Source organism: Myotis daubentonii, chromosome X, assembly GCF_963259705.1.
Source record: "Myotis daubentonii chromosome X, mMyoDau2.1, whole genome shotgun sequence".
In the NCBI taxonomy this organism is placed as follows: Eukaryota; Metazoa; Chordata; class Mammalia; order Chiroptera; family Vespertilionidae; genus Myotis; species Myotis daubentonii.
This window is the reverse complement of record NC_081861.1, coordinates 52,699,400-52,843,578: the sequence shown is the minus strand read 5'-3', so window position 1 is coordinate 52,843,578 and position 144,179 is coordinate 52,699,400. Positions and strand designations below refer to the sequence as shown.

Below are 144,179 nucleotides of genomic sequence, written 5' to 3'. Positions count from 1 at the left end.
TGTGGCCTGATTTGGGAATCTGCCACCATCGAGGTCCTTTGGGAGTAATAGTTGAAAAAGTGCAACAGGAAAGCCCTGAGATTTCTGGTGACAACAGCAAGTTGGGCAAGGCAAAGGGGTGGTGTGGGGCAAGGCAGCTGCAGTCCTGGGGTGCTGCAGTCCTGTGATGTGGGGGTATGTACAGGGGGGTGCAGGGTGGTATGTGTGGAGGAGAGGCATTGGTCCAGCACAGACTCCACTGCAGTAGTCTGCACTTCAGCCCTTGGAGGAAGCATGGGTGGATGTAGGACAATAGAAGCACTCTGTACCCACCCACCCCCCATTCTGCAGAAATAATTGGACTCTGTGGGCCAGCACTAGAAAAGGTACCCTAAGGGGCAGCACTAAGGCAATAGAAGAAGGATCTGAAGCTATAAAACACACACACACACACACAAATTGCACACACCCATATACAAATTACACACAGTACCTAAACACACACACACACACTTAGAGCAAATTGTGGGAAGTAAGGCTTATGAAAACAAGCTTGACTTCTGGAGCTCATGCCTTCACAGAGGCCCTAGCAAACACTTCTAGGGCTGGGAAGGTCCCCATCTGTTCTAGGTAAAAACCCTTAGCTGGGACAGGTCTCTGGAAGAAAAGCACATTTCAGTTAGCTTCAGCTGTGGGCCAACCTTAAAGCTATTAGCATTTGAAACAGAAAACTGTTCTGGATCTTCTCTCAAGGACTTGTTTTCCTTCTTAGCATATATTCAGAAAGAAAAAAAAAATTATTTTGCAGTATCAGCAGCCAAAACGAAGGATTCACAAAATGGTCTGGACCTTGCAGCTCTGCTGAGAAATGAGACCTAGGGGCTAGGGGGAGGGGAGGGAAGCACACCATCTTCCCTCTTTTTCAGTCCCCACTCAGCTGAGCTGGTAAGGAGAGGGCAGGGATCTTGCAGTTCTGTATGATTTCTCACCCACACAGGCAGCATCCCCTTTTCTGAAGGCACCATCCTTCAATGGAATGTGAACAGCCCTGTGGCACACTAGTGCCTACTCCCCTGGGCAGTCAGAAAATGAGCTGGGAAATCACTGTAATCAGTGTGTGTGTGTGTGTGTGTGTGTGTGTGTGTGTGTGTGTGTGTGTGTGTGTCTGCGCGCCTGCGTGTGACTGGGGGCAGGGGGAGGAGAGAAAGAGAGGGAGGGAGGGAGGCAGGAAGAGAAGGAGGGAGCTAGAGAAGAGATCCTGTTACATGTAGAACCAGTGTGCCTGTTTGTGTTGATAAACATGCAATGAGCAGACTTCTCTATATGCATGCCATAACTAGCGAGTGATCTTTTCAGAGCCTCAATTTCACTTTGGCATTACCCACTATGCTAGCCATCCCTAGCTTATTGAAGAACTCTACCTGATTGCACTATTTGGGTCCCTTTACATCCCAGTGACACCCTCCTTTTTTCTCTGTTTTGCTCGTTCTACCTCCTACCCCTCAAATCCCAGTGTTCACTGGTTCCTCTTGCTTTTCACTTCCTCTGTTGGCAAGGACATGAAGCCCTGTCATGGCTAGCCCCTCTTACTCCTCTACTGGCCATTCCCACTTCTCTAGCCCAAATTTAATCTTTCTCCTATATTTCAGTCTTATTTTCAGTTACTTGCTGAACATTTTCCCTTGGATAGTCTGCCATCATCATGTCAGGCTCAGCATTCAAAATTCATCTCATTATCTCTCAAAGATGGCTTGCTCTTCTGACCTCTCTGTTACATAATACTTCTAGTCTTCCAGACTAGAAACCTCAAAACCATCTTTGACTCTCTCCTGGTCCGCCCATCCCCTGCTACTACCTCATATCTATACTGTACTAATCTCCTTCCTTTCCAGGCCACAATACACACAGTTGCCAGATTAATAGCATTAAATATATTTTATTCATGACACTAATGATCATATTTGAGGGGTGATATCTGATTACATGTGGGATAAATTTCAGCCTCCTTAGCCTGAGCATTCAAGGCTCTCCTTGAGTGGGCCTAACACTATGTATTCTTCCAACTTCACTTCGTACTCTTTGTTCACATCATGGATTCTCAAATTTTAATGTGTCTCAAAATCACTTGGGAGAACTTGTTAAAATACAGATTCATGGTTCCCACCACCCGGGCTTCTGCTTCAGTAGGTCTGGGAACTATAATCAAGGAGCACACATTTTATCAAGCTCCTTGATGTACTAAGTATACTTGAAAAACAGCCCTACATGAACCCTCTACACCAGCCAAATTTCTTTCCTCAGGGTCTCCTAAACTTGTCTTTTGTATATTTTTGCATCTGTTCATGCCATTCTGCTCACCAGGAATGCTATCTCATCTCTAAGCTCCTCTCCTATCCAATAACACTATATCTATTCTTCAACTCTGTATTCAAATTCACCTCTTATGTCAAGCCTTCTCTGATCATTCTAGACTGAAATGATCTCTCTCCCTCCTCTGAATTCTTTCTGCATTTATTTTCTCAAAAATACATTTGGCAAGTACATTGCTGATTCACCCTATTATTATTGCTTGAATCATTAATTCTTCATATACAAATACAGCTTCTCATATATGTATGCCTTATCTACATTATAAGTTCAATGAGGGAAAGAGCCTGGTGTTTTTCATTTCCTTTTTATCCCCACAGCACACAATGGCTTATACATAGTAGGTGTTCAATAGCATTTGTTGGATTGGATTGAATACTTGTTGGTGCATGTTAGAGAGGGATTCTATCACATATCCTTGTGCATATCAGTTCCATAAACATTTATTGCACCTGTTATGTGCAATATGCTGGGATAGTTGCTGGGGAGAGTAGAAACATGAAGGAAGCACCTTGTCTCATCTCAGTCATTTTTGTATTTACAGTGCCTAATGCACATTAGAGATCCTTAATAGATAGTTGTTGAGTAAACGAATTAATGAGTAACTGAAGGGATGAAGTTCAGACAGAAATCCCTTGAGCAAGGACATATGGCAGCTGTGTCATAGAAAAATCAGATAGGAATGGAAGATAAAGCAGGAAGGTAGACTGAGGTATAGTGAATGACTTTTTATTTTGTTCTTATCAGTAATTATAAATATCTCTAAAAAAAACACAGAGAAAATGGTATAGTAATGCCATATGGTAACCCATAATCCACATTAAGTAATTATCAGGACTTTGCCATATTTGCTTTATTTATCCTTTTTTTCTTTGATGAAGTATTTTAAAATAAATTTTAAACATCAATCATGTCATTTAACCCTGATACTTCTCTATGCATCTTTTAAAAAATGGACATTTTCTCATACAACCACAGTGCCATTAATAAATCTAACAAAAGTAACTAATGCTTTTGTATTTTTCATCACCCAGCCCATAATCAAATGTCCTAAATTGTCTTAAAATATGTTTTATAGTTAGCTTATTTGAATCAAGATCCAAAATAGCTCCATACATTACATTTGGTCATTATGTCTTTTAAGGCCCTTTCAACAGTACCCTCTCTGACTTGTTAGACATATCAGGTTACTTGTGCTGTGCACTGTCCCACATTCCAATTTATCTGCTTCCTCTTGTCATTTAGCTTGTTCCACTATCCCTTGTATCTCTTGTGAATGGAAGTTAGCTTTAGTCTTGATTAGATTCAGGTGTGTTTTTTTTCTTTCCCCCCACCTTTAGCAAATTGGTTAAAAGGGGGGCATCCTGGAGGTATGAAGACCAGCTACGAAGCTGGATGGAAATAGAAAGAAGGAGATAGCTGGATGGATGAATTTTGGAGATAGAAGAAACCAAATTTATCTATCAATTGGATGAATGGGCTGAGGAAGGAAGAAGAGTCAAAGATGGGATTCTGAGGCTTTTAGCCTGCATGATAGGGAGAAGATTAATGCCATCATCTGTGAAGGATGAATTTTTAATGAAAGTAGCAGGAATCATGGTTAGATTAACAGAGGAACTTTCTTATAGTAATAAGCCATCTACTTTGGTTTTCTGGGTAACACTATCTTTCTCAGAAAGATTGTGATTAGTGGTATAGAAATTTGGGCCCTCCAGAAAATTTTCAGAAAAGAAATCCTTACTTTTAAATAACTGCCAAGTAATTAAATATCCTGCCCCAGGGCCTTGGGAGGAGGGATAGTATGTACACCAATGGATGGAGAGAAGGTAATGCTGATATCACCCTTGCAGATGAGCTAAATATCCCATTTAATCATGGGTATCAGAGTCATCAGTCTTGGATAGAGGACTGAAGGATACCAGAGCTTGGGATCTCTGTAGACCCAGTCAATGAGCGTAGCTCAAACCCAAGTCCTTCCTTTGGGGCCCCTGAAGTCTCCATCTCACACCCACTTCTCCATCCAATATGGAGCCTGCAGCTTCTTAGGTCAAAGATTGTCCAGCACCCTCTGTATATTAACTGGACTCTGAGAAATCCCCAAGATTATTTAGCTGCCTCAGTAAGAACTTGCTTTAGCTGTTCAATCAGATCAGGTGAGAACTACTCTCAGCTCCATCCTGTGTATCCTCATTCATAAAATCTTCTCTTCGTCTACCTTCCCCCAGCTCATCTTTCTTCCTGATTTCTCTTCTGCTCCTCCCTCCCTGCTCTGTCTCTTCCAGAACACATTTATTCTCTGAGTTAATCAAACACTGGCCCCTGCAGCCCATTGTATCTCAGATTGATCACTTAAGCAGCATTATTGATCGCTGGGAAAGCCTTAGGAGGTGGGGGTGTATTGTAAACTAGAGATCCAATAGCCCATTGGCTGGCTAGGTCTCTCTGGGCAGCCTCAGATGCTCAACCACCTGGAACATCTTTTGAGAAAGAGGAGGGAACAGACAAAAGATCCTCAGAGGGCCTCCATTCATCTCACTCTTCCTTGGAGTTAAGGCAAAGAAACAGGAGTCTATTGAGCACTCCTGGATCTAGCCCAATACCAATATTATGTTGAGAAGGGGTGAGCAAAGAGTCTGCTCTTTAGAAATTCATAATTTAGCAGAAAAATAATACTTATTCATATGAAACAACTAAGAATAATGCAAGTTGAAAAACAATTGTATACGACATTATCTATCCTAAACAATAAGTACTGTGGGAATTCAGGGCACAGAGAGAGCCAGCAGCATGGGCTGGAATGGAGGAAGAAGACTTTAAAGAAGAGGTTGAACTTGAGTTAGATTTTGAATAATGGGTGATATTGAGATTGTTGACTAGAAAAGAAGCAGGCTTCCAAGGGGGTGGCATAGTTAGGGAAGTGGCCAGAAGTGGAGATGGTCATGGAATGATCAAACAAGAGTGAGAAGGAGGTCTGATTAGAGGAGAAGGGGGTGTGGAGGCGCAGCAGGGGGTGGGGGGAGGTGAATTGCTGGGTAAGGAGTACCTTGATTTGAAGGGCCTTTGATGTTAGCATGAAGGGTTTAGACTTGATGACACCCTGAAGGGCTGCAGGACAATTAATGTGAAGTGCTTCAAGATGGTTAACCATTCGATAGGAAACAGACTTGATTGGAATAAGGAGGGATTGAGACCAGTTTGTAAAAATACTACAGCAATCCAAGTGAAAGATAATTAGGGTGGTGGCAGTGGGCATAGAGAGGATAGTCATATCTAAAAGGCACTTAATGCATTGGCCTAGCTGATAAACCCCCAAGTAGACACTCTTTTTTTCTTTTTGCTCTTCACTTTCTCTTACATCAGTGATTTTTCTTTTCTTCTTTTAAAAAAATCTTTATTGTTTAAAGGATTACATATAGTATTACATATATCTCCTTTTTCCCCCATTGACATCTCCCCGGCCACCCCCACTCCCCAACATATGCCCTCACCCCTCAAGTGTCTGTGTCCATTGGTTATGTTTATATGCATGCAAACAAGTTCTTTGGTTGATCTCTTACCCCCTCTCCCACTCTTCCGTGCCTTCCCTCTGAAGTTTGACGGTCTGTTTTATGCTTCTCTGTCACTCACAAATGAATGAGATCATGTGATATTTATCTTTCTCCAACTGTCTTATTTTGCTTAGCATAATGCTCTTCAGGTCCATCCATGCTGTTGCAAATGGTAAGACTTCCTTCTTTTTTACAGCAGCATAGTATTCCATTGTGTAGATGTACCACAGTCTTTTAATTCACTCATCTGCTGATGGGAACTTAGGCTGTTTCTAAATCTTAGCTACTGTAAATTGTGCTTCTATGAACATAGGGGTGCATATATCCTTTCTGATTGGTGTTTCTGATTTCTAGGGATATATTCCTAGAAGTGGAATTACTGGGTCAAATGGGAGTTCCATTTTTAATTTTTTGAGGAAACTCCATACTGTTTTCCACAGTGGCTGCAACCAAGAAGATACTCTTGAATTGTTTGTGTCTCACCTTCTAAGCCTCAATACTTATACATTCTTTGCCCCTTGCCCTCAGGGCCTTCATGCAATCAAATTTCACTGGCAGTAAAGTACAATAGGTTAATACCAAGTAAAGTAGATTTGCGCTGGGACCTTCAATGCCAGGACCTGAAGGAGTGAAAGATGGGGAATCTGGCTGCCTTATCCAGTTGAGATGACAGCTGAGCTGCCATTCTGAGTACTATACCCCCAACAGGGAGGCTTAGGCAGGGGCTGTCTGTTTCAAGCTCCCAAGGCCTATGAGACCTGCTGAGAGCAAGGAGACACCTTTCAACTTCTCTGATAGAATGTTTAAAGCCCCGGCCGGTTGCTCAGTGGTTAGAGCATCAGCTTCCGCACTGAAAGGTCCCAAGTTTGATTTCTGGTCAAGGGTACCTAGGTTGCAGGTTTGATACTTAGCCCCGGTGGGGGAAGGGCATGTGGGAAGCAATCAATCAATGTGTCTCACATGGATGTTTCTCTCTCTCCCTCTTTTTCTCTCTTTTCCACTCCCACCCCATCCCTCTCTCCCTTCCACTCTCTCTAAAATTCAATGGAAAATAATAGCCTTGGGTGGGGCTTAACACACACACACACACACAGACACACACACACAAGAATCAGTTTAAAAACTCCTCTCAGCACTTGGGACCATCCCAGTGGAGGTCACACCTGTACCATGGCATGACAAGAGCTACCACAGCACTTCAATGCCAGTTGGAGCCCAGTTGTTACAGCTGGTAAGAGTCCACAGGTGGGTGGGAGGGTGATAGAAGATGCCTCTGCCTGCTCATTTTCTTTCCCCACCAGCTCTCCCTCCCTGCCCAGCCTACTTATTTCACCCTGGGAAGGTATCTGGGCCTATTGCCTCATACCTGCGTTGAAAGGGAACGGAAAACTACACATAAAGGGATATTTGTGAGATTTTTAGCCCTTCTTCTTACTGGTTCTTCTTGTGGGAGGGAATGATACCTTCTAAAGATGAATGAGTGGAGAATAAATATTCCTAGGCTGTGGGCTCCTAACCACCAAGGGAGCTCAGCTCTGGGGGTAGGACCACCCAAACAGGCCTCTCTTTCCTTGTGATCCAAACCTACTGGGAAAACATGAACAGATGGCTAGACTGCTGGATGAATACGCAAACTCACACATACACACACATACTGTATAATCGTCTGTCGACCAGTTATCTCCAGCATTTCCTTGCTGAAGATTTCTGTTCTGGTTTCCACTTCAGATTGCTGGTTTGAGGTAGAGGTGATGGCTATAAGAAGGGTGGCTGAGAAGTGGGCAGGTGTCCCAAGTGGAAGATGCCTGTGGAAGTAGGGGATTGGAAAGAGGAATTGCAAGTGGCTGACTAGGGCAGTTGTCCTATTTAGGACCCTTCACATGGAAAAGCCCATTGAAAGCAGAAAGAAGAGGGCAAGGTGGCAACAACTGGCTTAAGAGTCAACCAGGTAAGAGTTAAGACTCTCAGTTTGGAAACCCTGCTGCAATCTACACTCACTGTTTCTCTTCCAAGTTTTGCCTTTCATCTGTACATTTACCCCTTCAGTAATTGTTCTCTTTATCTTCTCATTTCTAACCCAGATCAAAACAAGTCAGTTATATATGCTTTTCCAGTTGACCCAGGTGTAAACTGAGGTACACAGATTAATTTTTTATGAGATTTGCCTTAGATCCTATATCAGTGATGGCGAACCTATGACACGTGTGTCAGAGGTGACACGCAGACTCATTTTTTTGGTTGATTTTTCTTTGTTAAATGGCATTTAAATATATAAAATAAATATCAAAAATATAAGTCTCTGTTTTACTATGGTTACAAATATCAAAAAATTTCTATATGTGAGACGGCACCAGAGTTAAGTTAGGGTTTTTCAAAATGCTGACACGCCGAGCTCAAAAGGTTCGCCATCACTGTCCTATATCAAGATGAACAGAAGTCTGGATCTTGCAGGATTCACTCACAGGGCTGCTGAGACTGCTGTGTGTCACATTGCTTCTGTTGCCACCATCAGTGAAATCACAGAGAATGTAGATACGATTAACAAAGTGAGAGTTCTTCCATATTCATCTTGTCACCTACAGTCAAGCTGTAATCTTTCTAATATGTATGGAAATCACTCACTGATAGAGAAAAAGGAGGGGGGATTTTAAACAGATCCACTAGCCTGCTGTTCCCACACTGTTTAGAGTCTGTTACCTGCAAAGTCCAAATCAGAATTGGCTGTTAGGTCTGTTTTTGTTGTTGTTGTTCTTTTTCTTCTTCTCTCTAGAGGTTTTCACACTCACTCTAAATACAGCTTGTCTTCCTTTGGAATTCTGGGTGATTGCTAGAAATGATAACACCTGGCCTTTTACCTGAACTCTAGTTCCATTTCATTATTACCTTTAAGAATATTTTCTAAAAAAAAAAAAAAAAAAGAAGAATATTTTCTCTTTGAAGTTTACTATTGCTGGGGTCCAACCCCAGCAGGTCCAGGGGTTCCCAAAGGTGTAGACGGAGTCGACGAAGAAGGAATGACACGGAGACAGCGTTCAGTTGATCAGCAGCCTAGCCAGGATCTCCAGCCAAGTTCTGGTCAGGATCTCCAGCGAAGTTCTGTTCAGGATCTCCAGCGAAGTTCTGGTTAGGATCTCCAGCCAGGTTCTGTGTCCATGTTCTCTTGCTAGGTTCTCCAGCCAGGTTCTCCAGGTTCTCCAGCCAGGTTCAGTCACCAGGTTCTAGTCAGGTTCTCTTGCCATGTTCCATCACCTTTGGGGACCCCTGGACCTGCTGGGGTTGGACCCCGGCACAGGTTCTGTAGCCAGGTTCTGTCTCTAGGTTCTTCAGCCAGGTTCTCTCGCTAGGTTCTGTCTCTAAGTTGTGTGGCCAGTTTCTGTCCAGGATCTTTTGCCATGTTCTCTCCAGCGAAGTTCTTCTGTCTCTAGGTTCTGTGTAGGTTCTGTGTCTAGGTTCTGTGTCTAGGTTCTGTGTCCTGTTGTCTTGTTACATCTGTATTTATACCAGTTGGTTCCAATCCTATCAATCTCTATTCCAAAGGTTAGGGCATTTCTTACCTCCATTCCAGGGAGTAAAGATTATCTAGCTTAAGAATGATTGTTTGTAGTTAAAGTGATTAATTACCCGCCTGGCACTTAGTTAAGGGGTTTTATTCCCTCCCTAACTTCAGGGAAAAATCCCTACCTGGGGAAACAACCTTTCTCAGAGAGGTGACCTTGGTTAAAACACATAGTGCCAAGAAGGTGAGCAAACATATTAAGAACAGTATGCCATATATACCAGTTCCCTTGAAACAGCAAGGATGGACCGGCTCCCGGCATACTATCACTTTAAATTCCATACAACTGAAACCAAACTCAGGATCTCCTCTCCAACTGATCTGTAGCCCTGAGCCCTTCCTTGAATCTCTGTCTCTATTAGTGACACCATGACTCTTTCAATAGCCCAGGGACTGAGCCTTGGAATCAGTCAACCACTCCCCATCAGTCAACATCATGTCTTGACAGTTCATCTGTCACAAGTGCCTCATGAGTCCATGCCTTCTTGACCATTCCTTCTGCTGCCATCATAACCCACACTCACCACTCACGTTACTCATACCAAGATTACTGCAGCAGCCTTCTGGCTGGTCTCTCTGCATGCTGCCTCCTTCTCCCCACCAAGTGATCCTTCAACGCTGTTGCCAAAGGAATCTCCTTCAAACATCTTTCATCATGTCACTTCCCTGCTCAAGAGCTTATAATAGCTCCCTTTTGCTTAGGATATCAAGTAGAAATTCCTCTCCCCAGTACACAAGGCCTGCCTGCCACAACAGCTGAGCCTCTCTGACCCATTTCTTCCTGACCCCCAAGATCCACTAGTTGCCTTATTCTCCCTGCCCTGCTGTACCCCACTCAAAGCTTGTTCCTCTCTCTGTGTACTCATCTTCCTGCTATTCCTCCAACCTGCAATGGCCACCTTTTCTCCACCTCTGCAAATCCTTCCATGGCATCCTCTAACAAGCTCAAGTCCAGCCTCTGCGGTGAAGCTTTTCCTGGTAATTCTAGTCCTCATTGGCGGCCCTCCTTTTTTCAAATTATAATTTCTTCCCATAATATGAAAGTAATACTTATACATAGTGAAAAACTTTGAGAATACATAAAAAAATAGAGAAAAAGAAGTCACCCACAATCCTCCCTCTTCCAATTTGTAATTCAGACCATTTCCCCAATATTTTAGCATTTGGGATTACACCATCTCACATTTCCTTGTCTTCTTCTGTATTCACCTTCCTCCTCAGTGAGGGAGTGAGTTCTTGAGGGACCTCTTTGATCCATGTGTCATGCAGAGCAGTGCTGGATACACAGACAGATTGTAGAGGCTCAACAAACCCTTGTTAGTGGATGGAGAGGAGATGAGTTGTACATCATCCAGTCTGTACTGCCCCTACTATTGCTATTGCTGAGGGAGAGAGGTGCATGCCTGGGTAGCTGCCTACAGCTCTGCTACTTCCTCTTCCAGATGAGGGATGCTCCCAGCAAGAGGGGGCTGCACATCAAGAGCTGAGTTCAGGCTTCATAAGGCCCTTGAACTCTGCTGCCTCTGATGACACAATTCCTTTGTACAGTGCTGGTCTTTCCCCACTAACAAAGCCTCTGGCTTTGAGCTGAGAGATTTAATTCATTCTGGTTGCCAGAATGAGCTTTTCCTAATATGTTGGCATGTACTTGCAAGAATCACTAAGTGCCCCCTTTTGCCCATGATGTCAAATTGAAATCTCTGGCCTTTGAAAACCATCTGCCAGTTCACTTTCCTTCCCTTTCCCATCCCACTAAGGTATCTCTCATGGTTTTCCTAATTGAACCTTTTACTTGAGCAAAGCCAGCCAGTGTGCTATACCCTCAAAAACTAACTTCCCTATTGTAAGGGTGGAGGTGGAAGATTATTTTGCTACCTACCATCCTCCCATCTCAGCTCCAGGCCCTATACAGCCTAGACCTTCTATCTTGAATTCTGTCCTCGTCTCTTTCCACCACTGAGGTTCATGACCCCCTCAACATGTACTGCCATTGACCTCAGAATCAGTGTGCAACTTTCTCAGTCCTTGTATAATCATTTTGTATTAAAATATCAATATGAGCTTGCAATTATATTGTTATATGAAAGTGTTTCCCAGCTAGTTCGCATCTGGGTTCTTTGAACAATATTAAGCAGAGTGTGTATTCTGGAGTCGCCTTTACCATTTAATGTATTTCATGATTTCAAAAACATAATTTTAACATTTCTAAAACTAAAATGATTCTTACTATTCATGGTGCATTGTAGTTTAGTTGTTGGCATTTTTTCTCTCAGAGAAACCTAAGAAAATGTTACCTCTCATATCTAGAGTCAGTGAAATATGGTACTAAGTTACTTAACCTCTCTGAGGCCCATCCCTTTTATCTGCAAAATACTTACATCAGAGGGGTATTGTGAAGCTTCAAAGATAATATTTATGTAGCACTTAGCATTGGGCTCAGTACTTTGGTGGAAGTTCAATAAATGTCAGCCATTGTAATTCTCCAACTTTATAAACTATAAACCCCTCAAGGGCAGGTTCATGTATTTTTCTCTTCTAGCAGATGGCATGATGTGAAGGGTGGAAAAAGGTTCTCTTTCCAAAAATATCTCCTTTAATAGACTGCCAAACAGCTGAAATTTCAACATTAATCACTCCTTTGAGTTAAGGCATTATCTCCTGAAGACCTCTGTTAAAATGCAAATATGTCACTTGGGAAGGTAACACATTAATTCATTAGCATTCATGATCCCATTAGTGCAGATTAGTTTATCATATTAACTAGCTGGTGCCAAGAAAACAGAGAGCCCTAGTAAGGGGGCTAGTAAGATACATGACTTAAGGTGGGAGTGGAGGAGTGAGGGGGTCAGGTAGCCTGGAGCTTGAGGCCAACTCCTATCTTCTCTTGCATTTGGGAGTTTGTCAACAAGATTGTGACTCTGGTCTGTGATAAACAAGGAAGGATCTCAGTGACAGAAACAAACACATGGGTGGAAATGTGAGGTTGGAAGGAAGGTTGGTCCTTAAAGATCATCTAGTTCAGTCTCCCCCTCAAGTTTTTAACTTTCATCAGCAGGGCATTCGCTGCCTCCTGAAGAGGTTATTCCATTGTTGAACAAGTCTAATTAGAACTTTTTTTGATATTTAGCTGAAAGCAGTCTTTCAGTAACTTCTTTCCTTTTTCTTCCTCTTAGCAGCCCCTTTAAAATACAGTCATGTGCCACTTAATGATGGGGATACAATCTGAGAAATGTGCCATTAGGCAATTTTGTTATTGTGTGAACACTGTACACTGTACTTACACAAACCTAGGTGTTATAGCCTACTACATACCTTGGTTACATGGCATAGCCTATTGCTCCTAGGCTACAAGCCTGTACAGCATGTTAGTGTACAAAACAACATGAAATTAAATCAAGCACAAGAGAAAATGATGCAATCAAGAGATGGGGTAAACACAAGATATATGAGGCTGCTGCCAGTGTCACGTGGCATACTGTTTTACAGCAAACATTTTTTATAAGTAAGAAGCATACACTCTAAAATAATAATAAAAAGTATAGTATAGTAAATATATAAACCAATAATGTAGTCGTTTATTATTATCAAGTATTATGAACTGTATATAATTGTATGTGCTATACTATTATATGACTGGCAGGGCAGTAGGTTTGTGTTTACACCAGCATCAACACAAACACATGAGTAACATGTGCTATAATGTTATGATGGTTACAACATCACTAGGCAATAGGAATTTTTCAGCTCCATTAAAATCTTATGGGACCACTGTCATATATAGTCCATCGTTGACCAAAACATTGTTATGAGGCACATAACTGTATCTGAGTATAACTATCACATTTGTTTCTTCAAGTCTGTCTTTTGACTTCTATTTTATTTTATTTATTTTTTGCTAAATCTACCCAATTTGTTCAGTCATTACTTTTGTGGCATTATTCCACAGCTGAACTTCTTAAATTGCATGTCCATAAGCCTCCTGGAATTGTATGTAAAATGTTGACTAAGTGTGCCTACGTGTCTTACTCCGGGGTTCATAGCTTTCAACAGTGGTCAGGACCTAGAAGAGGCCTTAGCCTATTGACCTTATAGCATCTTAGTCCCTTTCCTCTGGTAATACTCCAATTTGTAAAGGTGACTCTTAAGGTTCTTGGTCAGAACTGAACACAGTCTTCCTGGGTGCTCTAACCAGCACATAGTACAGTGGACACAATGCTCTTATGAACAGCTTGGTATTGCACAGTTCTTTTTTTAAAAAATTAAATTCATTGGGGTGACATTGGTCGACATGATCATATAGGCTTCAGGTGTGGGTTTCTATGTTATACAGTTTAATGGATGGATGGAAACATTTTTTGTTGTTGTTAATCCTCACCAGAGGATATTTTTTCATTGAATTTTATAGAGAGTGGAAGGGAGGAGGAGAGACAGAGAGAGAAACATCAATGTGAAAGAGACACATCGATGGGTTGCCTCCTGCATGAGCCCTGGCTGGGGATCTAGCCTGCAAGTGAGGTACATGTCCTTGACTGGAATTAAACCTGGGGCCCTTCAGTTCAAGGGCCACAGCTCAGTCCACTGAGCCAAACGAGCTAGGGCTGGGTGGAAACATCTTGTTCTCAGATAACCAACCCTCACCAGGACTAAATCACCTTTTTCAAAAGAGCAGCTTGCTGCCTACCCCTCATCTCACCACAATGAAGAGTATCAATGGGAGCTAGTGGAAGCCACTTGTGGGGCCTGTCTGGTCAGGCCACTTAGAAGGCTAGTAGAACAGCAATGTGACTGGGCAGAGCCCTCGAGTTCTCTCCAGTGCCCTCATTTTCCAAATTCCGTGCACTATAAAGAAATGCTTGGTTCACACACATATAGGAGAAAACCCAGACAGGGCTGGGACTCACAGCTAGCTCTTCTTGACACAGCAGACCCAATAGCCTTTAGATACAGAGTTTGGGGAACTGGTAGTATCAGTAGAGAACAAGGTCACAAATGTCAAATGCTTCAGGAAGGACCAGCTCTTAAACATGCATGAGTATGCCAACATAATAGACACATCTTGGGGAGATGTGCTCTCCTCACCTAGACACGGCACAAAAAGCTAAATATTAAAGGTACTTGGGACTGTGTGGTACAGGAGCAGGGAGACTGGTAAGTAATAATCACCTATAATGTGTGACATGAGACAGCTATGCCTCCAGGGTCCTGTGGTAAAAAGTATATTCCTTATAAACTGGTGGGTAATCCAGTCTAACCATTACTGCCTCCACTGTAAGCCTGCTTACCTTCACACTATCAAAGTCTCTCACTTAGGTGTAGATATTAAAGACTGTCATGAAAGTGCAACTATGTTATATGAGAAGGAAAATACTTTGAATAAAACATTAGTCCTGGCCCTGGCCAGGTAGCTCAATTGGTTAGAGTGTTGTCCCAATATACCGAGGTTGTGGGTTTGATCCTCAGTCAGGGCATATACAAGAATCAAGCAATGAATGCATAAATAAGTGGAACAACAAATTGATGTTTCTCTTTCTTCCTCTCTCTAAAATCAATAATAAAAAAGTTAAAAAAAAAAACAAAAAACTACTAGTCCTGTAAGCTATTTTACAAAAAGAAAAAAAAAATCTGTGGCCAAATAAGTTTGAGAAATGCTACATTCCCCTCTTAGATCTTCACAATGCACATTAGCGTATTAAAGGCTCTGAGAAGTCCTGCAGTAGAGAAACCTGCTAACATTGTTTAAGGTTGCCAGTATGTATTTGATCACACCTCACCATTCTCTTTTCCTCCTCAAATACAGTCATATTAACATCCACACAACAGCTTTGGAGAACTCATCTGTCAACCATAACCCACCATTTCAAACCTGAGTGCACAAATGACTTTATGTACCCAAGGTTCTGCAGAAATGAGATAAGGAAGGGTAAATTTTGTGGGAAGGCTGTACAAGACCCTTGGATCAGGGAGAAAGCACTGGGAGTCTTGAGAGGGGGCCTCAAAATGGGGCTGAAAACAAGACAGGGTATGGTGGAGACCAGCTTCCCCCACCTCACAGTTTTTCCACTGGCCAGCTCTGAGCCAACAGTGAGCAAAGTAGAGCAGTGGTCCAAGACCCAGCAGGTGTGGTCATTGGCTTCTCAGCTGGGGCCTTTCATTCCCTGCCTGCTGCTCTCCATTCCTTCCATGTGCCTCTATGCAGTTTCAATTTTTTCTCAGTCTACTAGTTGATCCATTTCATATGGTCTTCTTTCCTCTTTTCATCAGTGGAACTGAGGAGGCTTTTGGGTTTTCTGCTGCCAAAGGGAGGAATAAGAGGATGGGGTGGGGGGAAAGGGAAAAAAAAGAACACGGCCTCTTCTGCTGCACCCTTAGAGCAGAAATGAGCACTTACATTGCCATCATTGGGCCTTGGGAAGATGGCAAAGAGACCTGTGGAGGCAGAGAAAACTCCTACCTTTTGTCAACAGAAACTATGAGGCGTTGAGGGTCAGAAAGGCAGGGTGCCCTGTGGGAATCAGAGCAACATAAGAGTGAAAGAGTCCAGATGGTATCCCATGAAAGTGACTGAAGTTGGATAGGGGAAGGGAGTGACGGAGGGAGGGAAGGGGGGGGGAGAGAGAGAGAGAGAGAGAGAGAGAGAGAGAGAGAGAGAGAGAATGTGTGTGTAGAGAAAGTATGAAGACTACATGTGTATATAAACAGTAGTCTCTTATCCATGATTTTGCTTTCCATAGTTTCAGTTACCCGTGATCATAACTTTTAAGTTGCATGCTATTTTGGGTAGCATGAAAAAAATCTCACACCATCCTGCTCTGTCCCACCCAGGTCATGAATCATCCCAGTACAGTAAGATATTTTGAGAGAAAAAGACCACATTCAAATAACTTTTATTACAGTGTATTGTTATAATTGTTCTATTTTATTATTAGTTATTGTTGTTAATCTCTTACTGTGCCTAATTGATAAATTAAACTTTATCATAAATATGTACATATAGAAAAAGACATAAGGTTTGGTATATCCATGGTTTGAGGAATCCACTGGGGGAGGGGTGTCATAGAACATATCTCCTGTAGATAAGGGGATTACTGTATGTATATTCCTGTGTGTGTGTGTAGGTAAATCTTCAAGGTGTTGACTCTTTCCTGACCCAGGAGATCTAGGGGACACCTGGACTTTTGCAGGTGCGAATCAGGATTATAGAAGTGACTTGTCAGTAGGGAGAAGGGATAAAATCCCTGTAGTGTCATAGCCCTTTCATCATTAGTGAACCAGAACAGATAGAGCAGGATCATTACCTACATTAATAGTGCAAGGTTGTAAGTATGTATGTGTTAGTGCACACACATATGGTCACCTCTGAGAACTGATTCTGCAAAAGGCTTTTAAGTAGATCCATTTAAACCCCTACTTCCTCCCCTACTGTCTGCTACCCTGAAGGGTTTCCTGGTACTGACAACCTCCCTAAGAGCTGATCTCGCATAGTTTGAATGCTTCTAATGCTAGTGACTCAACCTCCTCTTGCTAGCTAGGCAGTTTATTCTGCTGCCTAACTTCATTAAGGTTAGGAAATGGACTTTTTTCCACTCACTAAATTCTTTCTATTTTTAGATATGAAGACCTCAGGCTTGCACTCACTACTATGTGCTTGAGTGCTCTCTCTCTCTCTCTCTCTCTCTCTCTCTCTCTCTCTCTCTCCCCTTCTCTTCCTCCCTCTCCCTCCCTCTTCTCCCATTTTCTCCCTCCCCCTCCCCCTTCTTCTCCTCCCTCCTTCTTCTTCTCCCATTTTCTCCCTCTCCCTCTCCCATTTTCCCCCTCTTCTCCCTCTCCCTCCCCCTCTCCCTCTCCCTGTCCCTCTCCTTGTTCCTCTCCCTGTCCCTCTCCCTCTCCCCCACACCAGGTCATGGGGACCTACAGTAAAAATACATTTTTCTACTCACACGGAGATTGCCAGAATTTGCTTTGAAGCCTCAAATGTTTGGATATTGAATACCCCCTCTTGCTCCAGGACCAAGATTTCCTTTTCTGTCATATATGTGGGCTTCAGCTTTTGCCTGTCAAGATAGCCCCTTCCATCTTTCCTTTTGGCATCACTATACCTCCTCCCCCGCAAAGACTCTCTCCACTACACAGAAACTGCAGAGCCCTCCAACACCACAGTCCCCACACCCCCCTCCCCCAGATCACCCCTTTGGAAAGTTCAAGACTAGAACGTCATGCAATAAAAAAGCACATGCCCACCCCACATCTCCCCATCCTTGGCAGTCCAGTAAGGCAGAATAGTGTGGTTAAATGGATGAGAAAAACGAGGCATGGACAAATGTCTTAACAATTTTAATATACAAGTATGATCTCAGGATTTACTTGCATCCAGTGCTAAGCTAGACGCCATGAAAAATGAAGATTGTGACATAGGCCTTGCCCTTAGGAAACTTGTTCTCTAGCTAGGGAAAAACACACAAAGGAACTTCCAGGTGAAACTTCTTTTACATTCAACCAACAAATGTTCAATGAACACTTCTTATGTGCCTAGCCCTGTTATAGGCACTGAGGACACAATGGTGAACAAGACAGACAAAATCTCTGCTCTTGTGGAATATCCATTTTAATGTGAACATTTGTTTAAAAAGCAAACAAGTAAATCATCACTACTTCTACTGAGAAATGCCAGGAAGGAAATAAATGAGGGGCTAGGATGGCAAGTAGCAAAGAGCTACTTCAGCTAGGGCAGTAATGAATGGCTTTTCTGCAGAGGTGACATTTGAGCTGAGTATTGAATGGCCTGAGGACAGCCCATATTTCTGCATCTGACAGAGAAATCATGCAGGCAGAAGAAACTAAGAAGGCTTTCAGGAGGAGGTGGGGTTTGTCCGAGTAAAGTGCATGGAATAGAGCTTTGATCACTACCTTTGTGGCATTGGTCCCATTCTGGCAAAACTGAGAGATGCACTTCCACTTGAATAGAGGAGTCATAATCTTCTCCTTGGAATCTGAGATGACTGCTGTAAAAGGAAGGGTCTTCAGGATTTGTTCAGATGACCTGACTATAAAACTCTTTATATGTCATATCTAGTAGTTTCCAATTAGAAACACTGAGGCTTTCCAGGTAAGACAAAGTCAGGAAGATAGCTATGGGTGAAGGAAATCAGGAGATTATTGTAGCTAGAAGTAGAAGGTACATGGTGGAGAATAGAGATACGTAGGTGGGAGCCAAATTATGGTTAGGATCATGAAGAGTGCTTTGGACTTGATCTAGCAGGAAATGGGAAGTTGCTGTCAATTTTTGAGCAAGGAAATGAAGACAGAAGGAAACAAAGAAAAGGGCCTGACAACTTTTGGTACCCAGAATTCCTCCTTCTGCTTAGTACATGTGGGATCCCTTAGGGAAATGGTTATGGACTCAAACGGACCATGGACTCAAATCACACTCACTGATTGTGAACTTGGACAAGTTACTTGATTCCTCTGTGTCTCAGTTTCATCCAATGTAGAATGGGGATATTAAATGAGTTAATCATTGCAAAGTGCTTAGAACAGTGTCTGATATTTAGTTAGTACTCAATAACCTGAGTTACCATTATCCAAGGAGGAAACTGATATGAGGGGGTACAGTCTGGATACTGCTATGAACCTTGAATTATTCTAGTCACAATTTGATCAGCTGTGAACATTGTCAGGGCTCAGGACCCATGTATGCAAAATAAGTACAGGCACACTTCCCTAATAATTTTCTATTAGCCTTCTACCGAAAGCTAAAATCCCCATTGTTCTTTAGTGGCAATCAGAGACTCAAGCATTTTTAACTGAATTAAGGTATCTTCTTATCTGGCTTAAAAATCTTTTTGAACATTAGGTCATTGGCCATTGTCACTTGATATAAAGCAGAGCTTTGAGGGAATGGAACACACAGGATGGTATATTAGTTTTCTATTGCTGTGTAATAGAATATCCCAAAAGTTAGCCATTTAAAACAACAAACATTTCTCATCTTACAGTTTCTGTAGATAAGGAGTCAGGGTGCATCTTAGCTGGGTAGTTCTGGCTCAAGGCAGCTCATGAAGTTGTGGTCAAGCTCTGTGTCAGGGCTGTAGTATCTGAAGATTTAACTGTGGCTGAAGGATCTGCCACCAACTCAGTCATGTGGTTGTTAGCAGGCTTCAAGAGTTTCAGTTTCTTTCCATGCCATGTGGTCCTCTCTATTAGGCTGCTCACAACATGACAGCTTGCTTACTCCGGTATGATTGATGAGAGAGTAAGAGAGAGTGCATGCCCATGTAACCAAAGACAGGTCAGCCCAAGGCAGAAGCCATGGTCATTTTATAACATAACCTTGAAAGTTATATTCCATTACTCCTGCCATATTCTATTCATTAGAAATGAGCCACTAGGTCCAGTCAAGCTCAGGGGTAGGGGAGACACAAATGTGTGACTATCAGGAGGTGGAGATTATTGGGGCCATTTTATTTATTTACTTTTTTAAAATATATTTTTATTGATTTCAGAGAGGAAGGGAGAAGGAGATAGAAAAATCAATGAAGAGAGAGAATCATTGTCACCTGCACGCCCCCTTCTGGGGATCGAGCCCACAACCTGGGCATGTGCCCTTGACTGGAATCAAACCCGGGGCCCTTCAGTCCCCAGGCCAATGCTCTATCCACTGAGCCAAACAGGCTAGGGCTATTTGGGCCATTTTACAGGCTGTTTACCACAAATGGATAAGGATTTATGATAGGTGGTAAAAAGACCCTAGTAAAGAAGAAACTTGAAATACCCTGGATAATCGGGATTAGCATAGTTACTGGATTCAGAGGTAGCCAAAGATATTGGGTACCAAAATAGCAAAGAGAGGAACCAAAAGTATGGTGGATGGTAGCCTGGAGGTATTTGACCCACATCTGGAGTTGCTGAATGTCCTGGGACCTTCCTCTGATCCGGGCCCAAATTTGTGCAGTGGTAGTCTTCCCTGCCTTTCCCCACAAAGCCCAGCCCTGTGGGTGGGGTCAGGGAGAGGGGAGGGAACTGAGATGAAGCTCTTGAAGTCCAGTGGCAGCAGAGGCAAGAGAGGGGAATGCCGTTTCAGCAACTGCCTTTGTTTGTAGTTGGGAAAGTTGTTAATTATAGCTTCACACAAAGGGCTAAAACAGGAGGGTTTGTCATTTCTGCTGACCTAGCCCTTGGCTGCCTCCCACAGGCCACTGCTGCCTTGTCAGCTCCAAGCCACTGTTTGCAGTGTGGTGAGTTTGGCTAACAGTATAGAAAGCTGTGGGTTCTGTTGGACCCGATGGGTCTGAGGCCTTGGGTAGCGGGCCCAGCAAGTTCTGGGCAAAACAGTGCTGTGGGCTAGCCACTGCCTGCTGGCACCTCTTCCTCCCACTTTTGTGTTCTCATCCTGACTGTACCACTTGATGATTTTGTGACCTAGGGCAAGTAGCTTTATTTCTCAGTGCTTCTATTTCCTCCTTTGCAAAATGGAGATAAATAGTCCCTAGCTTACAGAGTTGTTGTGAGGAATTATAAGCTCATGTAGGTAAAGCACCAATAAACAGTAGCTTTGCACATGGTTATTACTTATATACCCAGCTCTGACTCGAGGCACCCAGTCCAAATGAGGCAGGTCTCTCTCAGCACAGAACTTGGCTATCTTCTTTTGCTGAGGGCTTTCCGTGGATTTACATGGGTTGAGCACTTTAATGATCTCCACTTTACATAAGAAGAAACATGAGTGTCAGAGAGGTGAAGTAATTTTCCCAGGGGCCACAGCATTAATAAGTGGAAGTGTTGGGACCATAACCCAGATCTGTCATAGTTCCAAATCTGCCATTTTGCTATCTTACCCATAGTTCGTTGGCCCAGAGCATAATTTCGGGATGTGATTGGGGTAGACAGTGGGGCCAGAGGTTGGCTACAAATGTAGAAGGCTTTGGGTCCAGATAATATACAACTTCTTGGGCCCCACAAACTTGATTTTGCAGTATAGGCAGTACAGTTTCTACTGCATCTCCATGTAGCTGAGCCAGGATTAGCAGGAGTAGACATTCTAATTTGTGTAATAACATTCTCCTATCCTCACCCCAACACACACACACACACACACACACACACACACACACACACACATTTTCTACCAAATGGCTACTTTCCTTTTGAACACATTTCTGAGATCAAGAAACAGGGAAGCAGATGTGAGTATTGGAGAACCTATTCAAAATGCTAAGCTGTGAGAGTACAGTCATCCTCCCAAATGCAGATACCCTCTCCTCATTACCAAGGGAAACTTCTGTCCAGTCTCTGTGGTGGGAGGTGGGGATCTGGGCTTGCCACAGCTTTCCCTGGCTTTGCAGCTTAGGGTAAGCTCACCCTTTCCTTTATCTACAATAGCTGAAGAGAGGGAAAAGCTTGAAACCCTTGGGGTAAGAGATGAGGAATTAGGAATTGAGAAGATTCCAGAATTGAGGTTTGGTCTGGAGAGAGGGAGGCAGGGTGAAGAATATATAGATTTGAGAGGTTAAAAGAGGATAAAGAAGGAGGGTTGAGAGGAAGAGTAAAGGAAAGGGAAAAGGAAATCAAGGAAGAGAGGAATTTGAGAGACATGAAGGAATGGAGGAAATATAAAGAGGGCAAACTCAGAATGCAAAATGCAAACAGATACTGAAAGAGTGGCCTCCAGAATTGTCATGCAGTTACAACACAGGGGCAACAATTTCTCTGATTGAGGGTTTGGGGAGATTTGTCTCGAAGCTGCCTTTGCACGTGGTTTGTACTTAGGCTGTATATTCTTGGGAGTAGCTTGCAGGGTGGAGCAGATGCTTGTTAGAGATTAATGGGGAATACTGGTTTCTCCCCAGCCACCCTTTGGCACTGCTGCCACTAATGAGCAACATTTATAAAGTGCCTACTGTGTGCCAGAGGAGATGAGACTGCAGAAAATCAAATAGCAAGAAGTAAAGAAAATGAAAAAAAGCAAAAGGGTTGATGAAGGCTACAACAGGTTCAATTGCCCTTAATGGGGTAGGAGAGCAGGGGTGCCAATGAAGGCTTTCTGCTCAGCAGCCTCTGGAGGGCAAGTTGACTAAATAAGGCCTGGTATGGGAGTCTCCCAAAAGAGAATGGGTATATGTTCCAGAATCTTATTTTAGAGAACTAGCAGGCCCAACTCTACCAACAGCAGGACTAGTTCTGAATTTAGAGTAATGATACCAAATGTGTCTGAATATATATTTATATGCATATGTGCTCCCAGAGAGGAACATTTTCTTTCCTGGTACACAGATGCATTGCACACCCATGGATAACACACGCAGTGTGTATGAGAGGGATGATGCTCTTTGTCTGCTGTCTGCATGGCAGTGGGTCTTCCCTTGACCTGTGAAGGCTATTTAATCCCAGCTCTTTTTCTCCCTGAGTTCCTTTTAAATGCATGTTCTGCTCTGTAGAAGGGGGATGGTGGTTGGCAATGTTGTTTCCCCCGCCCCCCTGCGGTTTCTTTTTCTTCTTCCCCAACCTTAGCCTGAGCTGCAATTTCATCAACAACATCCAAAGGGGGCAGCGATCATTGGTTGGAAAAGAATCTCTCAGCCAATGACACACATCAGCTCAGCCATTGTTTCCAAATGCCTAAAAGAGAATGGTTCATAGATGAAGTGAAACCTCTATTGACCAGAATATTGGGGAATGGGCAGGTAATAACAGTTTTCTGGCTCCTCTTTTCATTTTGATTCATTGCTGAAATTTTCTCTAAAATCGGAGGCCTCTTTCTTGCTTTAGAATGTAAGGCCCTATGAAATAGATTCTGTGTTGATGACAAAAGCCTTCACTTTCTAAATATCAGCCCCAATGTTTAGGATCACAGGAGGATGGCAGGCTGCAGTCAGAACGCTGAATTCTACAAATCAGAGGATGTGGGTTCCACTTCCAGTGCAGCCACATACAAGCAGTGTGACTTTGGTCAGTGGCTCAGCATTTTTGAGCTTTGATTTCCTCATCTGTAAAATGGAGTGGTGTTATTTTTATAAGATGGAGAAAGTATAGGTGAAAATGTGTATAGAACCCAGACTATCTCCTGAAAAATAATTGCTAGAATTATTCCCTCATGAAGGCTTACTTAACTATGCTTTGCCTCTTTCTCCAAACAGCTGAGTGAAGAAGAAATGTATCTGATCAATTGATGGATCAGAAGATTGGATTTTTTTTTTAGAAGATTGGATTTTTATTGTCTGAAATTTCATCATTTTTTCACCAGAATGTTAACATCTGAGGACACACTGTGTCTGCTTAAAACCATTCAAGCACCTTAGCTCCCAGTTTTGTTATAAGCACATCATCAATGCTTAGTCATGTTTGATACCTTCCTGGTTCAACCACAGGGCCACTTTGAGGCCTCTGAATGAGCACAGGTGTTGGCAGTCAGTGAGTGCTTTCTGCCTGATGGCTGCTGGTCCTGGTATCATTTTTCTTTGGAGGCTACTTAGTCACTGGGGAGGACAGTAGGAATGGACATGGGGTTTCCAATGGCATTGTGACTGCTGGACTTGTATGCATATTCATGGTAAGGGGAATTTTGGAGCTGGAAGAGACTTGACAAATTAGGAAACGAAGGTCAGAGGCTCCTAAATTAGGCAATATGCCAGAAGTGATTCTAAGCATTCTCTCTTTGGGAGCAGATGGGAGAAAGCGGGGCAGAGAGGCAAAAGCTGAAGAAGGTTGTTGTCTGGGCTCAATTCCCTGTACCAACCCTTTCCCATTTGCCAGTTAGCTGGGATTACTTCACATGCTGACTGAGGGTTTGGGATAGAGTAGGAGTTAGGAGTCCAGGCCTAGCTGACTTGGGGGCATTTGTGCCCTCAAGAAAGAAGAGAAGGAATGGGTGGGACATCCATGCTAGAAGGACAGCCAGAGGGCATCTAGCCAGGGACTGGGGCAGGGGGTGGTAGTGATGGCATGTATATCACTCTTTAAAGACACCCAGCCTGCTCCCCAATAATGCCTGAGGATACCGGAGGTATAGGGTGCTGGCCGTGCCCCAGGGTTGTTGGCATCCTAATTTGGTGATTCTGCAGACAGAGCTGGGCTGTGGTGGTTATAGGAGCAGCATCTACTGCAGAGAGAACTGTGGAGAAAGAGGCTAGGCCACCCGCTCACCCAGGATACGACTGTCATATACTAATATTCCCATCTGGATAGTTCTAGAGAAGCCAGTCTGGATAATGATAAACTATGAATTTTATGCATGAGCTGAACATTGAAAAACTTCATCCCCAAGCTCCCAGCTAGCATCTGAGCCAAATCCCACTCGCACAGCATTTAATCAGCTTCCTGACAGATCCTAGTAAAAGGGAGATGAATTTATGAGATTGATTAGCTAATACCCAAGTGTTATGCTTACTCTGTGATCCAAGAGCACCAGGCTGGGGCCTCTAGACTTTCTGCTGCTCAGATTCTGCAGCTGCTGCTATGGCAGGTGGGCCTGGGAGCTGCTTCCTAGGGAGGGGACTGAGCTGAGCTACTCCATCCCTCAGGCTTCCTCCCTAGCCTGGAATGCATCTGGGCCAAGAGAGAATTGTTCTTCTCTTTGCCCTCCACCTCCTATCAGCTAGTTTATTGCCCATCTTCATCTCATTCCAAGATGCCCTCTTCTTGTCTCTACTAATCCATAGCATGCCAGACCTTCAAGACCTGCTTGGAGTCTCACCTCCTCCAGGAAGCCTTCCCTAAATATCAGAGCCCTTGTTGTTTTTTCTTTTCTCTCAATTCCAAAGGCTCAGTATTGGCTGAGTTACAGATAATCTCAGACCATGGTTAGAGCTAAACCAGAATTTAGCTAGTTCCTTCCGTCCCCACTTGTAAATGTTAGATTTTTTTTAACCACAAAAGTAATACATGTTCATTATCACAAAGTCAAAAATACAGAAGCTTAAAGAAAAAAATTATCTCCCTCTCAAGCCCTTCTGATCCCATCCCATCCCATCAGAAAACCAATATTACCAGTACCAGTCTCTCTGCTCTGTCTCTGTGCTCAGACAAACATATGCATGGCCCCTTTGTTTTTCCTGTAAGGAAACTGAGGCCCAGAGAGGTGAGTTGACTTTTCTAAGATCACATAGCTGACCAGTGGCTGAGCTGGGAGTAAGAAGTCAGGTATCTAGGCTCCTGGTTCCCAGGCCCATGCTTTTGTGGTTTAGTTGCCTCCTAAGAGAGTCTTGTCTCCCCAAGTGAATTGTAAACTCAACTGAGGGTAAAAAAACACACACAAAACAAAACATGTGTTCTCTCTTGCATTTTCCACAACACCTAGCACAGATTTGAGCATCTGGTCCAGGGTGTTTACTAAATGTTTGCCTCCTCGTTTTAAATCCTTTCTGAAACAAGACATGGTATAAATAAAGAAAAAGAAAATGTTTGACTCAGTGTCTGTTTGTGTTAGATTGTAAAGCCAAGCCATGCAATTGTACAAAAATCGATTGTTAAGATGGCTGGGGAAAACGCAGTCGAAAATTCAAGTGATTGGTGACCGTGTGCCAATATCTGGAGGCAGAGACAAATCCAGAGATTTAGGAGTTCAAATGTTTGAGCCAACAGAGCTGAGAACCTAGTTTGGGGATGGGTGGGGACAGTGCTAGAAGTGGGGAGGGAGGCCACTCTGCACCCCACTTTTTTTGGCACATGTGGCTCACCACACCAATGGGCACATTGGCTGCTTCTGTCCTCTACATGTTAATAAAGGCCCCCTTGGCTGTGGCCAGGTACTTAAAGCTTCTTTCATGTATTGGATCTCCAGAACTGACTTTATCTCCTTTTACTCCTTTGTGATGCTTGTTATGAGATTTTCATGGATATTTTTGATATATTTGTTTATTGCTGATCAGATGTGAGGTTAGAAAAGTCTGGGCTGGAATTAAGGCTCCCACCCAGAGAAGTGTGTCTCTGCCTTAGGGAGCTGGAGAGGGGTTGAGAGCAGCCTCTGGCACATCAACTGATCTGGAGGTGAAACCCTTTGGAAAATCATAATCACTAATTGAACTTTAGAGCTGAAGCAAAATTTCAGGATCATCTAATAAGATCATTAATGCCTCAATTTATATAGCACTTCATAGTTGAAATGATTAAACATGACTCATTCTTATTTTATGTGTAGAAACCTTTGTTTATTTAAGAAGATCCTGACAACTGTATGGTAGATTGTTGTTAATTGTCTTCAATGTGAGAATGGCATTGTGGTTTTATGGGAACGTTTTAATTTTTTAGGAGATGACGTATTTAGGGGTGAACTGTCATGATGTTTGAAATTTTAAAATGATACATCACTTAAAGGACATAAATAAGGGTTGTGGAGGATAAGGAGTTGTTTAATGAGTACAGAGCTTCTGCTTGGGATGATAAAAAGTTATAAAGATGGATTGTGTTGATGGTTACACAACAATGTGAATGTATGTAATGCCATTGGACTATACACTTAAAATGGTTAGAATGGTAATGTTCATGTTGTGATATTTTACCACAGTAACAAATGTATAAAAATATACACACAGAAATAGATAAAGAAAAAATGGCAAAACATCAATAAATGTTAATTCTAGGTGATGGAAATAAAAATGATTATTATTGTTTTTAATGCTACTTTAACAGCTCTGTATATATGAAAAAATATTCACAAAAGAACATAGGGGATAAAAGAACCTCTTAATGTGAGCAGGCTTATGGAGAAATGGACATATGGCTTTCTGTATCAGCCAAAGTTTGTTCCAAAGGTGAGTTACAGAACCTAAGGGCATGTGGAAGATTCATGATGGAGAGGAGGCAACAGATAGGTTGCTGTGTGGGTTGGGCATTATTGTTCTGTTGACAGGTAAGATGGCAGAGCTGAGCAGTTGCTCACTCAGAATATTACCTGGGGTGGTTGATAGGAAAGTTGTTACATAGAGGGCCCTTAGTTTTTAACATAACACAGTTCACAGTTAGGGGTATATGAAGAGCTTTGAGTTACTCAGAAGCTCCAGGGCCATGGTGATGCTTGTGAGTTCTCCATGACTGAATGAAGCAGAGAAATAGAAGTTGCTGAAACTGCCATCAGTTCATTTGGGTTGGCTTTGTGCTATCCAGATCTACTCTCAAAATCTCATCAAACTGCACATCTGCTTGGGGGTCAGAAGAGCTCTCTGAAAAGTGACTCATAATGGCTTGGTGGTCCAAGGTTTGGTGAAAGAAGTCAAAACAAAGGACCTGTGATTCAGTTACCCAGCCCTATCTACTTGTGTTCTGTTGGCCATTTGAGCCTTTGTTGATGAGAAGGAAGGGTAGGCTCTGGTCCTGTGCTGGAGCCCTCCAGATGTTCTTGCCTAGAGTATGAAAGTACCATCTATCTCACTGCTGGCAGGGCCTGAGGGTTAGTTTAGAACTCAACAAACAGCCATTAGGGTGTGGTCCAGCCACCTCCACCCAAACCATGTGACAAGTTGTAATTTGTAGGGATCATTTTGTCTCTGCTATTGCTTTGCTAGACCTGTCCAGCTTGAACCCTACCAAGGCCTCATCCCTCCTCAACAGACAGAAGGGCTATTGACTAACCCTCCTAGTACACAAGGGAAAGGGACAGAGACTTAGTTTGCATTTTCCTTTGGCCAGCATGCCTGGTGTCTACACTAATCACAGTAAAGGATAAATTCTTCCAAGAGAATAGAGCAAGCTAGTGAGAGGGAGGAGGAGAAAAAGAGTGGGGAAGAGAGAGAGAGAGAGAGAGAGAGAGAGAGAGAGAGAGAGACACCAAGAAAGGCAGAGAGAACAAGAGAGATAGAAACAGACAGAGTATGCCTGAGGAAGCACTGGAGCCTAATGGGAGGGGAACTAGTTAGAAAAGAACTGGCCAAAATGAATCCTTGGTGAGCTCTCAGTTCATCTCCTGGGTCTCTTGGACTTCAGCCACTTGAAAATTTGATTTCCTTCAAAGTCATGTTTGATGGCTATGTTCCAAAATAATGTAGTCTGGGGCTAAAAAAAAAAAATCAGGGTGTGGCCCGGGCTGTGTGGCTCAGTTAGTTGGAGCATTGTCCTGTACATCAAAAAGGTTGTGGGTTCAATTCCCAGTCAGGGCACATACCTATGTTGCGAGCTCGATCCATAGTTGGGGCGCGTACAGGAAGCAGCCAATCAATGTTTCTCTCTCTCATAGATGTTCCTTTCTCTCTCTCTCTCTCTCTCTCTCTCTCTCTCTCTCTCTCTTTCTCAAAATCAATTAAAAAAAACATATCCTTGGTGAGGATTAAAAAAATAGAAAAGAAATCAGGCTGTGAACAAGGCCTGATGCATATAGCATAACAAATGAATGTAGCTGAGAAATTAGACAGACAAGAATAGGATAGATTAGAGATTATTTACTAGTTCAAGTTCCTTCCTATTTTTTTCTTAAGTTCCTTCCTAATTTTACACATAAGGAAACCAAGACTCTTCAAGGAGAAGAGACTTACCCAAGACCACCCAACTAATTAGTCCAGATGGAGCCCCTGAATCCTAAATCCAGTCCTTTTAAATAAATCATAACGCACATTGTTCTGGCAAGCAAAAACCCGTGAGCTGAGAGTTCTTTTTCTCTCAAACATCTTTGCAGGTGGCACTGACAGAAACTCAGTCTTAGAAAAGGCTTGTTCCTCTTCCCTCCTGTTTTACCCAGCAAGGTGGCCTATACTCTGGAGTCAGGCCAAGCTTCAGTAGGTCCTGGAGCTGTCTCCAGCCTGCTCCCCCTCCCTCTCCTTTGTCAGCAGAGACTTCCTGGAAAGGCCACTCTGAAATGAAGATAATGTCAGTGAAGTGCTTGTTAGTAGGTAGCCGCTGGGTGACTACAGGCTTGGCCATCTCCCTGTTCTGCAACTTTTGATCGGTGCTGCACCTGATCCAACTCCTCCTACATTCAACACTGAGTCACTATATTCTGCTCTGGGGCCCATGTTTTTACTTATCTGAGCTTCCAGGGCCACATAATACCTTGTTAGGTTGCTGGAGAGGTGGAGCCAGGGAGCAAACCTTAGGGCAGGAGTAGTAAAGGATTTTCAGAATCACAGAACCTCAGAACAGGAAGGAACCTGGTCTCCCCCCAAAGTATAGGTAGGGAAACTGAGGATTATAGTCACGATAATGCAGCCTAGTTTCCACTTTAGAGCAAAGCATGAGGGAACAGGATCCTTAAAGAGTTTGCTTGCATAGCAGTACCAATACAATTGGGCAAGGTAGGTTAAGTGGATGGTTAAGTGAGGGGCTCTTGAGGAGGGGAGTCCACGGCAGAGGTTGGAGGATGCAAAAGACACGAGCATTACTTTTACAACAAAATGAAACATAGTAAAATCCAAAAGTTGTAAAGTTCTTGATGGGCAGAAGGACCTGGAAAATAACTTCTTCACAAAGGAAGGGGCATCTTCATCTCGACCTTATAATGTAGCTTCCTGCTAGTCTGGTGCCCCAAGCTGGGTCGCTGTTGTCTCTGTCCCCTCTCCTTGCTTCTAAACCAATGAGGATGGGATGCAGGCAAAACTTTTAGCAGCTCAGTCTCCCTGAAACTCAATATGGAGGAGGATCGGAGTTATTTGCTGCACTCAGGGCTGCCATGTACAGTTGTGCAGTTTGTGAATTGCATAAAGGTGCTTGGCCAAGGAGGTAAGTAGGGGCAGAAATATGGCCCATGTTCTCCTCCTCAAACCAGGTATCCTGCTGCAGGATGAAAGGATACATTTTTCGTCTGACAAAACCATATTGTTCATGGGGCTGTGTTCATCCAGAGAAAGTAGCTCCTGGTTCATAGGTTGACACTCAACCACTGAGTCACCGGCTAGGCCCAGGTTTGTTATTCTTGCCAGTCAACTTCTGAACACAAGGGCAAAAAATTCAGTGAGGAGGGTCTCTTGGAACCTGGAGTCCACCTCATGAAGACTCCCCAATTTCTGTGTTCTCTCAGACCTGCATTTTCAGCCCCTGTGCTCTGCCCACCTGTTCGGCTCAGCTATCACATCTTGGATGCCCGTTCCCTTCCTGGTAGTTTGATGCCAATTATTTATCTGAATCGTGACTCTGACTGCTGTGTCCCAGTTTTCTGTGCCCTGCCATCTCAGCTGCCCCTCTGTAGTCAGATGTTGTAGTCAGAACATATCTCCTGTGCCTATGGGACTCGTACAGAGTTTACTAGTTCACTCTCCCTCCCTGCCTGCCCATTTGGATGGAGGCCTCCGGCAGATACTTTTCACTGTTAAAGAACATATATGTGGGGTGGGCATGGAGGACAACAGTAGCCAGGGTCTCTCTGCTGGAGTGCTTTATCATATCCACATCCTGTTGTGTCCAGACCCCCACCAGTAACCCACCCTGTCCTTTTGGGCTGTAGAAGAAGGGGCTGTGGCAAGGCCAGGAACAGGTAGGAACCTATGTGGTTGGGGGCGGGGGAGAGGGACAAGTTGGTCCTTGGGATCAAGTAGCTCCTTCTGGCTGTTCTTAAGTGTCCCTTCCCCCACTGCCTGAGGGCATAGGCCCAAGGCTTTCAAATGAGCTCACTGGGCCCTCCCAGATGCCAGCAGATTATGGTGCCAGATGGGTTTGAAGCAAACTGCCCAAGAGAGTTCTGCTTGAGAAGAAAGGAGCTTCAGGTCAAGATCAGCACTGAGCTGGTCAGGAAGGAGGCCACAAGGAGGTGTCCAGGTTCTGAATACCTCTCCACTCTAACAGGGAGGCCAGCATCTTCTCAGCTGAGCCCCTTCAGTTGAGGACTAGCAAAAACCCTTGAAACAAGAATGTGAATGGAACAGCTAAGCATTTTCCCTTTCTGCTTCCTCCCTCCTTTCCAAACCCCAGAGCTGGAAGGAACCAGACAGTAGAAGAAGGGGAGGGGAAAGAAAGCAGAGGGCCTGCCATCAATCTCCTGCCCTGAGTGCGGAGAGCTGCGTCATCCCTGGCTCCTGCTGGCTCCCCTGGGGTAATGGGGGTGGAGAGCTTGGTGTGGGTCCTGGCCAGGAGGAACAAGGAGGAAACACACACACACACACACACACACACACACACACACACACACACGGCAGTCCCACTACTGGGTCTTAGAGCCAGAACCAGGGCCAGGTCAGAAGACTGAGGTGTCCATCAATTATATAATGAAGCCCGGCAAATCAGGGTCCTTTAGGGAGTGTAAAGACCAGGGCAAGTCCAACTCCAAATAGATACAGGACAGGGAGCCAAGCTTTGTAGAGTGCAACAATGGTCTTTCTGCTGCCTCTCAGAGAATAGATGATGCTGGTTTCCCCAGTACTTGCTTCACCACCACCTATCACCTCTCAGCTCAGTCCACTCCCCAGAGGTGGGTGCAAATCCCAAAGGATAAAGTTATCTAATTGAGAAGATCTGTTCATGCGAAGATGTGAAGGTAATAAAGAAGAAGGAACCCAGGTCAGTTTGCTGTCAGAAATGTCTGCTTCTTGGCTCTTTGAATACTGTTGGAAAGAACCACACACCTTGGAAGAATCCTCCAATTTAGTCATGCCAGTGGGCTGTGCCAGTCAAGTAACTTGGTGAGGTGGGAGGAAAGGGGAAAGTGCCCTGGAATGGAAGAACTTCTCCTGCAATGGAGCTTGGGTTCCTCTGTTGGTAAGGCAGTTCTTCCAGAATCTGCTTTAGGACTGTGGTGGGTCTTTGCAGGAACTTGTCAGTTGGGATTTTCTCAGGGGGGAAGGGAGCAGGGGAAAAGGTTAAAGCAGAGGAGAGAGTTCCCAAACAAGCATCTCCCAGCCTCTTAACAGGATCTTGAACCAAATTAAATGTTTAGTCATGTTCTGCTGTAGTGGCTTAAAATATAGTTTAAATTTTGGTCAATAATGTTAGAAAATATGCACATTCCTTACTGGGTTTAATTGGTTTACTAGATTTTTAAAAGCACCTTAGTTCTGTGTTCAATAAGAAAGGAATCTGAGTTCTGTGAAGAAATTATTCAGCAAATTAACAGATTTCATTCTGATTGAGAGATTGCAGTCTACTTAATTCAAGTTCCTGCCCCTGAGTAAGTTATCCTGGGAAATGGGAGCTGTGACCACATCCCATTAGTAGCCTCTGGGGCCTCAGGATCTTTGAAGCCTCACCTTATCTCAGGCGATTGCCCCAGTATGGAGGGCAAGAACCCAGAGAGGGAGGGTTACAGGGGAAATAGAACTATTCCTCCTTGGTTCTGTCCTGCTTAATGGTTATCCTACTCATTTATCACATTTAGCTTTAGGAGGAGTGACAGGATGATCCATCCCTCAGGCCTGGGCCTATAAAAACCAGGGAATTGGCACCTGCAGTCTGCCATTCTCTGCCTTTGCCTTCTCTGGCTGCGGCTACACTGCCATTAAAATGCTGACTCCTGCCTGTTCGTGATGGAGTGAGCTTTTAACAGAGTAGCTTGTCCTGTGAAGCTTATTTTATTCAGAGCTGCATAAAATGCTGGAGGGGTAAAGAGTTTGAAGGGCTGTAGAGGAGTGGAAACCAAGACACTGGAGGCTGGGTGTGAGAAGAGCCCCGTGAGGCTGGGGTGTGCCTTGATCTTTCCTGGGCACCATCTCCAGTTACCCTGAAGAATGGGCCAAACTGTCTCAGATATTTCTCAGATGTGGAGCTCCAGTAACCAGCTTCAAGGGTAGCCATCTACCCACATGGTATGTTTTGAGAACCTTTACAGGTCCCTTCCACCACCAAACATGTTCTCTGTGCTTTGTCATAATCGCTGTGGGTCAAGGCCTTGTCCTCTGAACACCCTTATTAAAATGTACATTTTCATTTTGTCTGAGAAAAGTTTTCATATATCAGATTTCATTGGCTTTTACCTGTCAAAAACAGATTCACAAAGAAATGGGTTCCAGGGCAAATAATGATTGATGGGAAGGGGAGAGAGGATATATTTGCTACAGGGTGAAACATAATAGGTTAGATAAATTGGGAGGCATAACTGCTCAAGCAAGAAGGAAGAACTAGACAGCCGAGGGGGGAATCAGACAACTGGCATCAGTTAGATCCCTATAATCCAGGTGTCCACATGGTCTCCCTTGCCCTGCAGATCAACATAAGATTCCTCCCAAATCCGTGTCCTTCCAGATCTCTGCATTCCCAGAGAAGGCCTCTCTTCTGTCCCCCACCGCTGGCTGCAAGCACTTCCTTCTGAGAGTGTTCCATCTAGATCAGTGGTTCTAAACCTTAGCTGCTCCTTGAGAATCACTTGGGGAGCTTTTAGAAGGATTGATGCCAGGCCCCACCCCAGAATAATTACATTATCTGAGGGGAGGCCCCAAGGGCATCTTGGGTTTTTAAAAGCTCCCTTAGGTGATTCTAATAGGCACAAACAATATAACATGTAAAGTTATGAGTCCTGGACTTAAGGAGCCCTTGGTCATTTCCCCAGTTCCCCTCTGTCTCTTCCATCTACTCCTCTCCCCTTAGCTCCCCCACAGCCCAAAAGTTCTGTTCATTTTCAACACCCAGTGTTAAGCTCTTGTTGTCTTGGTCCTGCCTACCCATGCTGTCAAGGCAAGCATCTTATCAAATTCTTTTCCTAAAGGCAGTCCCAGTTCTCTCCTTAAGAGGGATTCTGGTGCCAGCTGGTGAGATGATTGAAATTTCACCCCAGATCCACATAGTTTTGACAAGGACCCTGGATAGCCTTATCGTTATATCTCCACTGGCTCTGAGAACCATCACAGACGCACACTCTTCTATTTCTATCCAAAGACGCAGGGCCCACATCTTGCAGGGGAGGCCCAAAGTTGGCAAAGCATTTGGAGAATGACTGTCTGTGTATCCACTTGAGAAGTCTTTGTGTACTTGTGGGTGTCTAGCCCTTATGGCTGATATTCAAATTTGGCCCATTTGCAGACTGATAGGACTTTCCTAAATGCAGAGAAAAGCGTCTTTGATTCATGACCTAAAATATATATATAGATACTGCTGCTACCAAACTACTTTGAGTTGATAATGTAATGTTTTATTCAGTGACTATTTATTGGGCACCATCATATGCCAACTACTGGGTGAGGTACTTTGGAGTTGATAATGACCCAAACTTGTATGCCTCATACTTATGCAGTGGTCGGCAAACTGCGGCTCGGCAAACCCGGCTCGCGAGCCACATGCGGCTCTTTGGCCCCTTGAGTGTGGCTCTTCCACAAAATACCGGCTCTTCCACAAAATACCGACTTCTGCGCATGGGCTACGAAGTTTCAATCACACTGTACATGTGCGCCCGCACGTGGTATTTTGTGGAAGAGCCACACTCAAGGGGCCAAAGAGCCGCATGTGGCTGGCGAGCGGCAGTTTGCCGACCACGGGTCTAGTGGACTTTAGTAATATCTCTTTTTGAACTCCTCTTCTTGAACTAAAAGACACTAATTAAAAAAAACACTTTAAGCTCTAAGTCAGAAAATTCTGTGCACTGGAAATTCTCCACAAACAGGTGGGTTTCTGTATATGGTCCTGAACACTTTACTTCCCTTTTGTGTGTATGAAATAGTAATGTGTGAAAAGACACATGGTATGTGTGCAAGCCTTTTATGGACTGGTTTTCAGAAAGGACTCTGGGGGCACCTTGACTCCTGAAACTTTGCTTCCCAGAGCTCTGTCAAGTTCTCAAACTGTGGATCACTAGCTAATTGGCTAACAGCTATCAGTGCTTACAATGCGCCAGGCACTAGGCTTCCTTCTTCACATGCATCATCTCATTCCATCCTCACAACGGTGAGAGAAGTAGAATTATTGTCTACATTTTACAACTAGGAAAACTGCTTACCAATTATTTGGTAGCAGTGTCAGGATTCAAACCCAGGACTATCTGACCCCAGAGCCTTTCCAAGCTCACCACCCTCTGATGCCAACTGCCAAGGCATAGCCTAGAGAAAGCATGCTCCATCATCAATAACAATATCATCACTATTGTCATAGTTATTGTCATGGTCATTGTCATCCTGTCACACCAGTGATCATTTGTCAGGCACTTTTTTTTGTGCCAAGCAACTGCACTAAAATGTTTATAATAATTATATAAAAGACTACAGAAATATCTCCTCATCCACAGTTTCATTTTCCATGGTTTCAGTTACCTGCGGTCAACCGAAGTTTGAAAATATTAAATGGAAAATTCCAGATATAAATAATTCATAAGTTTTAAATTGTGTGCTGTTCTGAGTAGCATGATAAAATCTTGTGCCATCCTGATCCGTCCCACTTGAGATATGAATCATCTCTTTGTCCAGTATATGCTACCTGCCCATTAGTCACTTAGTAGCCATCTCGGTTATCAGATCACTTGTCCTGGTATCACAGTATTTATGTTCAAATAACCCTTATTTTGCTTAATAACCACCCAAAAAGCAGGAGTAGTGATGCTGGCAACTCAGATATGCCATAGTCACAAAAGTGCTTCCTTTAAATGAAAAGATATGCAGGAAAGACATTGTATATATAGAGTTCAGTACTATCTGCAAGTTCAGGAATCCACTAGAGGTTTTGGAATATATTCCCCTCAGATAAGGGAGGATGACTGTAATACTAATACAGTTAATAGTTATTGAAATCCTATTATGTTTTAGGCACTATCCTAACCACCTTACCAAGATCTCCCTAATCATTCTTCACCATGTGCTATAAAATAGATCCTATTCTTAACCCTATTTTAGAGAGGGGAAAACAGGTTTATACAGGCTAATATACCCCATGACCTCACAGCTAGTGAGTAGCAGTGCTGGGGTGTAGCCTCTGTCTGACTCCAGAACCTGAACACCTGTGCTGCACTGCCTCCCACATCAGAGGTTCCCATCTCTCACTTTTTTTCAGTTTAGGGGGCACTGCCTGTTACTGGCTTCTGATAATTGGAGAGCTCTCCTGGACCCATCTGCTCACTGGGATAAGGGCTGGAGTGACAGGCCACCATAGGTGTGAGCAGATGCCCTCCTACAGTAACTGACAACCCAGACCCTTTCCATTTGGCAGCCAATGCCATGAGAATGAGAAATCTGCTCAGAGAGGGCCTCCCAGCCAAACAACTTGTACAGCAAAAGTTTGGGAAAATAGATAGCTGAGACCTATACAGACAGAGTCCAAATAAACAAGATGAATATTTTCTTTGTGTTTTCTTCCTGCTCATTCTTTGAGATCAGATTTTATAGAGTATTTTTCTCTCTTCATTGCACTTCCATGCCCATTACCATCTCTTACTGATGCCTCCTTTCTCCTTTCCCCAAGTAACCTGAGTCCTTTACCTCCTGTCTACTTTCAGTGTCATTAGCTCATCATCTCATTTCACTCCTCTTTCAAAAATGCCTGCTCCTCTCTGCTCCAGACCTCTTCATTTTTCCCTGCTTTCATTTTAGCTCAAGTCACATTAAGGTTGTACAGCACTTTGGAAAGTGGTGAGTAAGTCAGGTTGGTAAATAGAGTTTTATGTTATTTTGCTGTTATTGAGCTTGGAGTCTTTGAAAACCAATGGCAGGTCACAGCCCTGGCATACCTTTGTCTCTACAGAGCTATTAACTAGCCCTAGATGAGGTCTGTGGCCATGACCCAACATGTGTACTTCTCAGATGATGCAGAGTTACCCAGGTAGGGTAGTATCAGCTTGAGCATCACTTCCCAAATTGGTTTCCACAGTACCCTGAATGTGAGAGTTTAATAGGTACCATAAGGGAGAAAATGGTTTCTGGGTACAATTGAATTTGACAAATGCTGAGTTAGATAAGCTAAACTTTACTAGAGGGTTTCATAGAGCCCTTACCATACTAATGAGAATCATGAATCTTCAAGAGCACATTTAGACATGAACATAGATGCCAAAATCCTCAACAAAATCTTAGCAAATCGGATCCAGCAGTACATCAGAAAGATCATACACCATGACCAAGTAGGATTTATCCCAGGGATGCAAGGATGGTACAATATCCGCAAATCAATAAACGTGATACATCACATAAACAAATTGAAAGAAAAAAACCACATGATCATATCAATTGATGCAGAAAAAGCATTTGACAAAATTCAACACCCATTTTTGATAAAAACTCTCAGCAAGGTGGGAGTAGAAGGATCATACCTCAACATAATAAAAGCCATATATGACAGGCCCACAGCCAACATCATACTCAATGGACAAAAACTAACACCATTTCCCCTAAGAACAGGAACAAGACAGGGATGCCCCCTCTCACCACTCCTGTTCAACATAGTACTGGAAGTGTTAGCCATTGCAATTCGGCAAGAAGAAGAAATAAAAGGCATCCAAATTGGAAAAGAGGAAGTAAAACTGTCCTTATTTGCAGACGACATGATATTATACATACAAAACCCTAGAGATTCCATCAAAAAGCTACTAGACTTAATACATGAATTTGGCAATGTAGCAGGATACAAAATTAACCCCAAGAAATCTGAGGCATTTCTATATACCAATAGTGAACTTTCAGAAAGAGAGATTATAAAAACAATCCCGTTTACCATTGCACCAAAAAAATTAAGCTACCTAGGAATAAACTTAACTAAAGAGGTAAAAGACCTCTACTCAGAAAACTACAGGACGTTGAAAAAAGACATAGAGGAAGACATAAACAGATGGAAGAACATACCGTGTTCATGGATTGGTAGAATCAACATCATTAAAATGTCCATACTACCCAAAGCAATCTATAAATTCAACGCACTTCCCATTAAAATACCAACAGCATACTTCAGAGATCTAGAACGAACTTTCCAAAAATTCATCTGGAATAAAAGAAGACCCCGAATAGCTGCAGCAATCCTGAAAAAGAACAAAGTAGGTGGGATCTCAATACCAGATATCAAGTTGTATTACAAAGCCACTGTTCTCAAAACTGCCTGGTACTGGCACAAGAATAGGCATATAGATCAATGGAATAGAATAGAGAGCCCAGAAATCGGCCCGAACCAATATGCTCAATTAATATTTGACAAAGGAGGCAAGAACATACAATGGAGCCAAGATAGTCTCTTCAATAAATGGTGTTGGGAAAATTGGACAGATATATGCAAGAAAATGAAACTAGACCACCAACTTACACCATATACAAAAATAAACTCAAAATGGATAAAGGACTTAAATGTACGACAGGATACCATAAAAATTCTAGAAGAATCCAAAGGCAAGAAAATTTCAGACATATGCCGAAGCAATTTCTTCACTGATACAGCTCCTAGGGCACTTGAAACTAAAGAAAAAATGAACAAATGGGACTACATCAAAATAAAAAGCTTCTGCACAGCAAAAGAAACCATCAACAAAACAACGAGAAAACCCACTGTGTGGGAAAACATATTTGCCAATGACATATCTGATAAGGGCCTAATCTCCAAAATTTATAGGGAACTCATACAACTTAACAAAAGGAAGATAAACAATCCAATCAAAAAATGGGCAAAGGACCTAAATAGACACCTTTCAAAAGAGGACATTCAGAAAGCCAAGAGACATATGAAAACATGCTCAAAGTCACTAATCATCCGAGAGATGCAAATCAAAACAGCAATGAGGTACCATCTCACACCTGTCAGACTGGCTATCATCAACAAATCAACAAACGACAAGTGCTGGAGAGGTTGTGGAGAAAAAGGAACACTTGTGCACTGCTGGTGGGAATGCAGACTGGTGCAGCCACTATGGAAGACAGTATGGAGTTTCCTTAAAAAACTGAAAATGGAACTCCCATTTGACCCTGTGATCCCACTTCTAGGAATATATCCCAAGAAACCAGAAACACCAATCAGAAAGGATATATGCACCCCTATGTTCATAGCAGCACAATTCACCATAGCTAAGATCTGGAAACAGCCTAAGTGCCCATCAGTAGATGAATGGATTAGAAAACTGTGGTACATCTACATGATGGAATACTATGCTGCTGTAAAAAGGAAGGAACTCTTACCATTTGCAACGTCATGGATGGAACTGGAGAGCATTATGCTAAGTGAAATAAGCCAGTCAATAAAGGAAAAATACCACATGATCTCACTCATTCATGGACAATAGAGACCATTATAAACTTTTGAACAATAATAGATACAGAGGCAGAGCTGCCTCAAACAGATTGTCAAACTGCAGCGGGAAGGCCGGGGAGGGTTGGGGGGCAGGAGGTAGTGGGGTAAGAGATCAACTAAAGGACTTGTATGCATGCATATAAGCATAACCAATGGACATAAGACACTGGGTGATAGGGGAGGCTAGGGGACTGTCTAGGGCGGGGGGATAAAATGGATACATATGTAATACCCTTTGTAATACTTTAAGCAATAAAAATAAATAAATAAATAAATAAAAAAAAAAGAGCACATTTAGAGCCTTGCCACCCAAAGTGTGGTCTGAGGATTGGCAGCCTAGGCCTAGGCATCACCTGAGAGCTTGCTGGAAATGCAAAATCTCAAGCCTCCACTCCAGACTTTCTGAGTCAGAATTGGCATTTGTAACAACTTCCTCAGTTAATTTGTATTCACATTAAATTTTGAGAAGCACTGATTTAGAGTACTTGGCATTTCTAAAACTTTTTTGTCCATGGAACCCCTCTATGGAGCCTTTTCTAGGATTAGTGTTCCCTGCAACATACTTTGAGGAAATACAGTCAACCCTCCAAATCTGTGGGTTTTGCACCTGTGGATTCAACCAACTGTGGATTGAAAATATTTTTAAAATCCCCAAAAGGTTCAAAAAGCCAAGCTTGAATTTGCTATGTGCCAAGCACTATGCTGAATCTATGTGAATGAAGTGATGTGTAGGCCCAACTGCTGAAGCCTATTTGTGATTACTACACAATTTTTTAGTATTTGCATATAGGCTACAGACTTGAACATCTTCTGATTTTGGTATCTGCAAGAGGTCCTAGACCCAGTCTCCCAGGAGCTACTGAGGGATGACTATACTAAGACTGTAAAGCCCTTCATAAGAATTTCTCATTGTCCAGAAACTCCATAGAAAAGCATTAGTCAAAGCAACATTTAGAAACTTGGGGCTGATGCATTATATGTTACCCAAAGCCTCACTATTCAGAAGTTTCAAGTCTTACCTGAATGTCTTCCCATCCCCCCATCCCCAATTAACTTATTTCCTGGGGCATTTTTAAGCTGTGCTTCTTCATCTGTTCTCTGGCTCAGATCAACCTGTTTGTTTCTTAAATCCAGAAGCTTCTCCAGAGGATTAGAGCTCAGGATTCGAGCCTATAAAGAATGTTGCATGACCTCCTGCTGTAGAACATTAGAAAGGCAATTTTATAGAAGCTTGGGAACTTTTCAGTCCAGTGTGTTCTGTTCTGTTAAGGAGTTCTTTTTCTTTTAGGCCTTTAAGCTATTGTGCCAAACATCAAAATAACACTAGCTATTTTGTATTCAGATCTTGAGGCTCATTTGGGGGCATTGTTAATATTTTATAAGAAAATTCTCATTTTTTTCATTCATATTTGTGATTTTCAAGTGCATTACTGCATTGCATTCATAAACATGATTTTTATTACATCTCAGGGCCCCATTTTTTCTCCTCAGAGAAACATATCTCCAGTTTTATGTTAAAAGTTAAATGGAAAATAGGCTTTGATATGTGAAAATTTGATTTTCAAGAAACTTGTCAGGGATGCAACTATTTCTGTATGGTAAGGTGCTGACATGCCCAAGCTCTGGTTAGTACATGGCTGAAGCTCTCAGCAAGGTTTCTTGGAGGTTGTCAACAAACACCTTCTCAGTGGCCACTTTCAAAGGCTGGCCAAGATTGTCTGCTCAGAGTGCAGAAAGAGAGGGTGACATGAGCAGCAGGGTGATAATTAGAGCTGTGTGAAAGTGAAAAAGATATATGCCATTAGGCCCCTCAACCTAGAAGTTGCCCTCTCTGGGTTTGGAAAGGTGATTTTGACTTCTCCAACATTCCCATGGGAGCAGAGTAAAGAGAGAAGGAGACCATGAAAACACCTCCTCATACTGGATCAGAAGATCCAAGGCTTCAGTTAAATTTCCCACCCACTTAATGAAGCTGGCAATGTTACTGTTCAGAGCCCATCACTTTATAGCTAATGCAAACACACCTGGAAGAGGTACCCATTTTCTATCTACTGACAACCCACAATTGATATATTCAAGAACTTTCCTTGCAAGAAATCTTTGCCTTTCAGGGGACCCTAGGCACACTGATTGTTCTCTATAGTTTACAATGGGTATGAATGAATGATATCAGCTACCATTTCTTGAGTGTTTTTACTATATTTACATGCATTATCTCATTTAATTGCCCCAATACCTGATTACCTCCATTTTAAAATTAAGGAAATTGCCGAAACCGGTTTGGCTCAGTGGATAGAGCGTTGGCCTGCGGACTGAAAGGTCCCAGGTTCGATTCCAGTCAAGGGCATGTACCTGGGTTGCGGGCACATCCCCAGTAGGAGATGTGCAGGAGGTGGCTGATCGATGTTTCTCTCCCATCGATGTTTCTAACTATCTCTCTCCCTTCCTCTGTAAAAAATCAATAAAATATATTAAAAATAAATAAAATAAAATTAAGGAAATTGAGGCTTAAAGACGTAGGTGACTTACCCAAAGAAAGGCAGAACCAGGAGGCAAGCCCAGATGCGTGGGATTCCCAAATTGTGCTCTTTATTCTTTAGGCTGAGGAATTGGCTATGCTGGCAGAGAGCACTGGAGAAACCCTAAATTAGGGAATGAGGCAAATGGGTTCCTAAGGAGGCAAAAGGAAGGATGAGGGGGTTGAAAAGTGGCAGACATATATGTTTGCCTTACAATTTTGCCTAGAATTAGTCCTGCAAACCAGCGAGGTTAAGGTGGCCCTCATAGGCCAGTTGGAGATCTAATGACAGAGCCCATTCCTGAATCCACCTCTATACATACAACTATTCATAAACATTCTCAAACTGTTCCAACACTGACCTCCCTGGGCCTTCGCACATGCTATTCCTTGTGCCTGAGAGGCTCTTCCCAGATAGCTATGAGGCTCAGTCTCTCCCTTCCTTCAGGTCTTTGCTCAGTGACACCTTTTCACAGATGCCTTCCCTGACCACCCTATTTAAAATTGCAACCATCATCCCCAATTCCTTGATTCATTTTTCTCTAAAGCACTTACCATTCTCTAAAATAGCATATAATTTTACCAGTTTATTTGTTTATCACTAGAATGCAAACTCCCTCCGGACAGAAAATTTTATCTCTTTTGTTCACTGCAGTATCCCCAGTGTGGTAGCTCAACAAATATTTGTTTAAGGAATGATTGAATATGCAAATAGCTTTATAGATGGTCCCCTACCCCAGTCCTATCTAAAGAGACATACAGGTCTTCTGAGCTAAAACAGAAGATGAGGAGATAAGAGAATGAGTGACTTCATTAGTGAGAGGACGTGAAGGGGGAGTACTCTATGCCCAGAGTTTCCAATCTGGATAAAGCCAAGGACCCATATTCTGGACACCTGTTGACAACAATTTTACTCTTAGTAACTGTTGCTTGAGAAACACATGATGACCACAAACTATTGTGAATGTATGATATTTTACACATGAATTTTGTTAATAGTTATGGCATCTGCCTAACATTTGGTAAATAATGGTACATACATAGATGTTTTAGAATAGTGCTTACATGCCTACTCTCTGGCATCTGTCAGGGTTTGATTTCTGACATTGACACATATTACCTATGTGATCTTGAGGAAGTTGCTAAGCCTCTGCCTCAGTGTCTTAGTCTGCAAAATGTGGCTATTAATAGTACCAAGCTCACAGGGATGTTACAGTCAATGAGATATTGAATGTCAAGCTCATGTAAGCTGCCCTGTATGTAGTAAATGCACCTCACAGAGAAGCTGTTCTACTCCTCCTCTTCCTCCTCCTTATCATTCTCATTATCATCTTGCATTATTGATCATGATGGTGATGATATGGTGTGGATAACCCACAATAACCCATTATTGTGTATTATCCACAGGCAATGCTTCAAAATGTATGCATGTGCATCCCTCTTGCAATAATGCTGCAGTCTCTAGGGTTCTGGGCCCACAGTTGTGGGGACCAGTATGGTGGACACTAAATGTTGTTGGCAATCAAAGAAGAGGAGTTGGCAGCTAGGTGAGTAGGGTAATTGGTGCGGTGAGAAGGGGAAGGTAGACAAGAGAGAGAGTGACCACAGGCACCATCTTGGAATGGCTCAATTCACGCATTCAGAGAGAAAGCCAGCAGCTGCACAGGAGGCCTTCCAATGCTTCTCAAATCCCGACTTAGATAAAGGTTGCTCAGGAAGACAAAGACAGTTATTACCAAATGGCCCTCGTATAAGTTTCAAGTTTTTATCGCTTCCAAGTGTTAGCTCTTCAAGAGGTAAGTCTGCTTCTATCAACACCCTGTCTGGCCTTGCATTCTGGAGAATTCTGAGTTCCTGATGGTAGCCCATTAATAGTAGGTTGGGTCTGCAATACCAAGAGCAACCAGCTGAGGCATTAGGGAGAGCCAAGCTGGGAGCAACAGTGGGTGGGGCCAGTGGGCAATGATACTCTCCTCCCTGGCACTTCATTATTGTCCCCTGCAAAGCAGGAAGCACAAGGCAGATTAACCAGGGGATTCAGTGAGCCCTGGCAGTTCAAGAGATCAAACAATAAGGAGGTCAACGATGGAGCTCCAAGTAGGGGTGAGGTGGAGAGGAGTGGCCACCCCCAAGGATAAACATTATTGCCCAGAAACCTGTCCACCCATGGAAAAAGCACACAAGCTGTGCCCATAGGCCGATTGATTTGATGAGGGAATTGAGTACATTCTGTGATTTTTGTTGTTGTTGTTGCAAATTGGAAATAGAGCCAATTAAACTTCACCCACCCAGGGAAGAAACAGGGAACCCCAGCTCTCGATTTTATTTTAGGAAGCTGATCTTTCTGGAAAGACAAAAACTCTAGTGGTACTTGGCAACATGCTACAAGGAGGCTTCTTCCTGACCTTCAGGTGGAAAGCTCAAACTCTTGTGCAAGTCAGGAATTTTTGTCCTGAATCCAAGGCTCTTAAAAAGATAGCTTTGTCAGTCCTGGGCAAATTGGTTGGGGCCCTCTCCCCATTTGTCTTGGAAGCTTTGACTCCATTCTGGTCAACATGTAAGTGGACAATTTGTAACTGTCAAGTCCCTTTCTGGATCTGATGGGGAGTTCTGCTCTGGGGCCTCATTTGCATAGACAAATGCAGACTGGCATCTGTCAGCTTAGCATCTCAAGCCAAGGAGCTGGAGCAGTGGTGGGCAACCTTCTGGGCAAATACCCTGGATATTGGATTCAGAAATGACAGTGTCATACTGGGGCTTATTTGCATTGGCTTATCAGGTTAATTACTACGATGTCTCCAGGAACTTGAAAATCCTTGAATTCTTATGCAACCAGAATGCTCAAAGTCTGTTGCTATGAAACTTGGAGTGTAAATTACCATGAATACCATTAATCTGTTCACTAGGAGGTTAATTTGCAATTTGTTGGCAAATCACATGTGGGTCTTATAGAAAGAGTGTGGGTGGTGTTTTTGTGCCAACATGTGGCCCCGCCTGTGTTTCTGGATCTGTGTGTGTGTGTGTGCGTGCGCATGCACGCACACACACACGCACACCCATATGGCATTGGGATTGGCACTCTATGGGAGTTCACATCCTGGGTATTCTTACTGCTCCTTAGATCTCACCTGGCTCTTCTGGCACATCCTGGGTCCCAGGGCATGTGTTCTCAGTGTTGGAGGGCTGCTGTGCCTAGCAGTCCTTGGTCCAGTGCCAGCTTATGAGACTAGCTCCTCCTGAGGTAAGATCGTAAAAGGCTCCGTTAATGCTTTAGAATCATGTGGATTTTCTGAAAGATGCTCTTTCCCAAGAATGGCTCTCAAGTTGTTTTTGCATTCAGGCAGGTTGCTCCTGGCAAAATAACTCAGGTTGTCTACAGCAAGTTTGTCGCAAGTTTGACATACTTGGGAAACAGGACAGGGAAGTTGCATTAGGGTAAGAGATGGTGACATGGACCACACTGGTGGGAGTAGGACGAAGAATACTGCTGAGCAGGGCTGGGGGACTTCCATAGTTACCTTGCATTATTGTTAATGGAGGGTGGCAATTATATAAATTTCACCCTAGCTGAGTTAGCCTACTCTCTCATAAAAGACAAGTCTTATAACACAGTGAGAAAAATCCCCTCCTGAATTAGGGAACAAGCTATGGGGTGTGACTGAAGGGGCACTGGAACCCCACTCACACAGAAATAGCTCCACAGCTAGCCTCCCAGTGCTGGAAATACACTTTGGATGGAGGCATAGGAGATTCAAGTATATTGCCTGGGAAGAAAGACCTAGTGAGAAAGCAGGGCCTAAAGGAAATGGGGACACAAAACATCTCAGTTTTGATGCTCAGTAGGGATCCCTCAGGGAATGGTCAATGCTTTGGGGGGTCCCCAGAACAGCCTGAGGGATGGAAGTTCATGGATACATCACAGTGAAGGGTTGTTCAAAGGCACAAGGGCATACTGAAAGGCTCCAAAGATAGTCACACCCAGCTATGTTACAGGTGAGCCTTATAATAAGCCTAGGAGAGGAAGAGATAATTTGTGATGTTAGTTTAAAGAACTTGGGGGCCACACAGAAGTAGACTTGGGAGGTCTGCTGGTAGCCAGGAGCCCCAGAAAATGTAGCTATTAGAATGTACTCTTGAACCTTTCTCTTCCCCACAACCCCTTCTCCCAGTTCATTCAACCATCATTGACAGAGTACCTATTCTTGTCTCAGACACTGGGGATACAGTGTCTTGGACTTTTGCCTTGCCCTACATGAAATCACATTCAGGGTTGCCAGCTAGGATTTTTTAAGAGAAGCCAGAAATCCTGATTCTCACATGAAATCAAAGGATTTTTAAATGTTAGCAATGAATTTTTTAAATTGAAAACACTCTGCAAGCCAAATAAGATACATTGACTTGCTAGCTCAGAGACCTTTGCATAAATAACTTCATCTCTTGAGCCTCAGTTTCCTAATACTGTATATAAAATGGGGATACTATTAATACCTACTTCAGAGGGTATGAGGATTAATGAGGTCACAGAAGTGAAATGCCTGTCACACAGTAAGTGATTAACACATGATAGCTATTAAGATGATCATTATGTTCCAGTCTCTTACCCGAGGAGCATCTCTTTCTAGATGACTGGCATGAAAGTCTCTATCCTTCACCTCCAGAGAGACCCCATGCCTTATTTCATGCCTTATTCGGGGAAATTTAGCTCCACCTTTGCCAGCAGATGATACTGAAAACAGCACAAAGCAATTGGCCAGCATGTATATATGGGGAGTGCAGTTCCTTCCTTCCTTCCTTTCTTCCCTCTCTCCCTCCCTCCCTTCCTATATATTTTAATTGATTTCAGAGAGAAAGGGAGAGGAAGAGAGAGAGATAGAAACATCAATGATGAGAGAGAATCATTGATTGGTTGCCTCCTGCACGCCCCCTACTGGGGATCCAGCCTGCAACCCCGGGCATGTGCTCTTGATCTCAATCGAACTGGGGACCCTTCAGTCCACAATCTGACGCTCTGTACACTGAGCCAAACCAGCTAGGGCCCTTTCTTTCTTTATACTCCCTTCACACAGCAAACCCAGTGCTGACTGATTTACAAAGACAGTCTGGGGCTGGGGTGGGCTGAGGAGGTCTTCAGAATGATTTCCTTCAGGCAAAAAGGAGGAAACTGAGGCAGAGTTCACATCCTACTCTACCTTCAATTCCTATGGGAGACGCCCAAGACTTTTAAGAAAGTTCTCAGCTGCTAAAGCTTTTATGCTTTCATCTATTATTTTTACCTCTTCCCTTCAAGCAGTGGTTCTCACTCCTGGCTGCACATTAGAATCACCTGAGCAACTTTTAAAAAATACCAGTGCAGGGACTTGACCCTCAGAGTTATAAACAAAATTGCATATGGGTATGTGTGCATTCATGCATTTTTCTCAGGACTTGACTGGGGCCTTAAAGGGTGGTGCCAAAGAGGAATGTCATGAGCATGTGGGTACTATGGGAAAGACCTGTCATTCTAGGCCTGCTCAGCCATCACACAGTATCTATCCACACAAATGGACCTTTTCACTTCCCTGAGCCCTGGTTTTCTCACCCATCCCACAGCAGTCAGTAATCACACCTGCCTTTTTTAATGGCAGCTGTGAGGATGTACTGAACTACTAAAGCCTGTAGGAGAAAGGGCTTTGAAAAAGCCCAACCCCCTCTCCACAGGGGAGGGCCCGTTATTACAAGGTTAAGGAGGGTGTGGGTGGGGAGGTAACAGAGGCAGCAGGGAGCACTACACATCAAGAAAAGGCCATGCATGTTAACAAAGCAGCTCACAAATGAGAGCAAATTAATACAGGGCCCAGCGAGAACAGAACATTCACACCGCAGGGGCAAAGCACCCATTGGAGCAGTTAGGCCTTGGCAGGAAAAAGGAAGTAGAATAGCAGAGAGGAAAACAGGGACCAAGTGAGGGGGGTTTTCAATGCTAGGGAGGATTGCTTTGGCTAAGAGAAGATGGGAAGGGGTCCGCCATGAAGGAGAGAAAGAAAATGGTGGTAAGTATCCTCCATGATCCTGGGGAGCCGGACTAAGCACCTGACAGCCCTTGGTAGAGAAAACCAGTGGGGGGTACAGAATTAGTGCCCTGGCCAGATAAGAGTGGTGCCATCCTCTGTCAACTGGATCTGTACTGCAGGGCAAAGGGTCACAGGGAAGCTGCTGCTAACTACAGAGCCAGTCCCCATCCCCTGCTGCTTTCTTTTCCTTCCATGTATGAAATAATCAGGGCCCACCTGGCTCCGAGGCAGAGCGTGGGGCATAGATCAATTCAGAAAGTCCTAGTCAAATCTTCAGGGAGAAATGGCCTGGGAAGAAATGGCCTTAGAACTAGAGCAGTGTCCTGGAAGGCCCCTGCAGGGCCAGGCATTAACCCTTTGGTTGCTGGATTGGAAGGCACTGGGGACAGTTGGAGGGCACTCCGGGGGTCTTGGATTGGCAGCTGTTTACTGATAACCAAGTCAGGAATGTCAGATCTGAATAAGTGTGATGGTGGCACAGGTGTTCACTGGTGGAATGTCAGGCCTGATCCTGGGACAGATGGAATCAGTCCTGGAGGGGACAGGGAATTTGCAAGTAGAGCGTTAACCGCTGGGGACCTGAGGAGTCCTGCCTGCAAGATGGGATGAAGGACAATGACCAAGTCTCCCAGTTGTTCTCTAGCAAAGGTGGGTCAGGCACTGACTACAATTGTTGAATAGCAGCACCAGGCTCATGCCCATAGTGCCAACCTTTCATACCCTTCTAACTCCCGTGCTTACATAGTGCCATGCCCAGTGTCCTGGAATGAAGGTCCATTCTGGAGGAAACATCAACCTATTTCAGTGTCTTATAGAATATGAGCCTATTAGAACAGGAAAGGACCCTGGAAATCAGCTAATCCAGTGTTCTCTATTGACATATGGGTAACCAAGGCCTAGAAAGGGAAAGTATAGGCCTTACATATAATTAGTGCCAGAACTGGGAAAAGCAGGAAAGTGACATAAAGAAGCCCAGCTGTAGGCCTGGGCACCTTCAGCCACCAGGTCCCTACTCCCAGCCTGATGTATTGTCGATTACTTTCTTTGCTATTATTCCAAGTCTTCATTATAGCCAAGGGAAAATGCCAGAATATCCCCAGGGCCAGCCTTACACATAGGTAAACATGATATGATCAAATATGTTTCCTCAATTGCCTGTCATTGTGCCTGAAATTTCACCGTCAGTGATTCATTCCTTTGGAGCTTGAAGCTATCTGGTCTTTCAAGGGGATAGAGATGGGGAATTTATTGACAATCACTGAGAGAAAAGCTTTGCAAATTGGACTCGAGTTATATAGTGAGGGACACCAGCAGCAGCTGGCCCAGGGAAGAACATGCAGGATAAGGTGGGCATTGGAATTCAGGGTGAGACTCTGAATCCAGGGCCCTGATGGGACAAGGAAGGGGTATTTAATACACCCACACCCAATGCTTTCATTATGCCATGGCTGGAGCGTGCATAGGAAGCATTTCCCCAGGAGACTGTACTATAACCTGCGAGGCCTCAATCACTGCTGTGTGGCCCACACTGGGAAGAAAGGGCAGGAGAGTGAAGGATAACATCAGGCTGTCTGGAGTGGCCACAGGGGCACTTTATTAAAAGAAGCAGTCTGCGCGAGATGGATGCAACAAGGGAATCTATGAAGACATCGAGAGGAGCCTCAGCTGCAAGATGAATGGTCTCTGACATTGCCAAGGGAGGCTGGGTGTGGAGTCTGTCTGTTCTGCACTTCCCCCAGGGACCTGCTGGCTGAAGGTGCCCTGGCCCACAGCTGGACTTCTTTCTGTCGCTGCCTCTGACTACCATTTTAGTACAACTCCAGAGCTGTGTAGTGCAGCTTTGGACTTGGCTGGCCATGGTGCCCAGTCTCCTGAGCCCTCCCTGTTTTGCATGAACTCTAGCATTTTTTATATCAAAGGGACTTCAGGGTTATGATCTGATGGGGAGGGGAAAAGAAAGGAAGGAGGCTAGTGGGTAGGAAAGGGTAGGGAAGAGTTCTGGTAATTTGGGGATTTGTCTTGAAGCTGCATTTGCATAGCAAGAAAGATACTGTAATTTAAGGTTATAGATCAGTTTTGGGTGGCTTGCAGAAAGGATCAGAGCAAGCTAGAGACCTTTCCAGAGGCTCCACTAGTTTTGTTGTAGATCTCAGCTAGCTGGGCCCAACCCAGAACCCCTAGCTTCCAAAAAAATAGAGCATCCACCTTCAAGGCCACCTTCTACTACCTGACATGATGAGTCTTGTGCTTCCTGAAGGGGTATCTCTGGGAGCCTCAGGTGGTTTCTACCCAGACACATGCAGTCATGGACTTAGGTGGGCTCAGGTGGGAGGATAATGCTGGTGTTCCCAGGAATTAGAGACCCAGAGCCAAGACTGCCCCACTGGTTCCACTCAAGTCCCCCAAACAATCTCCCTGGCTTAAGGCCAGGCCGTCCTAACCAAGGTGTCATGGGCACTGTTGAGAGAGGACAATATTTCATAGAGCAGAGACTCTTGCCCAGGTGCAGGATCAGTGATTCGAGGAAGATGGAATTCAGTGCAATGAATTTAGGAGAGTACAGGATTTCTTTTAAGCTTTACTTCCCAGTAGCCCCTTCCCACCTTGGAAACAGATTAATCCCTGCCATTTGTCTAGTGGCTTTATACTTTTCAAAGCGCCTCCTCATCCATTATTTCCATTGAGCCTCAAAAACACCCCCATGAAGTAGGACAGGAAGGTGTTATTAGCCCTGTTTGACCTACAAGAAAACTGAGGTCCCAAAAGGAGACATGACTCATCCAGGATCACTTAGCTATTTAGTCAAAGAATTAGAACTTAATGTGTTTCCTAATTTCCAGCCCTGTGTGCTTTCCACCTCACATGTAGACTCCCACACAGAACCACGGTGGTGCCCAGCACCTAGCACTATGCCTAGCATTAGTAGATGTTAATAAATATTTACTAAATGAATAAATAAATGGATAAGCGGGGGCAAGGCAGGAAGAATACAAGTCCTAAAACTGCTCTTTTATTTTATGACCAGAAGAAAAAGGCAGGAATATTCCATTATTTCATCATTTTGACCAGAAAAGAAGAAAAGATCTTACCCATTTCACAGATATCATTGTCAAGGCAGGGAGGTTGAGATAGCTCCCACAGAGAAGCCACAGGACTTAATTTCCCAACAAAGCTGCCTTCCACTCATCCTTTAAAGAGGGTGATGAGGGCCCTCACTCAAGTACCTGGAAGGAACCTCTGCACCCCACCTTTGACCCTTCTACCATAACCCAGATCTCACAGGCTCATTGCCTGTCTTCTGGATGGCACCTGGACCCAGACTACCTCCTATTACACTTTGTGTCTCCTGAAAGGCTTGGCACATGCATCCCACGGACCCACCTCCACCTCCACCCTACAGATCTCAGCCTCACTGACAAGGGGTTGCCACTTGTGTCTGGTCCTGCCAGAAAAATGGGAAAACAGGAGGTGGAGACACGGGTATTCCAATGTATTTTTGCGGTAGCACAAAAGTGACAGGCAGCGGCCAATTTGAGATCCCTCTGGTTTCAAATCTTGGCTCTATCTCTTATTACTGGCTCGTGTATCTGGGGCTCTTTGCTTTGCTCCCCTGAGCCTTGGTTTTGTTTTCTGTACAATGGGGAGGATGCTGGGATGAGAAAATGGATGTAAAGCACAATGCCCAGTAGCTGGATTATCCGCCAGTCTGTGTCCTTGGAGCCCTCCCTCCTCCGCTGCGGGATCCTCCGCAGGGGGCCGTCCAGTGTAGGGAGGAGGGGGAAGCTCCTCCGCGGTGGATTGCGGGCCTGCAGAGGCAGCAGACGCCCTGTTTACCAGCTGCCTCTCTAGTTCGCCACCTCCTTCGAGGCACTGGGCTGAGCCAGTTGCCTCCTTCCTTAAGATTCTGGTCACAGCAGGGGCTAAGTTTCTAAGGCAGGCGTGATCTTTCTCTTCCTACAGGCTCCGCTGCCGCTGCTGCCGTCGGCGCTGGGCACAGCCAGGGGCAGCGCAAGGGGAACGCGGCCTGGAGAGGCCCCGACAGTAAGTACCAGAGTCGGGTTTGGGCTCACCTGGGAAAGGGCCAGAAAGCGGGGCTAGTGGCTAAGTGAGGCTGGCATCTGTGGGGTAGGAGGTCAGCAACCAAGTGTCGAGGTCCTTGCCGGCCTCTTAAAGTGACTCAGGGCAGCGCTGGCACAGGCCTCTGGTCCTGGTGCGCGCCTGCTTGGCGCCTGCTGTGGATGGACTGAGCTGACGACTCTGGAACCGGGGAGACAATGTCGTCCTACCCCCCCCCCCGCATCCCCCAAGGACCCTTCTGGCCGTCCCTACGTGGTGCTTCTGGAGAGGAAACTGGAAGGCAAGATGAGCAGGGCTGAGGTTTTGTATGCCCATAGGAAAGTGGCGGGGTGAGCGGGCAGCGAGGAGAGCTGGAAGCCTGGAGGGCAGTACAGGTGACAGCCAGCTTGTCTAGGCTCGCCAGCCCTAGCAGGCCCTGCTGCCCCCGCACGCCTCCCCACCCCCCACCTCATCCCCAGCAGGGAAGCCGGTGTTGAAAGGGGGAGGGGGCCTTCTAGGTACCTTCTCCCAGTGCCTTAGCCTCTCTAGGTCCGTGGCACCCTGGCTGGCCTGCCTTCCCATGCATGCGTCAGCGTTCCCTGGGCTGAGAAACAAGCCCACCCTATTTAAAAAGAAAAGAAAAAGAAAAATGAAAACCTTGGCAAGTGGGAATATGCAGGTGCATAGCTGTCACTTTCTTTCTTATGCTGTGTAAAATTCAAGTGATGGGGGCATCTGAGATCACAAAGGTGAGTTTACTAGTATAATAAGAATTTTTATACAGTAAGAACAGTATCTGGCATACACTCGGTGCTTTCTGTATGCCAGGCATAGTTTTACCTCCTTTACATACATTATTATCATATTTAATATTCACAACAACCCTGTGAGGTAGATCCTGGTATTACCCTCATTTTATAGATGAGGAAATTGACGTAAAAATTGAGAGGTGAACAAATGCAAGGTCTCACAGCTACTGAGAAGCAGGGCTGGGATTTCTACCCAGTCTTACTTCAGCATCCCCGCTGTTAACCACTAGAAATAGGATAAGAAGTTGCCTTTAATGAAGTAGACAAATAGAGTTTGCTTTCCCCACAGCAAAACTTATTTTATTTTGTAAGTCTAAAGTCTTGGCCCAAGATCCAAAGAAATTTGAACCAATTTTCAAATCATCCCCATTACATGTTGTGGAGAAAGGCAAACCCTGTGGGCTAGATTAAGACAGCAGGTCCTATTATTAGTAGGTGTCTAAACAGAACAATGATAATAATAATTGCTAACAGTCATTATTGATTGAGCACTTAACATTGCATATTTAATCTCTATGTGCTTTGAAGTAGGTGACATAGAGTCCCATTTTATAGATGAGGGAACTGAGGCCCAAAAGGTTAAATAACTTACCAGAATTGGGATTGTAGCCCAGATCTAGTAAAGCCCAGGTCGGAACTAACCTTGGCAGATTGGCTCAAGAGGCAGAGATTGAGCTATCGCCTTCCCCAGTTGGGCTCCAGGAGCCTGGAGCTCTGCAATGTTTTCTCCTTTCCTTGGCATCCATTTGCATTAAAGAAGGGATTGTGCAGATTGTAAGAGAAAGGGCTTCCTAGAGAACATGAAGTATTCTGCATGGATTTGGGTTTTGTTGTTGTACTAAATGCCCTGCCTGTAACATCAGTAAGTTGTTCTGCTTTATGAGTTTTATTAATTAGACAAGTGTCTGGTCTGCTGGCGTTTAGTTGTTAACCTGTCATTATGGTTCTATGTGAGTATCCCTGTTAGGAATTACTTTCTAAAAAGTTTGTAGAGCCTTGCAATGCTGAGCAAAGCCATCTTTCCACCTCCTTGGGAGGAGGAGGGGGCTTGTTTCTTGGCCAGGACTTCAGGAGCAGGAACTGCAGCTGATACATTAGTAGTATTGTTGTGCCTATTGATTTTCACCCCTTCTTTCTTCAGGCTGGCCCCTGTGAATGTGGCTATGTCCCCAGGGGATCTTCCTGCTCACATTTGATACTGCAGTAGGGTTGTTTGTAACTTCCCACTGTTTGCCCTAGCGCTGTCATGGAGCTGGCTTCCGTGGATTCTCTTCAATGTGGGCATAACCCGCGGCATGTGAGCTTCTTGGTTTGGTCTTCATTGCCATGGCTGGATCTCAGTGCATCTGCTGGTCATCTACCCTTCCTGCCTCTTTCTGTGATGTGAGAGGGGGCCTTCCATGTGTAACTTTTGAGTGGTGCATAGGATGTGTGACTGGTAAGCCCAGTGCTGAGCTGTGTCCCTGGTTATCTCTGTAGCCTCTTCTGAGTTCACCAAGTGCATTGCATTATCTCACACGGCCACACAAAGGGGCCAGTGGCTAACTCATTACTCTGTCCTCACTCCTGCAACCAGAAATGAAAGTTTTCCTTAAATGATCCCTGAATGTGTTCTATGATTTCTTCTTTTAATTTCAGTGGATTAATACCTAGAGGTTTCCCTCTTTACGGAATCTTCTTTATTTTTGCTGTCATATTTGACATTCCTTTACTGGAATGTCCTTCTCTGCCTTCTAGCTGCTGGACTTCTGTTCCCTTCAACACTGCTTCTGGGAGTCATAGGGGGCAGGAGACAGGCCCTCCCCCTGTGCTCCCATAGCATCCTCTGCTGCCTCTTTTGGTGCCAATTGACACATGGTTTTATATTTGTCTATTTACATACTTGCCCCTACCTCAGACTGCACCTCTCTGAAGGGAGAGACTGGGCCTATTTACCTTCATATCTTGAGTATCCAGCACTGTGTCTGGTACATAGTAGATGCGTAGTTAAATTTTGTTGCATATATGAATGAATGCAATCTAAAAGCTGCTGGAATGAGGCTGACTCACAACAAGGTACTATCCTGTTTGTTCCCCTTACAAGAAGGAAGATGGGAACAGAGCTTGCATTATTCTGGAAGAGTCCCAGCTCTGTGGGTTTTAATCACTGAAAAAAATATAATTACTGTAATGCAAAAACCTGAATGTTTGGGGAAGGGCTTTTCTGGTTAATAGAATGTTCTGGGAAACTAAGGATTGGGGGGAGGGGGATCATTTTTTCTTACCCTTTTTGGTTCTTTCTAAAAGCCCTGGATCTGCTTTTCTTACCTTAGTGAGTTAAGTCTGGGGTTAATTTTTGAATCTGTGTTGCTGACTAGGGAGTCTGTAGGTTGTCAAGATCCCTTTAAATCCTGTCTCTCCCCAGCCTAGTTGCAGAGTAGGATTCAGTCTTCTTACCACCCTCACCCCCATCCTTATCTAAGCACAAGGCCACAGGCCCTTTGAAGTTGACAATTTTAATGCTATTCACTTTCAGGAAACAGACAGGTGGTCCTGACTAGCACCATGAGTGTTTGGGTACTAACTCATGCCCTCTGAGATAGTAACTCAGCACCTGCTCTTGCCCTTGGCTTTTATTCCTAGGGGGAGGGTTCATCAACCTTGCTCCCCCTTTCCTGATCCCATAGGATCTTATCTTTTCTTTAGAAAACACCTTATAATTCCTTCCTCATTCTCAGCAGGAAGATGCAATTGGGCAGAATAGGTGTCTCTTTGTCCTCAGGGTGTAGTTGGCATCTCTGAATACCTCTAGATGGGGTGACATGAGTTTACCAGGCCTCTGCTCACATGACCTCTTTTGTTGAGTTGCTTCTTAGCCTGATTTCTGCCCTGCCCCAACTCTTGGATGGACAGCTTGGAGATGGTGCACAGGGCAGAAGCTGAGGGTTGCTCCTGTTTGCACCCTCACAGGAGGTCAGCATGGTGCCTAGGCTTCAGATAATACTTGCATGATCTCAGGCAAGGAGGGGGAAATGGGCATCTAGGCAAAACAGCGGGATAGATGTTTCTGTCTCTGTCCAGCTATGACTAGACTGGCCTGCCTTTCTCCTCACAAGCTCACCAAGGGGGTACTGGGAAGAGGACCTTATGCCCTAGCAGAGCCAGACATGAGAAGAGGAAGCTGAGAAAAGGTTCACTCACTGTCTCCCTGGGCTGGCTCCAGCTTCTTGTTTCCCAGCTAACCTCTCTTCAGCAGCCCCTCCCCCACACCCCCAACTCAGGCTGTTGTTTTCATGCCTCCTGCCACATCCCTTCTGCTCCCTTTCTGTCTCTGGGCCTGTTCTCAGTGCTCTCCCTCTCTACTTGCCCAAATCTGGCCCCTTCTGTAGTACCCAGCTGCAGTCCTCCTCTAGAAAGCCTTCCCCTGCTACTTCTGGATGTCAATAGAGGGTGGACAACAGTGAAGTAAATAACGCTCAAGATCCCTGCCAACTCTGAGATTCTCCAGCTGTTTGACCAAAGTCAGGAGTTGGGGGCATCCCAGGCTTGTAGTCCAGGCCATCCATGCCTGATAGCCTCACAGAGAAGAGGGAAATGGCACAGTCAGCCAGCCAAGTAAGCACTCGTTTGGCTTCAGGAGGCTCTGCCCAGAGTCCTGTGCAGTCACTGCCTGCCAAACATCCCCCCAGAGTGCCGCTGTTTGAGCCCTGGGTCTTTGGCTGCTGGAAGTAGCTACTTGTTGGGATAGTCTCAACAGCTCCTGCCCGCACCTGCTCTCCCTATCCAGCCTCCAAGCCTTGTTTACAGTTCAGCCCTTGGCAGACTAGTGGCTAGGATTCAAGAGAAGAGAGAGAGCTGGGTGGCCAGGGACTCTCTCCTGGCTTAGCATTCTGTGCCTGAGCTCTGCAGCCCAGCTTGGCCTCAGAGAGATGTGTTCACCAAGGGGAGAAATTCAGGCCTGCAGCTCCCTTCCCTGCCAACTCCACTTTTCCCATCATGACCATTCCCTCCTGCCATCTGGAATGCTCTCATCTTCTTGTTTTCTCCTCTAGATCTCATTCTCTTTCACAAGAAAAATATAGCCTCTGGTGGCTGGGCAATGGGCCTAAGTCAGGACAGTGGCCTGGGTCTCTTTTTCAGGCTGCTTCAGTTGCCCCTTTCTCGTCACATCCCCAACTGTGAAATGGGGAGGGTGCCATCATGCTGTTGGTATGGCATAATTGCAGTATTCCTCCCCAAAGAGCTTGATACCAGAAGGCTCTCGTTACCATGTGGCCCTTTCCCAGTAGCAGGAACCTGAGGAGAGAGGGCAGCTCAAGGACATTTAGAGAACAGTAGAATCACTGGAGTGGGTCTTCTAAAAGCTAGAGTTGGTGGGCACAAGTTCTCTGTCAGGCTTGCCTTCTTCAAGCCCATCCTTTCTTTTTCACTGTCTCAAAGGCCCTCCTCTTGTCTCATTTCTCTACTTCTGTCTGGTTTTCTCTGCCTGGCCTTTCCTCTTCCCTCCCTCTTGGCTCTCTCTGGCCCCTTTCCTCCATTTCTCATCTCTTCTGCTCTAACTCAATCTCTGTCTCTGCCTCCCTCAGAAATATTTGGTGTGGTATGTGGAGGGTGGGAGCTGGGGTGCCCAGGGCTATTTGGAGTGACATGACAACTCCTTCAAGCTCTTGTGAATATTTCATTGCTACAGTTCCCCCTCACTGCCTCTTCCAGTGACAGGTGAATTGGGGCTAAAATGCAAGGATCTCCCCACTAATTCTGCCACAGCTCAGTGACAGCAGCTTCAGACCTTATGAACTACAGTGCCATATGGCATCAGCTTCACATCTGGCACAGACCTCACATCTGTCACCAGGCTTGCAACCCTAGCAGGGAGGGTTTAGGAGTGTGACTGGGCCTGTTGGACAATGGGACTGAGTCTGTTGGCTATGTAGCCCTTGAGGGGAGAAGTTGGGAGGAGAGGGAACAACTGCCAAGCAGGTCCTCTGCAGTGTCCTCTCAGAAGCATCATGGAGATTGGACTTTTGTGAGGTGACCCCAAACTCCCAAGTATTTGTGGAAGGACAAATGGCTTTGGTCTCTCTACCTGTTTATGACTTGCTAGAACAGGAAACAGGTGTCTCTATCAAGGCCACTGGGTAAAAGCATCTGTTTGGACAACCAGAAAATGAATCAGATGCCAGCAGGTTTTCCAGAAGATGCCTCTCCAAGTTCAGCTGAGGAGGAAGTTGCAGGACCATGAAGACCTGGAGGGAAAGAAGAAGGTAACTCTAGGGAAAGCACCTGTGTCTACCCAGAGACGTTCAAGACTACTAGTAGGAAGGACTATGAAGTTATCCTGACCCTCACCCCACCCCCTGCCTCTGGTCATTCTGAAAGAAAAGTAGCTTGCCCTTTAAAGAAACATATTTTCCCTGATAGGAAATATCTGTTAGATTTCCCACCCTGGTATCCGTAAAAGGACAGGAGCCATTCTAGCTCCCATTTCTTCTTAGATTGTATCCCTCCTTGGACTCTTCTTTTTGCTCCATTTTCTCCCAACGTTTATCTTTGGCCAGAGATGTTGAGGGGTTTTCTCTCCCCAACCAGACTCCCCAGTCAGAAACCCGTCTTTCACAGACTGAGATAGAACCCAGTAGACATTTGATAATGACTTGTATGGAATAGCCTGAGGATTCTAATTTGTATGTCTCAAAATTACTCCTATCCGTGCAACCACTGAGCCATTTAGAAAATATTTATTAATATTGCACATATAACCCTGCTTCCACATCTATTACTCTACAGAGTCAATCCTGTTAAGGTAACCAATGATCTTAAGGTCATCTCTCAGTCCTCATCATATTCAACTTCTCACCACTGGCTTTAGACAAAGTTGACCACTCCCTCCTTCTTGGAATGCTCACCTACGTTGGCTTCTGTAACTATCTCCTGACTCTCCAATTACATTTCTGCTCAGTTTTTCTTACACTCCTTTGTGGCTTCTCCTCCTCTACTTAATCATTAGATACTTCAGTTCTTCCCAACTCAGTCCCAGGCCTTCTCTTCTTTCTCTACTCTCTTACTTGTGCCAGGTACTAGTAGCATACTAGGTGGTGGAGATATACTATTGAACAAGAGAGACATAATCAATACTCTAGTGGGGTTTACAGCCAAATAATCACATAAATGAATATATCATTACAGATCATGATGAGTCTCATGAAAGAAATGAATAGGTTACAGGAATAAGGAAAACCACAGCAGAGTTCTCAGGGAAGACCTCTGTGAGGAGGTGATATTTAAGTGGATCCCCAAAGGATGAAAGATCAGCCACATGAAGAATGGGGAAAGAGGTTTCCAGGAAAAAAGCAATACCAAGTGAGAAAGCCCTGAGGTGGCAAAAAACTTGATGTGTTCAGAAACTGAAAGGAGGCAAGTGGGGTCAGATTGTTCTAGACAAGTGAAAGAGCAGCATAAGAGGGGTGTGGCAGAGAGAGGCCATGGAAAAAAGAGTTTGGATGTTATTCACTTGGGAAATGTCTATAGGGTTTGAAGTAGGAGTGTTAGATCTGATTTCTACTTTTGCAGTATCTAAAGAGACCAGAATTAGAAGTGGGCAGCAGTGGCTACAGAGAGACCAGAAAGGAGGCTGGTACAGCAATGAAGGGGAGAGATAATGGTGGCTTGAACTGGGTTATAAGCCATGTAGATGCAGAGTGTTGATCAAATTCTGAAGGAACAGCTGTGAAGACTTACAGGAGCGTCAAATGTGGTAGGTGAGGGAAAAGGAGAAACAGGACTCAAGAAAAACTCTGGTTTTCTAGCTTGAGTCATTGAAGAAATGATAGTGCTATGTACTGAGATGAGGGAGCCTGAGGGAGGCCTAGGCTTGAAGGGGAAAAACAAAAAACAAAAAAAACAAGAGTTCAGTTTGGGACATGTTAAGTTTGAGATTCCTGTGATACATAAAAGTGGAGATATGAGAATAGGTAGCTGGAATATAGGCGTTTGGAAACGCATAGAAGAGGTGTGGGTAGAATGCAAATTTGGGAGTTTTCTGCATGTAGATTACATTTAAAGCCAAGAAAGTGATGAGTTCACCTGGGTAAAAGAGTAGAGAAAGAAGACAAGGCCTGGGACTGAGTTGGGAAGAACTGCAGTATCTAATGATTAAGTAGAGGAGGAGAAGCCACAAAGCAGGGTAAGAAAAACTGAGCAGAAATGTAATTGGAGAGTCAGGAGATAGTTACAGAAGCCAACGTAGGTGAGCATTCCAAGAAGGAGGGAGTGGTCAACTTTGTCTAAAGCCAGTGGTGAGAAGTTGAATATGATGAGGACTGAGAGATGACCTTAAGATCATTGGTTACCTTAACAGGATTGACTCTGTAGAGTAATAGATGTGGAAACTGGATTATAGTGGTTTGAAGAGAAAGTAGGAATGAAGTGGAAATAATGTGTGGAATCCTCTTGAGCAATTTTGCTATGAAGGGGAGGACAATGGAGCAGTTTAAGGGTAGTGTGGAGTGGAGGAAAGTGGTTTCTGTTTGTTTTCTTAAGGATAAATGATTTCCATCAGCACGCTGACATGATTCTTCAGAGGTAAAGAGATTGATGATTTAGGGAAGAGGGTGAATGCCCAAGTGAGCAAAATCCTTGAGAAGATACGACGGGATGGTACCAGAGCATAAATGAATAGATCTGCCATTGATCGAAGAAAAGAAAGATCCTCCATTTTAATAGGAGGGAAAAAGGAATCATGGGTACAGATACAGACAGGGTAGAGTGTAGATTTGGTGATGGTCAAATGAGGGAGTTCTCATTTGATGGCTTTGATCTCTCACTAACATATGGGAAAAGGTCATTAGCTGAGGCTTATTGAGACAAATGGGAAGGTGAGAAAGGTCACGGTGAGAAGAGGATCTATGAAACAGTCATTTCAGAGAGTGAGAAAGTGGTAGCCAGACAGCATTGAGAGCCCTTACCAGATGTGAGACCATGAATATACAGTGAAAGCCATCTATCCAGTTATGAGATTTTTCTTCAGCTACTCAGATGCAGGCATGGAACATGCATATGGTTGAGTCCATCAAGGAGTGAGGTTTTGCAAGGTGAGTATAACAGAGGAAGAGGAAGCAAGGCAGTTGGAGGTGTTTGCAGAGAATGATAATAATGATAGATCAGGAGCTCTAATCTGGATATGAAGCAAAGTGAAGATAAGGAACTTGAAGGAGAATAAGAAAGTGAATAATTAGGGGCAAGTGCTTAGGGAAGACATCTCTGGGGAGGTAACATTTAAGCTGAGACCTGAAGGTTGAAGATTCAGCTCTAAAAAGAATGGAGGAAGAGATTTCCAGGAAAAAAGAAATACCAAGTGGGAAGTGAATATGTGATCATAATGTGTTTTGACTATTCCTACAGTAGGAGTCCTTGTGAAGGTAAACTGGTAGGGCAGATGAGGAAGTAAAGTGGGAAGTTGTTGAGGGAGATTGGGAGGCAGTACACTATCTGATCATAGCCCAAAATCTAGGTGTGGCAATGGAATGACTGAGCAAAGGGGAGGAAGCAGTTGTTGGGGACCTCTTTATCACCCTGTGAATGTTGAATTCCAATGATATCAAAAGTTGGAGAAGGGCATACCCATTTGAATGGCTGCTACAAAGAAAGAAAATAGGAAAAAATAGAAAACAATAACAAGTGTTGGCAAGAATGTAGAGAAATCTGAACACTCGTGTATGTGATTAAGAATATAAAACGGTACAGCTACTGTAAAAAATGGTATAGTGATTCCTCAAAAAAAAATACTGGTATAGAAATACCATATGATCCAGCAATTCCACTTCTGAGTATATATCCAAAAGAAGTGAAGGTAGGGTCTCAAACAGATATTTGTACACCCATGTTCACAGCAGCATTATTCACAAGAGTCAAAAGGTGGAAACAACCCAAGCATCCATTGACAGATGAATAAAATGTGATACATATATACAATGGAATATTATTCAAGTTTAAAAGGAATTCTGACACATGCTACAACATAGATGAACCTTGATAACATTATGCTAAGTAAAATAAGCCAATCAGAAAAGGACAAATATTATCTGGTTTACTTATACAAGGTTCTTAGAATAGTCAAATTTATAGTGACAAAGAGTATAATGGTGGTTGCTAGGGACTGGGTGGAGAGGTGGGTGGGGAGTTTCAGTTGGGGATGATAAAAAAGTTCTGGTGGTTGCACAACAATAAATATACAGGCCTACATTGGGAAGGAAGGTGAAGAGCACTTTCAGAGAATAAATTAAGGATATAGGGGAGTTTGCTGTTGACTGAGAGTTCCACAGGGTGCAGTGGAAGGGTTTGAAGGGAAGAGAAGGGTGGCATTAGGGTATGAACACACTACTGTGGAGATGAGAGTCTGGGCTCTGAGGGATGACCAGCAGTGAGTAGGCTTCTTTGTGATGGTAACTGAAGTTAACAGGCATTCCAGACCTTTTGGGATGAGTCTCCCATATGGAGAGTCGACTTAGAGGCATGTAGGAAGTCTGTTCTGGGACTAGGGTCTCCGATATGTACCCTCTGGGGTGGGGACTCAAAGGAGGCTGCTCTGACAGACAGCACTGGGATAGCCCTCAGTTCACTTGCTGAATCATCCCACTGAGACTACTCATCCCCTGCTGGGTAACTGCTCAGTCCACAGGTGCTTAGCAAAAATTGTGTAGGAAAATTAGTTCTGGAGTTGTTCAGACCCAGGTTAACATGATGGTTCCACCACAGTGTATATAGATGTGTATCCTGGAGCAAGTTGCTTAGTACTCTCCCAAAATCTGTTTTCTTATCTATAACATTACAGTAATACCATCTACTCATGGGTTGTTGTGAGGCTGGAGTTAGGCAACATGTGGACAGTATCTAGTGCACAGTGAGTCTTCAAGAAATGGCAGCTATTGTTTTCTGCACTGTCCTTCCTCTCTTTTAGCATCTTCCTTGTCTTACTCCCAGATGTTATGAGTCCTCAGGCTGCTCTTCTGCTGACCAAACTTTTCAGTAGGGCTAAATAGTGCCATCATCCAGACATTTCTATTCTTTCCCCTAATACAACCTTACCTGTCTTATTTCATATCCATTTAGGGCCTTCTGTATTCTCTTCTGGGGTAAATCTGATTCAGCCAGTGAGTCCTCTGCATGAATTTATGTGTCCTTTCTCCAAGATAGCATTTGTGGTTTTGTTTGTTTGTTTGCTTGCTTTTACTCTCACCCGAGAATATACTTTAATTGATTTGAGAGAGGAAGAGAGAGAGAGAGAGAGAGAGAGAGAGAGAGAGAGAGAGAGCTCTCCAACCAACTGAGCTACCTGGCCAGGGCTAGCATTTGTGTTTAATGAGGCCTGCAATGCCAAAACCCAACCTTAATAAAAGCACCTCAGTTCTGCCACCTGATCATGGCTCTCTCATTATCCGAGAATAACATTCTTTTAGATCCTTGCTTCTCAAAGTGTGGTCTATGGGCTAACAGAATGGGCAACACCCTGGAATTTGTTAAAAACTCAAACCTTATTCCAGACCTACTGCATCAGAATCATTCTAGCAATACCCACAGGTGATTCATATGCACAATCAAGTTAGAGCAGCACTGCTGCAGTAAGGAGCAGCTATCTAGCCAAAGTGAGGGCTGTTTTACAGAAAAAAAGAGTTTGTGTTTAAGCTCCTTACAAGAGGGCTCCCAGATCAACTACTTCAGAGTCTGGGAGATGGGGCTCCCATCCCTGCCACCAGGAGGAAATGGCATCTCCTGGGGTTCCAGCTGCCATGCTGGATCCCTGGAGCTTCTGGGAGAGTCAGGCTCCTGTGATTGGAATCAGAGGGCTAATTGGTCCCACGTGGCTCCAAATCTTGCCAGTTGTGAGGGGAGTGACAAGACTCCCCAAGGAGCCAACCAAATGTAAAGAAAAAGGAGCCAAAGACTGATTCTGATGCCTGGGAGTCTAAGCTGCTACTTTTCTATTTTTCTGCCCAAAAGTGCAAGCAAGGGAGAAAGAAAGCATCAGCTCAGAACCAATCCATCTTCTTCTCAGTTCACTTGTCCTTTAGCCAAATTCTGCCTAGCAACAGTCATCACTGTGAGCTCCAGCAACCAGTCCCTCTTTGGACAGTTTAGAGAAGGGATCAGTTTAGCCCACAGAGGAACTGGAGGCAGGGCATCCACAGGGAGCCAGGCTGGGTCAGCGAAAGAGCTGCTTAGAAAGCAAGGGGACAGTATTGTGGAGCTGTCTCTTAGAGGCAGAGTTGATGGAGGAAGGGCCTAGGTCAGCCGTGGGCAAACTACGGCCCGCGGGCCGGATCTGGCTCGTTTGAAATGAATAAAACTAAAAAAAAAAAAGACCGTACCCTTTTATGTAATGATGTTTACTTTGAATTTATATTAGTTCACACAAACACTCCATCCATGCTTTTGTTCCGGCCCTCCGGTCCAGTTTAAGAACCCATTGTGGCCCTCGAGTCAAAAAGTTTGCCCACCCCTGGCCTAGGTCGTATGAAGTGGGTGAAGTTTATCTTGAGCTCTTTTTCTCTGCTCCTCTGGCCACCCTGAATAATGCTAACAGTAATATCACCATGTCTGCATCTGTATGATATGTTTAACCTTCCAAAGTTCTGTAGCCATGATCTCATTTTATTCCCCCAACAATTCTGAGTGAACGGTATCAGAGACAGATTCATTAGGGTGTGGGCTGGCCATCCAGACCTGGCCAGGATTCAGAGTGCTACTGGCCACAGGGTGGGCCAGCCCTGTAATGGAGACTCAGTAGACAGAGATTCCATGCTCCTGACTTGGATGTAACTGGGAGTGCTGAGATTGTGGGCCTTATCTGAGAGATTTGGCTCCAGCTGAGCTGCTAATGTGCTTCACCTCCATGGGTCACTTCTTCCTCACCTACCTTGGGGGCTGAGATGGAGGAGAAGCAGTCATGTAGCCTATTTGGTAGGACAGAGATTGTGAGGAGATAATGGATGTGAAAGCACCTTTTCCCAGATGAGGTAATAGGTGTAAAAATGAAAACAACCACATGGCTATAAAGAGTTATCATTAGGCAAAAGAAAAATGCTAGGCCTTTACCAGGGTCACTGACTAGAGAGGGTAAGCCTAGCACAGGGTGAGAGGATACTTTGGGGGATCTTGGGTAGTAAGGGGACAGAATGAAGGCATTGTCTGCTGTAAGACAAACAGCAGAAGAAACTAGCAGGTCCTAGAAACAATGCTGAGTGGGGTGGGGGGACCGTAAGTTTTGACTGCTTCATAATTTTGTTCAGAGTTGCCCTATTTGAAGGGACCAAGCCAAACATCTTTCAAATTCACATTGCCTATTTCCCCCAAGAGGTAAGCCATGTGACCTGTAGACAGCTGAGCTCCTGTCATCCATCATTGCTTGCCTTCAGTGTCACTCCCAAGTCTCTAGGCTCTTAGCAAATTTCAGAGGGACTGAGCTGCAGACAGAAAAATGCAAACCCCAGGAGGGAAGGGACAATTCCCATTTGCATTGTAAAATGGCCTTCTGGTCTGTCAATGGGGCGGTTTCTTTGCCTAAGTTGTCTTGGAAGGCCCAGGCTATGTGAGGAGAAGGCTGCTTGCAGAATTTGGGGAGGATCTAGTTAGGGACAGTTTGTCCAACCCAGGGACAAATGTGCTCCAGTCACATCTGGAAACATGTCTGTTGTGGCTGCGGGAAAAATAGCTGGGTCCACTGTGGGAATATAGGGGCTGCCCATGCACAGAGCTTGGCTTCCTATTTCTCTTTCCACCACTTCCCTTTCCTGTCTTAGCACAGTATCTGTCTGTTCCATGGAGCCCTCTCTAATTACTCCACCCCCTTCTCTGAATATACAACTTGGATCTCAATGCTGGACTTCATATACTATTCTCAGTAACCACTCTAATTCTCTTATTCAGTGTACACCTGTCCCCCCCCCCAACCCCCACTACACTAGAAGTCTTTGATGGCTGAGTTCTGTAACTTCTCTTGTGTCCCCTGGAGCTCTGACTATCTGAGTAGGCATTCAATAAATACTTGTTGATGCATTAACATGAGTCAAAACAGTAAAGCAGAACACTTGTGTCACAAAAGGCTCTTAGCTGGTTCCTCAGGCTCCAGGAGCATCTATTTTCATCAATATTAGTGGTACCTAAAAGCCCAATGAAGACTGGAGTGCCCCCAGTTTCAGAAAAAGAAAAAGACAAACTGAGTCTGCAGTGGCCAGGGCTCTGAGCTCAGAGCAGCATTGAGCACTCCCACGTGTGCCTGGATCCTCCTTGCTGGTGTCCCTGCTCCCCATGCCACAGGCTGCACAGCCTGGGAGGCTCGCATCCTCCAGCCTGCCCTGGCTGGTGCCTGTGTCAGAAATGAGCTGGTGTCATCCCAAGAAGAGGCCCTTTTTATGCCAATAAGGTCAGATGACAGGAGGCAAAGGGCTCATTTCAGAAGCAGCCCCGGGGGTGAGGCAAAACGGCAGCTGCAGGAAGATGTTCTCTGGCTCCTTTCAAGGCCAAGCTCCTGCCTGCCACCAGGAGCAGAAATGATAGAGACACCACCTTGAAGCCACCTTATCTGAACCCCTCTCCTGGGAAGGTGCCTATCCAGGACACCAGCCAGCCATGTTCTAGCTTCTGAGTGACTTTACCTTAAAAAGTGACGATTTATCTTACCAGTGTGGGAGGAAAGGAGCCAGTTTCTGAATTTACCTTCAGGAGGCTTGACCTCATCCCAGCAGCCCCTCTGGCTCCTTAAGGAGTGACAGATAGATCCCAAGCCAACTTGTGTTCAGATAAAGTTAATGTGGCTGGATTCAAATCAGCCATGGCCTGACTTCATTCCTGAGTTATTTTATGAGAGCAACAAGCCCAGGACTATGAATTTCACTTTTATACAATTACTTTTAATCCCCCACCCATAAATAGTCCTAAAGTTTCTCTCTAATTATCAAATTTATGTCCTGATAAATGACCTAATTGCTTGAAACCATTTGCTATTGAGGAATTTGGTATTCTTAGCTAGTCAACACTCTCATAGTATCTGAACCTCCCACTTCTTTTACAAACCGTACACTAGTTTGATTAATTAGCTCCTGGCCTTCTGTATCTTGTTCAGAAGGGCTCTGCCTGGAATCTTAATTTTCAAGAATACACACCCTGAGGCTATGGAACTCAACCCATTTGTTAGGCCAAAATGATGGAGGGTAGAGTGGTGCCAACTCAGGGAGCTCAGGCTCTGGGTCTCTTGGCTCTTCCACTTCCACCTGCCCTGCCCTGCCTGTTGGCCATTCGTTCTCCTCTTTACCTCTTTCCCTGCCACTGTCACCCAGTGCCCTCACCCCTCAGGGATCTTCATTTGAACACTTCACTCAGATCTATCCTTGCCTGCAGTATGCCTCACCCTGGCCCTTGCTGTGGAACTTTTATAATGTTCTTGTACAATTCTGAAGCTTTAGTAACTTAAGTTGTGGGTATCAAAGAGCCATCTGTAACCCCTCCCAGGTGCTGAGACAGCAATATTTCTTCTCCCAACCCATCTGAGGTTCAGGTCTGCTGGCAGCCACAGGGCACATCTCCCCTTCTTGCCCACAGGAGCCATTTTCCAGTTGTTTCATTAACTGAAATTAGTTGGTATTATGTACAATTGCATAAGGCAGTAGTCCTGAACGTTAGCCCATTTCTTTATATAAGCCATCTAAATAGTTTATTGTTATATATGACCTAAGGGATATTAAAGTTAAAATCACTCAAGGACTTCATGCAGGTACTCCACATTCTGAAATGACTTCACTGTCCTTTCCTACTTGCCTGTTTTGTAGTCCCTTTTCTCAAAGTTTCAGTTTCTCTTAGAGAGCTAACAGCCAATTCAATGAGTGGTACCAATTAACCTTCAGAATACAGTGCGGCCTTGACTTACGAGTGTCCTGACTAACCAGTTTTTTGAGATACCAGCTGTCTCTCGGCTGATTTTTTGCATTGAGTTGATAGAGTAATTTGAGTTAACGAGCTCCTTAACGAGCTCGGTCTCAGAACAAATTAAACTCGTAAGTCAAGGCCCCACTGAAACACCCTTCCATTTAGGCTCCTTCTAGAGTCCCAATATCTTGAGGAAGGGACTGACCCTAATGTCAGGCTCTGTGGCACCAGTGTCCTCTGTTGGCTCTGACCCTGTATGTAGACAAATGGCTTCTCCTTTCTAGAGTCCTCTTTTTCCAGTCTGAAATAGGAGGCATTCATTGCCTCTGCTGGTTCCAGAGGATGCAGGAAGCTAAGTGTGTGAACTCCCAGGTGCCATAGCCAGCACCCTAATCAGTGACCTTCCCAGCTGCTTCTGAGCTTTAGTTGCCTTTGCGTCTTGTTTTGCTCCCATGTTCCCCTTCCCTTAGTCATGTGATGCAGGAAGAGAGCGCAAATGATATGGAATGTGAGCAGCTGCCAGCAGAGACACTGCGACAAGTGACCATTCACCGAGACCCTATATATGGCTTTGGCTTCGTGGCCGGCAGTGAGAGGCCTGTGGTGGTGCGATCTGTGAGGCCAGGTAGGTGTCCCTCAGGGTGCTCCCCTGGCCTGGGCTCCTATCCCCCAGCACCCATATATCTTCCCAAAGAGCAGAGCTCCTGAGTACAATGTGTTGCCAATGAATTAATGAAGAGTGGGTGAAGACTTGCCAGCTAATCACTGTGTAAGGGAGCTGGTCTTTTAAGACTGATTGGCACAACCCTTTCAGCCTGCTTGGGGCCCTAGGAAGAGGCTGCAGTTGATGGTTGAGTAAGGTCTGGGTCTTAATAAAGCTTTTTATTTGTATAGAACCTTCACAGAAGAGCCATGCTTTGGATGAAAATTTTAATTTCAATTCAACAAGTATTTATAGATTGCCTACTCTAAGTCCAGCAAGGTTATAGGGAAGTACATGACATATTTTCCATCCCCAAGAATCTAACCATCTGGCTGTGGAGACTGGTACACATTCATGAACTAGGTCAGTCATTGAAGACTGAAATCAGAATACAGATCATAGGTGGGAGAGGAGAGGGGAGGGGAGGAGAGGGGAGGGGAGGGGAGGGGCGGGGAATGAAATCTCTGGGTGCCATAGTAACAATAACAACAGCTACCATTGATTAAGCACCTACTGTGTGTTTTACATAATCTCGTTTAATCCTCACAACCAAGCCTGCAAGGTAAGTAATAACATTCTCATTTTGTACATGAGGAAACTGAGGCAGAAAGGAAGAGAAATGACTTGTCCAGGGTCACTTGTCTAAAAAAACAGCAGAGGCAGGATTTGCACCTGAGCCTATCTGATACCACTCAGGGGAAGCAGGGCTTGAATGAGGCCATGTGGGATGAAACAAGGGAAAGCTCCACCTGAAGTGTGAAACACCATCATGAATGAAATGGGAAAAGGCCTAAGCACTGTTTTGTTCCAAACCTGCTAGGCATTGACAGAAAAGACAGACAGAAAGTAGCTTTGTTCCTGATTTGCTGGGCCTGAGGCTTTAGATGTTTACAACAGTTTCTCGCTCAGTCAAGAGGAGCAGCCAGAGTACAAACTGGTCTAGCAGAAATTTGATGAATTTTTCAATCCTCAAAGGAAAACAAAAAAAGATTTTTGTAAGCTCTCTCTTCAACTAGAGGGCATAGAGAAAAAGCAATTCAGTACAGGAGTTGGTGGCTGACCTCAGGCTCCTGAGTCAGTCATAGAGTTTGACAAGAGGTTTATGAATTTCTGATCAGAAATCAAATTTGTCCTGGGTAAGAGGAACCACATAAGACTTAGTAACAGACCATCAGGAGCCCAAGCCCCTTCTTTCTCTTCAAATGAGACAGAATTCACAGGGCTGAAGGAAGCCCCCACTTCAAGTGGTATAACAAAGAGGAAGGGTTAGAGGAGTGGAAAGAGGAAAACCACAGGCAAGAGCCACAGGAAGCCATGGGTCTGACAGGCCCAGCCCAATGAAGACTTGGGCTGATCCACAGAGCTGTTTCTGGACTAGGTGGTTCCCAAATGCAGATGACTTATTTGGTATTTAGAAAAAGACAAGAAGCATCCTACAGAGAAATGATTATGGCTGAGCATACCAACAAACCATTCTGTGAAAGCAGTAGAAGATTGATACTATCTACCACTGCTATCAGAGAGTTGAGTTTCATAAGAACCATTTCCACTAAAAGGAAGAAAGGGAGAAAGGAAGTGAGAGAGTAGATAGAGTGGCCTCCACCTAAAAGATTGGCATTTGTGGTAGAGATAGATAAAAGGAATAAAATGAGTTGCAGAAACTGTCCCTGGGAGGATATAATAATGGACATTTATCAAATTCTTACCAACATCAATCAACTGTTTTAAGTATTATATATTCATCTCATTTATCCTCCCAACACTCTTATAATGTATTATAGGTCCAGGTATTTTCCCATTTTACAGATGAGGAAAGAGATTTGGAGAGAGATTAAATGTCTAGTCCAAGGTCACACAACCAGTGAATGGCAATTGGGATTAGAGTCCAGGTCTGACTGGCCGAAAAGTCTGCTTCTCTGCTCCTGAAGTCTTTGAGTACCATTGTAGTTGGAGTCGTGAAACCTGCTGGCTGAGCCTGCATAGCCACCCTCAGAACACAAGCTCCATGCTATAGAGCCATTGGACTCTGTGCTCAAGTGATAATAGTTGCTTGTTTTTTTGTTCACGTTTTTGGAATTTGCATAGCACACTATTTTGTAGAGAGAGGGAGCAGTTGGTATCTAGTCCTTTTAGTGGACACAAACAAGAGTCCAGGCTGTTTTGATATTGGGATATGTCATTAAACATTTATTTTAGGTTTGAGTGAGCCTGTGTCTGACTTCTCATTCTCCTTTAATCTCTGAAAAGCTTTTCTTCAAAAAGATTTTTGCTAAACAACAGCCTGTATCCCTCTACCCCCACCCTTTACCTCAACCTAGAAAGCACATCCCTCAAACAGATCGGCTTTCTTAACCTCAACAATAGAAATGGGAATGAGAAAAAACAATTTCCAACTGCCCGTGATGTAAGGTCTGTGCCTCTCCCCCCTCATATATTGGAGAGGAGCTTCCCTCAGAGTTGAAAGAAAATAAACCCTTTGGGTTTTTTAGTGGATCCCCTTGTCTCCAGGAAAGTGAATGCCTAAATCATTACAGAGCAGTGAATATGAATATATTCAAGTAAGGAGATTCCTCCTGTCACGTGTACCACCTCCAGTAGTCTGGAAGTCATTCCGTGTGCCTGAGCAGAAGCCTCCTGGTGAAGTGAAAGCTTGTGTTACTCTTTAGAACCAAGCCAGGAGAGCAGTCATTAACCTAGTCTCAGGCCTTTGCTATCATACCACTCCCAACCAAAGGAGGTCCATTTCATTCTTTTTCTTCAGTCCATTGCCCTCCATCTGCCACAGGCAGCAGTGGCACAGAGCTCAAAGAGCATTCCCACCACCGGCACCATTCCGTCTACGCTGTCTCCTATAGACCTCAGCACCCACTTCAACTTCCTCAGACGCTGGTGACTCTCTTAGACCTGTGCTTTCCCAACAGTGGCCCCAAGCCCTCATGCCTCTCTCCTCTCCTCTGCAGGAGGCCCCTCTGAGGACAAGCTCCTGGCTGGTGACCAGATTGTGGCTATTAATGAGGAGGACGTGAGTGAAGCCCCAAGGGAGAGGTTCATAGAACTCATCAGGTAACAGAGGCCTTCTGGGCCTTGGCAGGAGCTGAGCACTATTCCTTCCCATTCCCCACCAGTGGCATAGGGCTACCATGGTCCTCCCTGGCACTGAGAAATGACCCCTTCCAAGAACAGTGGCCCTAGCCAGGGCTTCTAGCTACCCAGGACTTCAGGATCCAGCCCTTCTGGAACCCCAGGGGTCATCATCACACACTCTGGCTTAGCCTTCTGCATTGATGTGAGCAGACACAAAGAAGAGCCTCCTGCCAGAGCTCACCTCTCACCTTCCTCATCACTACTTATCTCACTGAAACCCCTTGATTTTTTATTTACTGTGCAGTGGTACAGACCAAGTGACCAATGAGAACCAAACATGTCATTAAAAGAATGCTCTGAGATAAGCACAGTGTGAGCAAGACATTGTTTTTCACCTCTCTACCCTGTCTAAAATAAAAAGCCAAGGAGAAAATCCAAATTCCTGGCCAGTGGGTTGAGGAAGGGAACCTATCATTATGGATTTTACTCATGGTGTGTGTGACCCCTTCATGCCCTCTATAGATGGGGGCAGGTGAGAGAGAGAAAGGAGTATCAGGGGGCCACCATCATCTGTACATGGGGGTAATCATATTGGCTTTTCCTTTTCCTTACACCATACACACCACATACCACACACATCATGCTACCACAGCTCACACACACCATACCCCCACCATGCCACCACATACCACATATACACCACATGCACATACCATTCACTCCACATACCACACACACACATCTCACATACCATGCCATCACGTAGCACTCACACACCACATACCACATATACACCCCATGCATAGCACATATATAGTCACACACACAACATGCAGACTACATACCCCCATACCATTCCACACAAACAACACACATTGAACATGCCACCAGCTAATACACACATAACACACACCATGCAAACCATGTAGCACACACACAAACACACCATGTCCTCACATAGTGCACACACACCACAGAATCACACTATGCCACCACAAACTATACACACACCATGCACAATACACACCATGCACACATATAACATGCCACCACATTACCATACAAATAATACATTACACACATACCCATATCTACCTGTGTCACATCCTTACATGCATACATATATATACCATACACACTCCCCTACCTCAAACTCCCATGACATGCACACATACATACCAACCACATACCTCCTTGCATAGATTTGTTGATAAGAAATGAGTGTACAGAGGTGAAGAATTTAAATTCTATGGGCTAACCTCTGTTTAGGGCAGTGATGGCGAACCTTTTGAGCTCGGCATGTCAGCATTTTGAAAAACCCTAACTTAACTCTGGTGCCATATCACATAAAGAAATTTTTTTATATTTGCAACCATAGTAAAACAAAGATTTATATTTTTGATATTTATTTTATATATTTAAATGCCATTTAACAAAGAAAAATCAACCAAAAAAATGAGTTTGCGTGTCACCTCTGACACGCGTCTCATAGGTTCGCCATCACTGGTTTAGGGTATCTTGGCTTATCTCCCCAAATGGAACCATGTGCTGGCTCTCTCACTCTCTTTCTCTGCCTTATGTAATCTGTTCCATATCTGCCTCCATCTCCTTCAACCCCTCTTGGTTCAGAGTGTTTTTATCCCACTCATCTTTCTTGTTCTCCCAAAGCCCACCTGTCTCCAAGCCCCTGCCTCCCATTCAAAGGCAGACTTAGTGCCCTGTGTATTGAACAACACCCTCTTACTAGCTCTGGAGGGGTTTGGAATGCTGCCTCTTTTTTAAAAATGTATTTTATTTATTTTCTATGTTAATCCTCACCTGAGGATATTCTTCCATTGAATTTTAGAGAGTAGAAAGGAGAGAGAGAGAAATATCGATGTGAGAGAGACATATCAATTGGTTGCCTCCCACAAGGGCCCTGACCAGGGCTGGGGATCCGTCCTGCAACCAAGGTACATGCCCTTGACCAGAACTGAACCCAGGACCCTTGAGTCTGTGGGCCAATGCTCTATCCACTGAGCCAAACCGGCTAGGACTGGAATGCTTCCTGTTGAAGTCTAGAGCAGGCCCTCCTTGACATGCTCCCCGTCCAGCTCAATGTCTTGAAATGTGTCTGGTTCCTAAAGGAGCTTTAGTTTGTCTCTTCTATAAGTTCAGTTTTCCATTGTATTCCCCACCCTCCACCCTTCTCCCTCTATTACCACACCAGTATGAGGTGAGTTCTTTCAACCCCATCAGGACACATTGGGGTTCTTCCAGCCCAAGCCCTCAGAAGCCTTTGCTTTGCTTCCAGTGGATATCTTTGCACCCTAGAATGAGTTAGCCCAATTTTGTGAAGGAGTTTAGAGCTCCTTCAGGTCAAAATGGAGCTTTCTCATTTGATAACCTCAGCGGCTAGTGGATCATTCATTCATTCAATAAATATTTATTATTGAGTGTCTACTGTGCACCAGATACTGTTCTACGGCACTGAACATACAACAGCGAATAAGACAGACAAAATCTATGCACATTAGAGTTTACATTCTGGTGGAATGAAATACACTATAAACAATAAACATGATAAGTAATTGTACAATATACTAGAAGTTGATGAATGTTATTGAAGACTAGAAAGTGGATCAGGATAAAGAGGATCAGTAGTGCTTGGCCCAGAAGAAGTACAGGATGCAACTTTAAATAGCATAGCCGGTGTCTACCTCATGGAGAAGTGACATTTGAAGGAAGACTTGAAAGAGGTGAGGTTGCTGGAAAAAGAGAAGAGCCAGGGCAGAGGCCCTAAGATAGGAGTGTGTCTGGCATGTTTGTGGAACAGAAGAGAAGCCAGTGTGTGTAGTGGGATAAGCAAGGGGGAGAATTGTAGCCACTATAAGGACTTGTGCTTTGTTCCACATGAAATGGGAAGACGTGGTAGGGGCTGGAGCAGACAAGTCACATAATATGACTTACACTATGTCCCTGCCCTCTTCAAGAGAGATTTTTTTCATTGTGTTTTCCTTGGAACACAACTTCTTCCTTCTCCTGGGAGCTTCCCAGACTCTGGCACTGATTCATCCCGGAACTTTACCTCACTGAATATGGGTAATGTTCCAAGTCCTTAAGCAGGGGGCCTTGGCCTTTCTTGAATACCAGAACCAAGAGCATTTTGACTCTGCTTCTTGAATACCTTTGTTTCCAGAAACATTTTAAAAAGGCCAGCAAGAAGAGGGGAAGGGACGCTCCTTCAAGGCAAATTCTTTCCAGTACTTTTAGTTCTTTTAAAGGATTATATATCCCTGGGAGAAGATGTTCATACCTCACAGCCTGTTTGATCATTGGCATAATTCTTGTTGGAAGAGTTTCAAATTCTTCATCTTTTTGAATATTTGCTATCTGGAGAGTCTTGGCTTCCATCTGTGGCTCCCTGGCTCTCGTTTTTTGGTCATTCAATTAAAACAAATCTGCTGAGTATGAGTCATGATGACCAAATGACCTCCTTTGGGTTCTTCCTTTGAATTTCCCCTCTTGCTTAAATACCAAATTGCCACTAATCATAGTACATGGCTCCTGAGACTGATTGTGTGCCCTTTGAGTTCCATAATTCAGACCTTTAGTTTTCCTTGAGAATTTTCTAGTCTACAGATAAATTTCCTCCTAAAGTTTGGGGATTTCTACAGAGAGAATGTAAGAAGGACTATAAAAAAGAAGACCTGAAAAAATGACAAATTCAGTGATAACAGTAATACCATTTAAAATGCCTGTGTGAACCTATGTGGATGATTTATGTCAGCTGCCACAAATGACGGGAGGCGGAGGCAGCCCCCTGTCCTAATCCATATACCTGAATGCAGCCCAGGGGGAAATTCTGGTGTTGCTTCTTGTGCTAGATGAATACCTAGTGCATGATACACTACTCTCCTATTCCCTCTTCTCTCTGTAGGAGCGCTAAGGAATTCATCGTTCTTACAGTTCTGCACACTCATCAGGTGAGTGAGCCTCTTTGCCATCCACCCTTCCTCCTGAGATGTGAGGACTCCATATTGGAAAGTGATAGTGATGGGAGACAGTATGGAAGAAGAAACTAGGACCAACATTTTGTGAGCCAAGGATTTAGGAGTGAACTTAAAACATATCTTCTGAACATCTTGTCTGCTCTCACATCCAAGGCTTGAGGATTTTGAAGGGCTATACTCTACTATGTTCTGCCCTGTGCCCTCTGCTTTACCCCACTAAAGCTGTCCATTGCCACAGTTCCAGACATATTTTATACCTCTTTTTTGCTGTGCCCCATGAAAATTTACCTGTCCAGTGTTTAACTCCCATAAAGTCTTTGTAGACAGTGAGTGCTAATATTATTCATTAATTCATACAGATATTTACTAAATGGCCTACAATGTATGAGACCCAAAACTGTGGCGGGGGGATTTAGGGCTCCCAGACTGCAGGAGGGCACAGGCCGGGCTGAGGGACCTCCCCCCCCCACCCCACCCCCACCCCCCCGTGCACTGGGCCTCTAGTTTAACATACTAGTAAAGTTGCTGAGGAGGGACAGTTTGACAAACAGGTTGAGCTGTGTCCTAGTTCAGTCACTAATTGGCTGTGACCAGTTAAAAGGTCAGTTCCCTTTTCTGAACCTCTTTCCTCATCCATACATTGAGGGTTTAGACTAGAGCAATGTTTCCCAAACTTGCCTGATTATATAGTCAGCAGGACTGCTTATTAAAAATGAAAACCCCTAGGCTCCTCTCCTTAAGAATTGGACTCAGAAGACTTAGTGTCCATTACGAGGTTGCATCCTTATAGTAATTTTAACCCAAATGCACAAATCCAGGTGTAAAACTTTTGTGTGCAAAACTCAGAGCCCTTCTTACACCTCCAGTCTGGTTGTCCCTTCCAAGTGTCCTCAACACTCCCCTATACACGAGCACTGAGGTCCCACACCCATGCCGTAGCCATCAGAGAGGTCACATCTCTTGGGGGTGGGGAGCATGAAATCAGGAGGTTCACAAAGTAGGATTCACCTGAGCTAGATCTTGAAGGACAGCAGGATTTCCTAGCCAAAGCTGGAAGAAAGATTGTCCAGAGAGATGACATTTCTGTGCAAAGCCAGAACAGTGCACAGGTGCTAGTCAGGGGGATAGGGTTCAACTCAAACTCTGGCACTAACCACCTCTCCCCTTGACCCCCAGTGCTCTTCTGTGTCAGTGTGAACCTCACACAATACATTCATGCACACATATTCTCTCCCTCCTTCCTTCTCTCTCCTTCCCCCGCTGACATGCTTGCTCCCTAACAGCTAGGCCTTTGTCAATCACAATTCTCCTCTGTCTCTAAGCAGGGAAGCCTTGCCCTCCCTTGGAAAATGTTACCATAGGCCTCTCCCTCCCCACCTTACTGTGAATGTGTAGTTGCCTATTGGGCAGTGGACAGTCAGTCCCCACTCCCCAATCTTCTGTCATGAAAATAGCTACTAGTTCTCTCCTAAGCACATGCTTGTTGTGTCATTAGAAGTACTGATCTGATCAGAGATTCACTGTGAGTTATTTTGTTAGGTCTCTTCAAATGTCACCAGCTTATAGAAGCCTTCCTCAACTTCCCTAGCATCTACCTGTCACTATCTCCTGATACTGCTTAATTTTTTCATCAGAACTGAAATCTTTGTTTTTAAATTTTTCTATTTTGAAATAATTGTGGAGAAGGTATAAGGGGGATAAATAGTGATAGAAGGAGACTTGATTTGGGTGGTGAACACACAATAATATATGCAAGTGTATTATAGAATTGTACACCTGAAACCTATATAATTTTATTAACCAATATCACCCCAATAAATTCCGTAAAAATAAATAATTGTAAATTTACAGGAATTTGAAAGTCTAATAGAGACATCCCTGTGTACCCTTATGCCTGTTTCTCCCAATGTCTACATCTTTCATATCTACAGTACTATATCAATGCCAAGTCAAAGTCAGGACATCAATACAATGTGTGTATATGGTTCAGTGTCAGTCTATCACATGTGTGGTTTATGTATACACCAAAACAGTCAAGATACTGGTCAGTTCTGTCACTAAAAGGATCCATCATGTTGCCCTTTTATATCTATAGCTACCTCCTCCTCATGCCTCAGTCCTTGTCAACTACTAATCTGTTCTATAGTTTCTGTAACTGCATCATTTCAAGAATATTATATAAATGGAATAATATAGTATGTAACCTTTTGGGATTTTTTTTTATTCAGCATTATGCCCTTGTGATTCATCCAAGTTGTTGCATATATCAATAGTCTTTCTCCTTTTGCTGCTGAGTAGTATTCCATGGTGTGGATATACCACAGTTTGTTTAGTAATCCACCTATTGAAGGACATCTGGGTTATTTCCAGGTTTGGGCTAGTGTGAATAGAGCTGCTTAAACATTCATGTACAGGTTTTTTGTGAACGTAAGTTTTCATTTCTCTGGGGAAAATGCTCCAAAGTGCTATTGCTCGGTCATATATTAAATGTATGTTTAGTTTATTAAAGAAACTAACAGACCATTTTCCAGAGTAACATTTTACATTCCTGTGAAATATTATATTTATATGTATTTGTTGTCTATATCCCTCATTTGAATGTCAGCTCCACAAGGGTAGGGACTGTATTTTGTTCACTGCTTGTATTCCCCAGTGCCTGGAATAGCACCTCACATAGAGTAGGCACTTGATAAACATTCGTTGAAGGAATGAAGGAAACCCAAGTTTCAGCCATCGCAGCAACCTGAACTAAGTTAGTGTTCAAACTTTGCTTCAGAATGAAAAGCCAAACACTTCCCTGCATCTGTGTCCCAACTGTATCATCCCAGTGACCCAGTTCTAATGCCCCCACTGTCCCATTCCATGGCCTCTTTGCTATGGTCAGGCTGCTTTCCTTCTCCTCCTTGTGCATTTCTTATGTCTTACTGCCCTGCGCCTTCTGTCCTTGTATTACTCCACATCTCTTCTAATAGATGGGTGTTTCCTTTAAGATTTGGCATGAGACTCATGTCTTCCAAACACCTGTTCCTTATTAACCTCAGTGAGCGTTTCTACTTCATTCTTTTATTCATCAAACATTTACTGAATGCCTACTATTCTAGGTGCTCTTCCAGACTGGAAATATAGCAGTGCACAGGACAAACAAAGTTCCTACTCTCCGAGAGCTTAAATGCTAGTACTTGGCTTTGTGCTCTCTAAACCCTTTGAGAATAAATGTGGGGGAACACGTCTACACAGAGGTGATAGTCAAAACAATTAGCAGCCTGTACAAAGGGGACATCTAATCAGAATGCAAGCCATCCACAAGAGCAGAGTATTGGAGGTCTTCTAACTCTGCTGGGTGTTAATCCTTTGGTTGATCATTTGTAAAGAGGTCCCAAGAGAGAGATCAGGTGGCACCCAGGAGGCTTAAAGCAATAGGTGTGGCCAGACCAGTCCATCCTGACTGAATGTCAATCTTGAATTTATGTACAGTTAATCTTTGTTATTAACAGAGTGTGTTTGCAAATTTGCCTATTCCTTAAAATGTATTTCTAACCACAAAATTAACACTCACAGTACTTTTCTAGTCATTTGCAGACATGCACAGAGCATGAAAAATTTGAGTCTCCCAATTTACACATTACCAGCTGAGGTCAAACAAGTCAATACTCTGTCTTCTTGTTTCAGCTATCATACAGAGGTATCCCAGAGGATGAAGATGGTAGGGGGCAGTGCACTGTAGTGCAAAAAGCTCGGGCTCTGGGGACAGTTGCATAGGGTTTGAATCCCAACTCTCACCCCTGTTAGTGGGGTGGCTTTAGGCAAGTCACTTAACACTTTAGAACCTCATTTTCTCCTGGTAAAATAAAGAAAATAGAAACTACAGGATGAGTTGCTTTTAGAATTTAAGATTATAATATAACTGAGACATACACACACTTTTCCCCTAGGAGCAACTGTTCAGTATTCATTAGTTTAGTTTTTGAGGTGACTTTATAGACCATAATTACTGTGAAGAAGACAAGTTAACTGAAAGAATTTTCTCTCTAAAGCTATAGTGAAAGCTTCTTCCCCAGCATATCTTCAGTGTTATAGCCCCTACATTACAGAACATAGTACTGTGTCCACAGCAGTCGCTTGGCATCTCATGGGTGCATGGATGGTACGGCTTCTTACCAAACCCTCATCATGTTCAAACTTGATTACTACTTCTTCTGGAAGACAGTGTCCCAATAGATCCAGAATGTGGTCCAGTGATCTATGTTTAATAAGAGCCATAAGTAAATTTAGTGCTCAATAGAATTTGGGAAACATTGGACCAGACAATCTCTATGGCTCCTGCCAGCTCCCACATTCCATGGCTGATAATGGTCTAATATAGTGGTTCTCACCCCTGGATATGCAATGGAGTCACCTGAGAAGCTCTTACAAATATTAATATTTGAGCTCTAGCCCTGACCGAGCCCTGGGGATGGAGCTTAGGTATTGGCCTTTTGAAAGACTCCCAGATTAATCTGATATATAGCCAAGATACATATTATGAACTGTTGGTCTAATATGTAGTCTCTTTCAGATGATATTTTCTTTTTAAAGGAGTTTACTCATACCATGGCAGACCATTTGGAAATTTATTGGGCAGTCACAGAGGTGACCAGGGCCCCTCAAACTATTCTGCATAGTTAGGCACTTATTAAGCCTATATGTATTTAAGGTTGTTCTTAATCTTTGAGCAATTATTCCCCACAATTGACTGAATATGTATTAATTTTGGTACCATTAGACCTTGGCACATAGCATGTCCTCAGTAAATATTTTAAAATAAAGTACTGGGTTGTGACCTAGAATGGCCCTGGTAAAGCAAGCAGACAGTCCTTCAAATGAAACCCTAATTTTCTGGTTCTGAAAACTTAGCCTATATCCAAAGAGCCACCCTCTGCTTAGAGCCACCTGGCCAGACAAAAAAGCCAAAATAATTGGAACCACTGCAGAAGAATTGCTTTTTCACAGAGCCTCTTAAAGTATAGTGCTTGGCCAATATTAGATACTCAAATAATATTTGCTGAATTAATTCATTATTAACCTTAGCTATCAGCTATCTTTTTTTCTGTGCTACTCTGTGCTTGGTGCTAGGGGAAGACATCCTATATAATAAAAGAGAAACATGTAAATTGACCACTCCTCCACTATGCTCACCAGCCATTCAGGAGTGAGTATGCAAATTAACCTGACAAAGATGGGGGGTTGATTTGCATATGCAGGTGTCAAGCGCCCCTGGAGGTGAGGCCAGCCATGCCTAGCCACGCCCACGGGCTCCCAGGACGTTCACCGGCGGAGAGCAGAAGGGAGAGCGGGTGGAGAGTGGAAGGTTTGGAGGACTTGGCAGAGCAGGAAGCCGCTGGACATAGAGCAGAGCAAGAGAGAGGGAGGCTTGGAGGGCATTGCTTCCTCTGTCACCCCAGCTTCCTCATCACAGCTGTGAAAACTGACAGCAGGGAGGAGGAAGTCCCACCCCCACAGAATCAGCCAGAATCAGCCATTGGTCAGACAGCTCTCAGCGGCCTGACAGCCAGGACTCTCATTCACCTGCATCTCAGACCGTGTTGTTGATACAACGTAGCTCTGCAGCCAAAAGATGCTGGCGTTATTGACAGAAAATGTTTGAAGAGCAACATGCATCTGATCTTGCCATACTGTTTTAGAATACATGGACAAGTTTATCACCGTACTGGAACTTTACATCCTTCGGATGGGGTTTCTCGGAAGTTTGCTCAACTTTATATTTTGGATACAGCCAAAGCTACAAGTAAAAGATTATCAATGCCAGAAAACCAGGGCTGCTCAGAAAGACTCATGATCAACATCAACAACCTCATGCATGAAATAGATGAATTAACAAAATCGTACAAGATGCTACATGAGGTAGAAAAGGAAGCCCAATCTGAAGCAGCAGCAAAAGGTATTGCTCCCACAGAAGTAACAATGGCAATTAAATACTATCTTAATAGTGACCCAGGTTGATATAATTCTCCCCATGTAACCAAGGTTGCTGTCATATTCAGAAACGAAGATGGAGAACCTCCTTTTGAAAGGGACTTGCTCATTCATTGTAAACCATCCCAATAATCCAAATGCCACTAAAATGAAACAAATCAGTATCCTGTTTCCTACATTAGATGCAATGACATATCCTATTCTTTTTCCACATGGTGAAAAAGGCTGGGGAACAGATATTGCATTAAGACTCAGAGACAACAGTGTAATCAACAATAATACTAGACAAAATGTAAGGACACGAGTCACACAAATGCAGTATTATGGATTTCATCTCTCTGTGCGGGACATGTTCAATCCTATTTTAAATGCAGGAAAATTAACAGTTTGTCGTGGATTCATATTAAAAAATGGAGGCTAATAGGATAAATTTCATCAAAGCAAATCAATCTAAGTTGAGAGTTGAAAAATATAGTGGTTTGATGGATTATCTCAAATCTAGATCTGAAAATGACAATGTGCCAATTGGTAAAATGATAATACTTCCTTCATTTTTTGAGGGTAGTCCCAGAAATATGCAGCAGTGATATCAGGATGCTATGGCAGTTGTAAAGAAGTATAGCAAGCCTGATTTATTCATAACCATGACATGTAACCCCAAATGGGCAGATATTGCAAACAATTTACAACGCTGGCAAAAAGTTGCAAACAGGCCTGACTTGGTTGGTAGCCAGAGTTTTTAATATTAAGCTGAATGCTCTTTTAAATGATATCTGTAAATTCTATTTATTTGGCAAAGTAATAGCTAAAATTCATGTCATTGAATTTCAGAAACACGGACTGCCTCATGCTCACATATTATTGATATTAGATAGTGAGTCCAAATTACGTTCCTCTAATTAATTCCCTTTCAATGTGCACAAATTTCATGCACCAGGCCTCTAGTAGCAATATAATAAGTCATTTCTTTTATAACCCATCTCTTTTATAACCTGTTGGAGACATGAGCGATTGTCATGTGGATTAACAAGGAGTACTATTGGACATCCAGGGAGGAGAATGGAGGAGTTGGGGAAAGATTCAGGACCAAAGTAGAATTTGAGCTGGGCTTTAGGGATGTCTTTTAGCTGAGCAAAAGGGAAACCAGAGGTAAAGAGACACAGAGGAGCCAAGTGTGTCCAGGGAGCTATAGGCAGAACCACCTGACTAGGCAATAGATGGGGAGTGAGGGTCATGTGTGGCTTGTGGGAGGCCTTGGAAGCTGGGGAGATGACATGTTCACCTCTAGACAATCCCAAGTGAGGGAAGGCCGCCTGTGTCCCTTATTAGTGGGCCCATGAAATCAGGATGGCTCTTTATTGTCTTAAGCTCCCACAGTGCTTGCTATGGGAATTGCTTATAAGTAGGTTCAGTTGTGAAAGACAGTGAGCCAGCAGAAAGGAGAATCCAGAGGCTGTCAAAGCTTCAGGAACCTGAGCTTCATCCTCTGAAAATTCTTTCATATTTGTCAAAGTGGGCTCTATTATGCACTAAAATGTTTGGCCATACACCCAACTTTGGCCAAGATATGAGAGAACACAACTCAAAAATCTGTGCTAATAGAACCACCAAAGAATGGCCAAAGAATCACCAGCTGCTGAATTCAGTTCTGAGGGAGAGGCAGGCTCTCTTCTCTATTGCTCATTCCACCGAGCTGCTGGCTTAAATTTGCTTCAAGGGGTTTGCAGTGACCCCGGAGGTACTTAGCAATTCTAATCCCATGTTTCAAGCCAAAATTCATTTTATCCAGAAAGGGTGCCTATTTCAAAATGATACTCCTCGCTGCTTGAAGGAAAAATGGGTCAGTGAAGAGCTCAGATGTCTCAGCTTTAAGGTACTCAATTAATATATGCTTAATGGGTTAGGACAGTGGTCAGCAAACTGCGGCTCGTGAGCCACATGCAGCTCTTTGGCCCCTTGAGTGTGGCTCTTCCACAAAATACCACGTGCAGGGGGCGCGATCGTACAGTGCGATTGAAACTTTGTGGCCCATTCGCAGAAGTCGGTTTTCGGCCTAGGTGAGTCTATTTTGAAGAAGTGGTGTTAGAAGAAGTGGGGGGTGGACATATAGAGAGGATGAACAAAAGGAAATAGACGAAACAAGTGTACAAGACGAGTGTGGATGGGAGAGTTGGAAGGGGTCAACCTCAGCGAATGTACCTCAATCAGATTGAGGACGTTTTTAGCAAAGGCCAGCTTAGGAGTACCCTAATTAAGTTAATAACAATGTACCTACCTATATAGTTATAGTTTAAGTTTAAAAAAATTGGCTCTCAAAAGAAATTTCAATCGTTGTTCTGCTGATATTTGGCTCTGTTGACTAATGAGTTTGCCGACCGCTGGGTTAGGACATTTTCAACAACGTAAATTCCTGGGCCTTACCCCCTCAGAGATTTTGACTTTTTTTAAAAAAAATATATTTTGTTGAGTTTTTACAGAGAGGAAGGGAAAGGGATAGAGAGTTAGAAACATCAATGAGAGAGAAACATCGATCAGCTGCCTCCTGCACACCTCCCACTGGGGATGTGCTGGCAACCAAGGTACATGCCCTTGACCGGAATCGAACCTGGGACCTTTCTGCAGGCCAACGCTCTATCCACTGAGCCAAACCGGTTAGGGCAGATTTTGACTTTTTAAGTCTGGTTGTAGGCTTAGGGATCTGTATTTTAACAAGGATTCCCCAGTGATTCTTGTCATCAGGAATGCTTTAGAAACAGTGGGTGACTCTATCCTAATGAGTTAGTGACAAGGTTGGCAAACATTTTCTGTAAAGGGCCATATTATTTTAAGCTTTGTAAGCCATACATGATAGTACAGAGCCGCCATCGGCAATATATAAACGAAGAGCATGGCTGTGTTCCAATAAAGTTTTATTTATAAAAGCAGGTGGTGTGCTATGCTAGACAGTGTGGCTCAGTTGTTTGGAGCAGTGTCCCATGCACCAAAAGGTCTCAGGTTCGAATCCAGGTCAGACACATAGGGAGGCAACTGTTTGATGTCTCTCTCTCTCTCTCTCTCTCTCTCTCTCTCTCTCTCTCTCATCTCTCTCTCTATCAGATCAATAAACATATCCTCGAGTGTGGATTTAAAAAATCACATGGTATGCAGGACTTGGCCCATGCATGCCATAGTCTGCTGGCCCCTGAATTGTGTTCAATACTCCTCCCTCATATCACATTCACAGTTTGACCAGGGCCTTCCCAATTCTCAATATCTTAATTCAAATGAGTGACTTCAGTATTTAGAACTTCAGGTCACATAGCTAAGCTTTAAATATGCTTTGGGACAGGGTAACCTTTGAGAGTCCCTGGTATCCACACAGCAAGGCAGGTATCACTGTGTCGAAGCACAAAGCTAAATATGACTCTGTGACATGTAGCAAAGAACACTGAGTGAGTCACCATCAGCAATCGAGGCTAAAGACTGAGAATAGGATGGAGTCTTAGAGACCAACAGGGCAAGGGCCAATGATGAATGGGGCACAAACAAGCTGAAAATAGCTCTAAAACAGACACCTAAAATGATTATAATCCCTGAAAATAATGGCAATTCCACTTACTCCTTCATGGTTTTGCTCCTATATATCTGAATATTTTGTTTGTAGTGGTATCTCTAGGACAGGATCTAATTTAGGACTTTTGATAGGGATAGCAAGGAGGCTGTCCCCTCCCTATAGGTGAATACATAAAAGAATACTAGTTTGGATTCTTCATATGTTTGAATATATTCAATAGGTCTAAGGTAGAACTAGAACCAGTGGATGAAAGATCAGGAATGGACTTTCCACTTTAGCCTGCTGTGAGGAACAATCACTAATTCAAGACTCAGAAAATCTGGTTCCTAGTTTTGGTTCCACTACCAAATTATTTTGATAACTTAATAAATCATATCCTCTGTTTCATGTGTGAAAATGAAGAGCAGACAGCATGGCCCATTCAGTTGTCTAGAGATGCCTTGTTCCACACTGTGCAGGAGGGCATCCCATAACAGATAATCACAAAAAAAGGAGAAAGTGTCTGTCAGGTAGAATGATTTCACCTCCTCATGTCTGTAGCATCTCAAGTGGAAATTTGGACTACTGATGTAGTCAAGGAGAACTGCCTAAACATAACTATAGATCTTTCTCTCTTGCCCCTTTCTTATGCTCCTGCTGCAGCCTACAGCTCCCCACCCAGGATTTGAGCACCAAGCTGTGCAACACACAAAGGCATGTCTCAAATCCTATGAACAATCAATATTGTAATCACTCTGGAACGATATCCAGCCCTCGATTTCATTGTGCTATATTGTCTTCAGCCAACAAATTATCCTTGTGGCTCAGGATGAGATGTCCGAGGTTCCTTTAGCTCAGTGTTCCCAAACATAGCTGCATTTTGAAATCATCAGATGCTTTAAAAAATACAAATACCTGGGCTCCATCCCCAGGGATTCGGTGTAATTGGTTTGGGGTGGGGCTTTGGCATAGAGTTTTAAAAGCTCCTTCAGCGTTTCTGCCATGCAGCCTGGACTGACACCGACTGAGGTTCCTGCTGGACTCAGGTTGAACAGGTGGCTTTCTACAATCTGCCCTATGTGGGTAATGAGATTACTGGCTATGGAAGAGAACACAGCTTGGACCAGGGCCCTAGGTCTGATGGGGACATTTGTTTCTGGTGTACCTTTATCTTAGGGCCCTGCTCTCCTGTGGCTGATGTGGCAAATAAATCTCAACCACAGCATTAATGGCAGAAAATAACTTTATGTATGGCCTTCCTAGATGCCAGAGACTTTCATGGCCTTAACATAAAGAAATTCTGGAGGTTGGGGGCTGGGTAGAGGTGGGCAAAGGGGGTATGGAGACATCTGTAATAGTGTCAACAATTTTAAAAAAGTAAAAAAAAAAATTCTGGATTATAGGATTCAAAGACTCCATGACAAGGCTGGTAGGGGAGGTGGTTTGAAGGAGCCCCAATCTGATTTCTCCCAGTCTCCCTCATCTCAGAAAATGACAACCCTATTCTTCCCATTGAGTCCTCTCTTTTTTTACTCCTATATCCAGTTTGTCAACATAATGTCTTGGTTCTATCTTCAGAATATATCCAGAATTCACTCACTTTCTATCATCTCTATTATTCCTACCCTAGCCTAAGCTGCCATCATATTTTAACTTATTATTGCAGTAGACTCCTAATTGGTCTCCCTACTTTGGCATCACACTTTTACACTATTTTCCACATAGCAGCCAGAGGAGTTCTTTTAAAATGCAAGTCAGACCCTGTCTGCTCAAAACCATCCAGTGGAGTAAAATCCAAAATTCTTCCCATGGTTTACAAAGCCCTACATGACCCTGCCCCTCACTGCCTCTGCAAGCATGACTCCTTTGACTCCCCCTCAATCATTCTGCTGTGGCCCAACTAGGCCCCCTTGCTGTTCCTCATGTACCCTACTTCTACTCCGACCTCAGAACCTTTATTGTTCTTTCTGCCTAGAAGGCTCTTTCTCCAGATAGTCTCATGGCTTCTCTCCCTCACTTCCTTCAGGTTTCTGCTTAAATATTACCTCTTCCCTGACCATCCTGTCTAAACTAACACTTCCATCATTTCTATCATCACTTGATCATTCTTTTGTGGCATCCCTTACTCTGCTCAGTTTGTCCTTATAGTCCTTATTTGCTATCTAAAAGCTATTTGATTATTGTAAGTCTGTTCCTGCTAGAATGGATGTTCCTTGAGGTCAGGGAGTTTTGTCTGTCTTGTTTACTGCAATGCCCTCATCACCTAGAACAGTGCCTGGCACATAAAAGGTTCTCCCTAAATTTGTCACATGAATGAATAAATGCCTCTGAATACATGACTCCTGCATTTCATCCAATCCAAGGAGCACTCAGAAAAGATTTAGTTTCAGTGTTTGATAACCGTTTGTTTGATAACCATGTGTCCTGCTGAATTTGTGGGAAATTTTTTAAAAAATATATTTTTATTGATTTCAGAGAGGAGGGGAGAGGGAGAGAGAGAGAGAAATATCCATGACAAGAAAATCATTGATCGGCTGCCTCCTGCATGCCCCACACTGGAGATTGTGCCTGCAACCCAGGCATATGCTCTGACTGGGAATCGAACTGTGACCTACTGGTTCATAGGTCGACGGTTCAATCACTGAGCCACGCCAGCCGGGTGATATACTGCGGGACAATTTTGAAGAACTAGAGAGGCTGATTTTTGGGGCATTTCATGTAGAATTGAAGAAACAAGGTGTAGAGAGCCCAGAACTAGAAAGCCAGGACACCTGGGTAAATTGTCGATGTCTCTGTTTCCAAATAGTGTAGAAATTATGGATAAATCATTTTGGAGTGCTAGGAATCCTTTCTCCCACATCTAAAATAATATTTTTATGAGCTGCCTTCCTAGGAGCAGGGCATAGCTGTGAGATGAATAAAATAATTCCTGTAAATCCTTTCAGATGCTTGTATTGAGATATAATAAAAACCACCATTTAGGTATATCTCACATTAAGAAAACCAAATATATAAAAATTCACTGTGTTATTATTAAAGAATTTTTGCAAACTCCCTTAGGCCTAGAGCATTAATAATGGGTTTCAATTCACCCAAATTTGATTCATGCCCAGCTTTTTCAAAGCACACCAATCTCAGGGTGGAGCAAAAGTAGGGTTATATTTGTTTGTATGGAAAATAATGAAATAATTAATAATATAATAAAAATCATGTGTTTCACATAGTCACAACTGTAAACCTAGATTTTCCCCACTCTATATAAGAAAGCACTTAGCACATTGCAATGCACCTAATGGGGGATCAATACTTATTTATTGACTTATTGATCAGTAAGGGAAAGTATACCCATCCTGAGACATCTTAACTCTGGTGTGGCAAAGGTCAGGTTTTTCTCAGGGACGGAGAACTCACCAGCCCTTTGTTCTTTTTCCAGTCCCCCAAATCTGCCTTCATCAGTGCTGCAAAGAAGGCCAAGCTGAAATCCAATCCTGTGAAGGTTCGATTTTCCGAGCAGGTGGCAGTTGGAGAAACAGATGCAGTAAGTGCGGTTGCATTTCCTCTCCTCGGCCCTTGGCCAGAATTAGCCCAGCCATCGAGGTCTTGCTCTGATGCAGTTGCTCTTCTGCTGCTCCTCACAGTGGACAGCATAACCAAGAGCTTGGAGGGGGATACCTTGGGGCTCTGGGTGGATAGCAAATGAGGGGTATATGTCATCCAAAGAGGCCCTGGGCATTGTGAAATAATATGTTATCAATCCACTCAAGATCCTCATGGTGCTTAGAGAAATTTCATCTCTAGCACAGCAGCATGCACTGAGAACAAATGGCTCATAAACATCTTTTGGCTACTTGATAGAAGCAGAACTAAGTAGTGGTTTTCCAAAGATCTAGAGAGACAGCAGCTGGTGAAATTGAGCTCTCTTCGCATTGAAGTGGTCCTGCAGCTCCACATCTTGACTGAAGAAGACTGTGCAGTGAAGGGTGATACTCTCATTAAGTCACAAAGCTTTTATTAGGCACCTGCTGTGTTCCCAGCACCACAAAGGATGAGAAATAAATACCTGTTCCCTGCCATGGGATACATCTCGGTGATGGTTGGGTGTTCAGATTAAGACAGTATAGGATACCCCCACTGAGTGGTTTCTAGGAGCAAGTGACAGTTGGCAGCCCATGCCATGTACTGACCAATTTGGGAGGTCATGGTGCACCCTCAATCTTTCTCACTTCTTTGTGGGGTTTACATGAGCTGAGCTGTCTGCTCCAGATAAGCAAATGAGAAGAGATGGATTTAAAGCAGAAAGATGTGTGGTAAGCAATCATGGATTATTTCCAGAGTCCCTCAGAAATCTGCAGATGATGGTGATATCTGGTGAGGGTGGGGTGTGGAGTGCAGGTGGGGTGGGGGTTGGGGATGGGGGGAAGGGATAGCCAGAGCTGCCAGCCTTCTGTGTGCTTTTGCTGGCTGTCATGGGATAGGGTCTCAGAAGACCCATGACATTTATGTACTGAGGCACAGCTGCAGTTTAGAGAAGCTAGTAGGCCCAGACTGAATGGGGAAATCAATAGGATGCCAGGCACTTCTATAGTTCTTTGACACAGCCACTCAGAAGAAGGGATTGAGGACACAGATGTCTTTCATCTCCATTTTCCTGATTCTCATTCCCAAACTCATCCCAGTTCTTCCTCCATTCCTGTTGGAGGAAGGCTGCAAAGCCTAAGGAACTAAGTACAGTGCCCCATTGGTAAGCTGTCTTAATAATTAATGATTGGCCTCAAAAAAACTAAAAATGGAACTCCCATTTGACCCAGTGATCCCATTTCTAGGAATATATCCCAAGAAACTAGAAACACTAATTAGAAAGGATATATGCACCCCTATGTTCATAGCAGCACAATTCACCATAGCTAAGATTTGGAAACAGCCTAAGTGCCCATCAGTAGATGAGTGGATTAAAAAACTGTGGTACATCTACACAATGGAATACTACGCTGTGGTAAAAAAGAAGGAGTTCTTACCATTTGCAACAGCATGGATGGAACTGGAGAGCATTATGCTAAGTGAAATAAGCCAGTCAGAGAAAGATAAATACCACATGATCTCACTCATTTGTGGAATATAATGAACAACATAAACTGATGAACAAAAACAGATCCAGACACAGAGAAGCATCAATCAGACTCTCAAACCTCAGAGGGAAGGTAGGGGAGGGTGAAGGTAAGGGGGAGAGAGCAACCAAAGGACTTATATGCAAGCATATAGGCCTAATCAATGGGACACAGACAACAGGGGGGTGAGGGCATGAGTGGGGGGATAGGAGGTAACGGGATAAGGACACATTTGTAATAACTTAATCAATAAAAAAATTAAAAAACAAATAATTAATGGTTGGGCTTTACATCAGTCCTAGCAGAAATTGAAGAGAAGCAGGGGTTGGTGAAGAGAGAGGAAAGGGAACACTATGGAGTCCCTGTGGATCAGGATGAAACAGACCCTGGGATCCAAGTTACTAAGAGGATGTTTATGTCATGAGCCCTTGAAAATCCAGAGGAAATGTGACTTGATTTTGGAAAGTACAGATAGGAGCTACCTAGCACATCTCAGCATTACATAGTAATGAACCAAGGCCAGGCCACTCAGTGAAGAATTCCCTGCCTTCCTCTCCCTTACCTCCTTCCCCTCCTTTATTCTCCCTTCTTTTCTTCTCCCTTCCACTCTTCCTTTCCCATAATCCTCTTTCTCGACCATGACTTCCCTCTCCATATGTCTCAGCTAGCTACAGGCAGAATCAAGCCCCTACTCCAGACCAGTCTGAATGGGAATGTCCTAGAGCAGTGGTTCTCAACCTTCCTAATGCCGCGATCCTTTAATACAGTTCCTCATGTTGTGGTGACCCCCAACCATAAAATTATTTTCGTTGCTACTTCATAACTGTAATTTTGCTACTGTTATGAATCATAATGTAAATATCTGATATGCTATGTGTTTTCCAATGGTCGCGACCCACAGGTTGAGAACCGCTGCCCTAGAGTATTCGGGACCCACCCAGATTATTTCTGCTGCTTCAGGATAGGCCATTAGGTGTGGTACAACGATAGGCCACTAGGTGTGGTACAAGGATAAGCCACTAGGTGTGGTACAAGGCTCTTGTCTGCAAGAGAGACAGACAAATTTTTTCACTGTAGTTGTGCTTAGGAAATTGCAACAGTATTCCACCACCACCACTAGTGTCGACCATAGCAGCTTCGCCATTGGTTGGGATCTGGGGAAGTCCATGCCCCGGTGATACCGGGCTGTCCTATCATCCCTTTCCCTTCATATTCCAGGGCTTTATTAAGCAGCTGGAGCAAAAATAAACCCTGTGGGTGTTCCTTGCCAACTCTATTTTTAAACAAAATCAATTAAGTAATTATCTGAGTCCAACCCAGTGTGCTAAATAAAACCTGCCACTATTGAGTGTCATCAGCCTGGGGAACCAGGGCTCTGGGCTTGGCAGGAGCAAACTATCTCAGGATTAGGGAGAGGACCAGTGAGTCACACTTCTCCAGCTCTATAACCCATCACTTCCCACTATGGTTTGATTCCTGGCTCTCCACCACTGCCAACCAAACCCTGATCCAGGAAGACTTACTTGTTCATGTTTTCATACTTTGTTCATGGCAGTTCCTAGATTCGGACTGTTCTCTTATGGCCTCTCCAATAGTCCACACCCATCATCTCCTTCAAAATAAAAATCTAATTTACCTCAACTGGGAAAACTTAACACCTCTTGGTTTGTTTTGGATTTATAATTGTTATCTAATGGATGTGCGCATATGCCAAGTCACTACAACAAGAGTATAAGACTAAACCCGGGTCTTCTGTTTTTGCCATAACCCCCATGGGGCTTAGCACAGTGCAGGTAATATAGTACAAGCCCAATGAAAACCCACCGAATTAAGGAATCTGTCCATCAGTTCCTAAAATGTAATGATGTTGGCCCTGGGAAATGGTTGGGTTCTCTTGATGAATCATTCAAGTAAGCACATAAAAGCACCTACTGCTCATATATTCAGCAGCAATTTATTGAGCACTAACTGTGTGCCAGGGACTCTTCTCAATGTAACCACAAAGATTGAATAGGGCATGGTTATTGTGCTCTGAGCTCAGTGTTTGATTGTGAAGGACAAACATTTTTTTTTTTTTTAATATGAGAAGAGCGCAGAGACAGGTGTGTATATGTTGCTTTTGGTACTCATGTGAACACCAGGTTCAAGGTCTGGGAAATACTGGACAAGGCTATCCAGAATTTGTCTTTAAGCTGAATTTTAAAGGATGAGTAGAGCCCTGGTGAGTGTGTCTCAATTGGTTGGGCATCGTCCCATGCACCAAAAAGTCGCTGGTTCTATTCCCAGTCAAGGCACATGTCTGAGTTGTAGGTTCAATCCCCCACAGGAGGCAACCAATCGATGGATGTTCTTCTCTTCTTCCCTCTTCCCTCCTCTTTAAAATCAATAAAAATATATTTATAAAAAATAAATTTTAAAAAAGGGTGAGTAGGAGTTTGCTGAGGAAGGTAGAGGGAACAGTCTTTATTTTACAAATATTTATTGAGAATTTAAACATGCACCACTCTATAAATAAATAAATGCATAGGCCGGGACAATTTTTGCTAAGGAATAATCAGGTGTTCAAAAATGGGCCTTGTCAGTGTTTCTCAATCACGGTCAGTAATGTCCACTTTCAGAGAAATTTTGGAAATGTTTGAGGGTTTTTTTCTGTTATCCCCATGGTTTAGCATGTTATTGTCACTAAGTTTCTCAGGTCAGAGATGCTAAGTGTCCAGTAGGGAGTAAGACAGTCTCTGAGTGATGACTTGTCAGAGGTATGGAGACATGAAAGAGCAGCGTGGGTATGACAAAACATGAGTTTGGGAAGTAGGCAAGTGCCAGTTCAGGAAGGACTTAGGATGTTACAAGGGAAGGGGAATGGTGGAGCAAACGCATGGATGTGAAAGTGAACTCGATATTTGAAGGGCCTGGTGGAAAGGGAGGTGTCAGGAGATAGGAGCTGATGAGTGATATGGGCTTCTAAAGAGGCCTCCCATCAACCCTTCAGTGTGTGGTGATCTCTGAAGCTGTAGAGCTTTGAGCCATAGTAGAATGTGTGTTGTGACAGCAAATGGCGAACTTTTGATATGGCCCAGCGTTTTAGATAATTTGGTTTTGGTGTCCTTGTAACATTATTATTGATCTGCTCTTCCCTCTGTCTCTTTGTCCTTTCATACTTTTGGCTCCCTGTCTCCTTCACTCACTCCTTTCTCTTCCTTTCTCCACTCTTCTGGTTTGTTTCCTCCTAAATGAGACCCTCTTGTTGTCCTTTCCTTGCCTATTCACAGAAAATGATGAAGAAAGAAGCTCTTCTCCTCATCCCCAATGTCCTGAAGGTCTTCTTAGAAAATGGACAAATCAAGTCTTTCACATTTGATGGCCGGACCACTGTTAAGGTACATACAGTGTCTCCTCCCTTAGGTCAGCTTTGTCCTCTCTAGAGCACACACAGCTGCTGGTCCTTGGGTTCCACTGATTCTGCCCAGAGCTGCTTGCTGCCAAAGCAAGGTGGCCTTTGAGCTCCTGCTGCTGTGAGCCCACCAGGATGCAAAAACACACAGTTCTCAGATGAAAGTGAGGTAGGATTTGTATGCCCAGTTCTGTGCTAATCATTGTCAATGTGTGTGTATGCCACACATGTGTATGTGCTTGCATAAATGCATGCATGTGTGTGCACACATGTCTACACACATCTACTGGTGAACTGATTCGTGTCAGTGTTGTGCTGGGCCTTTCAAGACTCTTAGGAGCTAAGGAGTGTGAAGATCATTAAACCACTTATAAAGCAAAACGTGATTTATATTTATACAATAACACCTACTCAAGTTTACACACAGAAATCAACAAACACAATCTCTCAGGAGATTAGCTTAGACATGCTTTGCTTTTTAAATAGCAAGCAGATCTTAAGCACTGAACCAAGATTTGAAAAGTCCAGCAACAGTCTCTTTGACTATTCTTTTGACAGGAAGAACAATTACTGAGCTGTGAGTCTTAATGGCTCAGCCAGCTGTCTAAAAGTTGTAGCAATTCCCTTAGTCCTGAAGAAGAGAGGTGATGATACAATGAACCCCGGGTTCAACTCTTTACTGGGACAAAAATATCTGTTCCTGCTTCTTCTGGACTCTATCCTGAAAGAGAACACCGTTTTCAGAATGAATATTTCCACGTAAACAATGCTGCCCAGACTAATAGGCGGCTTCAGTGCCTGCCCAGAAAACCCACCTTGGCTCAAAGATATTCTTAAGTACCCATACAGAGGTTAAGACAAACCTATAAATGAGGAAACCCCATGGGCTAGGAAACTTTCTCTAAGAGCAGTTATCAGGTGGGCATGGTTAATACTTGGATAGGAGATCACCTGGGAATACTGGGTGCTGTAGGCTCTTTTTTACTGTCAACTATAAAAAATATACTTTAAAAATAAAAAGTAATTATCAGGTGTTCAGAACTGGCATTGCCAGTGGTTCACAGCCAGGGTTGGCACTGCCCCCTCCCAAACAGCTTTTGGGAATGTCTGAAGCAGTTGGGGATTATCCCCATGAATGCTACTGGTATTTAGTCTCTCAAAGTCAGAGGTGCTAAGTGTCCTGTAGGGAGTGGAACAGTCCCTGAATTATACAGGATTGTCCTGCCCAAAGTGCCAGTAGCACCTGCGTTGCAAAAACACTGAGCCTACCTACTCCATGTTGATTAACCAAGAGTTTCTTCTGAAGGCTCAGGCCTAGGTGGATCCCCCATGGGTCTTAGGACAGAATCATACTCCTTAGGGTGCCCTGAGATGATCTCTTGACTATTGAATGTCTTAGTCTGTGGGAGGGGCATTGAACCAGAACTAGATCACCAGGAGTATCCAAATGCCCCACCTCCAGATGTGGATATCTCTGTGTCAGAATCCTCCTTGGTGTTGTTTCATGGGTTGGAATGTCCATTTTAGATTTTTCCTTACACTAGAGCCTTTATTCCTCTATTTCCCCTTGGAGCCTTCTCCAAGTGCACTCCCACCTTACATCACCATTCTGGCTTTCAGGTAGCCCCAGCCTTCTAGGACAACAGTGCCCCCTGGCTTGTGCTCTCATCCTAACTTTAGGGAGGGTGTACTGGCTATTCACTTGTTTCAGAGAGGTACCTGAGTGTGTTGACAGCCTGGCATGGGGGCTGTTACACTTGTAACACCAGTTGGCAATCATCAAGACTTGGCTGTCCACAATCCCAAAGCAGCCGAACTGCAAAGAAAACCTCATTTGTTCCTGCCAGAGTGCCACAAACACTGGTGCATCTGTGACTACTTGGATAATACAAAAGGGTACTCTCAACTACACACCCATTTCCAGCTGAACATTTGAATGGATCAATGTCTTTTTCATGTTCACTGAGGGGTTTTTTGGAAGCCCTGGCTGTAAGGGAGCTTCCCATTCCCAAGCCTGCTTCTTTCTGGCCTTTGGGGGCTGAGTGATGCTGACTCCACGAACACACACATTGGAGCCCAGTGTAGGCAAATAGATGGCAGAAGTCTCAAACTGACATTTGGCCAGCCCCCACAGATATGTTTCCAGACACCCTAATAATAAAAGTAGGACAGCAGAGCAGATGGAGCCCAGAAGTAGTCAGATTTATGACTGTACACAAGACATGTGACGTAGTTCCTCTGCATGAACACATTTTTCAAGTTGCTAAGTTGATTGTCTCTAAAATCCAGCTATTATAAAAAATGAATATTTTGCCAGTAACTCAAGTCATTCAATTTAGATTTTAAATCCAGAAAGTTGACTTTTTAATCATAAAATTATAGGTTTTGCTTTTTTAAATTCCTAAATAAAGAGTTGAGGGACAAGCCAGAGTGAACATTCTTACATGAGAAGGTGAGGGAAGTCCTGGCTTGTGTTGCTCAGTGATTATAATGTCAGCCCATGCACTGAAGGGTTGTGGATTCAATTCCAGTCAAGAGCACGTACCTAGGTTGCAGGTTCGGTCCCCTGCCCTGTCGGGGTGCATGCAGGAGATAACCAATCAATGTCTCTCTCTCACAGCAATGTTTCTTTCTCTCCCCCCGCCTTCCACTCTCTCTAAAAATCAAAATCGATGGAAAAAATATACTCAGGTGAGGATTAACAAAAAAATAAAATAAAATAACGAAGATGAGGGAAGAACTACCAGAGTGTCTGGCACTTAGTAAGCACTCAGGAAATAATTTGTTGAAAAGAAGAAGAGAGGAAAGAAAGTATGGCCAGCCATGACCTTCTTTTGCTATATGCCTGGCCAGGCCAAATTCAGAAATACTTCTCTCCACCCCCTGCACCATTGCTGTTTCCCGGGGGCTCAAGCCTCTAAATAGCACTCATGCATCACTCTCCTCATCTGAAGCACATTGCCTTCCAGTGGTCGGCAAACTGTGGCTCACGAGCCACATGCGGCTCTTCAGCTCCTTGAGTGTGGCTCTTCCACAAAATACTACATGTGGGCGCGCACGTACAGTGCGATTGAAACTTCGTGGCCCATGCGCAGAAGTCGGTATTTTGTGGAAGAGCCACACTCAAGGGGCCAAAGAGCCACATGTGGCTCACGAGCCGCAGTTTGCCGACCACTGGCCTAGACCACTGTAAAGGCTGGTGTCTCTGTCTGGACCACTTTCCCAGCCTCAGCCTTCCCCCCCAGGACCTACTTTCTTAGTATTCAGTCCCCCTCACACATGTTTGGTGCTTTGAGTAGATTAAAGTCGGAAAGGATCTCCTTCTTAAGGCTCTTTTCTTTTCCACAGGATGTGATGGTGACATTACAGGACCGTCTTTCCCTCAGGTACATTGAGCACTTTGCTCTTGTCCTTGAGTATGCTGGGCCAGAACAGAACCACAAGTTCCTGCTTCTCCAGGACAAGCAGCCCCTGGCTTATGTAAGTAACTCTTTTATCCTAGCTTGATAACTTTGCATGTGGCCTCTACTAGAGAAGAGGACCCCAGGTGCTCTTATTCTGGAAAATTTATAATGATATGTTCAGCTATTTCCCAGAAGTCACAGTTCTCAGTCAAATTCTATATTACCTACCTCCAGAAGGATTTTGTCAAAGTCCCTTATAACCTATAAAGGGCATGAAGATTGTTAGTCTTGGTCTCTGTAGAAAAAGTGTGGGGCGGTAATTCGTTGCATGGCTCCTGGAATGCTGCGTTAAAGAATATTGTCAACTGTCCTGTCCCCTGGAAGCAGTGCCTGCTAGACTTTTCTGCCTCCTAGAGGAAACTTGGCCTTCACACGAAGACTGTAATGAAGGGATCAGCCAATGGAGTCTAGTGAGGCCAGTGAGGCCAGGACAAGTGTGGGATGGGAATGGGCTGAATGGGGCCAAGAATGGGCAGTATGTCACCCATGTCAACTTCCAAAGCAGAGTAGGAGAAAGCGTCTTATCATCTTAGCCTTTGCCATATGAAAAAGGTTGGGGAAATCCAGGATGGTTGCATAGTATTTCACCAACAGTAAAGCACCAGGAAGAGCCAAAGAGGCAACCAGGGCCAATCAATATTCACAGAGAGGGAGGGAAGGAGTTGGAGAGGAACGATTGGGAAGAAATGGAAATGAAATAAAAGCCAAAATTAGACACAAAAAATGGAAAGATTTTGGAAAGGAAAATTCTTCAAGTTTAGTTCTCAGTCAAATGCAATCCAGGGATTCACAGGTTCCCACCTATGAAGGGAAGGTTGTGAGTGTTCTGTTTGGAGATAGGCCTAAACGCCTCCCCACCCCTCCAGAGGTCTTTTGAATCCAATTTGTCTCTTGTTCCAAATGGGATTTTTAACTTTTTTTTATTGAAAAAACAACAACAACAAAAAACACCTCTCAAATATACAAGAATAAAGGGGATTGTAGAGGGACCCCTTCATTACCCAATGCCAGTTCCAGCAATTACTGATATATATTTCCCACTTGTTTCATCTATACCTCCAAATGGGATTTTAAATCTTTGATTTAGCTTCTAATCAGCAACTTACTCTGTTTGAGGCCAGGCCCTTCTGCATTAGCCCCACAGCAAGAAAAGAGAGAAATTCCCAGGAGCCCTCTCTTCCTACCCAGTATCTGGGGCCCTAGACCCAATTGTTGATAAAAGTCACGTTCTGGCTAAGTGATTCAAAAATTCTAGTCACTTGGGTCAGAAGGGCAGAAAAGACCTGGCTCCTCATCACTTTTCTCTTAGGGTAATTGGAATTGGTCAGCTGGGAGGCAGCACGCTTGCTCTGCCCCAAGCCCCCACCTTGAGGAGCCACCAAGCTGGCTCCTAGCAGCATAGCTATTGATTCCCAGATCTCTTTGCCTCCCACTTCTTATCCCTTGGATGCAGGTGGTACAGCGGACACACTATCATGGAATGAAATGCCTCTTCCGAATAAGCTTCTTTCCCAAAGACCCTGTGGAGCTGCTGCATCGGGATCCTGCTGCTTTTGAGTACCTGTACATTCAGGTAGAGTCTGATTGGGGAATACACAGACAGACAGAACAATGGACAAAAAAGCAGGCAGGATATTCTGCCATCACAATGAAGTCGCTATGTAAGTTTTTCCAACCTCCAGGTAGCTCTGAAGGCCCTTTCCTTTTCTGCTACCATCATAGGCCATGGCCAAGTTGATTAGCCTGGTAACCTCAGCTGTCTGTAGTTCAAAGTCCTGTCTGTTTAGACAGGTCTCATCAATTTTCAGGAGCAAGCAATACCAATAACTCTGGCACCATAAAAGAATCCCAAGATTTAACCAGCCCATTTGGGTAACAGGAGTTCCCAACCTGTAGTACCTAGCTCCAGTAAGGAGATAATTCCCAATCCAGTTCATCCAGAGACATTTGCTAAGCACTGGGCCAGGCCCTGTGCTCAATGTTGCTAATCCAGGTGAACAAAGAAATGTCTGACTCTCTAGACCTCATAGATACGTGCACAAATAAATATAAGACAGTGCATTGTCAGTAGCGACATCCGGGAAGCAATTTGCCAACTCTCCATGGGAAGGGGATAGTGAAGGCTTCACAGAGGAAGTGATGCATGCATGCTCTTAGCCTTGAAGGATTAATGGATGTTTGCTGTGTGCAGAGATTGAGTGGAGGGGGCACATTCTATGCAAAGGGACTTGCATCTGCCAAGGCTTGGTGGCATGAAACAACACAGCATGATGTGAAAGCTGAGAGTAATTTATTATGGCTGGAGTACAGAATGTGAGGTAAGGAGTGATAAGAAATGAAATGGGAGAGACGGGAAGCAGATGGTGAAGGGCTTGATAGGTTATGGCAAGCACAGGCTTTAAAATTATTTAGGGCAATGGTTCTCAAAGTGTGGTCCCTGGACCAGCAACAGCAGCATTAACCAGGAACTTGTTAGAAATGCAAATTCTTGAGCCCTACCCTATTCCTAATGAATCAGAAAATCTGGTGTTTGAGCCCAGCAACCTGTGTTGTTGTTGTTTTTTAAAATATATTTTTACTAGAGGCCCAGTGCACAGATTCATGCACTGGTAGGGTCCCTCGGCCATGCCACCCCCACTCATCCCATCCCCACTGCATCTGCCACTGCCATGGTCCCAGTCCGGATGGGGGAAGGGTGTGCAGAAGGAGTGTCTGCAGGAGAGGCTCACTCCGCCGCAGTGGCACTCGCCAGCCATGAGCCAGGCATCTGGAACCCATTGGTCAGCTGAGCAGCACTCCTGCTATGGGAGCACACTGACCACTAGGGGGCAGCTCCTGTGTTGAGTGTCTGCCCCCTGGTGGTCAGTGCATGTCATAGCTACTGGTCAAGAGGTCAAGTGGTCGACCAGTTGACCAGTCGCTTAGGCTTTTATATATATAGATTGATTCAGAGAGGATATGGACTTTGTGATGGTATGGACTTTGTGATGATAGGGACTTCAGCTATATTCTTCCTTTTAAAAAATCTTAAGATTATTTTAAAATTTTATTTTTTAGTTGTAGTTGACATCCGATATTATATTAGTTTCAGGTGTACAACATACACCTGAATAGACCTTTCGAAGTGATCACCCTGATAAGTCTAGTACTCACCTGGCACCATACATAGTTATTACAATAGTATTATTGACTATATTAATTATTTTTATACTAGAGGTCTAGTGCACAAAATTCGTGCACTCAGGGTGGGGGGGTCCTTCAGCCCGGCCTGTGCCCTCTCACAGTCCGGGAGCCCTTGGGGAATGTCTGACTGATGGGGGAAGCGGGCCTAAGCCATCAGTCAGACATCCTTAGCACTGCCACAGAGGTGGGAGAGGCTCCTGCTACCGCCGCTGCACTTGCCAGCCATGAGCCCAGCTTCTGGCTGAGCACCGATCCCCCTGTGGGAGTGCACTGACCACCAGGGGGCAGCTCCTACATTGAGCGTCTGCCCCCTGGTGGTCAGTGTGCATCATAGTGACCGGTTGTTCTGCCGTTCGGTCAATTTGCATATTTGCCTCTTATTATATAGGACTAGAGGCCTGGTGCATGAAAATCCATGCACTCAGGGGGTCCCTCAGCCCAGTCTGTGCCCTCTAGCAGTCCAGGACCCCTCAGGGGTTGTCCACCTGCCAGCTTAGGCCCTCTCCCCAGGGGATTGGGCCTAAGCTGACAGTCAGACATCCCTCTGGCAGCCCAAGAGCCCTCAGGGAATGTCGGACTGCAGCCTAAGCTGCAGTTGGACATCCTTAGTGCTGCCAAGGAGGCAGGAAAGGCTCCTGCCACCCGCTGCTGCACTCACAGCCCTCAGTCCGGCTTGTGGAAGCACACTGACCACCAGGGGTCAGCTCCTGCGTTGAGCATCTGCCCCCTGGTGGTTAGTGCATGTCATAGCGACCAGTCGTTCCTCCATTAGGGTCAATTTGCATATTACCCTTTTATTATATAGGATATGAAACAGTTTTATTGAGGTCTAATTGACACATAAAAAACTGCACATATTTAAAATGTACAATTTGATAAGTTTTGACATATTTTTATACTCATGAAACCATCACCATAGTCAAGACACTGAACACATCCATCATCCCCAAATTTTTCCTCAGGCTTCTTTGTAATTCATACCCCCCCCCTTTTCTAGGCAATAGCTGAACTGCTTTCTGTCAATATAGATTAGTTTGCATTTTCTAGAGTTTTATATAAATGAAATTGTACAGTATGTACACTTATTTTGGTTTGGCTTCTTTTACTCAGCATAGTGATTTTGAGATCCACCCATGTCATTATGTGTATAAGTACTTCATTCCTTTTTATTGTTGAGTAGAGTAGTATTCCACAGTATGGATGTACCAAAATTTGAAATTGTTTTTATTTATTGATTTTTTTTTAGAGAGTGAGTAAAGGAGAAAAGTATCAACTTGTTTCACTTATTTATGCATTCATTGGTTGATTATTTTTTAAAAAATATTTTTATTTCAGAGAGGAAGGGAGAGGGAGAGAAAGATAGAAACATCAATGATGAGAGAATCATTGATTGGCTGCCTCGTGCATGCCCCACACTGGGGATCGAGCCTGCAACCTGGGCATATGCCCTGACCAGGAATCGAACCATGACCTCCTGGTTCATAGGTCAATGCTGAACCACTGAGCCATGCCGGCTGTGCCCATTGGTTGATTCTTGTATGTGCCCTGACCAGGGATTGAACCTGCAACCTTGGTGTATGGGGATGATGCTCTAACCAACTGAGCTACCTGGCCAGAGCTAGATGTACCAGAATTTGTTTATCAGTTTACCTGCTGATGGATATTTGGGTTATTTTAAGATTTTGGCTATGACTGAAAAAAAGATTCTATGTATATTCATGTACAAGTCATTATATGACATAAACTTTCTTTTCCTTTGGGATGGAATGATTTGATCATATGGTAGATCTACCTTTCTTTAACTTCTCTAAAAAATTCCAATACTGTTTTCCAAAGTACCATTTCAGATACCCATCAGCCGTGTATGAGACTCCCAGTTTCTCCACATCCTCATCAGCACTTGATCTTGTCAGTATTTTTATTTTATTTTAGTCATTCTAATAGCATGCAGTGGTATTTCATTGTGGTTTTCATTTGCATTTTTATAATGACTAATGATTTTAAACATATTTTCATGTGACTGTTTGCCATCCTGCATCTTTTAGTGAAGTATCTGTTCAAATCTTTTTCCTACTTTTTTATTGGGATTGTTTGTTTTCTTGTTATCAAATTTTGAGAGTTATTTATGTATTCTGAATACAAGTCCTTTGTTGGATATGTTATTTGCAGTTATTTTCTCCCAGTCTATGACTTGTCTTTTCAGTCTCTAAACAATGTCTTTCACAAAGCAAAAGTTTGAATTTTGATTAAGTCCAATTTATCAGTTTATTCTTTTATGAATTGTGCTTGTGGTGTCCTATGTAAAAAATCTTTGCCTAACCCAAGGTCACAAAGATTTTCTCCTGTTTCTTTCTAGATGTTTTATCATTTTAGATTTTTACATTTAGGTCTGTGATTCATTTTGAGTTAACTTTTGTATGTGGTACAAGGTACTAATCAAAGTTAGGGTTTTTTGCATATGGATATTTAGTTGTTTCATCTCTATTTGTTGAAAAGACTATCCTTTCTCCACTGAATTGCCTTTGCACTTTTGTCAAAAATCAGTTGTCTTTATGTGTGTGGGTCTATTTCTGAGTGAGAATTGGAGTTCCTTCAATTCTGTTTCATTGATCTGTTTATCTTTATGCCAATATCACACTCTTTTGGTTACTGTAGCTTTATAATAAATTTTAAAATCAGGTAGTGTTTGTCCTCCAACTTTCTTCTTTTTCAAAGTTATTTTGACCATTCTAGGCCCTTCACATTTCCATGTGAATTTTACAATTTGCTTGTCAATTTCTACCAAAAACATGCCATGATTTTGATTGTGTTGAATCTATATATAGATTTAGGGGAGAATTTACATCTTAATAATATTGAGTCTTCAAACGCATGAATACAGAATGTTTTTACATTTATTTATATCTTCTTTAATTCTTAGCAATGTTTTCTAGTTTTCAATGTACAGGGTTTTTTTCCCACATATTTTGACAGATATATCCCTAGTTTTTTCATATTTTTGATGCTTTGATAAATGGTTTTGAATTTTAATTTGAATTCTGATTGTCACAAGCATGTAGAAATGTAATTCATTTTTGTATATTAATATTATATCCTGCAACCCTGCTAATTTATTAGTTCTAGTAGTTGTTTTTTTTTTTAGATTCCATTGGATTTTCTACATAGATGATCATTGATGAAGCATTCCTTTTCCACTTTCTCCTATGCTGTACCATGGCTCCCTAGTCCCTTAGCTCATCCTGGTTCCACCTCAACACAATGGGCAACTGGTCTAACCAAGGCTGAATCATTGATAGCTGGGACTCTGACCCTCAGGGTTTGGGAACTGTCATACCTTTGGCCAGTAGCTCTAGGGTAACCCTTTTAGGATAGCATAAGGAAGGTTGACTCATCAGTGCTTTTGACCTTCAGACCCCACAGAACAGAATATCTGCCCCAACTCTGCAATCCATCTCTCACCCTGGGCTTCTGGGCCAGAGCCCTGTAGAGAGCCTATCCTAATATCTCTCTTCCTTTGTTTCCACCTGAGCTGGGGGGTGAGTATAGGCCCCTGAGAAAAGGCAGGGAAGATTTTATAACAGGAGGAAAGAAAGGGAGTCTCACTTTTGCAGCAACCTAGATGTTCTGCTCATTTATACCAGTGTGTGCATGCATCACTGAAAATAAAATTGTTCAATATCTGCTGAATGAAGTGAATAGTGTCTATGAGAGCCAAGCTTCCTCTGTTACCGCTTCCCCAAAGGCAGAATTTTCCTCTTCTCCTTGATCTAGGAAGTCTTCCTAACACTAGGATATTTTTCTGGGATAGAAGGGTATAGATGGGTGGGTAGGGAGGAAACATCTCCTTCAACTAATAGGTTTGAATTGCCCTCTCTCGTAGAGTCGGAACGATGTTATCCGAGAACGCTTTGGAATGGACCCCAAGCCAGAGATGCTTTTGGGCCTTGCTGCCCTCCACATCTATATCACTGTCTCAGCCACTCGACCTAGTCAGAAGATTTCTCTCAAGAATGTGGAGTGAGTTGTGCTGGGGCCCTTTGGGATGGGGTCCTTCTAAAGCTACGTAGGGAAAAGGTGCAAAGTTTGAGCTGTGCTTTGATTTTCAGGAATGGAAGTCTGCGGTATGAGTGAGAATTGGAGTTCCTCACACCTAGATCATGATGTCCTTGAGCTACAGCTTCTACTAGAGAACTATGGCCAATGTTTTTCTCCTGCCCTCATCATCTTTCTCTTTTTCCCAGGCTTCATTCCTTCATCTCTGCCTCTCAGATTCAGTTTGTCTTACCTGCTTCCTTTCTCTGTCTCACTTTGTCTCTTTCATTAATTTCTTTTTAAAGAATAGTTTATTGATTTTTAGAAAGAGAGGAAGGGAGAGGGAGAGAGACATTAATGTCAGAGGGCAACATAAATTGGCTGCCTCCTGCATGCCCCCTACGGAGGAATCGAACTAGCAACCCCCTGGTGCATGTGACAATGCCCAACCAACTGAGCCACACTGGCCAGGACTCTCTCATTAATTTCTTACTTTTCTTTTGCTTTTAGGAAGGAGTGGGGCCTGGAACCCTTTCTCCCCCCCTCCCTCCTGCAGGGCATCAAAGAGAAGAACTTCCGGAAATCCCTTTCTCAGCAACTGAAGGCTCACCAAACACATCCTTCCAGTGGCACCAAGGTACCCAGAGTAGGCCATTGGGCACCCTGCTCAGGCATTAGTGGCCATGTGGGCTCCTGTGTGCTTTCCCAGCAGATCTGGTCTTCTGGGGATCCTCTCCACTGTTTTCAACTTGGGTACTATACTGTTTAGCTGGATATGGAGAACAATTGCAGAGGCGGGTTTTCCCCAAGCCTGAGCTTCCCCTAGGGACAGCTCAGTGGTCAGTCACTGAGAAAGCCCAGTGTCCTCAGAGCAAAGGGACCAAGTTGCAGGAGGAGAAAATTCTCATGTCATTTCACCCATTTAGTCAGTGTTGGTTGAGCATCTGCCATGTGGACAGCACTGGACCCTGAGTAGCACATGTTTTCCATGAAAGTAACTGCTCTTTCCCTTATTCAATTTCTAACTCATCGGTCCTGGGACAGGGAATTTTAAGAGATAAAAGCCTAGCCTGATGAGATAAGGCATAACCTGGAGAATAGGTCACTGTGCAGCATGTTGAGGGCTCAGGTCACTGATCAGCATTCCTGAACTTTCTTGTATGCCCTCTGAGGAACTCCTACTGCCTGCTCCTTCAGCCTTGTGAGCCCTTATCTTTTTCTTCTTCTGTAGGCCCTTCGCAAGCTTCTGAAGCTCAGTCTGCTTGTGCCTAGGAGGCAGGAGTTGTGAGAGGCACAGAAATGCAGATGTAGACACAGGACATAATCACTCCCATAGATTCCATCCATTCCAGATTCCTTGCATTACCAACTAGCTTCTCTTTTAAGATGCAAATTTCCCCAGAGAGTTAAGCCATCCCTACCTTGCTGTGCATATTTAATCAGACTGTTTTCTTCCCAGTGGAAAACATCAGTGCTCTCAGCTATCTCCTCAGCAAACATTTTTGAGGCTCACCAGTGCTTGGGCTGGAGATACAAAGTTGAAAAGGGCCTGGCTTCCACCCTCAAGTCAGGCACAGGCTAGTGAAGAAACACCACAGTCAGTCACAGCAAAGTGCAACAAGCGTGGGTACTCTGGGAATATGCAGAAGAAACACCCAGCCCAACCTGAGGAAGGTAGAAAAGGCCAGGAATTTGGTGCATTTGATGCGAGAGCTGGGTCTTGATGGATAGATAACAGTTTGTCTAAATGAGCTGGGGGGGGGCGGGGGGTGCCGAAACCGGTTTGGCTCGGTGGATGGAGCGTCGGCCTGCGGACTGAAAGGTCCCAGGTTTGATTCCGGTCGAGGGCATGTGCCTGGGTTGCGGGCGCATCCCCGGTGGGGGATGTGCAGGAGGCGGCTGATCGATGTTTCTCTCTCATCGATGTTTCTGACTCTCTGTCTCTCTCCCTTCCTCTCTGTAAAAAATCAATAAAATATATATTAAATGAGCTGGGGGAGAAAGATTTTCCAAGGCAGGGAGATCTGTCTACACAAAGCCCTTGGAACATGAGAGAGTGGTACATGGAAAGAAATGCAAATGATTCAGCATAAGCCAGGACAGAATTAAGGAACATGCCTGGGGGGTGGGGAGGAAATGGGGGCAAGAGAGGAGTATAGAGAGATTGGCAGGAGCCAATTCATGGAGGGTCTTGCGTGCTGTGGAAAGGGGTTATACTTTACCCTGTAGGCAGTAGAGAGCCATTGAAAGCTTTAAGCAGGCAACTGATGTGATTAATCTTATGTTTTAGGATGATCCCTATAAGCAGTGTGGAGGGGTTGAGGGAATGGAGTGTCAATACTGAAGGTAACCTGGCTGCCACCCTGACACAGGTCAGGGACATCAAGGCAATGACCATGGGGCTACAGAAGAGGGGTGGTTAGACAGGAGGTAGAATGAAGATAATTTCGTGACTGGTGGTAAGAGGATGAGGGAGGAGTCCAGTGTGACTCCCAGGGGATGCTGCCATCACTATTAGAGACTTTTATATGAGGAAATGCCAGAAAAAGAGCAGGCTTGTGACTTAGGTATACTCAGGATCAAAGGTCTTAGGGGGACCCCCAGTTGGGGATGGCCAGTATCTAGTGGTTATAGGAGATCTCATGAGAGAGGTATAGATGAGGTGGGGTCTCACAGTTGGGGAAAGATATTGGAATTAACCCAAGAGCAAAATGAGTAAGCTGGATTCTTAAGGAATGAGGACCAGGAGGAAAAAGAGTGTTTAGGAAGGGAGAGGGGATGCTAGAGGTAAGACCCCATATGATTGGGAACCTTTCTGCAGTTTCTCTGGGGATCTCCTCACACTACCGTAGGGTATCTTGCTGACGTTCCTGTCGTAAGATATTGACATTCTTTCCTGAGAATACAGGTTTGCTTTTGTGTGTCTCAAGTTCCTCATGTTTCTGGATGTTTTGTTTCTACAGGGCTCCACAATTCAGGCAAAGCTCCAGTATCTTCGAATTCTGAATGAACTTCCAACCTTCACTGGTGTTTTGTTCAACACTGTGGGCCTGGTCAGTGAGGGTAGCGAGACTGGGTGGGAGGGAGCCCTCTGTGGGCACTGTCCTTGGGTGGAGGGCAGTAGAACATTAAAGCTTTAGAATGTCATTATGTCTCAGCAAATATTTCTAAATATCTTCCCTCCTCTCCCTCCTCCCTCTCCTCTTCCATGGTGCTCTGGTTCCTCCTCTGGTAAAATGGTAAAGTAAGAGGTGATTTTCATTTTCAGCATCCCTCATTGACCCTTTTGTGTCCCCTTTCCTCAATTTCAGAAGGTGGCAAACTATTTCCATAGTAAATATTTCAGGCTTTGCAGTCAGGCTATGCACATGTCACAGATACTCAGCTCTGCCATTGTAGCATGAAAGCAACCATAGGCAATGCATAAGCAAATGAGCAAAGCTGTGTTCTAGTATATTTATTTATGGACACTGAAATTTGAATTTTATGTAATTTTCACATGTCACAAAATGTGGCTCTTTTGAATTTTTTCCAACCATTTAAAAATGTAAAAACCATTCTAAAAACTGGTGGTGGGCCAGATTTGCCCTGTGAGCCAGAGTTTGCTGACCCACGCTCTGTTTCATTACTCTTCCTTATATACCTGAAGCCCCCCACTCAAGGCTTCCTGAATCAGTATGCTTTCCCCTGCATACCCAAGGCCTTCACTGCAGCAACGCCTGTCTCTGGAGGGGGAGGGACTGCTGGTCACCCAAGAATGTGCCCCAGGCTAGTTTACCTAGTGAGCTACAGAAAGGAAATTCAAATCATCTTGCTGTCTCCAGGTGCTTGTCCTGCTCTGGGGAACACATTGTCTTGCTCATGGGGCACACCAGTGGAAAGCCGCTTATCATCAAAGTATCTACAGCAGATGGAAGAGGTTCATCGGGGTGATGCTAATACCAGGGAATGGACCCGCAAAGGGCTCAGGCTTGATGGTGCCAAGGAGCCTGTCAGGAACACTTATGTGAATTCAGCCCATCAGTCACAGAAGTAACCATTTACATACTGGGATTTGAGGATCACTGAAAGCCCACTGCCCCTTCCCTCCACCTTAACCCCCACACCCCTGCCACTGCTAAAATTCTTATAGGCCATCCCTTTGGGTTAAGACTGCTGTAGTGCCTATTAAAGGGCAAATATCTTCTTAGGGAGAGAGATCCCACCCCCACCCCAATCAACCCTTAACACCTTAGACCAGAGTTATTTCTTTGTCTTTTTAGGTTTTGGCAACTAATGAGAAGTGAGAGTTTGAGTTGCCCTTGGTTGGAGTTGTGGGGTGCGAGTGGGGTAGGGGAGGTTAAAGACCAAACAGGATGCTCTCTGTTCAGGCAGAGTGCCAGATGGATGCCTTGAGTGGCCTGCAGCGACAAATGGAAAGTCTGTGGGGCTTGATAGGAAGAGGGTGCTATGAAGGCACCAGAAAAAAAACTTCACCTACTTCATGATTTTGCTAGAGCCACCCTGCTGCTGCCCAACCTATTGCTGAACCTAAGGTGCCCATTTGGACCAATGATCTAGGCCCTGCCCTGAAAACAGGAGCATCCCAGACCACTTTCCCCTCAAGATTGTCCTCCCACCCTGGCACTGAGCCCCAAATGCTTCCAGACTTCCCATCAGAACCGGCCCAATGCTTGTTTTCTATTTCCTCCTCCTGTCTCCTCTCCCCACCACCTCTTCCTTTCTTTCTGTGAATGCTGCCCACGACATTTGGGCACCAGGATGAAAAGCAATCAGCCACCACTCTCCTGGTGGGACCCCGGCACGGTATCAGCCATGTTATTGACCTCAAAACCAACCTTACCACTGTGCTGTCCGAGTTCAGCAAGATCAGCAAGATCCAGCTGTTCCGGGAGAACCAAGGTGTGGCCCGAGTGGAGACCAGCATCCTGGATGCCAAGGTAAGTCTGGCTTTGGGGGCGACTTCTCCCCAGGAACAGGCCTTGGGAACACAGGAAGAAGTAACCTTGAGAAAGAGAATTTAAGCCTGTCAGGTGAAGTTCAGGTATTCAGAAGTGGCTCAGAACCTGAGTCCATTTGGGCTATCTTCTTTGCCCTTCTCAACCCTGTGGGACATACTATTTTTTCTTATAAGAGGAAGTTTATTTAGAAAGTAAAAAAAAAGTCACAGAGGTAGAAGAAGTGAGCTGTAGAAGAAATGGGCTCAGGAAACAAGTTATAGAGGCAAAAAAAAGGGCCCTTAGAGCTTAGGAGAAAGATAGAGACAAGGACAATGTGCCTGGGGGAAGTGGGTGGGGGGGAAAGGCGCCAGTGCATTCCATAGAGAGAGCCACTGGGACATGCTATTGTGACCACATACTGTATTAAGGTTAGCCAGTGCTAGAGAAAGCTAGGGAGTGTCCAATCAACCCATAAGAGGTCTTTTGCAGAGGGAAGGGGAACTGGAGAATTTGGAGCTACCTCCAGGCCATCACTTCCCAATCTTGTGTCATAGCACCCATAGGAAACTACATTCATTTGGAATATTAGAGTAAATGGAGCCCAGAGACTCTAGCCACCCTAGGCTCTGTCTGGCTGTCCCAAAGGCTGAAAGGATATGTGTAACCCAGTTGGGAAGCCCTGCCATAGGCACACACACACTTGGAATCATGGAGGAGGGGATGTCTGAGTATGTAGACAGAACTAAGGGGCCCTGGGGAGACAGCAGGTAGAGCCTGGTCCCCATTTCACCTCCCTGAGTCCACCTCTTCCAGAACCTTAGAACTTTTCCCATAGATGAGCTCATTCAGACTACCAAGCAGCTGTTGCCTGTGCAAAGGCAGGCAGCCTTTGTCAGCCACATCTTCCATGGCGCTCCTTGCCTGCCAGCTGGTGAAAGCTATTAAGGAAGGGGCAACTTTTCTTTCTTTAAGGATTTCCCAGGAGATGCTGTTAGCAGATTAAGAGGTGGAATGTTTGCTGTTTCAAAACAGCAAATTATTTTTTTGTCTTTGTGAAACCCAGAAAGCTTTAATATGTTAATTTTTTCACCTGTGATTCACAGGAACACCATTGAGTTAGGAATCTGCCTGGAGCTAATATTTAATTGGCTTGTGGCCACTTCCTCAAGCAATGATTGCTGTTCCCCTCAGATGATGTTAAGTAAAAAAGCCAAATGAGCAGGTAGGGAAGGGGAAGGAGAGACTAGACATGCAGGGGAGATGTGACTTCCTGAGAAATAAAAATGGTTTAAAACAGAGAAACAGCTTTCCAGCAGAATCTTCTTTGCTTTACAAGTGATTCTCAATATTGGCTGCACAATGTAATTTTCTTGAGAGCTTTAAAAAATACTGATGCCTGGGTCCTACTACCAGAGATTGTGGTTTAATTGATTGGAGTGCAGCCTGGGCATCAGGATTTATTTATTTTTCAGTTCTCTGGGTGATTCTGTAGTATAGCCAGGTTTGAGAAACACTCACCTCTGGGTCCAGAGCTCTGGAGGAACCAGGCCAAGCAGGGTCGGTGGGGTATTGCCTGGGTGTAAAGCACTAGTCTCATTTATAGGAGCGATCTAGCCACAGTTGTGTGCATGAAGGCTGCCTTGGAGGGGCTACACTTTTTATAGGGGAGGCCTAAACCCACAAAGACACATACCCTACTTTAATAAGGCAACAACAGAGCTTCCATAGAGCTTTGGAATCATACAGACCAGGTTCAGATCCCAGGTGCACCACTTCCTAGCCGTGTAGGTTTGAAAAAGTATCTTGACCTCTCTGAGCACTGATTTCCTCAACTGCAAAATGGAGTGCCTAACTCAAAAGGTTGTATTCAGGATTAAATGAGAAAATGTGTGTAAAATGTCTTAGAACACTGCCTGACACATTATAAGTCCTCAACAAGTGAGACCTAGTATTTTTTTTAAAAGCAAAACATCACTAAATAAAAGTTAAAATCAAGCAATTTTGTAGACAAGAATAGCGTGGAACAAAAGAACAGGAAGTGGTTAACAGAACTGGCTTTTCACAAGAGAGTGTTTTAAGCTGAATCTTGAAGTGACAGGCATGGATTAGCAGAGAGAAGTGGGATGTATTCACAGGCAGAGAGCAAGCACGGAAATAAGTAAGACATATGTGCAGGTCGATAAGCATAGTTACTTGGCGGGAGAGGAGACTAAAGAGAAAAGAGATTGAAGAGATTGGGGATGGGCAGAATGAGCCGGTTATAAGCTTTGAAGGCCAGTCTGAGAAATTTAGATTCAATGTGATAGAATAATGGGAATCCACTGTAGGACCTGGAGCAGAGGAGTGATAGAATGAAAACTGATTTGGACTAGTTTGCCTAATGGATGGAAGCAAGGCTAATGTGAAACCAGGGAGGCAAGAAGGGGATTATGATGCTAGTGCAGGATTGAAGTGATAAAGGCAGGGCCTGAGCTGGAGGGACAGCAGTGGTAATGAAAAAGAAAGAGTGAGTGGGAAATGTGTAGAATCGTTAAGAGTGTGCATGCATGTCCCCACACACATTCCTGTCTTGCACACACAAAGCACACATTTTATTATACCTAACAGTTATCACCTACTTCATGTAGCCCAATTGCACTGAAGAATGGTGCTATGCATGCACACAGAGTGTCCACATCATGGTGGGTAAAGAGGTGAAGGACTACATTAGGAGATAAATGGAAGGTCTTCTTGGTGAATTGAAGGGGCTAGGTTGCACTTTGCTGGAAACAATGAATGGTTAGGTAGATGATGAGACCATCAGGTGGCAGATAGTTCAGGTATGTCCTACTTTAAGCAACAGATCAAATGTATATGAAAAACCAGAGGAGGATTATCCACTTTACATTAAAATGTTTCTACTTTGTAAAAAGATTCATCATGTGCAGTAGGCAGAATAATGGCCATCCAAAGATGCCCATGCCCTAATCCCCAGAACCTTTGAATATGTTATGTTATATGGCAGGGAGTAATTAATATTGCTGATGGAAGTAAGATTGCTAATCAGCTGTCCTTAAAAGAGGGATATTAGCTTGAATTACCCAGATGGGCCCAGTGTAATCACAAGAGTCCTTGTAAGTGAAAGAGGGAGGCAGAATAGAAGTCAGTGATGTGATGTGAGAAGGACTCAGTCCAATCGTGCTGGCCTTGAAGATGGAGGAAGGGGCCATGAGCCAAGGAGTGGGGTGGCCTCTAGAATCTAGAAAAAGAAAGAAAACCCATTCTCCCCTAGAGCCTCCAGAAGGCAGAAGTGATGCGGCCCTGCCTACCCTTTATTTTAGCCCCGTAAGACTCGATCTCCAGAACTGTATGAAAATAAATGTGTAGCCTTTAAGGCACTAAATTTGTGCTTAAAGGCTACACAGAGGCAACAGGAAATTAATATATTGTGAGATTCCTTCAAGGAAGAAGCTGTCATACACTGCACTAAAGATATGATTTGAGGCTTTGGCTGAGTAGCTCAGTTAGAGTGTCATCCTGATGAGCCAAGGTTGGGGTTCCATCCCCTGTCAGGGCACATACAAGAATCAACCAATGAATGCATAAGCAAGTGGAACAACAAATCAATGCTTCTCTCTAAAAAAAAGATATAATTTGATTGATAAATGTTACGTTCACACCCAATTTTTGTTACATAAAACCAGATGCATGTAATCAGAGATGTCTGCTGTGTGCATCACTATTTTACAAGTCAGTGCCCTATGAAATAGACAGGATGGTATTTATACCTTTCACAGATAAATTGGCAGAGGTAAGATCCATGATATAGTGGAGAAAGGAAAAAGGGAAGATTGAGGGAGAGAAAAAGATTCAGATTTCCATTTGATAGTCATTTAATATGAACTTTCATCACCATTTATTTATCCCTCTTTATCCTCTTCTACCTCCCCAAGGGAATATAGATTTTTAAAACTTCCCAGGTAATTCTGATATGCATCTGGCCTAAGAACCACTGCCTTAAAGTGATATTCTTACTTGTCCCCAAATTGACTGGCTATGCCCAATTCACATTTCCCAGTGTTGTGGAGGCAAGAACCCAAATATACTGGTCCCCTGGGACTCAAGGACCATCATCTTGTACCCTTGCCCCTCAAGGCCCCTGAATTCCCACCCTTTTCCTGTTTTTCAGGATGCTAGGGTGTTCTGAGGCTACCCCAGGACCAGTCCCCTCCCTAGTTGCCAATCCAAAATGCTGGGAAAGAGATGAGGTTGGAGCATGTAAAACTAATCCCCATTGTACCTTCTCTTGTTTGCCCGTGCCTCCAACTCCATTCTCCCTTTCTCCTTCTCCATATGAAGATGGCCTGGGCATATTTTTAGTTACCGTTTCACTCAGCTTACTTGCTCTTAGTGAAGTATATTTGAGGTAGTCTGCAAATGTCTTTCTCCAAGAGACAGCAGTCTAGAATTGAGATAGCACTGGGGCATTCCCATGCCCCATTACACAGAAACACACAAAGGGGGAAAAGAATCCATTAAAGGAATGTCCCAAGGGATCTCTTGTGACCCAATGTGTCTCCTATTCTCGTGTTGGAGCTTTATTGCTCTAGTGCTTTCTATAGGGACAAGCATTTTTAAACATCATGATCATTCAAATCCTATGTTTAAAAAAAAACACACTTGTTTTTCAAGGTTTCTAAGAAAACCTATCCAACCTGTTTGTTTGCCTTTGATTTGATTTTTACCTCTGCTGGCATCTGTGTTCCTTTTACAAGCTGCATTTGGCTCATGCTGGGGTCCAGTTGCCTGTGCAAGGATGCAGAGGAGGGGTTCCTGATGTGCTGTGCTGTGCTGAGCCAGCTGGGGGTGTGCTTGATTCTGTGCACAGGATTTTGCTTGTGTGCTGCTTTATTACGGACATTGGGCTACATTTGGGTCAAGAAATAAGAGGGGGAACTGAAGTCAGACCGTTAAGTCAGTCAGACAGTTAGTCACTTAGCCTCCCATCTGTCCATTAGCTAGCTGACCAGCCACCCGGCAGTTTAACTAGCCAGGATGTCAGGATATTAGGGTTTTAGGCATTCTTCCTGTCATGCAGCCACGCTTGTCAGCCAGGGCATTAGGAGGCCAAACTGCCCTGAAGCCAGCTAGTCCATCAGTTTTTCTATCAGTCAGCCAGCCAGTCAGCCTGTACTTTGGTCAAATGGTCCCTTATTCTATTTTTCAGCCAATGCCATTTCCTCAGAGAAACTCTCTCCAGCTTCTGCCACCAAATTAGTCACATGTGTGCACATTTGTACCCACACATTGATCCAGGACATTCTACATTCTGATGGCTCTCTGTACTTTCCCTTTATAGTGCTTATCATACCTTGCAATTATATTCATTTCTGTGATTATTTCGTTTATGTCTTATTTTCTGCTAGATTATAAGTGCCATGAGGTCAGGAACTGTGTTGGCACTGTTCTGGGATGAGCGGCTGCATCTTGCAGTGGGGCCTGCTGTCTATGAGCCATTTAACCAGTGTGTAGCAGCTTGCTGTGTGGACAGAGTAGGGTACAGGAGCATCTCAGCCAGAGAGGCCAGCATAGGTTAAGTTATGAAGGGCTGCAAAAACGTGGCAACTCTGGCAAATTGTAAATGATGTGTCATTGCTGGAGCATAAGACAAGGGGCTGTAATGGGAGGAGGGCACAGGCAGAGTTAGTGGGAGATACGCTTGAAGCTACAGGTTGGGTCTAGGATCCTGAAGGGCTTCATGTGACGATGGAAGGCAATGGGTTTTAGGTGATGAGCTATTTAAGATTTTAAGTGACAAGGAGAGTCATATTTTAGAACATGACTTAGGTAGCAATATGGAGGTGAAGACTGAAGGCAGGGAATTCAATCAGAAGACTATTGGAGAACCTGAGGTGTGTCCCTACCTTTTCCATATCACAAAAAGTCACTATTTGTATGGCACACTGGGATAAACAGATGAGGCAGCTTGTTGCCAGAGGCAGCAAGACCCAGAGGCTGAGGGGCTCAGGATCTCAGTACACTTGTCACCCATTCACACATATCTCCAGAAGTTTTGGTCATAGAGGAAGATGATGAAGGCCTGAATAAAGCAGTAGCAGAAGGGATGGCCATGATGTCTGTGATAGCTCCTGAGGCAAACCTAGTGAATCTTGGGCCCTCATAGTAATGGTGGTAGCAGCTATTCATACCCAAACCTCTGTGTATCCTTCTGCCATTGGTGACAAGGAGTGAGACACAAAGCGATATCTCACTCCCCTCTCTGTTCTATTCCTCTTCTGTCTCTACTTTGTTATACACAAAGTTAACCATTCTGTTGTGACTGTGAAACAGCCATTAACTGGAGGTACAAACATCCCCTCTGCCCCTTCCTACTAATGACCCAAAGGAACCATTGTTCCTTGGGGACAGGCCATTCCTTTTCTTGCTGATGGTATTGCATAGGAGCATCACCAGCTCATTGCCTAAGGGGCACAATCCAAATGCCTTATTGTGGTTTGCATTGTAATTGCATGGATTGCGTGTGGAGGTTGTGCAAGAAGAGCTGGCCAAAGAGGGAAATGGACATGTCAGAGATTACTGAACCAGAACACAATATCACCTCATGGAAACAGAAGCCAGGAGGAGAATTTCCAAAGGAGAAGGCGATTACTGTTGGCAAATGAAACAAGTAGAAAAAGATGTCAAAATGAGTATAAACAATTGTATTTAGCTGAAAAGAAGCTTCACCCATAGATCAGATGGCAAACTAAGGCCCATGACCCAAACCTGACCCACTGCCTAGATCTGTAAATAAAGTTTTCTTAGAACACCATCACAGCCATTTGTATTGCTTATAGTTAACTATGGCCATTCTCACACTGCAATGGCAGGGTTGTTGCAATAGAGCTTGTATGGCTAACAAGGCTTAAAATATTTACTATCTAGCCCTTATAGTAAAGGGTTGTCAAACCCTAGTCTATATGAACTACAAAATATTCAACTCAAGCTATGTGTTGGGATTCTGGGAGATAGAAAAGAAAGCTGGTGCAACTTTAACTTAAAAGCTGAGCTGGTCATATGTAAAACTTTAGACAATATTAGAAAAAAATAAAACATATTAGAAAAGTTGGAATACTGAAGTCCCACTCTTGAAGTTGGTACTGCACATTAATATATTAAAGGATCTGATAATTTCCATAAGTACAATTATCTATATAGTGTTATTTAACCCAGGGTTTCACTCATGTATGTGCTCAAGGAATTATTTTAAGGAGCACCAATTAACATCTTGAGAACACTTTGGGAAACCAAGGGAAAAGGGGAGAACATGAAGGTCTGAACAGGGCTGCAGACCAGAAAGACCATGACCTGGAAGGACTTGATTGCACGGAATGTCCATGTCCAGGAGCTGTTCTGGGTATTGTATGTGGTTATAGAGATGAGTTGTGCATTCAAGGAAATTCTCATAAAGGATATTCCCCTCACCTCCTAGGTTTACCCCAGCTTTCCCAGCTAGCCTGAACATCTGCTGAGCCCTGACAACCCCAATAAAAGCCACACAACAGTCACATGATGTTTAATCATTTCGGTCTTTTTCAGTAAAGGTGGTCCATTAAATGTGTAATTAAGGTTGATTTAGTTTTGATACATGGGTAAGAGTTTACTATAAATTAACTCTCAAATCAGAAGAAATCATTTGTCAGGACATATGCCTCAATTTTTGGTTCAGAAACTATGGTTCCCATAACCATGCAAATTATCTTTTCTATATGATCATTCTCTAGGAATTGAACCTGTTTTCCTCCTTCCTGTGTCCTCATGTTTCTTCCTGTCTCTCCCCCAGCCTCTGGTGCTGTTGATGGAGTGGCCCGAAGCCACCAATTTTGCCTGCCTGATTGCAGGGTACTGCCGCCTCCTGATGGATTCCAGGAAGATGGTTTTCACCAGGCCCACCAACCAGCCTCTTCCACCTCCAATGATCAAGGCAGGTAGGGCTCAGCCTCGATTTTTGGTGTAGTGGAAGTCCTTTGGACCCTGGAAACATGGGGGCGGGGAGGAGCTCCACTGCCTTAGTGCTCACCCCATTCTGCCAGGACCTGATTTACCAGGAGCTGATGCTGTACCACTGTGTCCTATTTGGCACAAGCCAGTTGAAAAGACAGCTGGCTTTCTGATGGGCTTGTCCCACAAAGGATGCCTGTAATAGCACGTTGTGATTGAGTCAGTGAACAGTTGTAAGATAAAAATAGCAAATAAGCAATAAATAGAGAACCAATTAAGAAATCTCATTGAATCTACGGCAAAACTTTAGAGGTACATTGATCTAGGAGAGATGCATGGGTGTTCTAAATTTTTAAAAGTGGAAGCTGAAAATAAAGGTAAAATTTTCTTTTGTTCATAAAGCAGATGATAGCTGCCTGAAGTAAGAGGCCACAGAAGACTGGGGTAGGAAAGACTGTGCAAGCCCAGAGTATATATAGCCAGCAGGAATATTAGAGATTGGAGGGGTTGACCACTAAGAACAAAGTCAAGTGCAGCTCTCAAACAGCAAAGTGAAGCCACTCCTCAGAGCGGTCCTCATGATGGCACAATCAGGGCTCTTGGGGAAAATTAGCCCAATCCAGATACTGCCATCCCGAACCAAAATGGGAGGAGACCAAAGAACAGTCACTCCACATATTAGACCCAAGACTCACGTACATGCAGTGTGTGCTCTCCTCACCCCAGCACCCAAACATCACAAGTAGAAGCTGAGATTTACTACCCAGTAGTTGCCCTCCTCACATGCTGAAGACTCTTCACCCAACTTGTTTTGCTGCTAAACTATTTCTTTTATCTTCAAGGTTGTCTTGCCTTGCAGCATGGTCACATCTGATCTAGATTGAGTAGTTTGAGAATAGAAGCTCATACCTGATGGATGACCCAGCACCCAGTGGGCTGTGTATCCACATAAACCCTCTCACCTCATTTTCTTCAAAATGAACATCACAGCAAACACATGTTTATACCTCATAACATTGTCCACAGGAATTAGAAGGCAATTCACCAAACACAGATTTGGGGAAAGATAGGGGGCCCCAGGCATATGATATAGGCCACATAAAGAAGCAAAAGAACTGACTTGGAATAGAAAGAACCTGGGGATCCAAGTTGCCACATGTCTCAAGGCGGATTGCTTCAAAGTGGGTGGCTATATGTACTATGAAACCTCTGATGGCCAAATTATGGCAAAGCCAGTATTAGCATTATTAGTGTCACCTGTGATCTTCCTCTCTATCATCACACCTAAGTAAATTATACTTCTTACTGAGCAGGATAGAGAGGGAGAAAGAGAAAAAGGCAAGACAGAAGGAAGAGCCTGGAGCTTAGCTGAGGACCAGATGTGCAAGTGAGGGTTGTTTGGGAGTTCATTTTAAGAAGGCTCCTGAGGCGGTTCTGTAGTCCCACCCTGCCTTCCAAAGGGTTTTGGTCAGCCCATTAGCACCCTAGCCAATGCCTTCATTAAGTATTCCCCATGCTGTGGAAATAGTGGCACTATGTGAGGGACCCAGGCTTCCTGTGTCCCTTAACTGAATACATTCCATGTTGCATCATGTTGCTTTTTCAAAGGCAAACAAATTTCATTGAATTCTCTTCTAGCCCAGAAGGGAGGCTTATATCAATGCTATACATGACTTTAGAGCCCTTCCCTGATTCCTGAGAATCCTCCTCATTGGGCCTACAGAGTGAAGGGGGCTCAGGCTGCCTCTAGCACAGGGCCTCTCTGTCCATGCAAGAGCCAGATGGACCACTGTGGTGTCCCCACTGTTTGTAGCACTTGACTTCTCCAGGGGCTTGGGCCAATGCCTAGGCCCAGTACTTGGCCTTTGGACTGTTAGCTGCTGGGTTGATAGAAGCCACCCAGGGTTCAAGGCGAGTGGGACAGAATGAGTCTCATGGGTCAGCTGTCAGGGGCTGGTATGCACATCTTATCTCATGGTCCCAAGGACAGGAAAGGGCAACAGCAAGCAGCACCACTGAGGAGACCTCTACCCAGGTTACAGTGAAGAGCCATCAGTTCCTGATACAAAGTTAAGATTGGCTTCCTCCATCAGACCCACATTCAACCCAGAACAGAAGCCCCAGTGTGGTTTAGTAAAGACCTATAGGAAACAGTCATCCTGCCAACCTCAGAGAACAGAACACCAGTCTACTCAGAGCCTGGTTTCTCTAGCAGGATCTATAGTCTTGTCCCATAGTAGCTACTGGCTGCCACCTAACCCAACTCAATGCTTAGCCGACTGGACTTAAAGGATGCTGGTAAACCACCAACTGGAAAAGACAAAGCATCATCTCTTCTCTCAGACACAGAAAAAAAGGAAAATGGAAGTGGAAGGAAAGAGATTACCTGTTGGGCTTTATTAGTAGTTTTCCTGAAGTAAGCATTTCACTTATTTCAGCTATAAGTAACAGACATGGTCCTTTCCCTCACAGAACTTACAACCTGGTGGGAGAATACAGAAATATGATTAAAGGAATAATGCCAATACAGTAAGTGCCTTTGCATTTATATAGAGGAAATTTCAAGTGACATAACATAACAGTACCTGGACTTGAAGACACAACTTCGAGAAAATCTCAGACAAATGCCAACTCTCCCACCTATATGGGGATGGTTGGAAATCCAGAGGCAGCTGCCATCTCTCTCCTGCCTTGAGCTCCCTGTATCCTGGGGGGACCCAGGAAATTAAGGCTTTCAGGGCCCTAACTGGGGTCACAGTTGGAGGAGGAGTCCACTCTAAATTTTCTCCCATGTTTAGAAAACAGTTTGATCTGGTGAATAAAATATTCTGGTTAATGGCTACTACATATACCATGCATAGCTTACAGATTTTCATGTAGTTAAAACTCAGCAACATGCATAGAGTATTAAAACTAGAGTGAGCATAGCAGACTTTTTTTTTTTTTTGATGATTCAGAATGGACATGAGGTTCTTGCAAGGCCTTTTGGTCATTTGTCCTTATGATCAATGATCATCAGAATGTAGAACATAGCAAGACCAAGTAAAAGAAAGTCGGCTTTATCAATGTTGTGTTGATTGTGTATGTGTGTGTGTGTGTGTGTATAATATAGTTTTTAAATATAGCTCCAATTGAATCACCATCCTGTTCTTTGCAAGTATTTTTTTAAGTCAGTCTTCTGAGTGGGTGAGTACAGAGGGATAGACTAGGAGATTCCTGTGGGGAAAACTGATGAGCAATTTACAGCAGATTTGCAATCTGGGAGGCATGCTTTCTCAGACATCAGCAACCGCACCTGGTTTTACTGGCATTTTAACCTGTCTAGAGGAGATTTAGGCTTCTCCAGGGACATTTTCTTCTCTGCACAGCCCACCGTGCTGCTGCTCAGATCTGGAAATCATAGTACCAAGTGGTGAGCTATACATCACCTGGCCTTGACAGCCTGGTATTGAGAGATGTTTCCATTTTGCAGGGAGGGAAGCCACTCTTAGATCTCTAGCCCTTGTCTGAGAGGAGTCACAACTTCCTTATTGGACATGCTCCTGGGAGCCACCTCTAATAGCAGCAGACTGAGATTGTTTAGTTATCTCATAGGTAATTAGCACTAGGTGCATTTCCAGGACCTATGAACAATGCCTAAGGGTAGAGACTTCCTGAACTGATAGTTTGAGCTCCTGGCTCAGTGTTCCTCTAGAACACTTTTCTTTTTTTTCTTTTTTTTTAAATTTTATTTTATTGCTTACAGTCTTACAAAGGGTATTACATATGTGTCCCTTTTTTTTCCCGGCCCTTGACAATCCCCTAGCCTCCTAGAACACTTTTCTAAGTCTCAGAGAGTCATTACATACCATTCCCCCAGCTCATCCACACTGGGTCTTAGCCAAAGGCCAAGAAGAGATCCTCCGGCTGATCCTGAGTTCCTTAGATACAACTACTAAGGCCTAAATTGAAATCACTCGATGTAGTTACATTGACTAAATTTAGAGGGGCAGTATGGTCTATTGCAGTGGTTCTCAACCTTCTGGCCCTTTAAATACAGTTCCTCATGTTGTGACCCAACCATAAAATTATTTTCGTTGCTACTTCATAACTGTAATGTTGCTACTGTTATGAATCATAGTATAAATATCTGATATTCAGGATGGTCTTAGGCAACCCCTGTGAAAGGGTCGTTTGACCGCCAAAGGGGTCGAGACCCACAAGTTGAGAACCGCTGGCTATTGAAACCAGAAATGGCTTGGGATCCAAAGTCAGGGAGACACGGGTTCCAGTCCCTGCTCTGCTGTATCTTAGTTGTGTGATCATGAGCAAGGTACTTAAACTGAGTCTGTTTCCCCATCTATACACTTAAAGGATAATAATAGAACCTACCTTATGAGGGATTGACAGGACCATGTGGGATAAAGTCCTTTCAAGAGCAGAACATATTTTTGCTCTTTTTATAATGATTGAAAGTTCATCATATGTCCAGTGCTGTGCTTCTTTTTAACAAACAGCTTTATTTAGATGTAATTTCCAAGCCATAAAATTCACCCACTTAAAGATCACAACTCACTGGTCTTTTTTTGTGGTTTTTGTTTGTTTGTTTTTCAAAAGTGTTCTTTGAATATATTTTTATTGATTTGAGAGGAAGGGAGAGGGAAAGATAGAAACATCAATGATGAGAGAAGCATTGATCAGCTGCCTCTTGCATGCCACCTCCTGGGGATTGAGCCCTGCAACCGGGGCTTGTGCCTTTGACTGCAGTGGAACCTGAGACCCTTCAGTCCACAGGCCCATGCTCTATCCACTGAGCCAAACCAGCTAGGGCACGACTCAATGCTTTTAAGTATATTTAATATATTCACAGGGCTGTGCAATCATTGCCACAGTTTAATCTTAGGATATTTTTGCCCCTCCTAAAGCAAACTCTGTGCCCATTAATATTCATCCCCTATTCCCCTCCTAATCACATCCAAGTCCTAAGCAACCACTAATCAACTTTCTGTCTCTATAGATTTGCCTTTTCTGGACATTTCATATAAATGGAATAATACAACATATGGTCTTTTTGTGGCTTTCTTTTTTCACTTAAAAATAATGTTTTCAAGGGTCATTCATGTTTTAGCATATATCAGCCCTTTGTTTTTTTTATGGCCAAATAATATTCCATTGTATGAATAAACCACATTTTGTTTATCCATTCCTCAGTTGATGGACACTTGGGTTGTTTCTACCTTTCAGCTATTTTGAATAATAATGTAATAAGCATTCATGTACAAGTTTATGTGGGGACATATGTTTTCATTTTTCTGGTATATACGTAGGAGTGGATTGGTATTGTCAGAAGCTGCCAGACTGTTTTCCAAAATGACTGCACCAGTTTACATTCCCATCGGCAATATTGGAGGGTATAATTTCACCAAATCCTCGCCAAACCATGTTATTGTCTTTCTTTCTTTTTTAATTAAATTTATTGGGGTGACATTGGACAACATGAACATATAGGTTTCAGGTGTGGGTTTCTGTGTTACAAGATCTGTATATTGCACGATGTGCCCACCACCCAAAGGCAAACCTTCTCCTGTCACCTTATTTAGGACCCTTTTCCCTCCCTACCCTTTCCCTCTGGCAGCCACCACACTGCAGTTTCTGTTCACAAGTTTCAGTTTTATATCCCACATACCAGTGAAATCATATAGTTCTTAGCTTTTTCTGTCTGACTTATTTCTCTTTTCATAATGTTCTCAAGACCCATCCATGTTGTTGCAAATGGCACTATTTTATCCTTTCTTATGGCTGAGTAGTACTCCATTGTGTATATGTACCACATCTTCTTTATCCAGTCCTCTATCGCAGGATACTTTGGTTATTTCCTTATCTTGGCCACTGTGAATAGGGGAATATATATCTTTGCGAATACATGATTTTGAGTTTTTCGGGTATACACCCAGGAGAGGGATTGCTGGGCCATATGGTGGCTCTATTCTTAATTTTTTGAGAAATTGCCGGACTGCTTTCCATAGTGGTTGTACCAGTCTACATTCCCACCAGCAGTGGATGAGGGTTCCTTTTTTCCACAACCTCTCCAACAATTGTTATTGCTCATCTTGTTGATAATGGCCACTCTAACAGGTGTGAGGTGATATCTCATTGTAGTTTTGATTGGCGTTTCCCTAATTGCCAGAGAGGTTGAACATCTTTTCATATATCTGGTTGCTATTCATATGTCTCCTTGAGAGAGGTGCATTTTCAGGTCCTTTGCCCACTTTTTGATTGGGTTATTTATTTGTTTGGTGTTGAGTTCTTTATATGTTTTGGAAATTAAACCTTTGTCTGAGCTACTGTTTGCAAATATCATCTCCCATCTGGTTGGCTGCCTCTTTGTTTTGTTGTCAGTTTCTTTTGCTGTGCAGAAGCTTTCTAGTTTGATATAGTCCCATTCACTTATTTTTGCCTTTACCTCCCTTGCCTTTGAGATCAAGTTCATAAAATGTTCTCTGTGACCAAGGTGCATAAGTTTGATGCCTATGTTTTCTTCTATGTAACTTATTGTTTTGGGTCTTATATTTAGGTCTTTGATCCATTTTGAATTAAGTTTTGTACATGGGGACAAACTATAATCCAATTTCATTCATTTGCATGTGACTTTCTAGTTTTCTTAGCACCATTTATTGAAGAGACTATCTTTACTCCATTGTGTGTTTCTGGATCGTTTGTAGAAAATTATCTGTCTATATGTATGTGGTTTTATAGCTGGGCTCTCTATTCTGTGTGTCTGCTTCTCTGTCAATATAATGCTGTTTTGATTATCATAGCTCTGTAGTATAATTGGAAGTCAGGTAGGTTGATACCCTAGCTTCGTTCTTTTTTCTTAGGATTGCTTTGGCTATTTGGGGTCTTTTGTGGTTCTATACAAATCTTATGATTTCTTTTTCTATTTATTTAAAAAATGACATTGGACCCTAGCTGGTTTGGCCCAGTGGATAGAGCATTGGCCTATGCATTGAAGGGTCCCAGGTTCAATTCTGGTCAAGGGCATATGTCCAGATTGCCGGCTCAATCCCCAGGAAGGGTGTGCAGGAAGCAGCCAATCAATGATTCTCATCATTGATGTTTCTCTCTATCTTTCCCTCTCCCTTCCTCTCTGAAATCAATAAAAATATATTTTAAAAAATAACATTGGGATTTTTATGGGGATTACATTAAATCTGTATATTGCTTTGGGTAATATGGCCATTTTAAGTATGTTGATTCTTCCAATTCATGAACATGGAATATTGTTCCCTTTTGTTGTGCCTTTTTCAATCTCTTTTAATAATGTTTTGTAATTTTCAGTACATAGGTATTTCATGTCCTTTGTTACGTTTATTCCTAGGTATTTTATTTTTTTGGTTGTGATTGCAAAAAGAATTGTTTTGTTTTGTTTTTCATTTCTTTTTTGGAAGTTTTGTTGTTAGCATACAGGAGGGCAATGGATTTTTGCACATTGATTTTGTATCCTCCAACTTCACTGTATTTGTTTATTGCTTCTAATAGTTTTTTTTTTTTTTTTTTGGTGGAGTCTTTAGGGTTTTCTATACACAGAATCTTATCATCCACAAAAAGTGGTCATTTTTACTTCTTCCTTCCCAATTTGGGTGCCTTTCATTTCTTTTTCTTGCCTTATTGCTCTGGCTAGGACTTAGAGCACTATGTTGAATAAGAGCGGTGAGAGTGGACATTCTTGTCTTGTTCCTGATCTTCAAGGAAAAGCTTTCAGTTTTTCACCATTGAGTATTATATTAGCTGAGGGTTTATCATAGGTTGCCTTTATTATGTTGAGGTATTTTCCTTCTTCTATTTTATTGAGTGTTTTAATCATAAATGGATGCTGTATCTTATCAAATGCTTTTTCTGCATCTATTGATAAGGTCATATTATTTTTATCTGTTCTTTTGTTAATATGGTGTATTACATTGATTGATTTCCACATGTTGAACCATCCTTGTGCCCCTGGTATGAACCCCACTTGACAGTGATGTATTATTTTTTGGATGTACTTTTGTATTTGATTTGCTAATATTTTGTTTAGGATTTTTGCATCTGTGTTCATCAGAGATATTGGTATGTAGTTTTCTTTTTTGTGTTATCTTTGCCAGGTTTTTGTATCAAACTGTAATCCAATTTCATTGGGTTATATTGGCCTCATAGAATGTGTTAGGAAGTATTGCCTCTTCTTCAATTTTTTTTTTTTATTCGAAAAGGATAGATTTTAAATCTTCTTTGAATGTTTGGTAGAATTCACTGGTGAAACCATTTGGTCCTCGACTTCTGTTTTTGGGGAGGTTTTTAATGGTTGTTTCTATTTCCTCACTGCTGATTGATTTAGATTTTCCCATTCTTTATGATTTAGTCTAGAAAGGTTATACATTTCTAGGAACTTATCCATTTCTTCTAGGTTATTGAATTTGGTGGCATTTAGTCTTTCATAATATTCTAGTATGATCCTTTGAATATCTGTGACTCCTCTCTCATTTCTGATTTTGTTTATATGGGTCTTTTCCCTTTTTCCCTTAGTGAATATATTCAAAGGGTTGTCAGTTTTATTAATCTTTTCAAAGAACCAACTCTTTTATTTTTTATATAGTCTTTTTGTTTTATATTTCATTCAATTCTGCTCTAATTTTTATTTTTTCTTTCCTCTGCTGTCTTTGGGTTGCTTTTGTTCTTCCTTTTCTAGTTCTTTAAGATGTGATATTAGGTTGTTTACTTGGGATTTCCCTTGTTTCTTGAGATAGGCTTGTAATAACTTTCCTCTTATTACTTTTGCTGCATCCAAGAAGTTTTGATGTTATATTGTCATTCTTATTTGTCTCTGTATAAATTTTGATCTCATATTTTATTTGTTCTTTGACCCAGTCATTTTTTAGTAGTATGTTGTTTAATCTCCAGGTATTTGTGGGTTTCTTTACTTCCCTTTTGCAGTTGATTTCTAATTTCAAGTCATCATGGTCAGAAAATATACTTGGTATAATTTCAATTTTCTTTAATTTGTTGATGCTAGTTTTTTAAATTAAATCTTTATTGTTGATAATATTACATATGATCCCTTTTTCCCCCATTCACCTCTTCTATCCACCCCACCCCTTGCCCCAGGCCTTAATCACCCTACAATCCCTGTCCATAGATCATACATATATGCATACAAGTTCTTTGGTTGATCTCTTCCCACCCACCCACTCTCCCCCTCCTTCACTCTGAAATTCCAGTTTGTTCTATGCTTCTGTGTCTCTGGATCTATTTTTTACCTCTGTGATCTCCCAGTCTTGAACCTCTGCAATTTGGTAAGACAACACAGCTCTACTGCTTGGGGGTGGGGTTTGTTTTGCCCTCACCATAATGGTGACCCCTGACCTCCATGGGGACATGCCCTAAGCACCCCTCCTGGGGATCAGTCACAGAGGGAAACAGCAGTTCTACTGCAACAGCTCTTGGTTTACAGATAATATGCTCCTGGACCCAATTTCAAGAGCAACAAGACGTGAGTTTTGGGAGTCCAAATGGCAGCAGGGCTCTGTGATTCCATTTCTTTGAAATATCACCACCTGCCAACAGTGGAGAGCCACTCAGGAGAATCCGGTGCTCTGTTAGGCATCTGCTGACTCAGACACTGTTTGCACCCTTGCCGCTTGCCCTACTGAGCTGCTACCACCTCCTCCACATCTTTCTGTTCCTCCTGGCCTAAGGAAGCACCTGCTGCTGCAGCTTTCTCCCCTCTCCCGGCCAAGCCACGAGCTCCTGCCTGCAGGGCTTTGTCAGCAGGCTGGTCGCACTTCCCCTTTCGTCTCCCGTTAATTCCTGGGTGCCCACCTTTAGATGTTTCAATGCGTGGGTCTCTCAGGTGTGTGTCTGTGTTATGCAGGGATTTCTTTGTTGAATTATAGTTGGTTAACTTGTTGAAATTTCAGGGGGAGAGGGCTAGGTGTGCTGTCATGCCACCATTCCTTTGATGTCACTCCCTTTATCTTTTTTATTACATCCTTTGTAGTGGGTGTGAAGTGTATCTTGTGGTTTTGATTTGCATCATAGCTGATAATGTTGAACATCTTTGCGTGTGCTTATTGGCCATTTGTATATCTTCTTTGAAGAACTATCTATTCTAATCCTTTGCCAATTTTTAAATTGGGCTATTTGAACATAACATAAAGATTTCTTTCTGGGCTTTCAATTCTATTCCAGTGATTCATATGTCTATCCTTATGCTAGTACCACACTATCTTGATTACTGTTGCTTTGTAGTACACTTTGAAATAAAGAATAGTGAATCCTCCTACTTTGTTCTTTTTAAAGTTTGTTTTGGTTATTCTGGGCTCCTTGTGATTCAATATGAATTTTTGAATTAGCTTGTCAATTTCTACAGTCAGCTGGAATTCTGATAGGAGTGTGTTGAATCTGTAGATCAATTTGGGAAGTATTGTCATCTTAACATTATTAAATTTTCCAATTCATGAGCATAGAATGTCTTTCCATTTATTTAAATCTTATTTAATTTCATTTTTAAATGTATCTTTATTGTTGAAAATATTATAGGTATCCCCTTTGTTTGTTTGTTTTCCCATTGACTCCTCCTCCACCCCATATTCACCCCTCCCAGGCTTTCACCATTATTTAATTTCTTTCAAAAATTTATTTTTAGTTTCCAGTATACAAGTCTAGTCCTTCTTTTGTTAAATGTATGCCTAAGTATTTTATTCTTTTTGGTGCTATTATAAATAGAATCATTTCCAGCCCTAGCTGGTTTAGCTCAGTGGATAGAGCATCAGCCTGCAGACCCAAGGGTCCGAGGTTCAATTCCAGTCAAAGGCACGAACCTTGGTTGCAAGCTCCTCCCCAGCCCAGGCCCTGGTTGGGGTGTATGCAGGAGACAACCAATCGATGTGTTTCTCTCACATTAATGTTTCTCTTTATCTTTCCCTCTCTCTTCCACTCTCCCTAAAAATCAAAGGAAAAATATTCTCAGGTGAGAATTAATGAAAAAAAAAATAGAATCATTTCCTAATTTCACTATCAGATTGTTCATTGCTAGTGTATAAAAATACAATTGATTTTTGTATGTTAAGCTTTTATCCTGCAAACTTGCTGAGCTTGTTTATTTCTAGTAGTTTATTATTAGGAATTGCTTACTTTTTTAATGTACAAAATCATGACATTTGGAAACAGAGATACTTTTCCTCCTTCCTTTCCCATTGGATGCTTTATATTTCAATTTACTGTCTAATAGTCCCTGCTAGAGCTTTCAGGACAGTGTTGAATAGAAGTGGTCAGAACAAAAATTCTGGACTTTTTCCTTATCTTGGGGGGAAAGCTTTCAGTCTTTGACCATCCAATATGATGTTACTCTCAGTTTTTCATAGATAACCTTTATCATATCGAGGAAGTTCCCTTTCATTTCTAACTCATTGAGTTTTATCATGAGAGGGTGGTAACTTTTGTCAAATGATTTTTCTGTGTCCATTGAGATGATCATTGGATTTTGTCCTCTAGTCTATTAACATGGTGTATTGCATTAATTGATTTTTGGATGTTAAACCAACTTTGCATTTCTGAAATAAATGCCAATTGGTTATGGTGTAAAATTCTTTTGATATGTTGTTGGATTTAAATGTCTACTATTTTGTTGAGGAGTATCTATATTTATAATAAATATTGCTCTATAGTTTTCTTGTGATATCTTTGTCTGGTTTTGGTATGCAGGTAATATTGGCCTCATAGAATGAGTTGAGAAGTGCTCCCTCCTATTCTATTTTTGGAAAAGTTTCGTGTAAATGCTTCTTTGAGCATTTGGGAAAAATTCACCAGTAAAGCCATCTGGGCCTGACCTTTATTTTTACTTTTTTGTCAGGGGAGAGGAGGAATTTTTTTCTAATATATTTTTTATTTGTTTCAGAGAGGAAAGAGAAATAGAAACATCAATGATGAGAGAGAATCACTGATCAGCTCCCTCCTGCGTGCCCCCTACTGGGGATCAAGCCCACAACCCGGGCATGTGCCCTTGACTGGAATCAAGCCTTGGGTTCTTCAGTACATAGGCCCACACTCTATCCATTGAACAAAACCAGCTAGGGCAAGAGGGGGAATTTTTACTTATTAATTCTTTTCCTGTTATTAGCCTATTCATATTTCCTATCTTTTTGAATCAGTTTTGATAGTTTCTATATGTCTAGGAATTTGTTCATTTGATCTAGGTTACCTAATTTTTTTGGCATAAAATTATTCATGATTTTTCCTTATAATCAATTCTGTATCTGTAGTCAGTAGTGATGACCCTTTTCTTTTTTGTGATTTTACTAATTTGAAACTTCTCTTTTTTTTTCTTTTTCTTTTTTCTTTTTTTTTTTTGGCTTGTTCTACACAGCTAATGTGTGTCAATTTCATTGACCTTTTCAAAGAACCAACTTTTAATTTTATTATCTCTTATTTTTCTATACTCTATACACTACTATTTCTTTTCTTCTACTCCCTTTGTGTTTAGTTTGCTCTCCTTTTTCAAGTCTGTTAAGGTGGAAGTTTGAGTTATTGATGTGCAATCTTTCTTATTTTTTAATGTAGGCACTTACAGCTATGAATTTGTCTCTAAACACTAATTTAGAGAGATCCCACGAGTTTTAGTGTGTTGTATCTTCATTTTCCTTCATCCCAAAATATTTTCTAACTTCCCTTGCAATCTCTTCCTTGAACCATTGGTTTTTTAGCAATGTTTAATTTCCACATGAATCTGAATGTTACAAATTTTCTTTTTTTTTTAATATATTTTATTGACTTTTTACAGAGAGGAAGGGAGAGAGACAGAGAGTTAGAAACATCGATGAGAGAGGAACATCGATCAGCTACCTCCTGCACATCTCCTACTAGAGATGTGCCCGCAACCCAGGTACATGCCCTTGACCGGAATCGAACCTGGGACCTTCCAGTCCGCAAGCCAATGCTCTATCCACCGAGCCAAACCGGTTTCGGCCAAATTTTCTTCTGTTATTGATTTCTAATTTAATTCTGTTGTGCTCAAAAAACATATTTGGTATGATTTCATTCCTTTTAAATTTACGGAGGCTTATTTTATGACCTAAAATGTGGTCTATCCTGGAGAAGATTCCAGGTACGCTTGAGAAGAATATATATTCTGCTGCTATTATGTGGCATGTTCTATAGATTTATAGATTTATAGTGTTGCTCAGGTCCTCTATTTCCTTGTTGATCTTCTGCATGTTTGTTCTTTCCATTATTGAAAGCGGGGTATTGAAGTCTTCAACTATTGCTTTTGGCTTGTATATTTCTCCTTTTGATTCAGTCAGCTTTTGCTTCGTGTATTTTGGGACTCTATTGTTAAGTGCCAGCACTGTGCTTTTGTGGTAGCTGTAAGCTCTAGTAAAAAGCTAACACCTTGACCCTGTCAAATTGGAATTTCAAAGGCATTTGAAGGCATTCTTGATCACCATGATGAACTATCGGGTAGTAGTTAAAAACAAGGGCTTTGTGGTCCCTCAGACCTGAGCTCAAATCCAGACTGCCATTTATGACTCATGTGACCTTAGGTAAATTATATAACCAACTGGATTAGTTTTCTCTGTAAAATGGGGATAATAATAACACCAACCTCATTGGGTTGTTATAAGGATTAAATGGGATAATGTCTGATGACCTTAGCCTAAATTAGTGCTTACTTGATACCTGTCTGATAGCAAAGTGATTTGGCATTGTCTGAGTATATTTTCACAGATATCATAGGGAGGGGCCCTCAAAACAGACTAAGAGAGAGACAGATGAAGCATTTGATATAGGTAATCCTCAAAGGCACAGACCTACCACCATTAAAAGCTGTTGCCCTGGCCAGTGTGGTTCAGTGGTTAGAGTGTCAGCACAGGAACCTAAGGGTTTCAGGTTCGATTCCCGGTTAAGGGCACATACTTGGGTTATAGGTTTGGTCCCCAACCCTGGTTAGGGCATGTGTGGGAGGCAACCAATTGATGTGTCTTTTTCACATTGATGATTCTCTACCTCTCTCTCTCCCCCTCCCTCCCTCCCTTCCACTCTCTCTAAAAATAATCAATGGAAAAAATATCCTTGGATGAGTATTAACAAAAAATAAATAAATAAATAAATAAATAAAAGCTGTTTAGCAGAACATTTTGCCACATGTATGTGTAGTGGATAGGCTGAATAAAGAGCAATAATGAGATTTGAGGAATTGTAACAATGTCCTTCCCACCCTCTCCCCCCATATATATACATCCCAGCATATCTCTTGTATGCTTTATACATTTAGATGCCCAGAATTCTAGACGTCCCTACACTGACAGTCCTCTCTGAAGGGCAACATCTCAGGCATTGTATATAGTGTAGCCTGTTTTACACTTTCCCATTAAAACAATAGTTATTGGTCAGATTTATTTCCTTCTGCTAGAAGACATCCAACATAATGCAAGAGTGACAGAACACTGGAAGTTGGATAGGCTCTGAAAAGGGTGGGTGCAGGGACAGTTCCAAGAATGACATAAAACAAATATCAGTTATTTAAGTATGCTTATAGGTGACTCTCAGACCTATCCATGTAAGAGGCCAGCCATGCCCAAATACCAAGGTGTTTACCCCTACCCCACCTCACCCCATGCTTTTCCCATTTCAGAGGTGATGGGGCTATTAGCAACTCAAGCCATTCTATTCTACTCACTCTACTTTCAGGGCCAGCAGCAACATGGGCAATTGATTCTCTTTCCCCTAATCCTTAGCAGCCAGGTGAGGCTCTCTTGGTACCTGCCATCCAACTGTGCACAATAGACCCAGGCCAGAGACACCATGAGAGCTCCACCACAATCCTCATTACCAAGGCTCACCTGTTGATTCTCTTTCTGGGTTTAGATTACATGCACAGTGCCCATCGCCCTGTCACTGGGGGCCACCTGGGGAAAAAAGAGAGTAGTTATGTGGGCAGCGTGGGCACCAGCCCCAGGAAGTCGAGCCGCTGCACACCCCCGCCTGCCGACTCTGAGCTTGTCAGCTTTTGCTACCTCCACATGCGGGAACAAAGGAAGGAGCAGGAAAGCCGGACAGATGTCAATGAGAATTTAATCTTCTTTGAGGAGACCAGGCCCCGGACCAAATCTGACCCCACTTCCAAAAGCTCTGGCCAAGGTTACAATGTGGTCCCTGATGACTTTGATGCAGCCAGTCTAGACCACGAGCCTTGTGCCAGTAGGGCCAGATCTTATACCTTGGACAATTCCCTTGGGGCTGAAGCCCTAAATTTTTACTGTGACTCTTGCAAAGCCAAACTCCAGGAGCAGCTGGGTCCTCGCAAAGGCGGGAAGCCTGGTTCCTCTCGTGATAATATTGTAGACTTGATGTCCCTTCCACCCCCTGGGAGTGAGGAGGAAGAAGAGGAGGAAGATGAGAGTACTTCCCTGTTGCCTGCCATTGCTGCCCCACCTCCTGGTTTCCGAGACAACAGTTCTGATGAGGATGACTCCAAGCGCCGGGCCGCCCAGAGCCAGGAACAAGGACGCCACCTGCGTGGGCTCCTGTATGATGAGATTCCAGTGACATTGATTGATAGCATGCAGACCCGTACTGTCCGAGATCATGCTCAGGAGTTGGATGATGCACTAGTGTCCACTCTGCAGGCTCTGGAAGCCTTGGCAGCATCAGAGGATGGACCACACCCTCCACCCCCACAGACTGCAGGTAATGGCCCATTCCTCTTCATTCTTGCCTCCTTTTCCAGGCAGGGTCAGCAGGTGACATTGCTTCTTCCTAAGCAGAGATCAAAGTCACTGTGGTGTGTCAGGACAGCGGATGGGCCAGGGGTGGTTCAGATAGTGTTGGGGAGCAATGATGTTATGGCAGGGGTCTGCTGCCCAGCTCTAGCTAGAGCTCTGGCTCTTGCCATTCTATCTCTGGAAATGTCTTGTAGATGGACCCCAGGGATTGGGGCCATGCAAGCTATGGATCCAGGCTAGGATGGAGGACCAAAGCAAAATTGTAAGAGATTTAGAAGATAGGCAAAGGACTTCCAGCATGCACATAACTGGAAGAAAAACCAAATAACCCAGTAACCACCTAGCAACCTGGGATCAGGGGAGCCAGGAGTCTTCACTGCTCAAGGCAGAGGTCTTTATTCTGCCTAAGAACATGGGCTCTCAATCAGATGCACTCAAGTCCGGTCTTCTTTACTCACTTTCAGTGTGACCTTGGCAAGGCACTTACCCTCTCTGAGCCTCACTTTTGTCACCTTAAATGGGTTTGATAACAATAGTCATATCACATAGGGTTGTTGTGAGATTTAAATAAGATCATTCATGCAAAGCACTTGAGCACATAGGAAGGACTCAGTAAGTGTTAGTTATTATTATTAATTATTATTTTTACAATATATTTTTTATTGATTTCAGAGAGGAAGGGAAAGAGAGAGAGAGATAGAAACATCAATGATGAGAGAGAATCATTGATTATCTGCCCTCCTGCACGCCCCCTACTGGGGATGGAGCCGGCAACCTAGACATGTGCCCTTAGTGGGAATCAAACCCAGGACCCTTCAGTCCACAGGCCGATGCTCTATCCCAGCAGTTCTCAACCTGTGGGTCGCGACCCCTTTGGGGGTCGAACGACCCTTTCACAGGGGTCGCCTAAGACCATCGGAAAACACATATTTTCAATGGTCTTAGGAACCGAGACACCGCTCTTCTATCTGTCTACAGGCAGGTCCACCCACATGCAGATACACCCACATATGAGTACCCGGCGTGATGACATCAACAATGAAAATACATCCTGCATATCAGATATTTACATTATGATTCATAACAGTAGCAAAATTACAGTTATGAAGTAGCAACGAAAATAATTTTATGGTTGGGGGTCACCACAACATGAGGCACTGTATTAAAGGGTCGCGGCATTAGGAAGGTTGAGAACCACTGCTCTATCCACTGAGCCAAACCAGCTAGGGATATTATTATTATTTGTTGGGAAGATCATACAACATGCATGTTATTATCTGTTCTATACACACATATGTCCACTTTGTAGACAAACACACGTGTCAAACATGCACCCATACATACTTCCATAAACATACAACTTAAAAAGAAGTGGTCAGTGATACAGCAACAGAAAAGGAATAGAGGGAAGTAAGGCACATGAAAAAGCACATGAGGAGGGAAAAAATGTTCACATAGAGGGTGAAGAAGTTGGAGGTCAGAGGGAGCCTGCCAGACCAGAGAGAGTACCAACACCTGCCTTTTCTGTATTTGAGGGCATCCTTGGTGACAGGCAGCTCCCATTTGTGGAGCTCTAAGCACTAGCTGCTCCAAGGCTAGAGGCCCATGTGGTAGCCAGAGGGAGGACAATCTCAGCTAAATGGCCTCAGCTGTAAGAACTCAGCTGGTAGGCCTTGCCAGATGAGGGGGGCCAGATAGATAGGGACCTGTCTTTGCCAGCCCTCTTCAGGACAATTAACAAAAATTTACTGGCCATGGAATCTAAAAATAGTGATGATTAGCATGTTTTTTGCATGTGTTTTGCATGTTAATTTGCCATCAAAGTGCCCAGATCTTCTTTGTGCCTCTTTTGTTCTCTTCTGGATTCTAACCCTTCATAACTCCTCCCCAGCTTGCCTCTCGTTGTTCCCTCCCCTCCACTCCTCCCACCCTCACCCCTGCAGTCCCCCCAGGCTTGACTGGCTTTGCCCAACTTGCAGTGCTGCTGGCTAACCTTGGCTCCCATAAACTCTCTACAAATGATTGGGAGAGGACTTGATCTGAGTTAAGTGCAGCAAGCCCTGTCCCTGTTCCTCCAGGTCTGATTGTGCTGGCCACAATCACCCCTGAATCATCGCTGGACTCGGGCCATGAAACCAACTCTTCGGAGCTCACAGACATGTCGGAGATGATGTCTGCCATGAAGCAGCACCAGAACACCACCTACTTCCTGACCCAACACCTCAACAAAGACAGTCTTCTGACCCGCAAGGACCTGCCTTTCCGGATCCAGAGCTGCGCAGCCCAGGCTGTTCTCACAGCCCCTTACTCTCTTGGGCGCCCGGATCCCAACCCATCCCTCCAGCCAGCTGTCACAGGCCAGAGTCCTGGCCCCCCTGGCGCTCGGAGGAAGCTGCCCCAGCCAGAGGCTCAGTCACAGCGAGAGCGAACATATGCCCTGGCAGTGCACCCAGCACTGTCTCCACAGCTTAATGAGCAGAAGAATCTGAGCCTGCTGTCCCCAGTTCCTGAAGACAAAGGGCCTAGCTACACTAAGGCAGGCCTAGAGATGTCACTGAGGGCGGCCACACCATCCCTCAGTGAAGAGCAGGTCTCTGAGCTAAGGGGGAACCTGCCAAAGGAGGTCAGGTTGAGCCCCAAGCTTATCCTAGACCCAAAGGGCAGTGTGACCCCAGCTATCATCTCAGCTGCCCTACAGCAGGTGGTTCACACTAAGAGTCTACCTGCCCCTGGCGGGGCCTTGGGTAACCCTTCCAGCAGTGGGGAAAGGAGGCTGGAAGCCAGCGTGGGGAAGCCAGAGGTCAGCATGATGAGTGGCAGTGCCAATAAGAATCTTAAATTCAAAATAAGCCCAGAGGTCTCTTCCAGCTCCAGAGTAACCACAGGTAGCCGGGCTGACAGCCTGCACCTCTCCCCACAAAAGGATAGGCTGCCTGTTCAAAGTTTCCCTCCCAAAAGCTATCATTTGAGAGCAAGTCGAGAGTCGGTGGGCAAGCAAGCTACAGGGGAAGTGGCAGGCAAGGGTGGGCCAGAGGGTGTTAAGCCTTCCCTGCATAAGCAGAGCACCATCTCCAGCCAAGGGGAGAAGGGGCAGCTGGAGAGCACACCCCAAAGTAGCAAGCTTGAGGAGACCAGCCTGGTTTCCCGAGCTGGCTACCCCATAGCTCTGCAAAGTCCCAGCTGCCAGTCTCAAGGCCACAGCCCCAGCTTCCAGCCACGAGGCCACAGTCCCAGCTTCCAACCGCGAGGCCACAGCCCCAGCTTCCAGCCACGAGGCCACAGCCCCAGCTTCCAACCGCGAGGCCACAGCCCCATCAGCCTGTCCCGAGGCCAGAGCCCCAGCTGCCTTCCTCAAGGCCAGAGCCCACTGAGGCCCCAGGCTGCCAGCCGTCAGGTGAGCACCATGCCCTCTAGGAAGCTTGAAACAACCCTGGATGGAGCCCAAGTGACCTCCGAAGGCCCCACAAAGCCCAAATCATCTCGAGGTCCTTTCAGGCTACGCAATTTATTCTCTGCCACCTTCCCAACACGCCAAAAGAAGGAAACCGATGAGCGGCAGGCCCAGCTGCAGAAGGTAAAGCAGTATGAGTTGGAGTTCCTTGAGGAACTTCTAAAGCCACCAAGCCAGGGGGAGCTGCCTGGCACTGAATACCTCCAACCTCCAGCACCAGGCCGCTGCAGCTGCCAGCTACGCAGCAGCCCTATACAGCAGGGGCCTGGCATGTCCCGTGAGCAGAGACGCAGCTGTGATTGTAAGCGCATCTGCCGGGGGGGTCGACCACAGGCGCCCCAGACACCAGTGCCCGGCCTCCAAGGGAGGGAGAAGGACAAGGTTCTGCCTACCCAGAGGCAGCCAGAGGCTGGCCCAGACTTGAACCTTGGCAGTCCCACCAATGTCCGGCGCATCCGCTCCACCAGCCTGGAATCCCGAGAGTGCCGCTCAGACCCTGAGAGCGGTATTTCGTGCCTGAGCACATGTGCCTCAGGGGGCGAGTGTCTGGGAGCTCCCAACTATAGGAAAATTATGCGCCGCTATAGTATCAGTGAGCCGGACCAGGGTGATAGGGCCTCACTGACCTCGGACGTCTATCCACAGCCACCCCTGGGCATGCTGCCCAGGGAGGCCAAGGACGTAGAGACAGGCCTCTCCCTAGGCTTGGGTCCCAAAAGCAAGCCTCTGGAGTCACCAACCCTAGGAGACCCCTCATATGTCCAAGTTGCTCCTGAGACCAAAGGCCCCAGACCAATGGCCGTGTTCTCACTGCCAGAAGAGGTGTACCGGAAGCCCGCTGAGTTGGACGAGGACAGTGAAAGCAGCAAGTGCTGCTCCATCCGCTACTGCTTCTACTACCGCAAGTGTGACATAGCGGATGATGCCAGTGATGGCAAGGATGAGCTCTCTTACTCCATCCCCATGAAGATCCTGCCTGGTATGAAGCTGGACGAGAAGGTGGTGCCCGTAGTGAGCAGGACCCTGCAGGTGCTGGATGCCGCCACCTGCAGCAGTAGCAGCCCTGAGGCCTCCCGCACCCAGGAAATTGACCTGCGGGTGTCCACCTTCGAGGGGAGCCTAGCCAAGATCAATGCCCTGCGGGCCCATGCCTATGGCCTGCCTGACGGCTTCCTGGCTGCACGGCTGGACACCAACGAGTTGCTGACAGTCCTGCGGCAATGTGTGGCCAGCCCTGAGGCCCGCGCTCCCAAGCCCTATGGCTCCCAGATCTCTGAGTACAAGCTGGAGCTGTTTCTCAAGTTCAAGGAGCTCCGGGCTTCCTGCCGCCGCGTAGCCAACGTGGACAAGAGCCCAACTCACATGCTGGCAGCCATCACGGGCAGCTTCCAGGTGCTGAGCAGCCTCATTGAGACCTTCGTACGGCTGGTGTTCATTGTGCGCTCCGAGTCACAGCGCCAAGAGCTGCTGGCCAAGGTAGAAGAGGTGGTAAGGAACTACACCTTCCTGCTGCGCGCTGCTGAGGAGTCCACCATCCGGAATCTGAACCACCAGCAGCAGCAGCAGCAACAGCAGCAGGCAGCAGCAGCTATGGGGGTATCCCCGGGGCACCCACCAGGATCCCCAACTTCGGCGACTGTTATGAGCACATTCACCCACCCCTTAAAAACCCTTGTTAAGTAGGGCATCTGCCCAAGCCTCCCCCCTTCCCCAACCTCAGACCCAGGTTTGAGCTTTGTGGTCCTTGCATCCTGTGATGAGTGTATGTGTCTGCTGGACCAGTCAGGGTCCAAGAGCCTTCAGTCTCCAGGGAGCAAAACTCCTAGCATTGAGGCTGTCCCTGAGGTCTCCAGGCTGCTGCTGCCCTGGGTATCCTCACCCCTTCCCTGGCCTCTAGGCGTCACTGTGAGGGCCAAGGCCCCTCGTCACTACGCCCACTGCAGAGCTGTATTTTATCTCTTCTCTAGGGCTGAGAGGTGACATCAGGCTCACTTCCTGCTCCATTTATTGGCACAGGGAAGCCAGGGCCTGAAGGAGGCAGGCCAGATGGCCTTGAGCTCCTTCTGGCATCTGCTCCCCTCCAGGGAGCAATAGCAGTAGCAGCAGGCCACAGGGCCTAGTGGAGGGAAAAGAGCCCACCCACCACTTTGCAGAAGCCACCCCAGAGGGCTCACACTCGGGTGATAGTCCTCCAGAAAAACAGCCACACAGGGCTGTTTGCAGCCAGCCCAACAGGCTGGCAGCCTCGGGAGCCCTCATTCCCAGGCCTAGTAGCTCCACACCAGCCATCCCCAAAGTGCCCTGTCCCTCACTGGTGGGCAGGGCAGCTCAGTCCACTAGGGAGCAAGCATCTGGGATCACCCCACTCATTCTGGCTAAGGTATCTGATGAAAATGTTTGCCCTGGGGAGACCCAGCACAGGCCTCCGAGCTGGCCTGGCCCAGCGTAGTGCAGTGTCTGTAGCCGCAGGCATGCGGCTCCTCTCTCAACATTTCTACTAGACAGGCTGTCCTTAGGAGTTCCACTTAGCTACAGATTAGGGGTGGGGGGTGGGGGGAGGGTGGGAAGGGGTTAGGGGATAGGGGTGGGTGTTGATGACTATATCTTAAACTTCTGGAAGCTAGCGTGATATGTTAATCCTGAGTATATGCTTTTGGCTGTGTATTGACCCTGTGGATTTGTCTCTCTAAGAAAAGAAGCTGAGCGCCTTACCAAGTGCAGTCCTGCACCTCTCTCTCTCTCCGGAGTCATCTGGAAGGGAATTCACACTGTTTAGCATCCTTCTTGACACACATCTACTGCTGCTGTCACCGCCCCCCTACAACCTTCATGGGAGTGAAGACACGGAGTCCCTACTAATTGTCCCATTGTAGGGAACAAAGAAAGCCAATGTTTCTTCTGTATAGATTGCTTCTCATCCACTTGTCCATACCTCCCCATTTTTTCCACATGCCCATACCTTGTGTCTGCCTCTCATCATCATTACATGAGAGACCCCTGTGAAATCTCCCATTCTTACATGAGTTTTATAAAGATGTACACTGTGCTTGACCCCCACCCAACCTTGGTATCCCCTAATGCAATTAAGCCCCCCTGAGTGGCAATTTCTCCCAGCAAGATTAGGGGAGCTCCTTCTGCAGAAGCCAGCTCCACCTTCCTGGCCTCTCCTCCCACAAGACCAAGTTGTTTAATAGGCCAGAGATACAGCCAGTGGGGAACCCTTTCCCCCTTGACCACTGCAAGCATGAGTGCTGATGTGGTCTTCCTCTTCTCCCAACTTCTTGATCCTGCACCTTCGCCACTCAGGCCCCACCTGTGTCATTCCACCACCATCCTTCACCTCTCCCTCAGCCTCATGGAGAGGATACATTTTCTAATGTCTGTATATAATATATATATACTACATAAAATATAAATTATATATATATATACTAATTTATGTCTTGTTTTTCAAACAAGAATGATTAAATCTATTCATCTTACTATCCCAATAAGCATTGGCAGTGCCTCTTTGTGAGTGTTCTTGTATCCTTGAATTGTTGGTTGGTGGTGCTCTCTCTGTGCCTCTCTTCCCACCTACCTGGGACCCGGTGGATGATGACAGCTGAGGAGCCTGCTCCTTATAGAAGCCTCCTGTGGGTCACAGGAGTTGGATACTGTCTGTTCCTGTCTTTTGCCCATGAGGCCTCTATCTCACCTGGTCACCATAGCTATGACCTCAGAGTTGAAGGGGGTGGGGGCAGGGTAGGGGCAGAAACACAACGTGCTCTGTGGCTTGTGCACTGGATGACCTGGGAGGCAAGAGACATGGTTTTAGTCCAGCTGTCAGGTCAGAATTGGGAAAAGGGACCTCTCCCTTTAAAGGTTACTCTGTTACCTCAGAGTGTAGCCCAACTGCCTTATATTTTAAGTTAGCAAATCCTTTGCAACGGTTGCTGGCAATTTATTTGGTGGGGTTGATAAGATAGAAGCAACAAGACCCTAAGCAGGGCTGACCTCTCTAGCTTTTCAGAGTTACCTAATTGTTTCTCTGTTCTTTTACTTCCTTCTGGTAATCACAGGTCCCCACTAGCCTATGAGGTGCCTCCGTGCCAACTTGAAAAGTTTCTTCCTCTTTGGCCAGGCAGCTCAGTTGGTTAGAATGTCTTCCCAATATGCCAAGGTGCAGGTTCGATTGCCCTCAGGGCACATACAAGAATCAACCAATGAATGCACAAATAAGTGGAACAACAAATTAATATCTATCTATCTATCTCCCTGCCTTTCTCTCTCTAAATACAAAGAAAGAAAAAAAAAATGTTCCCCCTGATACCCCCCCCCCCGCAAAAGATGGATTAGAAAAAAACACCCCACCCTCTGGGTGATGCTAGCTCTGCGGCGACGTGGCTTGGTCATCTTAGCTCCACCCAGCCCCACTGGTCTCTTTGGCTGTGTGCACATATTACACAACCATGTATAGTGGCTCTGATCAGTCACTTCCTCCCAAAGATTGAGCACAGACTTTTTTTTCTGTTTGCAAAGGCGTGGCTAAAGCGGTTAAGAGGCAATGCACAGAGGAGCAAGAGACGGTGTAGTCAGTCTGGGCTGCTCTACATGTTCCTCAACACCATACCAGAGCTCTGATCTGCATGCAGGAGGCCATCAGGGGTGAGAGGCTTAACCTTGGTAGCAGAACTCTTGTGGGAGCTGCCTGCCAGGGATCTTGTCCCCCTCAAGTGAAAAACAGTGAGTCCTGCTGCCCTTCAAAATGGCCCAACTGGACAGTCCAGAAACTTGGACCCCCTTTGGCCCTTAACTACACTGGTAGCTCCTTCCAGTCAAAAAAGCATGCAGCCGAAACCGGTTTGGCTCAGTGGATAGAGCGTCGGCCTGCGGACTGAAAGGTCCCAGGTTCGATTCCGGCCAAGGGCATGTACCTGGGTTGCGGGCACATCCCCAGTAGGAGGTGTGCAGGAGGCGGCTGATCGATGTTTCTAACTCTCTATCTCTCTCCCTTCCTCTCTGTAAAAAATCAATAAAATATATTGAAAAAAAAAAAAAAAAAAAGCATGCATATTTGGTTCTATACCCTGGGTACATACCCACACAGAACCTAGCACATAGTAGTTCTTCAATAAGTTTTTGCTGAATAAATGAATGTTGAATGGGATGACTGTCCAGATCTCTGGACCTTGTGAAATGGGCCCTCTCTCCTCTGGGAATGGTTAATCCAGGGCAGTGCAGTTGGACAAGGGCAGGCAGGCTGGCACCTCCTATCAAAGGATAAGGAGTCAGGTCCCTCATCCAGCATCCTGCTGATTCAGCTGAATTTCACCAACAGCTTTCCAAAATCTTCAGAAAAATCTGAGGTGACTGACCAATGGTCTCCTTTTCTGTGGACCCAGGGTCATTATCTGCAGTAGTCAGAAACACCGGGGAAGGCCATTTTTCTACCAGCATCCATGCCACATTTGGTCTGAGCCAGAGCCTGAAGCAGATGCTCTCTGGCCACTCTGTACCATATACCAGTCCCGAGAGCCTGATTCCTGCCTTTCTGATTTCAGCCAATAAAGGGAAATGGGTTCATGATATTGGCATGGGCCCAAGATGCCTGTGGAGCTGGCACAGTCACATTTTTTCAAGCTGTTGTCAAGGCACTGTGGATAATAGGCAATTTCATCAGCAATGAATTGAAAGGATCTGCCTCAGCCAGAACATTTCCTGCCAAATGGGCAGGGGAGGATCAGTTGCCAACATGGGGAAGGGGCATGAATTTATGTCTTAGTTTTTAATTCCTCCAAGCAACCACTAGGATGGGAATAATAATAATAACTGCATCCCGTTCCCCATCCTGTAGGCTGGAAGCCAGACTATGTGTGTTGGACGTAAGAAGGAGGTTCTCCATGGAGTGGAAGAAAATGATTTCTGAAGGTTCAGTCCTGGGCCCTGGCAAAATGTCCTGGACTCCAAGTGGGTCTCCTGGTTCCAATGCCTTGTCCTCCTGGAAGCCACTAGTAGGTGGTCATTATTGAAGCCTGCCTTCACACAGGAAGAGAACTGCTTATTTCACGTCAGTGTTAATAGCAACTCCTTCCTGCCCATGCCCATGCACCCAAATACCCAGTCCTTGGGTGCTGGCCATACTCCCAGCATGATGCGGATGTGTCCCAGTGCCCACACTGACATTTTCAGCTGAAGGTTCTGGACATACCACTTAGGAATGAACTCAGTTTTAGCTTCCCTGCCCTCCTATCTATGATATCTATTTCCCTCTGGATGTTGATTCCTCATTGCTATGTTCACAGCTTTAGCTAAAAGGAATATGCATTCATACTATGTTAGGAACATTCTGCAACACAGAAAACTTGATCCCTGCCCTGAAATATACAAAACCAACTGTGCATGAGCACTTGCCATATGTCAGGCACTGTGTTAAGATCTTTACATGCATGATCTCATTTAATCTTCCTAACAGTCCTTTGAGAGAGATACTATGATCATATCTACTTCTCAGAGGAGAAAACTGAAGCCTAGAGAGATTAAGTCACTAGCTGAAGGTCTCACAGCTGGTAAGTGGTAAGCCAGTCAGTTTTCAAACCCAGCCAAGACTTTCAACTGCTACCCTACAGTACTCAGCCCAACCCCACCTTCAAAGCATTTCCTCCTGGAAACAGGCATGGATGCAGACACACTCATGAAAAGATGGCCTATAATTTTGCTTTGGGTCCAGGCAGCATGTGGGTAGTAACAGGTCGTTAGTAATGTTGGGGTGTGGGGTACTGCAAGCCCACCTGAACCCACCCACATACCTCTCTTCGCTGGACTGCCCTAGTACCACACATATCTCATACCTAGGGGTGGAGTAGTATATGTACATGGAAATTTGTGGATAGAGCAGTTGCATCCTAAAAGCCACTATCAAGATTATGCGCTGCCACCCATCCTCCTCAAACTGGGATCTACGTCTCCCAGGGGATGTGGTAGTGTACCAGCAGACACAAAAAGCCATGGTTATGATGTGGCCTGTATTCCTGAAGCATTTGCATTTTCTCCAAGATTTGTGAGGAAAATATTATGCAGATGCTACATTAAATATTTGTATGTAAAAATATAAAGAGAAATACAGAAGTCGCCTTCCTTGTAAAGAATACATATCACTTTAAAGACACTTGAGACTCCTATCTGATACATCTGCACTCTGATACCCATCTACCTGGAATCCAGGTTCGCTGTCCTCTTCCACTAGACATGCTTTGGTGGAAATGTGAAGCACACTGAGGGTCTGTCGGATGAGCTAACTGGTGGCGTGGACCCCAAGGGGAGGGCATCTAGGACTGGCCTATTTCCATGGCTCTGAGCACAGGTGGGAGTCAGGAACTTCTTCAGGAATAAAAGGCCTGACGTGATCTGATATCAGGAGGAAATAGGACAGTTACGCTCCTCCCCAACCTCATCCCAGGTGACCCTTTGGCACAGGGTCAGTCCTGGACACAGACTGAGAGAGCCAGATTCCCTGCAAGCTGGAGATTTCTGCATCTGCAATGAGCAAGCAAAGCAGGGAGGCCATGTGGGCTAAGATGAGCAATTCCCCCCAGAATCAGGGCTTGGTTCTATTTTCAGGCCAGTGGCTGATTTGCCTTATGATGGGGTACAAGTCATTTCACCTCTTTGGGCCTCTTCTCTAAAATGAAGATGACTGAGTCTCCAGCCTCCCTCTGCGGATCTGAGGATTAATGAGGTGGTGCTGGAAAAGCAGCTATAAAAATTCTGAGTCCTAGCTGTAAAAGCATTAACAAGTACAAATCGAACTGCCTCAGCTGCAGCTGATCCACAGAAACTAATTAAG

General features: G+C 44.2%; 1 protein-coding gene across 5 annotated transcripts; it reads left to right on the top strand.

The window, feature by feature from the left end:
- Positions 1–52,002: 52,002 nt before the first annotated feature.
- FRMPD3 (FERM and PDZ domain containing 3) lies at positions 52,003–138,886 on the top strand. 5 transcript variants are annotated; one of them, XM_059678916.1, is made up of 15 exons: positions 52,003–52,074; positions 68,264–68,418; positions 71,457–71,559; positions 75,500–75,545; positions 88,511–88,615; positions 93,452–93,559; positions 96,922–97,053; positions 98,491–98,610; positions 104,101–104,237; positions 104,763–104,889; positions 107,216–107,305; positions 109,013–109,192; positions 117,015–117,159; positions 132,047–132,868; positions 134,982–138,886. In XM_059678916.1, the coding sequence occupies exons 2-15, from the start codon at positions 68,271–68,273 to the stop codon at positions 138,035–138,037; spliced, it is 5,319 nt and encodes a 1,772-aa protein (XP_059534899.1). In that variant the 5' UTR covers positions 52,003–52,074; positions 68,264–68,270; the 3' UTR covers positions 138,038–138,886. The 5 variants fall into 5 exon arrangements, with proteins under 5 accessions (XP_059534899.1, XP_059534900.1, XP_059534903.1 ...); XM_059678920.1 differs by lacking the exon at positions 68,264–68,418 and having other exon boundaries at positions 52,011–52,074; XM_059678917.1 differs by lacking the exons at positions 68,264–68,418; positions 75,500–75,545 and having other exon boundaries at positions 52,005–52,074.
- The last annotated feature ends 5,293 nt before the right edge of the window (positions 138,887–144,179 follow it).

What these genes read in the sequence shown, in the direction of transcription:
- FRMPD3 (XM_059678916.1), top strand. Translation starts at nt 68,271, where the DNA reads ATGCAGGAAGAGAGCGCAAATGATATGGAATGTGAGCAGCTGCCAGCA. An exon ending in CAGTTGGAGAAACAGATGCA is followed by an intron (nt 88,616 to 93,451) that starts GTAAGTGCGGTT and finishes GCCTATTCACAG; the next exon opens with AAAATGATGAAGAAAGAAGC. An exon ending in ACAAGCAGCCCCTGGCTTAT is followed by an intron (nt 97,054 to 98,490) that starts GTAAGTAACTCT and finishes CCTTGGATGCAG; the next exon opens with GTGGTACAGCGGACACACTA.